This window comes from Neolamprologus brichardi, chromosome 3, assembly GCF_056152115.1.
Source record: "Neolamprologus brichardi isolate AB-2024 chromosome 3, ASM5615211v1, whole genome shotgun sequence".
In the NCBI taxonomy this organism is placed as follows: domain Eukaryota; kingdom Metazoa; phylum Chordata; class Actinopteri; order Cichliformes; family Cichlidae; genus Neolamprologus; species Neolamprologus brichardi.
The window spans coordinates 42,511,572-42,652,347 of record NC_142106.1 but is presented as its reverse complement, the minus strand read 5'-3'; the positions used below and the strand labels follow the sequence as shown (position 1 = coordinate 42,652,347).

The 140,776-nt window shown below is 40.4% G+C and overlaps 9 protein-coding genes and 1 non-coding gene across 27 annotated transcripts in view; 4 read left to right on the top strand and 6 right to left on the bottom strand.

The window, feature by feature from the left end:
* The window catches only part of kdm6ba (lysine (K)-specific demethylase 6B, a), a 117,507-nt gene extending 89,128 nt beyond the window's left edge, over positions 1-28,379 (top strand). For 4 of the 8 annotated variants that reach the window (XM_087837685.1, XM_087837686.1, XM_087837689.1 and 1 more), the window contains 22 exons: positions 14,057-14,143; positions 15,814-15,925; positions 16,161-16,284; positions 16,423-16,518; positions 16,632-16,911; positions 17,027-17,104; positions 17,313-17,483; positions 17,605-17,781; positions 17,958-18,521; positions 18,655-22,277; positions 22,388-22,514; positions 22,778-22,883; positions 23,013-23,218; positions 24,603-24,703; positions 24,798-24,866; positions 24,963-25,111; positions 25,218-25,332; positions 25,434-25,621; positions 25,728-25,869; positions 26,014-26,140; positions 26,467-26,637; positions 26,745-28,379. In XM_087837685.1, coding sequence (XP_087693811.1) covers positions 16,166-16,284; positions 16,423-16,518; positions 16,632-16,911; positions 17,027-17,104; positions 17,313-17,483; positions 17,605-17,781; positions 17,958-18,521; positions 18,655-22,277; positions 22,388-22,514; positions 22,778-22,883; positions 23,013-23,218; positions 24,603-24,703; positions 24,798-24,866; positions 24,963-25,111; positions 25,218-25,332; positions 25,434-25,621; positions 25,728-25,869; positions 26,014-26,140; positions 26,467-26,637; positions 26,745-26,762 — 6,627 coding nt within the window. In that variant the 5' untranslated portion in view covers positions 14,057-14,143; positions 15,814-15,925; positions 16,161-16,165 and the 3' untranslated portion in view covers positions 26,763-28,379. Of the gene's footprint in view, positions 1-5,691; positions 6,101-14,056; positions 14,155-15,813; positions 15,926-16,160; positions 16,285-16,422; positions 16,519-16,631; positions 16,912-17,026; positions 17,105-17,312; positions 17,484-17,604; positions 17,782-17,957; positions 18,522-18,654; positions 22,278-22,387; positions 22,515-22,777; positions 22,884-23,012; positions 23,219-24,602; positions 24,704-24,797; positions 24,867-24,962; positions 25,112-25,217; positions 25,333-25,433; positions 25,622-25,727; positions 25,870-26,013; positions 26,141-26,466; positions 26,638-26,744 lie in introns of those variants that run through there. The other 4 variants (XM_087837691.1, XM_006807332.3, XM_087837690.1 and 1 more) reach the window with 4 other exon arrangements.
* An 8,240-nt stretch (positions 28,380-36,619) lies between these two features.
* tmem88b (transmembrane protein 88 b) lies at positions 36,620-42,983 on the top strand. Its single transcript, XM_006807331.3, has 3 exons — positions 36,620-37,196; positions 39,733-40,143; positions 41,995-42,983. The coding sequence occupies exons 2-3, from the start codon at positions 39,739-39,741 to the stop codon at positions 42,277-42,279; spliced, it is 690 nt and encodes a 229-aa protein (XP_006807394.1). The 5' UTR covers positions 36,620-37,196; positions 39,733-39,738; the 3' UTR covers positions 42,280-42,983.
* Positions 42,984-45,776: 2,793 nt separating this feature from the next.
* LOC118455610 (U1 spliceosomal RNA) lies at positions 45,777-45,939 on the bottom strand. Its single transcript, XR_004844202.2, has one exon. It is a non-coding gene; the product is annotated as a U1 spliceosomal RNA (small nuclear RNA).
* Positions 45,940-47,471: 1,532 nt separating this feature from the next.
* Positions 47,472-50,329, top strand: si:cabz01076231.1 (calcium-binding protein 2). Of its 3 annotated transcripts, XM_006807329.2 has the most exons (8): positions 47,472-47,546; positions 47,771-47,833; positions 48,067-48,217; positions 48,745-48,775; positions 49,245-49,388; positions 49,524-49,633; positions 49,762-49,909; positions 50,049-50,329. In XM_006807329.2, exons 2-8 carry the CDS (start codon positions 47,772-47,774, stop codon positions 50,075-50,077), a joined length of 675 nt encoding a protein of 224 aa, XP_006807392.1. In that variant the 5' UTR covers positions 47,472-47,546; position 47,771; the 3' UTR covers positions 50,078-50,329. The 3 variants fall into 3 exon arrangements, with proteins under 3 accessions (XP_006807392.1, XP_087693809.1, XP_087693810.1); XM_087837683.1 differs by lacking the exon at positions 50,049-50,329 and having other exon boundaries at positions 49,762-49,941; XM_087837684.1 differs by lacking the exon at positions 50,049-50,329 and having other exon boundaries at positions 47,494-47,541; positions 49,762-49,941.
* Positions 50,282-68,172, bottom strand: tdrd7b (tudor domain containing 7 b). 5 transcript variants are annotated; one of them, XM_087837678.1, is made up of 21 exons: positions 68,011-68,172; positions 66,300-66,506; positions 65,974-66,118; positions 60,721-60,928; positions 58,547-58,591; positions 58,381-58,454; positions 57,815-58,023; positions 57,312-57,674; positions 56,926-57,233; positions 56,657-56,849; positions 56,456-56,567; positions 55,790-55,992; positions 55,571-55,705; positions 54,265-54,348; positions 53,902-54,036; positions 53,641-53,751; positions 53,201-53,349; positions 52,845-53,086; positions 52,521-52,704; positions 52,273-52,433; positions 50,282-52,138 (listed from the first exon to the last, which is right to left on the bottom strand). In XM_087837678.1, exons 1-21 carry the CDS (start codon positions 68,155-68,157, stop codon positions 51,918-51,920), a joined length of 3,636 nt encoding a protein of 1,211 aa, XP_087693804.1. In that variant the 5' UTR covers positions 68,158-68,172; the 3' UTR covers positions 50,282-51,917. The 5 variants fall into 5 exon arrangements, with proteins under 5 accessions (XP_087693804.1, XP_087693806.1, XP_087693805.1 ...); XM_087837680.1 differs by lacking the exon at positions 68,011-68,172 and adding an exon at positions 67,359-67,685; XM_087837679.1 differs by lacking the exon at positions 58,547-58,591.
* Positions 68,173-68,693: 521 nt separating this feature from the next.
* LOC102789557 (dynactin subunit 1-like) lies at positions 68,694-80,976 on the top strand. 4 transcript variants are annotated; one of them, XM_087837677.1, is made up of 32 exons: positions 68,751-68,824; positions 70,470-70,535; positions 70,624-70,818; positions 71,065-71,137; positions 71,243-71,274; positions 71,611-71,631; positions 72,651-72,674; positions 73,035-73,118; positions 73,466-73,618; positions 73,791-73,814; positions 74,295-74,492; positions 74,637-74,841; positions 74,994-75,072; positions 75,255-75,414; positions 75,615-75,719; positions 75,881-76,072; positions 76,152-76,268; positions 76,358-76,510; positions 76,649-76,809; positions 76,920-77,088; positions 77,223-77,291; positions 77,505-77,717; positions 77,813-77,974; positions 78,122-78,253; positions 78,349-78,474; positions 78,586-78,728; positions 78,813-78,979; positions 79,279-79,397; positions 79,742-79,937; positions 80,044-80,117; positions 80,212-80,301; positions 80,392-80,976. In XM_087837677.1, exons 2-32 carry the CDS (start codon positions 70,494-70,496, stop codon positions 80,527-80,529), a joined length of 3,816 nt encoding a protein of 1,271 aa, XP_087693803.1. In that variant the 5' UTR covers positions 68,751-68,824; positions 70,470-70,493; the 3' UTR covers positions 80,530-80,976. The 4 variants fall into 4 exon arrangements, with proteins under 4 accessions (XP_087693800.1, XP_087693801.1, XP_087693802.1 ...); XM_087837674.1 differs by lacking the exon at positions 73,035-73,118 and having other exon boundaries at positions 68,694-68,824; XM_087837675.1 differs by lacking the exons at positions 72,651-72,674; positions 73,035-73,118 and having other exon boundaries at positions 68,694-68,824.
* A 413-nt stretch (positions 80,977-81,389) lies between these two features.
* fam113 (family with sequence similarity 113) lies at positions 81,390-86,255 on the bottom strand. Of its 2 annotated transcripts, none has more exons than XM_006807324.2 (9): positions 85,934-86,255; positions 85,578-85,659; positions 84,682-84,761; positions 84,183-84,415; positions 83,816-83,966; positions 82,993-83,239; positions 82,803-82,859; positions 81,914-82,102; positions 81,390-81,698 (listed from the first exon to the last, which is right to left on the bottom strand). In XM_006807324.2, the coding sequence occupies exons 1-9, from the start codon at positions 85,934-85,936 to the stop codon at positions 81,550-81,552; spliced, it is 1,191 nt and encodes a 396-aa protein (XP_006807387.2). In that variant the 5' UTR covers positions 85,937-86,255; the 3' UTR covers positions 81,390-81,549. The 2 variants fall into 2 exon arrangements, with proteins under 2 accessions (XP_006807387.2, XP_006807388.2); XM_006807325.2 differs by having other exon boundaries at positions 81,914-82,009.
* Positions 86,256-86,650: 395 nt separating this feature from the next.
* rpgrip1 (RPGR interacting protein 1) lies at positions 86,651-96,381 on the bottom strand. Its single transcript, XM_006807323.2, has 31 exons — positions 96,268-96,381; positions 95,838-95,977; positions 95,561-95,614; positions 95,341-95,461; positions 94,917-95,122; positions 94,722-94,824; positions 94,379-94,519; positions 93,457-93,562; positions 93,345-93,368; positions 93,097-93,243; positions 92,906-92,979; positions 92,586-92,791; positions 92,391-92,497; positions 92,259-92,309; positions 91,988-92,167; positions 91,778-91,895; positions 91,462-91,625; positions 91,036-91,381; positions 90,778-90,938; positions 90,190-90,422; positions 89,980-90,095; positions 89,510-89,730; positions 89,380-89,421; positions 89,096-89,280; positions 88,551-88,629; positions 88,351-88,414; positions 88,123-88,217; positions 87,774-87,963; positions 87,597-87,681; positions 87,349-87,476; positions 86,651-86,983 (listed from the first exon to the last, which is right to left on the bottom strand). Exons 2-31 carry the CDS (start codon positions 95,923-95,925, stop codon positions 86,760-86,762), a joined length of 4,059 nt encoding a protein of 1,352 aa, XP_006807386.2. The 5' UTR covers positions 95,926-95,977; positions 96,268-96,381; the 3' UTR covers positions 86,651-86,759.
* A 949-nt stretch (positions 96,382-97,330) lies between these two features.
* Positions 97,331-100,951, bottom strand: LOC102795155 (E3 ubiquitin-protein ligase TRIM39-like). The gene is made up of 8 exons (XM_087839377.1): positions 100,861-100,951; positions 99,732-100,311; positions 99,529-99,624; positions 98,795-99,028; positions 98,439-98,586; positions 98,264-98,290; positions 97,984-98,129; positions 97,331-97,874 (listed from the first exon to the last, which is right to left on the bottom strand). Exons 2-8 carry the CDS (start codon positions 100,299-100,301, stop codon positions 97,443-97,445), a joined length of 1,653 nt encoding a protein of 550 aa, XP_087695503.1. The 5' UTR covers positions 100,302-100,311; positions 100,861-100,951; the 3' UTR covers positions 97,331-97,442.
* Positions 100,952-117,854: 16,903 nt separating this feature from the next.
* On the bottom strand, positions 117,855-125,676 carry LOC118455607 (uncharacterized). The gene is made up of 10 exons (XM_087838344.1): positions 125,634-125,676; positions 125,494-125,536; positions 124,870-125,037; positions 124,432-124,662; positions 124,143-124,242; positions 123,534-123,772; positions 120,751-121,008; positions 119,517-119,774; positions 118,416-118,453; positions 117,855-118,082 (listed from the first exon to the last, which is right to left on the bottom strand). The coding sequence occupies exons 2-10, from the start codon at positions 125,525-125,527 to the stop codon at positions 117,855-117,857; spliced, it is 1,554 nt and encodes a 517-aa protein (XP_087694470.1). The 5' UTR covers positions 125,528-125,536; positions 125,634-125,676.
* Between the last annotated feature and the right edge of the window lie 15,100 nt (positions 125,677-140,776).

The window sequence follows — 140,776 nt, the reverse complement described above, 5'->3', positions numbered from 1 at the left end:
AAGTTATCTGCGGGGACATGTGGCTTAGCCTTAGTCTCCATGATAGGAAATTGACTAGTTGGGACAATCTGCTGAAAATGTATTCCTTTACATGCGCTCCTAACTTTGTAAGCTCCTTTACTTTTCACTGAGTATAACTTTGGGGGGAGGGTGAGTATATTAAGCACGACTGGAGTTCTTAGCTTATCATAGCACCACAGTTGGGATTAGCTGGTTGTTTGGGGAACTAAGGGAAAAGCCGGGGCTCCCTATCAGTCGCTCTCTCCTCGAGTAAAGGCCCTAATTATCAGGGCTGCAGCGCTCCATTCAGCCAGCTATATGTGGGTGTGCTTAGGCAGTCTCTCAGTCTGACTGCCTGTGTGGCTCTCTGTCTCCTCGCAGTGTGAGTGTGCGTGGAGGTGATTATTATAGTGTCTGTCGGTCTCTCGCTGTACCCAAAAGCTGACTCACGTTATGCCACATGTACACACGGACATACACGCGCACAGTCCCACACACAATCCTACATATCAGAGGCTGAAAAGTACCATCTGTACCAGGGACACAGTCTCCTACACCCATGCTCACACACCCTCACACACAGACACGTAACTTCACTTGCTACTCTCAAACTTTCTTTCTAGACCCCGTCACTGTTATAAGCTCTTTATTTTTCAAACATGCGTGCATGCGTGTGGCTGGCATGACAAGAATTTGAGGTCTCACACCCATAAAGTAGGTGCTGTATATATTTGGAGTGTGAGAACTGCTCCGTCCCCATCCCTGATCTCTTTAATTACACACACAGAGTCTCACACATGCACACATGCCTACATTTCTTCCACACACATAAACACATGATTGTTAGCCTTGTACCAGAGCTGCAAAAACAGTGCTTTGCTTTTTTTTTTCTTTATTGTCCCCTCCTACCACACACACACACACACATGCACATTCGGGACCCCTGGGACAGGCTGTAATTCCTCAGCTTCCCTTGTTGTGGGAGAAGAAGTATGGGAATTCAGCTCATATATATTTAATCTTTTCAAACTCTTATTATATGGGTGCGTGTATGAGAGGAGCAGCTGGGGGAAACTGTGTTTGTGCAGGGGCAGTGTGTGTGGCACACTAAAGTCCCACCCGTGCCCACATCAATCAGCAGTCCTCTTCCTGTTCACTTTTGCAGGATGATGTTCTCTCACCGCACTCTTTGGTGTGCACTCACTCGAAACAACACTTTAGACAGTAAACACACTGTAATAGAACAGAGTACTGTACTAATCTCACACTAGGCGCAATATGAGAAAGCAAACTCACCAGTCCAAAAAAACACAACAAAAACCCCCAACAGCACAATATTTCCTTAAAGAGGAATGGCTGGGGTTTATATGGTGCTTCTAGTCTTACTGACCATTCAGAGTGCTTTATCTAGCACACATCTATGGCCAACAGACTCCACACAGAGAGGGTTTGAACCAGGAACCTTCTTTCTGTAAGGCAACATTGGCCACTGTGTGGCTGGGCTTAAACAGACATTTCTGTTGAGCTAAATAAATAGCATTTAGTCAACTTTAACCACTGTAATTGTGAACGGATAATGTATAATTCACTACTCTGTGGTGGATCATTTACAACTGGAGCAGTACAAGCCTTAGTAGCATCCAAACGATATGCTAAAATGTGTTTTATCACATCAGATGTATAATTAATATGTAATTGGACATTATTGATGTGAACTTTGGTGTGGACCCTTACTGCTATTCTTGGTGCAGCCGTTAATGCTTCCAAGCTCCTTGCACAGTACTGTACGTACCATAAACACAGGCTTTAAGAAAAACAATCCATCCATATAAGCACCACTGCCTTCAAGTACCATAAAGACCCCCTCTGTGCTGTGTCCCTCCCCGTTTTCAACACAAAACACATTATTGAACAGCCTTTGTCACTTCACAATAGACATCTAGATCCACCCGGTAGGACATGCAGCACATGCCATGCACTTACTTCACCAGGGGCTTGAATCTAGCGCACACTCTCTCTTCTTGTCACTTTTCCCTGCGAGCTAATAAAAACAAAAATGCTTCCACTCATTTAATATTGTGTTAGGAAAATGGAGCAGGCAGCAGGAGACTGATATACTGTAAATTCCAGAAGTTTTCCTGACCTACATAAATTAGCCAACTTTACTTTAATTAATAAAAATATACTTTTCACTAGATTTTATGAGGTTACTGTTAATTGTTTACTTTTTACTTATTGCTTCGAGTGACGTTAACATAAAGCAAAAGAGCTGAAGCAAAGGAAACAATTACATTGTTCCACCAGTAGGAGGAAACAGACTTGGCGCTACATTGTGTCAAGTCTGCCAAAAAGAAGAAGATGTCAATATCTGACCTCCCAAATCCGCTTCTGGATTGGTCAAAAATTCCCATAAACATATTCCTAAACTTTGTGGAAAGCCTTCCTAGGAGATTTGAAGCTGTTGTAGCTGCAAAGTGTGGGAGAATGGGATGCTCTCAAGTTCGTATGCATGTGAAGGCAGACGAGCAAATACAAAAATTTCTATCTTTGGCGTGATTTTATTGGACTTACCGCTAAATACGAAGCGAAGAATACGAAAGGGTTCTGCAGGGCTGGCTAGCACCAATTCAAGCACGTAAGAGTGCTTGAATTTTGCTCATTTTTATGGCTCTTTTTATCTTTTAAGGAACAGTAAGGTAAGTTATTAAACTTGCAATAAGTGTTTTAATTTGTTTCTCAGTGCAGCCGACAATATTTAATGATAAATAGCTTTTATTAGTGAATGCAGTTTGGCCCTCCAGGTGAACTCCATGCAAATACTGACAGTACTGATAGTGTCAGCTACAGAGGCAACTCTACATGAAGCTTGTTACAGCCACACTGGCTGGTTAATGAATCATCATATTTGACTCTAAGGATTTAAATATCATTTGTAGATACATGGTTGTTTCTATAAGTACTGACCTCTCTGTAGGATGTTCACTCATTATAATACTGAGCTTGCATGGCTGAAACTATTTCCTTGTTCCTATTTGGATGTCGATGAACTCGCCCTGTTTTGAGTCAGAGTTCTAAGAATCTAAATAGTACACAGTGTAAGTTGTTTGGTTGCTTTTAAAGAGGCTTGTGAGAATGAAGAGGCCGAGGTCTGTTAATGGTGCTGACTGTCACTGATGTAGCTGCGCCCGTCTCATCAAATCCTTTCCACCCTGATACAGACACGACTGACCGTATTTCTGAGAGAGATATTTTAATGGATGATCCCAAGAACCTCCCCAGAGTACTTTCCCTGAAGCTGTGAAAAACACTTTCATATTTATCTGAAGACTAACGCTTAGATTACGACAGAAAAGAAGAGACTTCTGTCAAACCTGCACACTTTTAAAGGTACAAGTTTTTAGAACTTGAATGCAACTAAATAAACGTCTTAAAATCATCACATGTAAAACTTGTGACTTATTATGTGTGAACAGGGACAGCTTATTAGATGTACATGTACATGTATTATGTTATGAAAAAGTTTCACTTGTAACTTTAGGCCTTTTTTTAGGTCTTTTTTTTAAATTATTGATTTCTGAAGCACTCGAAAAAGCTGAGTAACAATTATTTACTATTTTAAGGCCATTGGTTGAGGTTAAGGCTTATTAATTAGAATTTACAGTGTAGCCTCAGCGATTTGCACCGAGGCTAGGAGTGGTTTCACAATGTTCAGATTTTATTGTTTGTTTATTGTTTGTTTATAGTCTGTCCTCTTTTTAGAATTGTTCCGACCATAAATAAACCGTGTGCGCGTGTATCCATAAGTCATCGTCTTAGCATCATCCATGACACACTCCCGTACTCCCTGCGGCAACTAATTTTGCCTCCTGTTATCCTGCTGAGGCAGTGCTTTCTAAATATAACCTGTGTGTGTTTGTTGGGTTTGTGATGCATACTGTTGGTTGCACCAGTGTGGCTCTTTGGCATTATTATAGAGAACAGGATGGTTGCTTTGGCAAGGAATGGCTGGAACAAATGTTTCCGGCCTTGGAGAGACCTGTTTGTAGTTTTCCAAGTCTTGTTTGGCTACCTTTGAGCACGTGGCATATAATTCTTGTGCTGTCTGTGCACACGGTCAAATTACTGTCATCTAGTAGGCACAACCAAGAAATATATTAAACTCATAAGTCAAGGTTTTATATGTTGGCAAAGCCATGAGAACTATGTTTCAACAAATAAAAAATACAGTAGTTCTATATTATTGAGCCATAAAACACTCTGTACATCTAACATATCTATAAGCACCACATCAGGTCCATCCATCTGTACCGTCTTATACAGACCTTCCACTCTATAAACACACATTTATGCTATATTTATGTAGCTATCTAAAGCACAAACCTCACATCTCTTAATGAAGACATTGGCCACCTTCACTAAATAACTCAAAGCACAAGAGCATTCAATCACTGGCCACTCAGTAATTACACACATTCAACTAATGTGAATATCTAATCAGCCATTTATGGTCAAGATGACCTGATGAAGTAGATGGTTAAGAAATGCAATTGTTAGTGCCAGACAGGCTGCTCTGACTGCTTTACAAACTACCAATCTACCACATACCCAAAGTACAGAGAATAGTCTGAAAAGGAGCAAATAGCCAGTGAGCAGGGGCGGATCTAGAGGGTAGTTATATGAAATGTGTATACTTTATTTGAATCATTTTAACTATATGCAATACCTGCATATGTGGGTTCTTTTAAAAGGGTTGATTTTGCCACCCTAAGGGAATTTCTCTACCTCGGCCCCTGCCAGTGAGCTGCACTTCTCTGTGAAAATTCCTCATTTGATGCCTGAAATTAGAGGAGAATGGCCAATCTGCTTAGAGCTGACAGGAAGGCACCAATAAGTCACTTGCTACAAGCAAGAAGAGCATCTCTGAATGCACAACACATTGAAACTTGAAGCCGATGGCCTGCAGCAGCACAAGACCACACTGGGTGCCACTCCTGTCAGCTGGAACAGGAAACTGAGGTTGCAGTTTGCAGCAGTTTTGAAGGAAAAAGAAGGGATCTAACCTGGTACAAGCAAGATGTAAAATATGGACACGTCCAGTGAATACGTCCATAAAATCTGAACCAAATACCACTAATTTAAAGTTTACTGAGCACTTCTTACATGTTTACCATCTTTGTAACTGTGTTATTAATAAATAGTGTATTCTAGTCAGGTTGAGGGCAGGCTAGAAAACTGTTGAGTCTAACGTAACAGACTGTCTGTTCTCACTGTAACAATGTGCAAGTTGCCCAAAGAGAAGAAACCATTCTATCATTTCAGTGGTGGATCTGTGAGGCCAGTCGTTTTCTTATTATGGATGTACAAGAAATCCAAGTCACAGGCAAAAATGTACTCAGACTAAAACACTGCGATAGTCTCTGTCTTCCTGTGGGTAATATGAAGTGAGGGACGCTTCTTCGTCCAGAAATAGACCGAGGCAGAGAAATAGCTGCTGGCTGTGCTGGAGTCCAAGCGCTGGTCACGAGTCTGCCTGAAGAAAAAAAAACCCTCCAGAGTTAAAAATAAAAAGGTACAAAGAGAAATAATCGGGCCCGGTACCGGCAGTCGGATCTAACGCGAGCTTACCCTGGGATTCCGGGGGCGGGGATTGACGTCACGTTCTCTTTAAACACAGCTCAGCGCAATACGATCTGTGCCCGTCAGCCTCAGTGAGAGAGCTGCTTTGACGCGGAGAGAAACACGGAGAGCCGTGCGAGCGGAGCTGGGGCTTGACAGCAGAGACAGCCATCAGACACGGAGTAAAATATCTGAACGAGCCCATCGCGGACACCGGAGACGCTCTCCTGCTGTCAGGAGGCTCACGTTTCGTTTTTTTGTTCTGTTTTTTATTGGGAAAGGAAACGATAGAGACCGACAGGGATTATAGGACCGTAGCTGCTCTGCCGGCTGTTTCTATGCACACTCGGAGCTCTAAACTTCCAAACACAGCGAGTGTAAAAGGCTGCTGTGACTGACAGCGAGGACCCGGATACTTCATTCATATTTCATTCAACAATTTATTTCCCTTCTGTTGTGACTGTTGGAAGATCTGCTGTGACCGGTGAGTGCCGGGGCTGGTGGGAGGGGGGGGTTTAAAAGTCCAGGCGACTTTGTTTTGGTTGTAATGAGGGTGGGTTTTGGGGGGTGAAAAGAAAGTTTACTATGAAATGGCCTCGTGTAGCATCACTGGGCGATACCATAGCCGCACTGTCATGTTCGGTTACCGATCGATTGATTGATTCGGAACAATGAGCGCATTATCGGAACTGGCTGAGTGGAACCGTCGATCGCGTGTAATCGATGAGGTGGGGGAATTTCGCTGTGTTTTTCTCAACCACGAGTGGCTCCCTTTAATCCCACGCGTGTAGGCTGGGTCTCAGTTCGCCGAATTGTTTTCGTCATATTCACGTTTGAGCGTCGTTAATCATACGGGTGCACGTGGGCTTATTTCTGCTAAATTGGCGATAGGATTGGAATCTGCGGTTTTTTTGGACTTAACACGAAACCTAGTTCCCCAACTTTTGTCCTGAAGCTAGTCTGTGCGTGCAGACAGTGTGTGATGACAGCTCCATCCACGGTCCTAGTTCCGTTTCGCGTTGCCTTGAAAACTCATGATCATGCCGTGGCTGGAAAAGGGGAAGGGGAGTTAGAGGACAGAAAACTGCTTGTGTAATGAGATCTCACGCCATTGTGTGTCTGTGTGTTGGAGAGGGGGTGGGCAGGATCACAGAGGTCGGTAGCCGTATAAAGTGAATGGATAGCTGCCTCCCCCAACCCCCAAAATCACCCTCCAGTCATAGTTACGCACACAAAGAGCTTGATTGAAAGGAAGTGATTTGCATCACCTCTGTTTTTTTTATTCTTTTTTTCCGAGGGGATGGGTGCTGACCTTAAAGTCTGAGTTTCAGGGTCAGATAGTCCACTAAAGTCTCTCTGCGTCTGGCCCGTGCGTATACGTGCACATTGGCCGCCTTACATCAAAATAACGACCCAGTTAACTCGTTTGGAGGAGTGGTTGTAAGCGTTTGAAGTATCATAATGAGCTATTGCATCACCACCCACAGTCTTTACACACTTTTTTTTTTTTAGTCAGGAGAAGGCAGTTGGTGAGAATTTGTGGCTGGTCATGTCGCTCATTTGTCATTTTATTGCCCGCAATAAACGAGGGGAGATCAGAAAGAAGAGGAGCGTGCTGGCAGGGGATCGCTGAGAAAACAAAAACGAATCCCTTTGAAGGTTCACTTCCGATCGATCGGATTGATTGGCATGGAAACAGCAGCGTGTTTTGTCTCACCTTTTCATGTCGGGGTAGTGAAAAAAAAGTTAAAGCTCCACCTCGTTTCTAACACGCCGCGCCGACTGTGTGCTGCTCCTTCAACCTAAGCCCCGCCCCTTTCCTCCAGTGATCTCAACAGGAGTGCGCGTGTATGTGTGAATGAACAAGCGCCGCCCATTTTACTATGACTTGATGACGAACATGGACGATTATTAAAGCGATACACACGCGTCAGGAAACAGACGTGACAGTGGAAAGAAAGCTGTTGGCTCAACAGCAGCGGTTGAGTCATTAAAACCTCAGTAAGAAGAGCAAATTATTCGAGCTTTTCACCCAATCCCACCCACAGCACTCTCCTTTTTCTCCATACATAACCCTGATACAGATGTAACAAGTTCACTATGATTTTTTTCCTTTTACATGTGCCCGGCATTGAAAATGGGTCAGTAGGCTGGCTTGAAGTGATTACTCAGCTACTCCTGCCAGTTAACACCGTCTGTGTCAGATGGTGGGTGCTGCGCATCAACCATTTTTTGTCACCCGTTACACAAAACGAATATAATCAAGTTACAAGTTTTTCAAAGTGAAACTGTTGAGGTCAGTGATCGAGTGTGGCAGCGAAACATCTGTGCGACACCACAACCTTGAAACCATTCCAGTAAAGGGTGTAGTTTCTCTTTCAGAGAGCAACGCAGAACGAGAGAGGTGGAGTAAAAAGTAAAAGAGGAGTCGAGAGAGGGGTTTGTTTGTGTTTTCAGAACAACGTGTGCTCTGCCGATGATCAGTTTGTCAAACACACCCCGACAGTTCAGACGATTAAATCTGGACTTGCTCCATGTGCTGGCTGGAATTTGCCCATCGTTTCATTTCAACGTTTAAAGGAAGGCATCCTGTTCACCTCAACTGGCCCCACCCACACCCTCTATGTAATAAACATGTTGACATCACATATAGCGGGGGGGGGGGTTGCACAGAGCTAATTTTCAGTGCATGAGCTGATCGCCTGTCCATGCAGCGTTTTTTAAACGTGCACGCTGATAAGGATTTACTGACTGAAGGAAGAAGGGCTTTAAGACTTTACTGGAGGACCAGCTGGAGGCAATATCTTAGTCAGGCAAGTGTGGAATTCCACTATGCCTTCAGAGACAGACTGCTGGGGATCAAGGTCTGCCAAAATTGGCAGCGGGGGCCCAAAAACAACAACCATATTGTCTTCTGTAGGGTCCAATATGGTAAAAGTTATTATGCATGTCTGTTGGGTATGAAAAAGGGGGGGAAATCAATTTGGTGAAAAGAGTCGGATAAAATATGAGCTTTAAATGAGGCAAAATTACAATAATTGGCAGTAAAACAAGCAAAAAAACTGGAATACGCACAACTGAACTTTCTAAATGCACATGCCAGCGGCACTTTATGGACGATAATTGGCTTTTTAGCTTTTGAAATATGGCATCATAGAAGTGTGTGTGGATGAATTCATTATCCCTGCTACTTCTTTCTCATTAGTTTCTACAAACCAGCAGGGCTCTGGTATGTCACCGGCCACACACAAACCATGGACATCGATCGTTTGCTGTACTGGACATTTATATTACGCTGTGATGTGATCTGAGGGCACTTGGGGAAAAAATAGATCCTCTGTGTAATACATTTCACAATCTGAAGGAGTGTACTGAAATTTATTTATTTATTTTTTTAACATGAGCAGGCAGGGATTCAGATGCACCACACTAATGTAAAACACTTTTACGTTAGCTTTTAGCGTTTGCAAAGCTGAAAGCTTTTCTACAGTAGAAAGGGGGTGTTCCTGTTCTACTACTATTTTAAAGCCAGTGAGAGTGAGGAGAAAGTTTTCCCTCTGAGTTCAGTTTCTGTTATCTTTGGCCCTTTGCCATCAGCGATGATGCCACAGTGGAAGGGCTGTGTTTGAACCTACAGTGTGTGTGTGTGTGTGACTCATAGCTAAAGTTAAACAGGCTCTCACAACTTGGAAAGAATTTTCTTCCTTCCTTCGGTACCTCGCCTCACCTCCTGTGACTGCATTTACCCACGCTGGGAGAATAGCTGATAAGTCAGCCGGTGAGTAGGGAGAGATTCATGAAGGGGAAAAAACCCTACAAGATCAGCAGCTGTGGTATTTGGAGAATCTATAAACAGGCCTTGGATGTTCTCTGGTCTAAACGAACAAACGTCATAACAAAGCTGCTCTGCCTGTGTCACAGTTGCTCTGATAAAGTCAAAATGATCGTAATTACACCCACTGTAAAAACAACGGCGTGCTGACCATCTGCACACATGCTGTCATTATCTCTGATTAGCTGCAACTCTCTCTCTGTCACACGCACACACACAGATGTCGGGTATTCATGTCTTGCTGGGACATCTAATTGACATCATGCCACTTACTCTAACCATAACTCTGGCACTAAAACCACATTTTGAGTCTCAAAAATGCCTTCAAACTCGCGGGGACTGGGATTTTGGTCCGCATAAGGATACGAATACACATGCACACACACACACATGTTGCTAAGTGTTATTCACACACACAGACTGCCAGTGAAACATAATGTGAGTCCAGTGAGGAAGAGGATGGGGATGGTGTGAGGTCAAGTCTGCCTTGTGTTTCAGGAAACATGTTGATTAGTAAAGCCCTCTCATAAACCCCGTCTCTCTATGTCAGACTCGCCAGCTTACTTCAATAACTGTTGGTTAAGACGCGACCAGTTCCCCTGGTGACTGTTGCCAAGGAAGCTGTCTCTAGCCTTGTTTAGTGTATTTCTGAGCGTCTGTGTTTGAGTGTGTCAGCCCTGGATGTGGACTAGACGCACCTGGAGAATGGGGGAGGGGGATTTTTAGACTATTTTCACGCCTGCAGTTGTGTTTGTCCAGAGCTTTTCTTACACTGCTTATAGAAAAGCCTCACTCAAGAGAAGCAGAAAGAAAAGTTGGGGGACTTCTGAGGTTGCTCATGTGCGAGAATCGAGCCGCCGTCGCTTCTAAGATTTCGTCTTTGTCCTTCAGAGGTGTTGAGTCATCCCTCTTTTTTTTTGGTGTTTCTTGTTTTTTTTCCGATTCTCCGCTGACATGCACAGAAGTCTGTCGTTTCCTCTGAAAGTCTAGAGTTTCTGTGAAAAAGAAGCCGAAAAGCACAAGTGACACAGACGCCCATTCTCCCATCATCTGTTTGTCACTCACTTTTACCAGAAGCCCGAGAGCGCGATCGGGCTTTTCACTCGAGCAGCAGATCAGAGTAAAGTCAGTTATGTCGCTTGTTTTTGTTGAAGTGGCTGGTGTGAGTCATGAGTTGGACACACGTGCCGTCGCACACGATGACTGTGTGTCTGAGGTGTATTTTTAGGAACCAGCAGTGGTGAGCTGACCCTGCTTATTTCACATCTGCTCGTATTAGTCACATAAGAAAGTCATTTATTGCACACACTGTAAAATGCTCCGAGTTATCTTTTTAACAGGAAGCCTCATGGTTTTTAAAAAGAACCAAAACCCTTCCCCAAAGCTCGATTTTTCTCCCTCACACATTTGTACACACGCCCCCTCAGGGAGGCCCACTTCCTGTGGTTGTGACGACAGTTTCCTCTCCCCTTAGAGCTCTCTTCCTCTTCTCTTTAAACGTCACTTACACACAAGTGCAACTGGTCTCTTTTGTATGATTTGTGTACCACTGTAACCCAAGTTGTCAGTCACAGGATGTCACAGGAAAATAAAAGGACCTCTTGTTTTCTTCCTTCCTTTCTTTTCTTTTTTTCCCACCTACACACTCCGGTTGCAATTTGAGCTTCTTTTTTCACCAAGAGATAAAAACGTAGTCTAACTGTAATCATCTCTCATCTCCTGAATGAGGTCAAGGCAGTTGTCAAGACCACCAAAATTAATGGAAAAAGTAGCGTCGAGGAGCCGATCAACAAAATGACAGGCTGACCACTGACAGCCAGAACGAGATAATGATTCGTTTGTGGTTGCTGCTAACCTGATGATTGTCCCTGTTGTTTTCTAAATGTTTAAATTGGACGCAACTTCAAGCCAACACAGTTTAAATATGAAGACTTTGCCTCCACAGATGCTCCTTCTGCCTCTCTGTCACGGCCTCAACGTCGAGCAGATGTGTGGGAGTACGCACGGAAGAAAGCAAATGTGAGCTTTACCTGAATTGTTAAACCCCCTTGCTCTGCATAGGCTTAAGTGAATGAGGGAGTGGGTTAAGGGTCAGCTCAGCACAGTGTTTTCTCAGTCCAGAGTTGTGTGTGTGTGTGTGTGTTGTTTTCTGCAGAAACCGTTTGCTTTGCCGTGTCCTCAGCTGAACTGCACTGTCTTGTGTGCACTGGCTGGAACATCGTCTTCTAATTCTGTGTGTGTGTAAAGAGGCAGACGTGATAAAGTTAGCCCACATCATCATCATCTTGGAACAGCATGCACTGACGTTAGTGCACGCACAAACAAATAAATACAGTACATGTAGACACAGGGAGCCTGGCAACGGGGCGGGGGAGGACGGATGCAGGGGCTACGTGTGTGTGTGAGAGAGAGAGAGAGAGAAATGCATGGTGTTTCCTCCAGAACACGATCTCTATCTGGGACTGATTATGTAATGGCCAAGTGGAGTAAAGCTGCGGGAGGAAGGAACAAGAAGAGAGAGAAGACCATGCATGGCCTTGCCGCCATGCTTGATGGGAGACTGACTGCTGCCAGAGCTCTTTTCTAACTCGTTTTCTTTCTATTATCTGCCACTTCTCCCAGTTTTATCTGGTCATTTCTTATCAGAATGGCTCTGCAGTGAATTTACTCAGACAGTAAAATGCTCCCCAGCTGCCTGCTTTTACCTCGTCCTTGGTCATTGCTCATATTCCTGTTCCAGCAGCCTCGTGTGCTTTCCTCGGACAAACAAGTAAACAAGTAGACTCTAAAGTGTCACACAGATGAATATTTTCGCAGTGGACGTGGTTATTGGCGTCTTTTTTTTCCGTTTTTTTCTCACAGCCTCACCGCGTTTGTCTGAGGCAGAGGCATAAAGGGATGACTGTGAATAAATGGCAGGCTATGGCACAGAGACGGAGCTCGTGTAACGATTTAATTTAAACTGTTCCCCTCAGCGCTCATTGGCGACGAAGCAGGCTTCCCTGTGCACAGCCACAAGCATGTGACTTTGGGCTGTGCCATGAAATTGCTTTGCTTGTCAGATCCCACAGAGAAACGTTTCATTAGCTGTCTGACTTCCTGGGTGTAATGGTTGTCTGACGGCCGACGGCACAGAGTTGTTCTGTTCCCGCTCGACCCCTGGGCTGCTGTTTCGGGGACATTAACTAACTTTCCTACGATAACCAGGGTGTTGGCGGGGGGGATTCCACTTCCACAAGATGTACTCTGGAGGGGATTTCTGATTGAACAATAAATTATGTCATGAGTGATAGTTTTATCAGCTGCGTATGACAGATGCAGGTGTTCTCAAAGTGCTTTCGCTTCTTTTACCGTAGATACCGCAGTAGTTTTTGTTTGCTGTGGTTAGAGCAAAAATAAAATTGAAAGCAAGTAGCAATCACACTAACACCTGCAGCGCTTGAAGGTTTAAATTTAAACTTCTCAAAGTACTTCCTGTCTTTCTTTGAGTTCTTCGGCAGCAGAACGTTCCATTTGGGTGAAACGGTTACGGATTAATCAGTCTGAACATTTTCGTAGAATTTTCCTCGTCGTTTCTCCTGAAGTTGCGGTTTACTAATTCGATCATTCTCTCGGCCACGAAACCCCCTACCGAACATCTCATCGGCACATCCTGCTTGTTTGCCTAAACATGCACTCACGTACTGATTACCCGAGCGTCACGCTTCTAAGAAAGCAGAAATGACATCACACGGTCAGAGAAATTCCCGCTGTTGTTTCTTCTGCAGTGGTGCAGAAACGCCCACGGTCACCTGACTGTAAGTGGTGTCCCGGAGGGGCGGAGTTTCAGGCCCAGCGGTTTGGGGTAAGCCGTCTTCCAGGCGAGCTGAGTCATCGGGGGTTCCCCAAAAAATAACCTGTGTAATGCTCGCGCTCACTCTCACTGCTTCTCCTCTCCTACACCATACTCTTACCCATAGGTGCTATAACCACATTTCATCGCTTTGGTATAATCTGATAGAACCCGAGCTGCTCTTGAACAAGTTTCTACCGCCTGTGTGTACGATCTCATTACAGTTTATGCTGCTGAGTAGCAATGTGATAGCCAGGGTAGATGGCTGTTTGGTCACACACACACCCTCTATAAAAGTAGTAATTACAACCTGGCCACTGTGTCCCCATTTGCTCTCAAAAGAAGTCGCAGATGATCTCTAGCTGTATTTTTGTTTGTCTTTCTTCTAATTTAAACCTTTCAGTTGCAGTTTTACTACATTTTGCCAGTGCTATGTTTTCCATGTGACGGTTGACTGAGTTTATGGGCTTTTGCTGTTAGAGTTAGACGGGCCTCTTACTTGCCAGCACGAGTGAATGAGCAAGAGTTCTTCACTCCCATTTTATCACTCTGCCATGCATCACCTGAAGGGTGAGGATGATGCAGGTGGAGATGATGCACTGAAGCAAAAGAGAGAAGCGGTGGGGTAAAGAGCTTCTCAGTCGATGCTGAGAGAACCTTGACTCAGTCTCGTGCTTTGAGACCGAGACGCTAACTCAGAGTGTTGTTTACCCTAGTCGTGTTGTTGTTGTTTTTCTCCCTGACAAGCTGACGTTTTTCCCTTCTCTGTGTTTCAGGATTGAGGAGACCCCGGAAGAAATGATTGGCAGCTGAAGCTGAGACTTAACACAACTGTGAATCAATAACTCGGTGCTACTCTAAAGGTGCGCACAGCGTGAGTGTTTGTATCACTTTCCTTTAAAGCATGTCGAGTGCAGTCCTGACAGTTAACGCCGGCCTATCTTCACATAGCAGCGGCGTCTGGCAGATCGTGATCCCTCGCCCCTTGAGGGTGGTGTTCATGTGTCAGTGAACAGCAACCCTCCTCGTGAGCTAAAAGTGTACAGCGTTTGAAGTATCCTCTGCTGGGCTTTATATAGAGCCCGTGATCCAGTGTTAGTGGGAGGAAGAAAAGGAAGGGAAGATGAACTGGTGGGAGGAAGAACTGCGTACGGCCAGAGCTAATTCTGGAAAAACTAGTGGAACAGTGCTATGCTGAGCAAGGCAAATGAATCATAACCCTTGTGTGCATGTCTGTCGCGCTCCCACTGATCCACTGTTGAATTATGCAGCACATTTCAAATAAAACATCTCTGTACTTATGTTAGGCCCGAAATATCCACCTTAAATGTAATATTTACACATATGTCTTATTGATATTATATTGAATATAACGATAAAGATGAATCTGGGTATTGTTCTCGAAATTTAACCTTTTAATCTCGTGTTAAATGGATGACAGAATGGTGGTTTTTAACTACTTCACATGTTACACATAGATATTTAGTTAGCCTAGTTTCTAACGGCGGTCATGAACGTGCAGGTTTAAACCTCCCTCTCAGGTTTTGTCTCTGGTCTCTTTTGTTGTCAGTATTGAATCTCTGTTCTTTGAAACACACACTTCTTCTTTTCATCCCGACACCTTCGGTCTTTTGTGCCGTGTGTGTCCGGTGTTTCTGAAAGCAGGGAGGGGGAGAGAGAGTTATCTCTCAGCTTCTTTCATGTGTTTTCCTCTCAACCATCTCCTTTGTGTCATTTGTGTGTTTGTGGGAAGGTGCGTGGGCGTTTTCATGGCACCGTTCCCACTCTGCACTCCACCTCCCTCCCTCCATCCCTTCCCTCTTCTCCTTAATCTATCCTTCCCATCCTGTTCAGACCGTCTGTTGCCGCTGCCCCCCCTCTTCCTCTTCATCACGCCTGCCGTAATGAGATTAAACCTTAGTGTATCCACTGGGCGCACGCACACTTTATGTATACACACACACACACACAACGCTGCAATACACACACAATCATCCACTTAAAAGAGAGCACACTATTCTCTCTCATGCACTAAAACAGCACAGGCCTGCCATCACTGTGCAGCTTGCACACTTGGACCGCTTCCACTTGCGTCGCGTCCAACATCACACAGTTGGCGTGAGACCAAAGCCTCTCACTCTTAGTCTTTCCCTCTGTCTCTGGCTATCAGGAGGCTCATGGTAAGGATTACAGTAACCCCAGGTCTGTCCTCAGAGGTGAGCTCCCTGCTGAGCCATCTGGGCTTCAGAAATAATCAGATTCCACACTGACTAGTTTACTGCTGCCTCCTACAGGCTGAGTTATGCATAGCAGCCGTCATCAGACAAGTTATAAATGTAACTTTCTTCAGGAAATGTTCTTGACAGAAGCAGAGGAGATGCTGGCAAGCTGTCCACCTCTCTCATTCACTTACTTCCAAACACACACACCAGCTTGTCCACACAATAAAATAAAAGACCTGATGGGTTTTTTCTGTTTTTAAAGTCTCTGACTCCCCTCTCATAATGATTCTCTTGGTCTTCTCTTTCTGCAGGCAGTTGGCTTTTAGGCCCCTGGTGCTGAAGATAGACCTCCACATATTCTCAGTGTTGGAGTGAGGCCCTCTCTGAGCTGCAGTGGAGGGCTTCACAGATACAGCTAGTCTGGTAAGTACTTTTGTTTATGCAGCAAGGAATTTGACGGATCTGTCACAAATCTGCCACGAGAACTAAAAACTATGACGTTTTTTTATGAAGATTAAAACATATTGACTGGACCAGTTATTTGTAAAATCTGCATCGTAAAGCACGGCAGCTGCTCTTCGTCCAAAGATGTTTTTCTGTTTTCTCTCTATGAGCGTATCTGTGTGTTAATTGTGTGACTGTACAACTAAACATGCAGGCTGGATGCATCACCCAATAGAGCAGTTTGGCGGGCGAGGCACACGGGATTCCTTCCCTCTGGACGAACTCAACCGGGGGCCATGGCCTCCCGTGGGCGGCCGCGCCTGGCAGCCACCTGCCAGGTATGTAGTCATGACAACACAACACCATATTTTTTGCAAAACTTCTTTGGTTGCATTGATTCATCAGGTTAATCCTGCTGGTAGAGTTCAAGTTAAAGACGATCAACAACTTTGTATCCCGTCTGTGCTCCTCATCAGGTGTTCGCCTACAATGAACCAACACCAGCTACTTCCCCATCTACCTCCTGGACCTATGGGTGGATTAAACCATCACAGCAAATATTTCAGTAATGGGTAAGTAATGGAACAAAGACATGGGTGGCACAGCTACTTTTAAAATGCAATAGATTTAGAGAAAGCTACAAGAGGAGTTAAAATGTTGATCATTTGTGTGTTTTATACTCCAGGCCGATGCGAGGAAGCGAGAAGCTCGACCTCCCACAGCCAATGTTACCACCTCTGCAGAGGGAGCAGCAGAGACCTCCCCACCATCTTCATCCTCCACCTCATCACAGAGCGTGGGAAATTAGCCAGCTATATGATTCCCACCTTCCTCCTCGAGGACATCCGGTCATGCCCCTGCCCAATGACCTCTCGCTCCGTCTCCATAATGGAGGCTACGCGGGCAGCGGCGGACCTCCACCTAACCCCCATTTCCCCTCCAGGGGGCCAAACCAAATGCTGAAAGTGAGAACAGTGTTGCAGTGTTATTCTATGTCAGCCTTTTGCACTGAGCTTAAATAATTCTCTGCTGATGAACAATAAATCACTCTAAACACTTTCTTTTGTTGGTTTTCTTTAGTTTGGGGGTCCTCAGGAGCAGAATGTTCCCCGGGGTCCACCTTTGCTGGGAGATGACATGTGGGCTCAGGTGCACCAGGTAGGAACTCTCTAATTGGTTAGGATCATGTTTCATCGTCGACAAAAACACCCAGCACTCCCTGTTCAGACCAATAAAACACCAATTCCACTCAAAGTCACTTTTGCCTCCCAGATTTTGCTCTGAATATTTTGATAAAGGGATTCTTTGACGCTGCAACAGTCTTCATCTGCAGCAACTAAGATCTTTTTCCTTTTTCTGTGCACAGCAGAGGCCATACCCAGGAAAGATGCAAGGAGGTCAGCTGAAGCGACCAGGCCCTCCACTGGGTGAACACTCTGTTATCCAACACACGCCTTCACCATTGCTGCATACGCCCTCGCAGCCTGCAGCAGAGGAGTGTCCCAGCCCCAGCAAAAGGAAAAAGAGTTCAGATCAGGTATTGGACAGTCACAAATAATAAAATCAGCCTCAGTGTCAATTTGTAACCTCAGTTCTTTTTTTTCTCCTCCTCAGATCTTTGAGTAGTAAAATATTGTAATGTGCTTTCCCCTGTACAGGTATCTCACCCTGGGCTGCAACGTTTCTCTGGTGCTGGCCAATCGTTGCCACAGCAGCAGTCGTCTGCTCAGCACCACCCTCCAAAGCCTGCCTTCTGGAACCCCATTCACAAGGACAGCAGTGTTCCCTGGCAGCCACAAACCTCAGAGCGCAAGAACCCACAATCACAGTTCCAGGTCTGAGCAGGAACAAAATCTCTGCGCTGTCTACTTTTTTTTTTTTTTTAACCCATCTTGGTAAACGTGGTTTGGCCTGACCACTGCTTTAAATAAAGCAGTGGTCAGGCCCTTTGTATATTATTCTCATTGTCCTGTTTTTCTTTTTCTTCTTCTCTTGTTTTGTGGCTCAACAGGAAAACAACAAACAAGGTATGGGCAGCTACACCCAGAAGTCCTCTCCTGCATCTTTGGCCCCTTCCAACCTCTCTCCTTTACTCAACTCCCCTCCAGGAAGCTACAACCAGGGATGTGCTCCTAAGCTTCAGAAAGACAAGTTACAACCTCAGGCTGTAAACCATCGGTCCCCTCACTCCTCCTACCCTAGTCCCGTCTCCAAACCGGAGAGAGCTCCACCATGCCAAGCTAAAGAGACTCGTGGTCCTCAGATGCAGAGAGGCCCTCTCATTGGGGGCCAAGGTGGCAGCCAAGCTACCTCTCACACAGCATCAACTCCAACCAGGGGAGACAGAGATCATCACCGACATGCCCAGTCGTCACCAGCAAACGTTTCTGCGACTGGCAGCAACAGCAGCAGCAGCAGTGTGCCTTACAGCCACTTCCAGCCTCATCCAGGGCTGGTCCACCAGGGTCCTCCTCCTCCACCGCCTCAAGCCAGCAGCACCTCAGTACCTCAGCAACAGCAAAGCGGTCCACATGAGGCCTGGAGATATCAGAGCACGCCCAGCAATCACTCCCTGGTGAGTTCAAGTTATATGCTGCAAGAAAGAGTTCCTTTAATAAAGGGCAGCACAACGCAGGCACTTCAGCTGTTAACACAGTTGTTTTTTGATCACTATTATATTAAGTGACTGAAAAATTCTTTGTCTTCAGGAGTCGGGCAGCTACAGGCCTCCAGGGCTGCTACCTCAGTGCCAGCAGAGCCACAATCAGGTCGTGGATAGTCGGCATCCAGGTTCCTCCCGGCATCAACATCACGTCAGCCCTCCCCTGCCACCTACTCGAACACCTGTCATCACAACCAACCCTCCTATGTCCCAGACCCCCTACTCTGTCAGCCGCCATAGCAACAGCAGCGGCTCTAATAGAGTTGCTATGGCTGCTTCCTCCGCAGTGGCCACATCTCCCCCTGCTGGCTGCTCTGTGAACAATGACAGTACTAGTAACCGCTGGCAAGGAGGAAGGGAGCCACAAACCCCTACCAGTGCCGCCACTAACTCCAAATCTCACAGGGATGCTCTGCAGCAGCCAGGCAATCATCGAGGCCCAGCTCCCACCGCAAACCAGTCTCACCAACACGGAGCTACCAAGTCCCAGCATATGAAGGGGAAGATGGCGTACTATGCTCAGGCTCAACTGGAAAAACCTCCATTTTCCTCCTCATCTTCTCTGTTCTCCTCAGGGCAAAACAGGGCAGGGGACAGTGTGATTACAAGCACAGTTTCAAGTCCGCTTTCCAACTCTCCGACTTACTGCCCAGTTTCTCGCTCCACCGTCAGCTCTGCGCCTCAACCATCCAGCCCAGCCCTCCCCTCCAAACAGATGTTCTCTCATCCGCGAACTCCAACCTCTGTCCCTCAGTCCATTGAAGAGGCTCTCGACAAACTCGATGCTGAGCTAGAGGGACACATGCAAGCTGAGGAAAGGAGGAAGCTTGAGAGAGAGGAGCAAGAAAGAAAAAGAAGAGAAGAAGAGAGAGAAAAGAGGGAATGGGAAATGAGACAAAAACAGGAAGAGGAGAGGAAGAGGCTAGAGCTGGAAAAGAAGGAAGAGGAGAGGAAAAGAGAGCTGGAGAAGCAGCAGGAGGAGAACAGGAGAAGAGAACAAGAGAGGCAGGAGAGAAAGAAAGAAGAGGAGAGACGGAGAATAGAAGTGGAGCGACTGGAGAAAGAGAGGAAGAAGAGAGAGTGGGAGAAGCAAGAAGAGGAGAGGAAAAGGAGAGAATGGGAGAAGGAAAGGAAGAGGAGAGAGTGGGAGAAGCAAGAAGAGGAAAGGAAAAGGAGAGAGTGGGAGAAGCAAGAAGAGGAAAGGAAGAGGAGAGAGTGGGAGAAGCAAGAAGAGGAAAGGAAAAGGAGAGAGTGGGAGAAGCAGCAGGAGGAGGAGAAAAGGAGGAGGGAAGCAGAAAGGCACGAGCAGGAGAGAAAGAAAAGACAGCTGGAATGGGAGGAGGAGGAAAAGAAAAAACAAAAAGAGCTAGTGAGGAAAGAGGAAGAGAAAAAAAGGATGGAGAGAAACAGAGACGACAAACTGTGCGGCGCAAAAGGAAAAGAGCAGGCTGCTATCGAAAATCTAGAAAGGCTACTCTGTGAAAACACCTCCACGGTGCCCCCACCTCCTCCCCTCTCTTCTGTCACTGCATCTCCTTCAGGTCCATCTCCACCCAGTGCTCAGGCTTCTCCTCCATACCCCTGGCTAAGCCGTGGCGGTGTACTCCCCTGCCAATCAGGCCAGACACCCGCCGTTGCCGCTATTGCCACTCACGTCGAAAGGCTGCGGCCTCCTCCTCTTACACCTCAGACAGACTATGCCAGAGAAAAGCAAAGGCAGAGGGAGATGTGGAGTAACAATGGCGGAATGACATTCAGTCCTTCTTCAACAAACAATACCTCAGGGATGAACCAGCCGGTGTACCCCAACAAGCCCCCGGCGATGCAAACTGCACCCAGCCAATCCAAAGACCCAGCCAGGGAGAGAGACAGCAGCCAACACTCTCTCCCCACGGTGGCACTAAGAGAGCCGCCGAAACTGTATCACGCCTTTTCTAGAGAAAACCTCCCACCTCTGTCCTCCACCTCCACCGGGGGAATCCTCAACAAGCAGCTGAACAGAGGTGGCTTGGAAATCGCTGACTCTGACAGCGCTCAGTTTGAGGAGGAGTCCTCTGAGTCCACGCTGCTTCCCGATGGTCTGGCTAACATCATGGCCATGCTGGACGAATCCATCAAAAAGGAAGAGGAGATGTATAACAGTGAAAAGAATGGGCCCACAGGTCTCATTGGCACCTTTTCTCCCAGTGCTGAGCCCAACAAGAACTATCTTTGCGCCCCAGACTTGGTTCCGGCGACCAAACATCAGCCCAGTCATGAAGACCGATCCAACGCCAGTCCTCCTGTGCTCAGCCGCCAAGGCTCTCTGGCATCACCTTGCAGCCGAACATCTTCTCTCAACGAGGACGACGAGGACTATCTTAAACCTTCTCCAAATAATCCTAAACAGCCCGTGGACATGCCAGTGGGAATAGGGAACACCAATTACCGTCACAGTGACTTGGCTAAACTTTATGGTCTCCCTGAACAGATTAAAAGTGACGCTGATGAGGACGAAGATGAAGAGGATTCCGAGGCCCCATCTTGTTCTCCGCCACCCCAAAGACCCCACCTTCATCAGACGGGTGTTAATAGCATGTTCAAGTCTCTAGCAACTGTCCTAGAGAGCCAGAAGTATGCCTACCGTGGCGGGCCTTTTGGGAGACCTCCTCCATCAGCTCTGGTTGGGGTCAAGTATTCCTCTTCGCTGTCACTGGGCCCTGATATCTGCTGCCAGCAGCAAAGCAGTTCTCCCACATCAGATTCAACAAACCCACCATTCAGTCCTGCTCTCCCACCCATGAAGTCCTCTCCTCGTTCTCTGCTGGAAGATAAGAAGCTGAAATTAGAGGACTCGGATGTCTGGACAGATGAAGGGGACTCAGAGGAAAGCTTCACCTTTATTAAAAAGAAAAGCATTCCTACGTTAAAGCCTATTAGGGTGATGAAGGAGGAGCAAGAGTTGACAACCATCTCGGAATCTTCTTTGGCCGAGTTGGGCAAGAGCTGTGAGGTCATGCTTAGCCGACAGTCACTCCATTACAAGAGCTCCTACAAAAAACATGACAGCCAAGGTCAAATGGGGAACAGACACAAACCCGAGAAAGTAAGGGAACACAGAGAGAAAGGCAGAAGCAGAGACAGACAGAGGGACAAAGAAAAGAAGAGAAAGCACGGTCATAGCAGCAGCAGAAAGCATGAAGATAGAAAAGAAAAGAAAAAGCATAGAGACAAGAAGGATTCTTCTTCATCCACCCATTCCAGTTCCAGCCACAAGCGGCACAAAGATGGCAAGAGCCATAAAGAGAAAGATCGCCGAATCCTAAGTGATCTCAATCTCCAGAGAAGGGAGGGCTCAGAGAAAACCTTTGGTCTCTATGAAACTGAAAAAAGGAAATGCAAGGAAGCATCCAGTACCAGCTCCACAAGCGAAGGCGAGCGTAGAGAATGGACGGGAGAAAGATCTTCTGAGCACAAAAAAGGCGAATCTGGGTCTTCGTTAGGTTCTACGGATTTAATGAAATTGAAGGCGTTGTCAGATGGACCACCGAAAGAGCTCAAGATTCGGCTGATCAAAGTGGAGAGCGGCGACAGGGAGACGTTCATTGCCTCAGAGGTGGAGGAAAAAAGGATTCCGCTGAAGGACATCAGCATCAAGAACACTGCAAGTGAGATTATCCGATCCTGCAAGTAAGTGCAAATTAAAAATTGATTTCATGTCTCACAAGTATTCAAATGAAGCTAAATTAACATGTTTCATGTTTGCATCTGTCAACCTTTGCCTTTTTTTCCTGTTGTAGGGCAGCCAGACTCAAAGGGAAGTTTAAAGAATCCTACTTACTGCCAGCCTTCTCTGTGAAGCCCATCGTAAGCAAAGAGGAACCAATTCCCAGGGAGAAACTCAACCCTCCTACACCCAGCATCTATGTACGTCACTATGTTTCTAACACAAACCTATTGAACACAAATTCTGTGGTGGCCAAAGACTTCACATGGGTTTTCCCAACATACAAAACAGCAACAGGAAACTCAGGAATTTCAGTGTTTTAATACTTAAATATACATTGTTTAAAACAACACGAAGAGATCTATAGACAACACACCAACAATACTCACGCTACTGAGCGATACCTGTGATTTAATTATGCATAAAAAGAGATTTTGTAACGCGGTAATGTTCTTCTTTGCAGTTGGAAAGCAAGAGGGACGCCTTCTCCCCTGTCCTCCTGCAGTTCTGTACTGACGCCAAGAATCCTGTTACTGTCATCCGAGGACTAGCTGGATCTTTGCGACTCAGTAAGTTTACAGTGGCTTATGTGTAAACAAATATAATGAAACAACATGCAAGTAGACTCTCCCAAATTTTATGAAGAAGAGAAACAGGATTTGGAAAACTTGTACCTAATTTTCCCATGACCTTTTCAGACCTTGGGCTCTTTTCAACAAAATCCCTGGTGGAAGCCAATGCAGATCAGATGGTGGAGGTGAGGACTCAAGTGCAGCAACCTGCCGACGAGAACTGGGACCCTAGTGGCACGGGCCAGACGTGGCCCTGCGAGAGCAGCCGCTCCCACACCACCATCGCCAAGTACGCCCAGTACCAGGCCTCCAGCTTCCAGGAGTCTCTCCAGGTATTTTTTGATCCAGTGCTATTTACTAGGGCTGCTCAATTAATCGAATTTTAATCACGATTACGATCTGGGCTTTCAACGATCATTAAAAATGACCGAGCCGATTATTAGCCCCTCCCTCGTGCTTTACTCTCGCGCTGCTCCGTGTGGCAAATCGAGCGCACCTCTCTGCATTTCGAACACGTGTCACAACAATTAAGAGCAGCGGTCCCCAACCTTTTTTGCGCCACCGGTTTATGCCCGACAATATTTTCATGGACCGGCCTTTAAGGTGTCGCGGATAAATACAACAAAATAAAACTAGTACCGGTACCGAAAAAAAGAAGATTTATTCATAACACACGTGAAAAGACCCAGGAAAACCGAGTAAACGATAAAAATGATAACAAAATAACGTTGAAAACCGATAAAAACCCTGAAAACTATACATTTCACACCTGAGCCTCAACTCTCGTGGACCGGTACCGGTCCAAGGCCTGGGGGTTGGGGACCGCTGATTAATAAGAGTACCCGAGGGAAGCTCGGAAAGCTAAGCAGAAGTTATTTGGAGAGGAGAGTGACTGCCGTTGGTTGAAAAGATGTAAAAAAAAAAACTTCAGTGGTGTGGAAACATTATGGGTTCGCGGAGTCAGACGTGGATCAAGTAGACATAGTGTGTAAACTTTGCTACAGTGTCGTAGCTGCACCACAGAGAGTAACACCGCAAAGTTCACTAAACATAGATGTTTACATTTTTCATTTATTTCTTATATTGCAAACATTTGCACTGTTATCAGTATTTGCACACTATTTTATATTATTTTTTGACAATCTTTAAAGTCATTATTCAACACATTGTTATTGTTAAATATTGTCAAATAATCGAGATCTCAATTTCAGTGAAAATAATCGTGATTATCATTTTTGCCATAATCGAGCAGCCCTACTATATACAGAAATTAAGAGTGTTAGCTTTATATGGTAATCCTAAAGATTAAAATAGGTGGTGGAGCAAAAAATAAGTCCATGTCAGTGTGGATATAGAACATGTTTTCTCTGTGACCATAACCAATATATGCTAATTACAGCCCTCGATATAATTGAATGTAAGCATAAAATATAACATTAATAGATAGAGTCTGAGTGACAGGGTGCTTTGTTATTAATAAAGCAGTGGCTTGAGCCAGGCCCAGTTCAAACTTCAGTTCCAATAACTGTGGAAGCATCTAAAAGAGATGCAACAGTGTTGAAACTAATTCTTTCATTTTGAGCAGAAGTTGAAGGAGCTCATATTCTTTCTTTTTTTTTCCTGAACTGTTAAGAGCAGGTTTGAAACAACAGCTTGGAATATGATCCCAGAAAGGTTTAATAATACAGCAAGAGTTAACTTGTCTTGTCTTTTCAGGAAGAGAAAGGCAGTGATGAAGAGGAGGATGAAGACGATGAGAAGAAGCCACCCAGCAGTTCTGAGACTCCCAACAAAGACAGCTCTAAAGAAACTTGCAAGTAAGTGAACTTTTCTATAAAACGTTTAACCCAGCTTTTTTGGAGGCACATCAGGGTTTTGTCATTTGTACTAAAGCTTCAATATCTTCTTCAGTGGTGAGCAGAAACCAGTTGGGAAAATCATTAAATTTGGCACCAACATTGATCTCTCTGATCCCAAGAGGTGAGTAGCCTAAAACAACTCTTTGTGTCTTTGTGCAGCTAATAATTGCAGATTACCTAAGAGGACGGCATTAATATCTTTTGTCTCTCTGCTCAGGTGGAAGCCTCAGCTTCAGGAGCTGCAGAAGCTTCCAGCATTTATGCGCGTGTCATCCAGCGGGAACATGCTGACCCATGTCGGACACACCATCTTAGGCATGAACAGCGTCCAGCTCTACATGAAGGTCCCAGGGAGCCGAACACCAGGTAAAGGAAACTATAGGCAACACAGGTTACCATCTAAATGAAGGCGTGTTGGAGCTTCAATCACTATTAGCAAAAACATACAATGTTGTGTGTGCTTATTTGACAGGTCACCAGGAGAACAACAACTTTTGTTCAGTGAACATCAACATTGGCCCCGGAGACTGCGAGTGGTTCTGTGTCCATGACAACTACTGGCAGGCCATCAGTGACTTCTGTGAGAAGTGAGTAGCTGCAAAGTAGCAGTGGATGTGCAGGAGTGTTGTGGTGAGGCTGGTTTACAACAGTTGGACACCTTCTACATGTCTGCCTTTAATGTTCTCAGGCACGGAGTGGACTACCTGACAGGGTCCTGGTGGCCAGTACTGGAGGACCTCTACAACGCCAACATCCCAGTCTACCGCTTCATCCAGCGGCCCGGAGACTTGGTGTGGATAAATGCTGGTACTGTTCACTGGGTTCAGGCTGTGGGCTGGTGCAACAATATTGCCTGGAATGTTGGACCCTTGAATGGTAAGAAAGGCACCATCTAGTGGCCAAATGCATATTCATTCAACTTTTTTTTGTTTTAAGGTAGCATTTCTTGTATTTTTCAATATTGTTTCATGTATATTTACAGGCTACCAGTATCAGCTGGCGCTCGAGAGGTTTGAGTGGAACGAAGTGAAGAAGGTGAAGTCCATTGTCCCCATGATTCATGTGTCCTGGAATGTGGCCCGCACTCTGAAGATCACTGACCCAGACACCTACAAGATGATCAAGTGAGTACCCACAGCAGCACAAACTAAAAATCTGTTTTAGTGAAAGCAGAAAATATTGCAATGATTTTAAAGTGGCGATCCACAGAAAAACTACCCGTGAATATTGATATTGATTGCAAATGTGTGTCTCTGCCTTCCTGTCAGACACTGCCTGATGCAGTCCATGAAGCACATCCAGATCCTGCGTGACCAGCTGGTGGCTGAAGGCAAAAAGATTTCCTATCAGAGTCGAGTCAAAGACGAGCCTGCCTACTACTGCAACGAGTGCGATGTGAGTAACCGAATACAGAGTTCTCTTTTCTGATAACACAAACTTAAACAGACTTTCGTTGCTTTGTGGCTTCTGTAGTTATCTTCATCTTCATCATCTACAGACCTTTTTTAGGGGTGTTAGAGTGAGTTTGTTAGGGCACATAGAACGGTGACTGAGTCTACTGTCTTATCTTTACCAGTAAGCTTACAAGCTAGGAAAAATAAGACTTTTTAGTATCATCAAACTCTGAAGCTGTAGATTTGAAAGATGGCTCCTGAAGTTTCTACCAGAAGACTCATCAACTCATCAAAGTTTGACCCCTCTGCTGTTCTCTCCTGTCGCAGGTGGAGGTGTTCAATTTGTTGTTTGTGACGAGTGAGAACAACAGCAGGAAGTCGTACGTGGTTCACTGCGAGGACTGCGCACGACACCGCAACCCGAGCCTGACCAACGTAGTTGTGCTGGAGCAGTACCGCATAGAGGAGCTCATGAACGTATACGATTCCTTCACCCTGGTGAGACTTGACTTTTTAGTGCGTAATCGCAGTTCTTTCATGAAATAACTCGATCAAAGACTTATATATCTATTTTTAATCTTTGTTTCTACGTCTCGTCTTTCCAGGCCTCCTCCTCCCGATGACAGAGCTCCCCACGTACTTCTCCTCAGCCATAAACCAAAACTCCTGCGAGGCAGGACAAAGACAGTTTCACTTTGGTTTTCAACTTACCCATTCATTATTATTTAGCATGATTCTTGCGACTACTGCTACTACTTGCCGAATAGCCAGTTGAATACGTTTACTCCTTACTTGTTTACAAAGAGAAAAAAAACCAAGCCGCCAATAAGATACCAGTTTACTCTCAGATGGTGCTTTCGACGAGAACCCCTGGACTCTGGTGGTTAACGGGGACAGTTGGTGCTGTCATTGAACAAACTGTGGAGGGTAGCTGATGGTTTCAACGGCGTGTTTCTGTCAGTACCGGAAAGAACTCTTCTCTTCTCTTGAATATTGAAATTTGTACATGCTGTTTTGAAATTTCTCGTGGGGTGCTGTCTTTTTAAAAAATAATTTATTGTTGTTTTGTTTTTTTTTCTAAACTAGATCCGCCTAGATATATACCACATTGGCCTTGTATTTAGAAAAGAGAAAATGGAAAAATACTAATAATAGAGTTATGAACATTTTTCTAAAAGCATTAAGAATTTAAAAATTGTTTGGAATGCTTCAAAAGATACGGGTTATAGCAACTTTGGTTGTTTTTTGCGGGGGGTTGGGGGAGGGGCTCTTGTGTTTTTTTTTTAAAACTTTACTTTTTTAAAAAGTTTGAATGTGTTGTAAATTTTGTTTCGATGAGTTCTAGCTTTTGTTTTCTCTGGAGATTAATATTCAGTTGTCACAGGTTGTCAGGTCTTGTTCATTTCTTCACTCTGTGTATGACCTCTCTCTTTAAAAAAAAAAAGAAAAAGTCATTGTCCTCTGGTGTGTGTTTTGTTTGTTCCAATATGCAGACTTCGTATTTCCTGAACTTTTTTTTTTTTTTTTGGCATTGTACATTTAATTTAAAATGTTTCCTCTATTTATTGGATATTGGCGTTCTCCCTTTTCTGATAGGGTTGTACAATTTTGCTATGTTTTATTCCCTTTGTTTTATGGTGACTGTTTGCTCTGTAAGAACTAAAACATGGAGGCTGTGTCCGACGGAGTGGAGGCTACTGTTTCTCTGGTGCTCGCCTCTCGCCTCCTGTCTTTTCTCTCATGATATATATTAAATTATATCTTTATCTTTAATATAACACCACCTTTCCTGTAGACAATAGGCACACTGCTCACGTAGAGAAGATGACTAATGGAATGCTGTGTTTGTACGCTTATTAAAAAAGGAACAGAATGACTTTTTTTCCAAAGTGTTTTTGAGAAATGGTAATTTTTTTTAATATGTAGGGGGCTTTTAGATGAGATTTTAATGATTTTATGATATTTGTTGAATATGCTAACGGGATAGATGGTGCTAAATGTTCTCTCTGAACAATTTTTCTTTTTTTTGTCTTCTTAAAATGAGAATTCTATTTTTCCTGTTGCAATATTATCTTACACTTTCCTTCTCTTTGTGGTCATTCGTTTATAACTGCACTGTTTAGAGAATCCACACAGACATACTTGCAGACATACACACCAAACTGAGCCAGACATGTCTTAAACACTTGTGAATTTGTGACATTACTATGACTATTAATAAACGCTTTTTGATAAATTCAGACTGAGCACAATTTGTCTGAATTTGTTCACCTGTCATCTGACACCGGCGTCTTTCCTACACGCTCGAGACTTGATGTAGAAGTGGAGAATGGTCAAAGGATGAACCCACTCATTTAGGTTCAGATGTGCTTTCTGCAATCCAAAATGAATCCACATACAATCAGTATAAATGATAAGTTGCTTTGACAGCACAGCGTTAAGAGTTGGTCCAAAACAGACGAGATGTTCAACTGCTCCTGTCTAATACACTTTTCCAAAAAATTGAAAGAAACACTTTTGAATTAAACTTTTGGGATATTGATCTGGTGAGTTAAGCAGCAGTCAGTTAATGAGGTTGTTAATCAGTTTCAGCTGCTTTGCTGTTGAGATGAAATTAACCTCAGGTCCACTGGAGGGGCAACAATGAGACAACCCTCATTTGGCTAGTGTCAGTGTCACCACTGGTCGCATGAGGTGATATCTGGACACAACAGAGGTTGCACGGGTTTAATGCATCCAGGATGGTACATCAATGTGTGCCATTACAAGAAAGTTTGCTGTGTCTCACAGCACCATCTAAAGAGCATGGAGGAGACTCCAGGAGGCAGGTAGTTACTCTAGCAGAGCTGGATGGGGCTATAGAAGGTCTTTAACGCATCAGCAGAACTGGTATCTGCTCCTTTGTGTAAGGAGGAACAGGATGAGCACTGCAAAGAAGTACATAATAACACCAACAGGCCACTGGTGTAAATGTCTATGACCAAACAATCAAAAACAGACTTCAAGAGAGTGACCTGAGGCTCTGACAAATATGTAAGACTGTTTTCTTCCATTTGTGCAACATCTCTAAAGTTAGAAATATCCTGTCTCAGAGTGACGCTGAAAAACTAGTTCATGCATTTATTACTTCCAGGCTGGACTACTGCAATTCATTATTATCAGGATGTCCTAAAAACTCACTGAAAAGCCTTCAGTTAATCCAAAATGCTGCAGCAAGAGTACTGACAGGGACTAGAAAGAGAGAGCAGATTTCTCCTGTTTTGGCTTCCCTTCATTGGCTTCCTGTTAAATCCAGAATTGAATTCAAAATCCTGCTCCTCACATACAAGGTCTTAAATAATCAGGCCCCATCTTATCTTAATGACCTTGTAGTACCATATCACCCTATTAGAGCACTTCGCTCTCGCTCTGCAGGCCTACTTGTTGTTCCTAGAGTATTTAAAAGTAGAATGGGAGGGAGAGCCTTCAGTTTTCAGGCCCCTCTTCTGTGGAACCAGCTTCCAGTTTGGATTCAGGAGACAGACACTATCTCTACTTTTAAGATTAGGCTTAAAATTTTCCTTTTTGCTAAAGCATATAGTTAGGGCTGGACCAGGTGACCCTGAATCCTCCCTTAGTTATTCTGCAATAGACGTAGGCTGCCGGGGATTCCCATGATGCATTGAGTTTTTCCTTTCCAGTCACCTTTCTCACTCACTATGTGTTAATAGACCTCTCTGTATTGAATCATATCTGTTATTAATCTCTGTCTCTCTTCCACAGCATGTCTTTATCCTGTTTTCCTTCTCTCACCCCAACCGGTCGCAGCAGATGGCCGCCCCTCCCTGAGCCTGGTTCTGCCGGAGGTTTCTTCCTGTTAAAAGGGAGTTTTTCCTTCCCACTGTCGCCAAAGTGTTTGTTCATAAGGGGTCATATGATTGTTGGGTTTTTCACTGTATCTATTATTGTACGATCTACTGTACAATATAAAGCACCTTGAGGCGACTGTTGTTTTAATTTGGCGCTATATAAATTGAATTGAATTGAATTGAATTAGTGGGGCCCGTGCTCACTGTCACATTGAGCCCACAGTTTAGCATATTCCAGAGAATACCAGAATTGGCACGTCCACCACTGGATCTCTGTGTATTTCAGAGATGAGAGCATTTTTACCATGAGCACATGTGACAGATGTGAAAGGGTCTGGAGAACCCCTGGGAAACATTATGCTGCCTGTAACATCGTTCAGCATAACCAGTTATGTGGTGGGTGAGTGATGATCTGGAGAGGCATGTCACAGACCTTTACAGGCTGGGCAATGGGGGCAACAGCTCCCTGACTGCCATTAGGTATCAGGATGAAATCCTTGGAGAGATTGGTCAGACCCTATGCTGGTGCAGTGGGTCCTCCTAGTGCACGACAATATCTGGGCTTATGTGAAAAGAGCATGCAGGCAGTTCCTGGAGGATCCATTACATTCAAACTACTGAGTATTATTTTGATGAAATTTCTGCAAAATGAACTGACCTGACAGAGATTGTTGGGTGTCTTTAAATTCAGCCTTCTGTAGCTTGATCATTTACATTTCAGTTCAATTCAATGCAAGTCAGTTTTATTTATACAGCAACAAGTCACAACAACAGTCGCCTCAAGGCGCTTTATATTGTAAGGTAGACCCTACAATAACACATACATGGACAAAAAAAATCATATCACCCCCTATGAGCAAGCACTCTGGCAAAAGTGGGAAGGAAAAACTCCCTTTTAACAGGAAGAAACCTCTGGCAGAACCAGGCTCAGGGAGGGGCGGGGCCATCTGCTGCAACCGGTTGGGGTGAGAGAAGGAAGACAGGATAAAAGACATGACAAGCCATTTCCATCAAACTATGTGATATCACTGTCGCCAACTCAGAAGGTCCTATGTTTGGTTCCTGCTTTCCGAAACCTGACACCTAACTCATTATTCGGTCCATATCAGAACAGATATTCAGCTTCAGATTTTTTTTACCCCACTGAGATCTCAATTGTTTTCGAAGTCTTCCTTTAAATGTTTTTGAACTGTAATTCATTTATTTATTTATTTATTTCACTCTAAGCACCACTTGTTGTTAATTCTTATAATAATCGAGTGATCGAATGCAAATGTTTCTCAATAATACCACTGATGGAAGCTGCGCAGTGAAGTTAAAGCAGCACAAACGTGGGAATGTGTTGGTGATGCATTAAAGTATATCTTATAGATCCTAATTAGTCGGTTCTACACTGCTGGACCTGCAGCTAACACAGTTTGGAAAATTGGGCCACTGTCATGATACTCATCATGTATCGCCAGGCTTTTAGGTTTGCTACTTTGTATCAACACTGGTCAAAAAATCCACTGAAACATATTTATTACCTCAAAATAAAAAAAATTAAAATATATATTACCTTTTCTATATTTGATTTGAAACACAGAGCTCTCTGTGACACAATTTCCTGAAAAATCAATCGCCACATAAATCCTGTCAAAGCCTTCATTAATGTGAGCGCACACATGGAGGAGCAAGACACACTTTTTTGTGTTAGCTGTGTCCAGCTTGTTTCAAAGTATTCATTAGCTGCACCTCTGAATACAATAGCTTTAACCTCTCTGATGATCCGTCTGCGCCATAGCTGGACTGGCCATTGGGCATTTGCCATGTGGGCCAATGGTGATTTTTCGTTTTTATGGGCTGGCGTTTGTTTGTTTTTTTGTATTGTAACGGTATAAACAATGAAAGGTGGTGGATTGGCCAATCGGTCATGATCGACTCTGGGCAGGACTCTGGGCAGGACCAATTACAGCCGATGAGGTCTTTAAAGTTCCGTATTTAGGTGTAAAGAAACACGAATTGTCCCGAACTTCAGCAAAAAAAGTGAATGAGTGGAAGGGAAGTTATGAACTGTTTCTGAGAGACAAATAACACCAGGATCCTTTTCTACGTAGCTGACAGCTGGTAACTGTGCAGGGGCGGGTCTAGCAAAGTTTTGCCAGGGGGCCAGGTAGGGCATTAACAGGGAAGGGGGGGGGGGGGGGGGGACACAGAGAAATACTTTCTTATTCTCATTGAAAATGTCTAGGTTTCAATAAATCCAACCGAATCTTACAACCAAAGTGATCATCTGATGTGAAATATATAAAAATTCATTATTGTATATAGTAAATATTAAGTCTAATATATGCCCTAATAAGCTATAGTACTTTTTCCTTTGGGAAGGTACCATGTGTGCAGTCTGCAATTCTGTTGCGGAAAGATGTTGAATCTATTTAATTACTGTAGAAAAATAATTGGTTTCTGTGCATTTGTTTTACCCTGGCAATAAATTAAAGTCAATTACGTTGATTAAGCATCATGAGGCGGAGGGTGGGGGGTGGTTCCCTATTTTTTTGCTGGGAGTTGGCAACCCTGCCAGTTAGGTATATGTAATTTGATATTTCCGGTAAGTACTGTTTAAAATTCCAGAATAGGGAGGATGGTGTAGGTTTACGTTTATTAGATTGATACATATATACCAACAAGACAACATACATTACTGTCACGACAGCATTTGTTTTCATTCAAAGGATTTATGGCTTTTCCTATAATACCTGGTGGGCTGTTTTTAGTCAAAATGCCCGGGCTGATTTTTTGTCCCAGTCCAGTCCTGGTCTGCGCTAACCATCTTCTTGGGCCTCTCTTCTTATTTATAGCACACATTCAGCCACCTCACCGCTCTAAAATATGTCACAACCCTCCTTCAAACCATTTAAAAACAGTCATATCCTTTGGCTGTGACATATGTTTGGCGCAGCTTTGTTATTCACGGCCTCACCTCGGGCTTGCTATTGTTAGACAAGCGTGTGAAAAAATACGGCTAGAGTAATCTAAAAGTTTCCAGTTGGACATCAGAATCCAGGATAAACTAAGGAAGGAGATTGCACAAGCAGAAAAACCTAAGAGATAGCAGAGCAGGAAACAGCACAAAGCAATAACAGACCTGCCAGACTTTCCTCACAGATTATACGACAACAAGCCACACAGAGAACGCATTAAAGTTTGCTTTAGATTGCTCTTTGTTTATACCACCACAGCCACCAATGAGCACTAGTGCAAAAAGGTAGTATGTCAATGCTTCAAGTAACTTCTAGTCAGACAAGTCCTGGTAAGACACATAAGCTACATGGTTTATAAGAATCTATCTGTTCAGATGGTGATTTATTCTGGTCAAAGCCACACCTCAAGTTTAGTATGATGAGCAGCAGTAGCAGCAGTCCGATAATAAACAGATATAAGATGTTGCAAGCAACATGAAGAATGAGAGATTACACTGATAGAAAGCAGTGAGGTAAGACGGCAACATCCCAAGAGACCCACAAAGGCTGTAATCAGTGAAATGATAAAAGATCAGAGCATAAGCAAAATAATTAGTGTTGTCTGATCCTGATTTTCCAGCCTTTTTCCTCTGCTTTGAGCTTGCACTGTTTATTTACTTAAAGCCCTTCTTTGGCCTCTTTATTATCCCCAGTTACCCAATAAATCTGAAGACATCAATGGGACAGCTATACGCAGTATGTAGAACTAGAGGTGACCTTTCTGCTTAATGTAGCATAAACGTATAAGCCTTTATGCTACAGTAGAAATGTCACTACTTCAGATCTTGGTTGTTTTTTGTATGATCTCGACATTACAGATGAAATAGTTACATCACAGCCTTTGCTCTCATGCTCAGCAAGAGCAGCGTAAACAAACATCAAAGTTTGATCGTCCTGATTACACCGCTTGGCAGTGATTGCATAGCTGAAGTATTTTTTTCTTGGCTGAGACGAGAGCGTTGGCTCTCTTATCGCCACCTGACTGCAGCGGGGTGGACAGATAGACAGACGGAGGTGGTCTTCCTGTGTGTTTTCAAGCAGGATTTCCTTCAGCCTGTCCTCCTGCTGGCCCCATGGCCTCCAGCTTAACCCGAGGACATGGTGACCAGCCAACGTTCTGTCACTGCGCACGGGAGTTTTATACCATAGAGGGGTTTTTTTAGCATTTAGAATAAAACATTTGTCATAATATAAGAGTGTAATTTTACACATGGAAACATAGTAGTTCCTTTTTAATAATCTTTAGTTATTATTTGTGTTATCTAAGGACAAAAGCTATACATGTGACTTCAATCTGATTACACAAAAAACGCATGAACCATCTATATTTATATTAAATCTATTAGTGCTTAAATTCTTTAATTTTATACTTTATCTATACCTGGCTGATCTGAACCCAACAGCATAGACAGAACTATTGCTGGATATTGATCAGGTCTTCAAAGCTGCAGACAGCTTTGTTGAGCCCTGACAACAGGATGTGTTAAGAGCAACAACGTGACGCAGTATTTAAAGACAATGTCTTTTGAGCGGACGGCGCAGGTCAAATCAGTGTTTCCTCTACTTAAAAATCTTTTTAGCTAATCTAAAACTCATTTCTATAAAGACCTACTAAACATAAATGCAACTTGAGCATTTGTTTTTATTTTACAGAGAAAAACTGAACTATGTTGTAACACTGCACCATGTAAAATGTAGTGGATCAGTGTAGTCAGTATATTTAAGGAACAGGGGCATGAACTACGCAACAAAAAAAACATGTATTAAACATTACTGCACTAAAAACGACATCCCTAACCATCAACAATGACTCCCTAATCCTAATCCTAACACTCAGCCTAAACCTAACCGTAACCTAATTGTATCCCTGACACTAAAACCACATTTTGAGTGTCAAAAATGCCTTCAAACTTTCCGGGACCGAGAGTTTGGTCCCCATAAGGGCTGTTGGTCCCCACAAGTGTAGTAAACTTCCAATTTTTGATTGCCACAAAGACATATAAACACAGACACACACACACATGGTCAAGCTAAATCTAGATGTATAAAATTTGCTTCAGCTCTCACTAAACTTAGTGATTCTCTGTGCATGTAGCACAAAGAGGGGCGCTATTGTGGACTCAAACCAACTTTTCATGCGTGCACGGCAATGCCACACACTGGTGTCACAGACTACCTCTAAGACCCACAGAGGTCCAAATCACACCTTCTTTTTTTTTTTGGAAAATATTTTTATTGAAAAAAGAAAACAACAGTACTTGCAGTTACCGAAATACAATCAACCTTTCTTCATTTTTCTAAGTAAATAAACTTATATATATATATATATATATATATATATATATATATATATATGAAAAAAAACCCAAAACCCAACGCATTCTAAAAGAAAGACCCCTTCCCCCCCCCCGTCCCACACAGATCAACACAACCATCAAACATATTAGAGGAATATAACAGTAGCAGAAGTACATTTAAACAGGCAATACCTCTAGACTAGCAAAATAAGAGATAAAGGGTTGCCACTTGTGAAAAAATTTGGCTGTGCAACCTCTTGTGGGATTATGATATTATTTTATGCCATGTTAGACCCCTAATTAAAGATTGTGAATTATTATGTAGTTTCAGTTTGCATTATGCTCCTGAACTAGAAGAAGGTGATAATTATTACATTTGGTAAACTGATTTGCATTACATTAGACTGCTGATTTATTGTGAATGGATGATATTGTTTTATGATGCATTATACTGCTGAGTTATAAGAAATATTGTTCACAGAAAGTCATTGTCAGTGTGGTTATTTGGGTTTTCCTCCTGTATCCATCCTCAATATTTGAATCCGTAACACTCTCAACGTATATTTAATTTTTTCAAGTTTTAAAAAAAACATGACATCTTTAAGCCACCGGGAAACAGTAGGATACTTCAAATCACACCTTCTACGGCATGATTTATAATAACAACGTAACCAAAAACTCCTTTTAAAAGGATTCAAAGTCAGCATTTCAGAACAAACGCCTCACACCAACTGTGAAGCATGGAGGTGGACGGGTGATGATGGAGGCTTGTTTTGCATCCACAGGACCTGGGCATCTTACAGTCACTGAGTCAACCATGAACTCCTCTGTATATAAAGTATTCTAGAGTCAAATGTGAGACCATCTGTCTGACAGCTAAAGCTTGGCCCAGACTGGGCACTGCAGCAGCCACGTCAAAGTCAACCTGACTGAAATGCTGCGTTGACACCTTAAGAGAGCTGTGTATGTCAGATGGCATCATCTGCCTCTTATCAACTCTAGCTGAGTTTATCATCCTGTACGTTTAAATCACTGGTTAACATTTTATAAAGCAGTTTTTGGACTCTGCAATACAAATAAACATGATAAAAAGAATGTGCTCAGCTCCGTGGTACCTCCACCTTTAAGACAAACCAAGTCTGCCTCTACTGCCCTTCCCCCCCTTTTTTTCTGCTTTCCTGCACCTCAACTTATCAGGTCAGCCGCCTCATTCTGACCCCTAACACACAACACCCAGCCCCCATTGCAACAGGGAGAGGGTGAAGGGGTGTAGCATGTCCTGGATAAGAGAGGTGGAATGTGTGCAGTGAGAGGAGTTGCTGGAGAAAAGCAGGGGGGGTTGATAAGTTTGATGGGTGGAGAGAAAGTGGGATGGATGCAGGGAGTGCAGGAGGAGGGGAGATACAGCACTCTGGACTCAATCAGATGGGGGGTAAAAAGAGGAGGGCAGAGACAGAAGTTTGACATACCGAAGACAAAGACCACAGCAACTGGAAGCTTCAGTTATTTCCACCATCATCTCTGCACCACTTCGTCCACAGCAACAATTTGATCGGTGGATTGGAGAAGACGACAGAAGATTTAAGACGCAATCTTTTCCTCTGACATCTCAGGATATCTGACAGAAACCAAAAGCAAAGCTGCAGGAAACCAATTTATCACCTAAAGAGATAAGGCTTCAAAGGAGAACCTCCAAGAAGATCTCAAAACCTGTTTTAACTTCACTCTGGAGAACTGGAAAAGAACAGTTGAAGGAATAAAAGCAGAACGAAAGAGCTTCATTAAAGTGTGCAGGGAGTGCACGAGTGTGGCTGACAGACTGGTCACAAGTCTTCTGCAGAAGAAGTGAGAAAAGCAGCAAAAATCTGGAGGAGGAACAGCAAGAGGTCCACCGGGCCCCACAGCACAACGTGAGTACGACCTCAAACAATGAAATCATATTAACACTGAACAGCTGAGATATAAGTTACTACACTGAAGCTAAAACACTGTTTACATCTATTTACTGATGCTCAACAGAATGTAATGAGTATAAGAGACAAACAAGTATTATTGCAGCTATTTTGTTCCAGATAATACAAAAGAAAGAAAAAAACAATAGAAAATCTCCCTGAATCAATGAAGCATGACAGCACTGAGACCTAGCTTATCCACAATATAGCGCTACACATTATGACACAAAAATAAACTCAAAAAGAAAAAGTGTCGGGCAAACAAAAGATCATCATACAGTAGCTTCATTAACCTCGCTGCTCAGTTTTCCATATTTGAGCTAAACGAAATAAGCTATTTAGTTACGACACAACACGTTACTCCACGAAAAGTAAGAGCAGTGAGTAAAATGGGCGGAGTCCTTAAATGTATTTTCAGTAAGCTGCACAATGAGTCACCTCACACACACACACACGCATGTGCGCATACACACTTTCCTGCCAGTCCTTCCTCTATGACCTTCCACCTTACAAAAACACTTGGGATAACAATGGGACACAGGCGTGGAAAAATTAACACTAAAGCACCCAGGACAGCATCACGAAAGCCCCGGATCTGTTGTACCTGCTGAGATCCAGTGAGTCCAACGTTAGCCGATATATTTTGAAGGTTACTTTTTGTTCGACTTGAGCTTTAAGTGCGCACAGCGTGCACACACGGCCATCTTACCTGACCTTTCTGACTTTACACGATTAAACGGCCTCACCCATTTTTGTTTGTACAAAAAGCTGCTGTTGTGCACACAACTTACATCTCGCCATCACAATGAACCACTCATTACACACATCACACCACCACCAGCACAGGCATAGTCCTCCACTGGTTCCTGCACAGGACAGAATCTAATGTGCTCAATTTTTGTCCACACAGCATTCCCATACGGCATAAATATGAATCTGTGACTCATTCAAGTCAAAGAAAAGATGGCCTTCCTATCAGTGTGTGGCAATGCTTTTAAAAATAAAAGGAAGGCAGGTTGAGTAGGTCTTTCCTGCTGGGATTTTTCCGGCACTGAAGCTTTTTCTGGCAGCTTGCAAAGCCGTGGTACTCTCACGTCCTCTCTCCAACATGGTCATCGCTGTCTCCTGACCTCAGAGAAGTGAGGATATCCTGCAGCAGACGCAGCTGCGTACCCCATAAAATCTGCCCTAGCGCAAAAAGAATGCAACGTCCTGGTGTAAGATCTCTTAAGATCAATTTCAATTAAATAACTAATAAGTTAAACAATGAGCTCTGTGTGGTTGACCACATTAAAATGATATATCTACCCAATTTTTTGTTATATAAAATTGCCATAACTTATTCTTAATATTTCATGTTCACGAGGCCATTATTTATAAAAGTTAAATGACTCTATACACTTTAGGAAACATTTGATTTCCATAAAATGCCTAACATTCTGCAATAATGGCACCTTGGCCATTAATAATATTGCGGGAAAATGGATGGATGGATGGATAATTTTAAGTGTTTTAATTAACCAAAATATTCAAAATATTTAACCCTGCCCCCTGCAATATTGTGAATATGTTAGATTATTGTTCTAAAAGACAGACAGGTTGAACATAACATTACCCCAACATTGACATTATGCCATATTTACATTAGTAAATTGCATCGTTTTTATGTCGTTCCATTATGTTAATACATTTTGTGTTGGGAGAATTATTCACTTCACTTCAAAACAATTTATATACAAGTCAACCAAAAGCTCTTTATATTATAAGGTGACGACCTACAGTAATATATCCAACTCCTTTTAAACTGTTGTTCCATTATTGATCTCTTCCGATGTCAAAAAATTGCTAAATCCCGAGAAAACGCGACCATTATTTTAACACAAAGTAAGCGAATAATTCGTTGTGGTGCAGTTTTTTAAAGTAGCAAAGTCATGGGTGAAGCTGGTGCTTCACTGAGCTACAGTGAAAATTATAAGGGTTCGATTTGTAACGGTGGACTGTTTTACTAGTACAAGATATATCTGTGATCAAAAACTAGCCTGAGGAGTTAAACCTTTTTCTTTAGTAGCATCGGTACTTGCAGAGGCACAACACACAACACCACATAGTCACAGTTACATGGGCAAACTACACCCACATGTACAAACTTTGATGCGAGTTAGCCTTGATCTCTCCACTTCACAAACTACATATAGCAATTATGGGGCCTTTTCCTTTTGGCCAATCAGCTCGCTGATAATCATCACCTCACAGATGGCATCACACAAGGCTTCCTAGCTTCCTGACAGAAAAAGCATGTGACCTCTTAGTGAACCCACAACCACTAACTCAGTGGTTTTTGTAACTTTGACACCTTTGACTGCTCACACAGTCTCCAACCACAAACACACTGCCCACACATACAACACCTTCAAAACACCTGCAATGATGTGCACAATCTCCTCATCCTTGATGTTGATTCAGACCAAGTTTCGATTTCTTTTTCTTCACACAGTTCGTTATGAGTATGGCCGGTACTCTCGAGAGGGGGGCACACCATCAGGCCTTGGACTTGTCTGAGGAACTGCCACCTCACCACCACCATCACCACACCAACCACCACCAGCAGCAGCATCTTCACCATTCCAACTCCCTGGCGTCCACCGCGGCTGTGGGTGGAGGGAGAGAAACACCTTCACGTGTGGTCGTGCCTCCTCCTTATTCTGCAGCTGAGAGTGGCGGCGGGGGAAGCGAGGCTCCTCTGGAGCTGCGGGGATCTCTCGACTGCTGGGCCTGCTCGGTGCTGGTGACCGCTCAGAACGTGCTGATCGCCGCAATCAATGCGTGCCTCGCTGGACTGGTGTTCGGGATCATCCTGACGCCGGCCATCGTCATGGTTGTGTTTGGCTTCCTCTGTCACTCTACAGTAAGAGAAAGGAAAACGGGGAGCGAATGAACGGGAACGTGTGAAAACTGTGTGAACTCTTTGTGCGCTTCTTCTGCACATTCACTTCTGCAAATTGCGGCATTCAGGCGCAATTTAAACTCGATTAGTACATCTACATGCATCCTCAGACGCATTTCATAATAATTCATAGAGCTATTTGCTCTCAAAAATCATGCATCGCAGACATTTGAAACCACTGGAGTATCTAAGGAGAGATGCTGAGTGGAGATGATTGCATCCATCTTTTTATGAAATATCTACAAGTCCTAATCTTGCAACTTTTATCCACAAGTTTGAAATAGTTGTGCTTGGGGCTTAGGGAGTGCTTTGGCTTATATCATCGATGAGAAGTTTTATAATCTGATAAGTCTCAGATTCTTTTAGATGCTGAGGAGAAACAACTGGACAGGGCAAGTGGCCAGGAGGTAGGATAGGCGTTAGAGCACAAAACTTTAAAGAATGTCTGCTTTAGGGATTAAAATACACTTTTTAACATATGATTGTGAAAGCATAATATCTGAAAAATATAAATATTAAAAACTAAATAAACGGTTAATACACAGAATTACATGTGAGGAAACAATATTTTTGAAAAGCACATACAGCTAAAACCAAGCTGCTCACTTAACATCGTATGCAGAAGCATCACCTGGACTAAACCAAAAAGTCATGGTGGATCAGAGGCTTTCACACATACCAATGGCACTTGTGTAGGCCTCCTTAATAACCAGAGGGACCAGGATTCTCTCATGTTCTCTCACAGTAAGACCTCATGTGACACCAGCTTAGAAAAGGATTAACCAGGATCTGGGAGGGTGAAGAAAGGAGAAAATTCAGGAGAAATAAAAAGGGCCGAAGAAAAAAAACATATCCAGAAAGCAGGTTGGATCCAAGTATTTAAGAAAACACAACCACACATGCAATATATACAACTTTTTGCGAAAAAGAAACAAGTGCATTCCTTTCCCAGTACACCCTGCCTCAGATCTGGAGACATTCAGGAGCTCTCACGATTTTAAAACAAACACGGGCATACTTGTCCGAGTCTTATCTTCTACGACTCCTATTCTAAACGCTTCCTCCGTTAACTCGCACTATATTATATTTTTATGCAGAATGTTTGTTGTTTTTATTTTTAAAGTAAGATTAAATCAACTATACGGCTTTAAGACTGCACGACTTTAATCATTTAAAAGAACAATATAGAAGACCTTATTTCAAATTCCAGTGGATTCTGGTGCACAACTCTTGCCTTGCTTTGCCCTTTTTGCAACTCTACAGACAAAGGTTGACAGAGGTTTGAGTTTAGTGTTTTCCATGTCATTCTGCTTCCTCCTCTTTCTTGCAGCCTGCACTTTGCTCGTGCATTCATATGTTCACTTCACAGGCTGATAGGGATGATTCAGGCTTACCGCCTCTCCTCCTCTTCCACATTCATATCTTGAACCCATCACCTTTTCTTCCACTCCCACTGTGCTATTGCACATACTTTGACATAGAGCATCAATCCAGCTCACAGTAGCTTCAACCAACGTCTTTTTAGTTCCATTTATTTTTCTCAGACATGCATATGTTTATGTGTGTTATATAAGTGTTATATCTCACACTACCAACTGGTGTCTGTCATCACCTCATACACACATACCGCATACAGTACGTCATCCCCTGGATTGTGATGGCGGCTGACAGATCAGCCAAGGTTTTTGTGTGTGCGACTATGTGGGAGCGGAGCCTTCTTAAAAAATGTATCATCCTGGGTAAAGTTGCAAAATAAAGGTTTAAAATGATGACTGACTGAAAACACTAAAGTTTCCAATTTGGTCTCTGCAGGTGCGCCCCCATGGAACTACACCCTACTGCTCAGACCTACTGACCGATGGAGGCTGTGTGGCTTTGCTGGTGGTGGGCTTCCTCTTGGTCACCCCTCTGCTAGTCCTGGCACTGGCTGCATACTGTCGTCTGGCCCGACACCTCCAGCTGGGCCTGTGTTTCATTCCATACAGCCGGGCCGTGTACAAGAACCTCCCGGCCACCCAGCATCGTGGCCTGGGCACGGGCTGCTGCGGGGGTCGAGATGCTGCTGATGGCGGTGGAAAGGGGAAGGTCTGGGTGTGAGATGACTGTGGGCTTGGTAAAGGGGAAAAGAAATCGGGGTGAGAAAAGACCTTTAGATTAAGTAAAGGGGCACGAACAAAAAAAGAGGGGTTAAGAAAAGGCAGCAGATGTCAGGAAAATTGAGATATGTGAACTATAATTACTATAAAAACCAGCTCAGAATCATGGAAGACATTTGACATGGTTAATAAAGACAGAGCAGCATTTATTGTTAAAAGAGTAGCAAGGTGTACTTTGATTGATATTATTTCACTGAATCCACCTGCTGTTAGTGGGATTTTACCTTGTAACTTTCTAGTTACAATATTGCCTCAGCATTATGGAAAAAACTGAATCCATACAAAGCGTGTATACTTCAAATGAAACTAAAACAAATGCAAATTCCACTTTGTTAAATAACACGGTCTCAATAAGAGAGCCTGTTCAAGTCAATAAATTACAGCCGAGACAAAAAGACACTTACGTGATGGTCTGGTTTATTTTTATGTGTTTTTAAATGATTGAGAGGAAGCTGGACATCTGAAAAACATCAAATTCCACAAAGGTTGTACTGACACTTCACAGCTGTATCCTGTCACATTTATGGTATAATGAGAAACATTTATATGTCTAGTGTAGTTTTCTTTTTAGCTGTTGCAAACTGTAACTGCATTCTCTTGCATGTTTTGTTTCCTTTTTTTAAATAAATAAAGCTACGAGAGTTAGCTGGTGTGGTCTGCCGTTTTATTAGTTTACAGAGTTCAAAAGCAGTTTAAACAGGAGTGGTCCATTTATCCACCAGAGCGACTATCAGAGCCGACTGGAGTAACAACAACTGTTTTAGGGGAACGATGAAATCCACCAACATTAGCCTTTTTGACTGTTGTCAGCCAATAAACAAATAAGATGTGTTGTTTGTTAGCCGTTATTAGAAATCATAGCTGTTACAAGTTTCAAAATACGACAGACAGCTAAGAGTGTGACGTATTGTGATAAACAGACGATGTTACATATCATAACAAACTGTCTATCCCCATTCTTGTTGAATTGCAAACTTTAATCATGTGTTGGATTAATCAGGGTTCATAAACCTTTTTCAGGGTCAAATTCAAGCACTTTTTAAGGACTTTACCAGACAAACAAACAAGAATGCATGTTTCACTTTGCATCACCTCAGTAAGACCATGTGAAAATTACTACAAATCATCTTAGGTTGAGTTAAATGTCCTTTGTTCCCCTTTCATTAAAAAGAGAAAAACGCACCACACAAAAAGGAAAAAGGCTGCCTTATATGCATATAGTGTCGAAACTCAAAAGGCACATCTCACTTAAAAATTACGATGTACAAATGTGTTCAAATCAAATCTCCTGTTGAAAACAAAACAAGAAAACTGCACCAAACATCAAAATCAAACCAAAATAATATACAGCAAGGCCAAATTAATAAGTCTTCTCACCAGATATTGATGCTTCTTTCCTACGTGACGCAAAAAGTAGGAGACAGATGTTTTTTTGTTTTAGTTCATTCATTCAAAACTAACTGTGAGATGTTTGACTACATTCCTGTAATATTATTGTTGAAGTCCTAAATGATCACCTTTAAAGTGTTTGTGCACCGTGTACAGTAAGATAGGCATGGAGAACAGCACTGACTGGGAGGCTTTGAACAGATGACACACTGAGTTCAAATCAACATATAAGACTTTAAGAATGCACAAGCATCTACCTAAAATCTATTTATTTAATCTATCATCTTTGATATTTTTAGGTACAATTGTAATGTAATTTTTTTCATCTCCGTTAAATAAACAGGCAGCCTTAAAGTATGAAATATTCATATACAAAAACATAAAAATTTGTCTACTGTCTCAGTGGCTGATGGTGCCCGACAGGCCTCAGTGCGAGCTTGAAGCCATTATAATGTTTAAGTTGTTTAATGTGTAGGTGCTCACGATAAACAGATTTTGAATGAAAGCCGGGGAACTTCGGTAGCACAAAAACTGTGTCAATTCTTTGTGTACATATGGATCAGTCCCTCTTATTACCATGATTTCCCCTTAAGGTGTTTCCAAAGGCACCGTGTTAATGCCAGTCATACACAAAAATATAAACAGTTTTATATTTACTTGGCGATAACTTTGTTTTTAGTCTTTAATCAGAAAGCCTTAAGTTGGCTAGTTAAGTATCGGGCTAACGTTTAAAGCTTTCACTCGAGTGAAGTAACTCACATTACTGTTACTGCTAGGTAATGTTAGCTAATTTCACAGCATTTCATACATCACCTCGCCATAACTGCTATAATAGCGCTGCCATATTGTATCATACTCAGTGCATTTCAATCATCATAGCAAAACAATTATTTTAAAAAATGAGCATGTGTAACGTACACACACTGGAAAATTATGTACTAGGGTTTACGCAAAGTCCCCCTGTGAAAAGGTGCAAATCCTTTTTGCAGACCTTTCAGGTGGATTTGTTCCTTGTGTTATCCATGATTTGTATTTGTTGTTTTTCAGCAAACACTTATTAAAACAGCAACCTCTAGGCATGTTAGTGCGCAAAGTCTACGCTGACTGTAGACGGTTACGTCTTTTCATTGGCCCGGAGTCTACGGTGAGCGTAGACACTGTAGACTCGGGCCAATAGGAGCGCCGACTCCCACTGGAGACGACCAATCGTCTGCTCGACGGAAGTTGCGTCACCAAAAAACAAAAACACGCAGCGGAACTTATTTTTATGGAAACTGGCATTTGTTTTATGTTTACGTTAAGTTACAGGCAATTCAGAATACCAGATAGATGTCCATTCAGATTTTACCAGTAGAAAAGTAAAACAATTACATTGTCAGGAGAACCTAAAAGACTTTGCACATAATAATCACAGAAGAAAAGAAAGGAATTGATTTTCAATTGCTCTTAAATTCAGGGGACTTTCCAACGTGTTGGTTCAAAAGAGCCAAAAGAAAATCCTCATCGATGTTGGAGTAAAAACTAGATGATTTTATTGGAATATACACTGATAATGCTTACTGTCCTAACATTGTGAACCAGTCAAAATACATAAATAACACATTGTGAAGATCACAGACAGCAGTCCAGGCGTCAGGTGGGATAAAGGAGCTGGAAACATCACCTGATAAAGAAAAAACAGACTGAATGAATGAAAGAAGGCTTCTTCATTGCACATTTTTCACCAATCACAAGCCTCTTCTTTCACTCCAGACTTTTGACCAATCACTGATCAGGATGAATTGCACTACTGTACTGTCCATCCGACCTTTCGGCAGACTGAAATGCTGAGGAGCAAGGCAAAATTTTGCTTTTAGACTTCGGGACTATTTCTCCATCTGAAGAAAACTATTCAAGCAGATAGTTATTTATGCTGAAAGAAATACAGTTACAGTTTCAAGGGGTTTTAAGCACTACACGCCAAAGACTTGAAATACTAGTATGCACTCCGATTAATGCTGTATTTTTTGTATGACCGAGTGCGACTGTAATTTTCTTTGCACACGTTATTAGGGGAAAGCGCGTACGCAGTCCCCACTACCATAAATTGTGCAGTTGAGATTCCTACATTTGAGGAATTCACAGAGATCAGAATTGCCTTTGTGCAATGGCAAAGCCTCGCTCTGGATGAACCACCTTAGTGATCATGGTGTCATCCCTGCCAGGTAAGTATGAGTGGGAGACAGCCGAGCGGGGGGTGGGTTTCAGCCACATACGAGTCAGCCTGACGGTATTACGGAAAATAAGCAGCAACACAATGTTTAGTGGAACACGATCATAATTTAAAATCTAATTCATTCACCAAGTGATTAATGCTATTTTATTGACATGTAATAGTTAATTTGAAAGTTAAATAGGCTGAGATTTTCCCATAATGCTTTGCCGCAATGTATGGGTTTGACGTCGCAGCTTACTTCCGGTCAGCGAGCGTTTTATTTTTAAAAGTTTTGCAAATCATTATACAAATACTAGGCAGTCATTTATGTAATATATTCTTCAAGCGTCCAAAATAATAAGACTAACGTGATAAGTGAGGCTTTCCTTTTTAGCTGTGGTTTCGTTCAGCCAAATTGACCTGGTGACTATTAACAGGTGTTTCCCCAGCTTTGCTCACAAAAGATTAATAAAACTGGCATAAAACTAAAAATAAGTACACTGTAAAACAAGTCCATATGGGACAAAACATGCGTCGACATTCGTCTATTTTACGAATAAACTGCTCCAGCAATGCCATGCTAGCGTGGCTGTAAAAGTACTGTGAGTTGTGGCGCCATCTAGTGGACCACCGAACAGACCGACAAGCTAACCCTGACCAGGGGCGGGAACATGTGCAGTAGGCCTGCTGCTATGAGCCCAGTGAACACACGGCTATTTTGCATAAACGCAAATATTGAATAAAAGTCATCTGGCGTTTAAACAAGAGGTTGTTTGGTGAAGTTAAGCTATCAACGTGCACAGTTTAAGCTGCCATAAATTATCTCATACTCGCATACATTACAGTGTAAAGAAAACAGTATAAACGGCTACCTGGCACCTGGTGATGCACAAGCTTACCAGCTTGTTAACTTAATTAGTACCCTGAAAGAAAAGTTCAGTTACAGCAGGGGTTATTAATGATTTATTAATCATTGACTTACCCACGGACTGGCAAGAGTCGCGACACCACCGAGTTTAAGGCCACAAAAGCGATATTTTCAACTCTCATCTGAGGAAAGCCGATGATGCCATTGAAGATGACGGCTGGGCTGTTTTCATACAGGAAAACTTTCTCCATAAAATACACGACGCATTCCAGGATAAACAGACTGCTGAGTTAATGACATTTAGAGAACAATGTCTATCTCAAACGCACGTTAAAAAAAGTCATTAATTGTCTAATATTTGTCGTTAATTGACCGTCTAATATTTGCTTATATCAGTAAAAGCCCGTGGAGCCTGTAAAAAGAAAGAAATGTCCTGTTTCGCAAGTATTTTTATAACATGTCAGCTTGTGGCTTTATTTGTCCACGGCCAACGAGGTATCCCAAGTATTTCACTTCTTGTGCTCAGGCACACATTTGGAGTCAAACCAGCCACAGTCACAGTGCTGCTCCACGTTTTGCTCTCTGATTGCTGGCTGCATGTTCAGCCAGGTGATTACCTGTTAAGCCTCTCTGACGGTGGGAGGTCGAGAGCAGATAGAGCAGAGTATACAGTGAAGCTATTCACAACACAAGAGGAACACCGCTAAAAGGAGGACACGATCTCTTATTGCTCATACTAACTGGACACAGAGGTAAGGTAAGCAATGTGCAGTAGAAAAAACAAGATCAAGTACTAACAGTGATAGAAAACACTGTTTCTTTAAGCATTCCTAAAACTGTTAAGTTTCACATTTCCAAACACGCACGTATATATAATAACAATAATAATGGATTGCATTTATACAGCGCATATTCACTAATATGTTTAATTGAAGTACAGAGTGCACTTATTGTGGCATGTGTGTCTCTATTTATCCACAGCATGTCCAAAGCAGGAGAGCGGACCCCTTCAACAACCTCCGCTGACTCAGCCTCAGCAGATGGGTAACTTGAGATCGTCTTTTTGTATCTTCCTCAAAGTAGAATAAATTTGTCTAAAAGTATGCACGATTTCCACAACTCTGATGTGTTGCCGTGGTAACTTCATTCATGTTGCAGGAAAAAATGTTAGAATTTATCAAGCAATAAATATGTTTATTTGTAAGATGATTTTTATAGCAGAGGTATTGTTCTCTGGTGTCAAATGTGAGGAAGAATTGTGACTTTACATGTTTTAGAAAAGAAGGCGGCACTAAATCTCCCAAGGGACAGGAGTCCCCATCAGGCTCAGTCTCCGAAACGCCCAAGAAGTCTTCGAAGAAGTCCAGGAAAGTCTCTGAGAGTAAGAACAAAGTCTACGTCTCCGTCATCAACAGTATTTTTGGGGCAGTAAGTATTTTCACCCATTCAAATGTGCTGTACAGCTGTGACCTTTGACCTTTACATATTCAATCACAGTTTTAGCTCAATTTTATATCCCAGTATCAAATTTTTCTTCACACACATTTGTTTAAAAAAAAAATCATTATCCATTTAAACGCCATGACAACAGTCACAGGTGTCACATGTTACAATGTCAGGAGCGAGGCGGAGGTGAGACGGTGTACTTACAGGTGCGCTCCTGATCTTTCTGGAGCTTTTTTCCACTAAGCCTGGTGTGTCTGACGTGTTAGTCGCCCGTTAGCACAAGCTTAGCGTCACAATTCATTAGGATGATCCAAAAGAAGAGCTCTGTCAGAACGAGACCTTTTGTTTTGTGATATGTTTATAAATGAAAATTACACACAAGTTAGCAATCTTTGGTGTCATGAGCATCACACTCATTTACAAAAACGAAATAGTGTCGATTTTATTCTATTGTGGAGTATTTGACTTTGTTTTTGCTGCTGTGACATGTCTGATTCGTGTGTGTGCAGGAGAGAGAACTGGCTCAGGCTGAATTAGACGGTGAGTCTCACTCACACCTACATCAGCATTACATTTATTACACTGAGGTGTCAATATGGGCCTAAAAATCCTGTTTTGTGTTGTCAGTGGTGAATTATTACAGAGTTTAAACGAACTGTTATTGTTAAAATGACTGCCTAAACCCAGCTTTTGTTTAGTGTTTTAATATTTTAGTTTTTTTTCTGTTTTTTTTTTAAATTTCATTTACTTTTTGTTTCTTTCCATCTTCATAAATCTATTGAAAACAAAATTAGTCTAAACATTTGGAAAGCACGAATACATGAAAAGGTTTTCCTCTTTCGTCTCAGCTGTATGTTCAAAAGTAGGGAGAAATGTTCCCAGACTACACCTTTTCATTACATACTGTAACTATTTTCCAACAGTTTTCCTTAAATTGTGTGAATTTGGGTGCTAAATGTTATCAGTAACGTTCATGTTCTCTTTGCAACCCCTATGACATTTCTCACAGAGCTGCACGAGGCCTTTAAGGAGTTTGACTACGACCAAGATGGCTACTTGAACTACAAGGACGTGGCTGAGTGCATGAGGACTATGGGATACATGCCCACTGAAATGGAGCTGCTGGAAATAGTGCAACAGATAAAGATGAGAAGTGAGTCCACTGAGAACATGTTTAATGAAATCGATCAGTCGATTTCAAATCTTTATTAAACAGTGAAGTAAAAAAACAACAACTCCATATTTGGCCATGTTTTGGCCTTGGTAAGAGCCCCTTTCTTCTTCACAGTGGGCGGGTTAATGGACTTTGAAGACTTCACTGAACTGATGGGACCGAGGATGATGGGCGAGACGGCGGACATGCTGGGACTAAAGGAGCTCCAGTCGGCCTTCGTGCAGGTCTGTCAGCTAACGATGACTCAATTACCGCAGTTATCGAATTAGAGCGAATGGACAGAAATCCCAAATAAATGTGCGCACACAGTATCCTTGGATACGCACGTCATTTTAAATACTTTGTTTTTCAGTTTGATGTCGACGGAGATGGAATAATCAACCAGGATGAATTGAAGGAAGCGATGAAGACCCTGCTGGGGGAGAAGCTGAAGAAAGGAGAACTAGAGGAGATCTTAAAGGAGCTGGATATTAATGCAGATGGGAGCATTGATTTTGAAGGTGAGACGACATCAACATGTTTGGGTCATTAACTGATTCATTAGAAGTGTGAGTGTTTTTACATTTTTCAAACTTTTCATCCACATTCACCATTACCTGACTCAGTTTTCTGTTTTCTCTTCTTTCTCCTTTTACTCAGAGTTTGTGATGATGCTCTCTATTCGCTAATCGTTCGACAGACCGACCAACCACGGACAGACTGCTTTGCTCCACAGGTGTATTCACAGTTAGGCTCACTTGTGTTTGTAACCTAGCTACAGACTTTTACTACATAAAGTGTGGCCTAGCCTTGCAATAATGCTGCATATGATGAACTTCTGCAGAGTGTTATCATTTTGTAGATTCATGAACATTTTGTTGTGATATATCATGTAAATAAGACTGCAGTGTTTTGCTATTTTAATAAAGAAATCAAACTCACTCATGCCTGTCACTGAAACGTCATGACACATCACAACGAGCATCACGTCACAGCAGACTTCATTCCAAAAACATCTGTTTTATTGTTTCCAGGTCATTGTTAAACAAAATAGGAATGATAGTGATCATTATTATCCAGAGAATATAAGTTAAATATAAATAAGATAATGTCAGGTCGGCTATCGTCAGAATTAGAATTGCACATTCAAATCATCAGAAAGAAAAGTTTCACATTTCAGAATCAAATCCCACATCAGGCCGACATTTAGCGGTGGTACTGAACCCAATCATAAGCCCAATTTATCCTCCATTTAAAACTCTATAAATATATCACTACATTAAACGTAATCTGCGTATTAATATTGTAATCATTGTTCTTACTATAACGTCAAACTAAACCGTAGCTTAGGGAATCTGTAACATGCAGCACGAGTAATCTGCTGAGATTTATGTCTCAATGCCAGGCAAGAAACGGAAAAATGAGCCAGAAAAATCCAATTCCCGAAAAAGCACAGAGATGGACGAGGCGCTGACGTCACAGGAGTTATCATCAGGAGTTTGTCATGCATTTTCTCTCGTATGTTAGACTTTTGAGATTCTAAAAATACACATTTATCTTGTTTAGAGCTGGTCACAATGTAGCTTTGATGCATTATTTATCCTTCGTTTTTTAATAAAACTGTAAATCTCAAACCTACACCGAAGTTTTACACATCCACACTGTAAAACTTGTCTTCAAACCACAATAAATTCTTTTGTATTTCACCAATAAGTTCAGCAGACAAATAAAAAAATGCTCATCATTAATTTGATACTTTCCACTGAATACCAGTTACTTATATTTTGCACATGAAGTAATTTCAAAATAAAAGCTCCTGCTCTCCCTCGTACGACCTCCCATCCATTTCTCCTACTTTCACTGGAATGTTTGCTCCACTTTTGACAATGAGACGCACCATCCCAAAAGCAGATTTAGTAAACAGGTGCATGTACTGTACGTGCGCGAGAGAACTTGCTCGGTTCACTTTGTGTAGTGCTCACATTGGCAGGATTGAGGGTGTTCTGGCTTTCCCAGGATGACACACACTAAAACCGGTCATGGTGCTTTAGGATGCTTTGGATTAAAGCCCATACCGAATATTTTGAATGCATGCTGTACCATTCTGACTGCTTTGCGAGGTTATACTGATTTAATTAACAGTTTCTTTTTGTACTGTAGATCTGTTTGTATCAATTATGTACTTAGTCATCATGAATGGGCATGCTGTCCACACTGCAGTAACTCAAATCACATCACAGCATCCTTCTGTGTGCAGCCTTTAACACTACAGCAGCTACGGTGCCTTCATTTCTTCACGTCGTCTTCGTTCCTCTACATGCTGCCAAACATCTCAGTGTCTCTTCTTACTTCTCAAACTCTGTTCATCTCTTTAGGAAACCCCTTTCTTCCTTTCTTTAATCCAACTAGATGGTAGGTATATAGATAAAGACAGATAAGCTTCTTCTATTGTTTTCTATCCACGACACACTGCGCCTTCTTTGATCAACAGGATCTGACTAGTAAGACTTCTCAGTGGTCCTCTATTGTTTACAGCTCGTTGGTCAGCTCATCTGCAAACTCAGCCATGATGTCATGCACCCAGGTGTCCTTTTCTTCCTGGGAAGTGTCAACTAGGAAGACAGTCAGCTTCCTCTCCCATGGGTTAGTGGCTTCCTGTACTGCCTCCAGCTGGGCCACCATAGGCTTCTTCTCCACGTGGTGCCGGAAAACAATGGAGGCCTCCTCGGACCACTGCCTTTGCTTCACTCCTGCAGGTCAAAACAAATGAGAACCAGGCATAAATAAATAGGTATAAATAATAATTCATAAATCAAACGGAGGTCTTGCAGATTGATGTAATTGTATAGCCCAGTTGACTGAGTGTCATGTGACGTGTACTCACCAGCCAGCTGAGCAGTGATTCCCTGAAACGGCAGCTGCCTGAACTCTTTGATCAGAGGTCTGAGCTGTGTGCAGCTGACCAGCTCGTGCTTACCATAGTCCAACTCATAAACAGACACCAAGCCGCTGTTCAGAACTCCCTTCACCAGCACACGATGCCAGCTAAACAATCGATGGAGAGAAAGCACACGCACTCACAATTCAAGTTCTTAACAGCATACGTTGTGAGATTTGTAGTTGTAAACTCACCTGTTTTCCACTTTAGCAGCATAAACCTGATTCTTCTCTACATTTAGTGGTTTCTCCTCTGTTTTATTGTAGTAGAGAATCATCTCTCCCATCAGCACTACCAGTCTGTACATGTCTCCCCATGGCTGTAGCACAAAGTGGCCGGGGTGGCACGCCAAAGATACGTATACATCCATGTTGTTTCCTGAAAAAACAAGAGTCCAAGGTGAAATAAGAACATTGAGGATTAGAGCATTCAAATGCAGTATATACTGTGTGGTAGGTGTTTAAAAAAAGACAAATAACAACAGTGTTTTCTTTAGACAATATACTCTTCCTTGGTACCTATAGTGGGCAGCTCTAATGGTGGCGGCAGCTGGAGAGAGGATGTGGGGGATGATGGTGTTTCTGTCGGGCTGCTGGGGGTGGTGGTGGTGTTTCCACCGCCTCCACTGCCTTTGGGTCCCGACAGAGCCCTCCTGAGGTGAGGCTTGACTGGGACATTAGCTGATGTTGGGCTGCCATTGGTGGAGTTACTGGCACTGGAGGTCTTGGTGGATGAAGTAGGTGTGGAAATCCTGGCAGAGCTGAGAAAGTCATAATAGAAATTCAGCTTAAATGAATTACAACTGAGAAAGGAGAAAAAATAGACATTAGCTGGAGGGCACAGAGTTAACAGGTGAAAAACCATCATCGAGAACCTGTGGCTGGTCAGGAAGACGTCTGGTTGCTGCTTTAACAGCTCAGACTGGGCCATCTGACGGTTGAGGCTGCGGTCCGGGTCGTGGAAGTTCTTGTCTGTGAATAAGTGGACGTGAATGCAGCGCTTCTTTTCATCCACTTTGGCAACCTTGGTGAGTGTGGAGGGACACAAAGAAGAAAAACAGAGAAAAAAGCACAGAAAACTCATTTAACACATTTACGGCAGCGTTTAGTTTCTTCATAGTAGAATATTTTAGAATAGAATATATTAGAATACTTTTCACAGTTGTTTTGAGTTTCTAAATCAATCTAAATATATTGCTATATGTAAAAAAAAAGGATAGTGTGAATGTTTGTAAGTCTATTTTTTATCATCATCTCCATCTCTTCAGATCAAAAGGCCAAAAAATACATTTATAAATGAGACAAAGCCATTTACCTTCATACTACAGTCAGTGGTGTTCAACACTTTGTCTCGAAGCCACTGCACAGCATCTGGAGTCCAGGATCCAACACTGACAGCCAGGTCTGCTAGACAGCACTTCACAGCCTGAACACAGGTTGCATGCATCAGCTTATCCAACAATATGCCCACATTTCTACAGATAAATCCTAACTGTATAAATGACATATATGATCTTATTACTTATTTCTCTGGTCGGGTGTTCACTGTCTGCACATTAAAGACATAGACCCTGACCTGTGGTGGGATAGCCATAAGGTCATGGAGGAATGGGGAAGGAATCTCCCTCAGCTCAAACACCTCGACAGAAGCCTGCACGCCCACATCAATGAACAGGATGTCCAACACTCTGCTGCCATGAAGGTTGGTGATCTAAAGAGACAAGAAAGCGTCACGTTTTTAAACTGCCTCGGAGAAAAGTTATAGATAAACAAACAACTATACTTGGTGTTGATTGCGACACGAGGATTAACTGAGGTAGTGGCTGCTTATCAAAGGTTAACAAAAGGAAATAAATGGTCCTCTATTGTGCAACAGTCATATTGTTCCTTCCTTGAACTTGTCTAATAATTCACATTGTTTATTGCAGGAAACAGTTACCTCGACACGGGACCATTTTCCTTTGTAGCGAGACAAACATCTTTTCCCACAAAAAGGTCGGGAGACCAGGAACTCTGATGTTACCTGGAATAAAATTAATGGAATTAAAATCTTTAATAAAAAAACAAAAAGAACCCACAATTGTTACATTTGACTACAGTGTTACAATGTGACTTTGATCTAAAATGTTTCCTCATGTTTAATGTTTCATTCTGTGTATTTTTGACCTAAACTCATCTGATCCAATAAATCTTCCGTCTTAACACGACACGCTGGCAGCTCTGCTCTGTTTACCCAAACGCTGACGTAAAAATGACGCTACACGCATTAAAGGCCGCTGAACTACAAAAGCATCCGCTGCACTGTGCTGCTAACAGACTAAGTGGCTTGGCCATGTCTTAACTCCAGATTAGCAACCTAATCTTAATCTGTCCACAACACTGCCTGAGAGAAAACACATGGCATTGTTACATTCACAAAAGTCTTTTTAAGATGACGTTGATGAGCTCCGATCTACTAATTCAAAGAGAATTAGAAGAAGAGATAAAAGGTTGGATTATTTTCCAGTTTGTACACAGGACGCATGTATGTATGACCCAATGGGATCCAGTTATTTAATGGCAATAAATGCATTTTTACACAAGCTCTAAGAAATTATAAAATGTAAAGCCACAGAAAGAGAAGTGTGAGTGAGAAAATGAAAATCTCATTTGGAACAAGTCTCATTCAAGTCCTCAGAGCCTGAAATTAGCATGAAGTTTTCTGAAGGTAATCTACTCAAACATGAAATCTTGGAGGTGTCCCAGTAACAGATCTGCAGAAAACTGAAATGAATAAATTGTTTCACCTGGGCCTACTGCTGGACAAACGCGACTACGACTACACAATGTTCGGTTGAGTTGTTTTGTCAACTGTTGTTTGCAGAGTAATGTTCAAGTGTAGCCATTTAACAGTGCATGAGTTGACCACAAGGAGACACACTATACTGAAAATAGCAACATAAACAGCTACAGTGTGTAATAGATACTATTATATAATATACTTGAAATAAATGTGATTTAAATGAAATAATATTTTTGCATTTTCTACAACACGCTGTCTGTTCTTCTGCATATGCTCAGCTGTAATATTTGCATATCAATTAAAAATGACAAGATATCAGTCATGTTAGCTGTTTTAGCTTTTCTCTTACACTACGATAAGTAGATAGAACATATCAAGGCTACAAGATTATAATCAATCTGCATACTGCATAAAGTATCACAGTTCCAAAAAAGCTCTGAGACAGCACACGAAGCGCATTTACCTGTGAGTGGAAGTACGTCTCTATTTTCTCCAGTGTCTCATTCATTTTGGTAAGAGCTCTGGAGGGAGGCTGACAGTAGATAGTCCCATCTGAACAAACGCTACTGATGGCCACATTCATATAAGCGCTGTTCACCTGAGGAGAGCCATAAAAACAATTGTGCTGCGTTACAAAACCACATGCATACCCACATGTATTCACGCACGATCACTTCGGTACCTGTAACGGACTCGCTAGCGACTTGTCGTGCAGAGCTTTCATGCAGGCAGCGTTGATGTTTATGTCATCATCCTGCGACGTGTCGTACAGGACAACCAGAGGGGTCTGCCCTCTCTCCAGGATCTCGGCCAAGAGAATCTTTCCACTCGCCATCGTCTCAAACTTCTTCAGCACCGCCGGGTCCTGACAGAATGGCTCAAGGCCTGGGCACACACAAAGACACAAAAAATATATATTCTTAGGTACTAGAAACCTTTGGAGAAGCTCTTTTCCATAGAACGATCAGATCTGTTCAGGATACCGTAATTTACCTCTAAACGTCCCTGCTTACAACTCTGACTGGGCCCTGCAGCACTGAACATTTCTGACTGGCCGACTGTTTATTGTCTGCATTACCGACATCTACTTACACAACTCGAACAGTTATGTGCAAAATGACGTATAAAGAGAAAAGTTATCTTTGGACTAATCTCCACAGCTTTTCGCTGTGTGTGGAGGCAACTTTGCTTAAAATCCCGGGAATAAAATCTCAGTCTTTTGTGCATATGAACCAACTAGGAAAGGAAAAGGAAAGTTTGACAGGAGTGGCAACAAATTTCTTTAAGTAATGTTCAGTTTTCTTCCAAATTTCTTGTGTTTTTACGATTAAATGACAAGTACACCCACCTGCCAGTTTACACTTGGCTGCCTGGAAAGGCAGTTTAAAGAACCTCTCATGCAGTTCAAACACTTTGTTTTTGCTGATCACCTCTGAGAAGCCATGATCCACATAATACACCTATAGAGCCAAAAAAGAAAAGATCAGAGGGACAACTTATACTTCCTCAAATTAATCCTTCAGGTCATTTCCTGTGTTTGACCCCTCACCTTGACCTTGTCAGTCATGACCTCACAGACTTGTGCCCTCAGAATCTCCTCCTCTTCCTCCGCCCTGACTGCAACAAGCTGACCCGAGGATAGGATTGATACAGGTGTTGGGCTGCTTTGGTCCAAACCATAAAACTCTCTCATTTCATCTTCCATGGACTCCTGAGCCTGGGAGTAACCCTCACCGATGTACCTGCAGCGGAGGAGAGACAGTCAGGGATTTATGCTCTCCGCCTTGTTACGACGCAATCGCACAACTTCTGTCTTACCTGAGTAAAACCCCGTTCGTGTTGGTCGCCTCCACCACCAGCACAGAGGGGTACTCCTCTTTGGGGATCTGTAGTGGAGGCACTGCCTGGTTACTGAGCCTCCTCCCCAGCTCCTTCCTCACCCTCAGCTCCTCCTCACTGGCTGAAGAGTTCCTCCTGTTGCAGTTCTCGTCCTCTCCTCCTCCACCTCCAGTACTGCTTCGCCTGTACAGGATGGCCCTCTTGGGGTTGTCAGGCATTGGGTAGTCGATGGTGCAGATGTCAGAGAGGAGATCGAGGTTGACCAGAACATGTCCTGGCAGTTTGGTCTTAAAGACACATAAGATATAATAATATTATCAGGTTCACCCGGCATGTACATGAAACTATACTGAAGTATTACTGACTTTGTAGGTGTCCTGGAAGAGCTTGGGTAGCGCATGGGCCCACAGGCCACTGGAGTACTTCACTAACAGTTCCTCCAGCTTCTGCTTCAGGTCAGGGCTGAGGGTTGCAGGGGACGAGGGAGGGCTGGGTGAAGAGGAGGATGAAGGTGGAGACTGAGAAGACCGAGAGCCAGAGCGAGGCGGACGAGTGCTGGGGGGTCTCTGTTGGACAGAGGATTGGAAAGGTTTGTCTGCGGGCACGTTTGTGGTTGTAGCAGAGTTTGGGTGGGTGAGGATGGGCGAAGAGGAGGAGGAAGTGTTTGTCTGTTCCTTGGCAGGGTAGAGAAGCCGCTCTGATGGGTTGCTGCTGCAGGTTTTCTCTACCTGGAAGAACAAACGGAGCAGCCCTATTACAAAAGCATTTTGCATTGCACTACAGTGATCTTTCTCTTTGCTTGGAAACAGAAACCCTTATTAAGCTACCAAAGCACGAATAATAAATACAGCATCACAGCGAAACATACTATGCAAATGTGCGTCCAGGTCTCCAGGTCTTTAATGGCCTCTGTGGGCAGGTCTTGTTTGTAAAGCTCTCTGTACATCTGAGGCAGTTTGGACACCCAGAAGCCATTACTGTACTTCGCCAAGATCTCTCTGATGTGACCTTGGACCAGTTGGGGGTTGTAGGGCTTTGCTTTCCCAGAACCAAAGCTCTCATTTAAGTTTGAGGGTGCTGGAAGATAAATAGAGAAAAACAGACAAGAAGGAAAAAAAGATCAGACACATGTATAAAGGCCACTACTGCTTCTAAAGTAATCATTTCCTTGGACCTAAACTATTAGATTGAATGACGTGACTTCACCTCTAAAAGTGAAACAGAAGCAAAAGAGAAAATAAAATAGGAGAGTGAAAAAAGTCCCATTACTTCTATTTTTGTGTGCTGACTCAAAGGAAATCCAAAATAAAGGAAAGAACGATATAAAAAAAAATCACTAATAATCAGAAACGAATTATCTTCTGCCGATTTGGAGGACAGGACGATACACAACATGTATTTTTAGTGTGCTGAAAAGGAGCCTGTCCTACTTACGAGCGGTCTGCTGGGAGTTTCTGGAAAGGTGAGCGTGCACCTCTTTCTGAAACCGTGATGGTAGGGTCATCCTCCTGAACACAAGAGAACAAACAAGAAGGATAATTAGCTTTTTGCACGTTCTAAAAGGCAAAGAAAAAGAAAATACTGATGACAGGCTGTCTACCTGTTTCTTCCTTCTTTGTTTAGAACGTCTGACTCTTGGGGCATCCTTTAAAAAAACATTACATTTGATTTGGAGCTGGAAGGTCTTCTATCTTATTTGAGGCAAAGCACAATCAGAGCTTCAAAACAACTCAGGTAACATTTCAAAGTCCAAACAGATAGCTTGCTAAAGTTCAAAAGCAAATTTTCATCTGTTCTCAGAATGATGACCTGTTAATCCTGAGATACTGCACAGCAGGAACTGCATTGCACTAGTTTCCCAATGCAGTGATCTGCTGAGTACCTCTATCTGTGCACTGAGTAGAATATCCATCTCTTTATTCTGCTGAAATCTTCACTGATCTTCCATCAATTTCGTCTGCCCCTCATCTTTATCATGTCTGAGGGTCAACTCAAATCGCAGAGCTCTGTTTAAACATTTCTCCAATCAGTCAGAACTCTTGCCTCACTCAGGTACATGTTAATGTAATCATGCAGTCAATAAACAGAGCAACAGCACCATTCGCTTCAGAGCCCCAAATGGCTGTAAGGACATTAGAATGTCTTACCTACACATAAAATCTGTATATTACAAAACAGTAATATAGTTTATATAATATATATAAACAGTAAAGTAAATTCAGGCTTTTTATTGAAGCATCCTGAATAACTACAGATGTTATTTTTATGTAGCAACATTAATGTGGAGGTCTCCATCAATCACAATGCCCAGTGTTTTTTTATTGGCTGGGCAATAAAATGACTGAAAGCAGTACAACAGGTTCGGTCGTGCAGTGTGCAGATATAAAGGTGTCCAAGTGTTTGCCTGCCTCAGTACGCTGGCAAGAATGAAGAAGAGTTTCGTTTTGAGACAAATATAGTTGTTTTCTAAAGTTATGAGCTTTTATTGTACCTTTTATTGTAATCTAATGAACCGTCTTCAACTTAAGTAACGTTTTCCTTACTTCACTGGTTTTTCATCAAATGACATATAAATGATGTTTAAATGTAATTCAGTGTTGTACTGCGCTGGTCTTTTTACTGAATTTACAGCTTGCACATCCTGGCAGTCCATAGTGCTACTGCACACACTACACACACAATTAAATGATGATGACTCTGGCTTGCACAGTGGAACATCTAGAGGGATACAGAGAGATGTGCTGATTCACTCTGTGCCGGTTTAGAAGAGTTAATCTACCACAGAATAGAACAGGGATTAAAATGGGCTCATGCTCCCCCTGCACTGGGCTCGTGTCCCCTACCAATACACCAGGCGTCCCACCCTGTTGCCCCATTGTGCTACAGAGGGCCAGCAGCACCTTCAGTGATACAGATATAGAACTGATGTCAGTTGTTTTCACAGGACGGCGAACTAAATAGTGGGTGGATGGAAGTGGGAGAAACAGTCATTGAGCAGAAGTGATATTTGATTCATTGTTGATGAAATATGATGTAGCAAATGACAGCAGCAGCACGAGTACAAATGGAACAATGTTAGATACATTGATAAAAAAGAAGGAAGAACAAAGATAGAAAGAATGAAGGGAGACAGAATACAGAGAGAGAACCAGAATAATGTAGAGAGCGTGTCATCAGCCCAGTGCTGAATAAGCAGCAGCAGCAGGGAGATGGTTATCATCCAGAAACCAAGCAGAGTTCAGCCAGACATCCATTCACGAGCAGACTATATTGATTCAGCTCAGCTCACACAGGTGGAGAGAAGGCAGAAAGAGAGGGTAGCAATGATTTTTTAGGTTTCCTATAACTTTATAAAAGCAAATAAAGACGACAACAAAATGAGCTCTTTTATATCTTCCATGACTGAAATATTTTAAAACTACTTTTCTGGCATGAGATCTGAATTTTCTGAGCACAGCTGCCTGTGGCTCATTACCTGTGGAAGTCTGCTTGATGACTGATACATGTAAGTGTACAAAGAAATCCCCACAAATATGTGGAGGTGGGGTTGAAGGATGTGAGCTTAAATAGATCTTTTCATAGTGAAACCCTAAAGAATTTTTCACTCTTTTGTCCAGTTCCAAAGACTGGATTTTGCTATTGAGGGCATTTTATATCCTCTAATCAAATAAATAAACTTAACTGACAATCTGATCTGAAAAGTGAAACACCGCTCTTCTCAACCTTCCCTCTGGATCTACTCACTCTCATTCAAATCCAAATTGCTTTACTCACTTGTCTGGAGGTTGGTTTCCTTTCCTGTTGGATGTGTTCTGACTGGACATCTTGTTCGGATGCCCCCCAGTCTTGCCCTCTGATGGGCCATCCCTTAAGTCTCTTGCCTGTCTGAAGTCTCCATGTCCAGCCCCACGGCCAGGGCCTCCTCCTCTACCCCCACCTCGGCCACGGTGGTTCGGTTGCCTCAGAGAGTTTTGAGGTTTGGCTGTGGAGAGAGAGAAAGCAAACAAGAAAAAAAAAATAAAGTTATAGACTTGATGTGAATACAAGTGCAAGAACACAAACACACACAGACACACACACAACCTAACTAAGCTAAACCTGATTCTAGGACATGGACAGTGTGCCTGAAATCCTTGCAGTTGCAGTGTAAAAAGTCCACGTGGTCACAAAAAACAGGCATTTATGTCACCCAGGCCTGAAAGAAGCCTTCAGGCCTGCAGAGCTGATGTACTTTTAAAATCTAAAAGGAGCCCAGGTGTTTCCACTTGCTTCCAGTCTTTATGTTCAGTTAAGATAACCGACACATGGCTGTAGTGCACCAGTTATTGAACAGATGCCTCATTTAGCTTGAAGCGATAACAGAAAACAAAGTTTATTCCTTTCAACTGGCACAGCTAAGGTGAAACACAAGTTCAACTGTAGGGCGTATATGTTTAGTTTAAGACTGGAGGTACATGTAACAAAAAACGTCATGATTAGTCTGATGTGAGTATAAATCCAGTAATTGTAATCCATTACAGTCCCTGTTTATCCAGCAGAAAGATGGAAAGTCAGAGTTACACCATTCACATTTGTCCTGACATCACATTTCTGCGCGATGACCTCACCAGTATACCTCCTGTGCATAACCCTTAGTCATTTACACTCCCACACTCTGTCCTTTTCATTTCTTCCTCACACTCACTCTTCTTTTATCTCCACTCTTTCTTCTCAATCTCTCTGCTTCTCTGTGAGATCCAGAACTTTCTCCTGCTTTCTTATTCACTCTGTTCTCACTGAATCTCCACAATTTCTATTGAGAGAAAAGAGCTCCTTCATCAGCCACTGACTTCAAAAGTCATAAGTAGGCAATTCCCGCATCTAAATCTATTCTGTGGACATCCTATTGGCCACTGGCACTCAGTCAATTAATAAATCAGCCAGTTAATAAATCACTGAACTATACACACAAACACACACACACACACACACACACACACACATTAGAGAAACCCAGCAGGCATAAGCATAAATCCACATGCAGATACAGTCAAGGACAAACACCCACAAACATACACACCAACACTAAGAGCAGACGCTGCATCACCTCACCGGCATGGACACACAGTCCCTGGTCTGTCTCAGCCTGAATAATAATAACCCAAGCGGGGAGGAGAGAAGGAGAGGGTGCATGTGCGTGGGGAAGAGAGAGCTTGATTTGTGAATCAGCGTCTCCTCGCTTGCAGCTGACTCTCAGCTGCTACAGACCGTGTTAGCCTCAGATTTCAACATTCTCCTCTCCCTCCCTCCCTCTCTCCTTTTTTGACTCCTTCCTTCCTTGTCTCCTTACCATTTCACCATCCCTCCATCTTTCTTCTCCTCCAACCGTCTCACTGCCACTCTTTCTCTCTCCTCTACTCCTTTGTCTCCCTCTCTCTCTTTCTCCTCCCTGCACTACCACCTCCCACTTCCTCCTCTGGCTCTCAGAATATCCTGCAGCATCACAGTCTAGCAGAGGTGTGTGCACTGTAAATGTTTTAGTGCAAGTGTGTGTGCGTGAATGCAAAAGGATAAATAAAAGTTCAGAAATGTTTGTGGACACGCAGTAATGATGTATATGGGCTGAGATCTCGGTGCACCTGATGCTCGCGTGCAGCCATGAATGGAGCTGCTTGTCTGAGTGTGTGAGATATCCTTAGTACCTAAAGGATGAGCAGGTCTCCACAGAGGGGCAGTTAAACAGGGCAGCTGTTCATCTACAAACTGTGAGGCTGCAGCACATAAAGCATTTGCATTTTGCATTGTCACAGCACTGAGATAGACACTGAACACCACTTCTGTTTCTATGCTGCTGCAGCAGCACTGCTGCACTGTAGCGCTAGAGGAGTCTGGAAAAGCTCCTTTTTGTTGTGTGAAAATGTGAAAGTTTGGGTACTACAAAACTGCTCCGTCATCGTCATCGGTCTTTTACACAGCAGATGCCCCCTTTTACATGTCAGTCTGCCCCAGGGCAGCTGTGGCTACAACTGTAGCTTGCCTTCACCAGTGTGTGAATGTGAGAGTGAATGAATAGTGGTATTGTAAAGCGCTTTGAGGGGTCCCAAAAAAGCGCTATATAAATGCAATCCATTATTATTATTATTATTATTACAGATGGCTCCACTAAATGGCTCACTTACCAAATCGAGCTCTCAGTTTATCTCTGAAAAGTGTTTTTTCTTTGATTTTGAGGAAAACTGCAACATTAGGGTGGATATTCTACAACAATGTCCAATCTTTAGGTTGTTTATGCTAACATATGATCAGTTTTGTGATGTAATTTACTCACTACTTAGCTCCACATATTCGTGCTCCTGCAACGACTGCAAAACAATAAATACTTGGAGTTTTACTCTGAACTGAACCTGATGGAGAGTCAGAGGGAGGGAAAAATGCCAGTGCATATGAGGATACATCTTGTTTAACTTTTTACAGTGAGCAGAATAAAAACACGTCTCCATGTCCTTTCTCAGCAGTGCGCACACAGAGAACAACATTCATGTTTCTTTCTTTTACTTCCCGTCAGCGAGCACGATTACAAGTCTGCCCAAACGCAGACTTGTTAAGTGTGTTCCATTAATGTCTGAATATAAGTATGTTAGAGTTATAGCAAATTAACATGTGCAACAATTCCAGTCTCGTGCTCTCTTCTTCAGACACTTTCAATCGAACGCAGCAATATAAACAGTATAACATCTAAGAGTTAAGTTCCTCTTAGTGCCATTTGGCGAGCTGTGCTGATTAACTTTGAAATGTAATATGAACTATAAACTTTTTGAATTACTGACAACAGCAGACTTTGAGAGTTAATAAATATGTAAAAATGTTTTCAGTCTGTGATGTGTTTTACAACATTATGAACCGCAAGTTCTAACTATGAATGATGGTCAGGTTCGAGTTGACCTTTTCAGGCAGCAGTGTGGCTGCTCTTCTCTATCAGCCCATCAGTTGTAAAGCCAGGTTGTGTGACAGCAGCCCTGGTGCATAGCTCTGGTTTAGTTTCACACACTGCCGAAAAACCCAGAGCGTCAGGCACATTTACGCATGTGTCACAGTAACAGTATCTTCATTGCCCTAAATCAGCCTTACTGATAATTACCAAAATACTTTTTAATGCTTCGTTAATGGTTCATCTGCAAGTATACAGAAGCTCTTCAATCAAAATATTGTTAATGCTTAAAAAATAATTATTGTAGTTATCCATGTATGTTCAAATTTGCTAATTAACAAAAAAGCTAAAAAACATTCTGTGCAAGGAAATGTGTCCTCTTGAACTGGATCACGGACACGGCCCCATCTAAGACTCAATGGCATCGGACGGTATTGGAATATGTGTCACTAGATTTCCTAACATGCAAGCTACAGAGTAGGGACAAAAAGTTTCATAAAATATGGGACCCATTTATGGCGTATGTCGGTTTGGATATTTCTGCTATTTTCTCACGGGCCTTGGTATAATGCAAGTAGATCACTGCTATTTTACATATATGTATTGTTAATCGTATCTCATAATCAAAATGTCTGGATTTTCCACTTATTTCTTTGTATTCATGAGCCGGGTTGCCTGTCTCTTTGTTTTGTTTTGTCTGTTTTGTTTTGTTCTGCTATGTTGTTGTTGTTGTTGTTTTGGTTATTCGTTTGTTTGTTTAATTTTGGTGTCAGTGTAAAGTTTAAAACTCAATAAACACACAGTTTAAAAAAAAAAGCTAAACACCCCCCCCCCCCCCCCCCCCCAACAACACAAAAACTTTTTTCTAAAGTTATCACAGTTATTTACCTGCACGCCTTAACTGAAGAATTCGTTTTAGTGGTTGAATGCTATGATTGATTAACGTCTGACTTTTCAGAAAAGTCCAGTCTGTTAGTTCAAATATGGGTATACAAACAGAAATTCAGTTCAGTGAATTCAGTAACTTTTACTTTAAAACTAGTTTTTAACATTTTTGTGTTCTCTTGTGTTTTATCACAGGTGGTTTATCAAATCTGTTGAGCACTGCAAAGTTTATTTCTGTATGAAATGTATACATTTATCTCTGAATAAAGCCTGCGCTCCATCTGAGTCTCAATCCTCAGGACCCACAAAAAGTCCAAAGCAATTTCTAACATATCAGTTCAGCTGTATATCATTCACATATTTATTCTCCTGCAGCCTGCTGACTGTGAGCACACCCCTGACTCTTCTGATGTAGATACCAACAGATTTGAGATTTAATTAAGTTAATGACGATATTATTGCAGACAGACTGCAGACTCTGTTCAGTTAAAGACCATTAGCAGACTGACTCAGTCTTATTGCTGTTTTATCCCCATATTATTGCCTTCTTGGTATGAAGATGGCAACTGATTGCAAGAGGATGCCTCGCCGCTTTCTGTGAAGTGTGCATTTCAGAGGTAAAGAGATCGTGAGTTGACTGCACATGGTCCAAATAATTTGGGTCGTGCTGCGGTCTCCAGTTACTGTTTTCTATGTTGGCCCAGGAGGTCAAATGCATCGGAACTTAAACACAACACCAGCAAAATAGAAAAACATTGCAGAACTTTGAATGAAATTATTTTCCAGTTTGTCTAAAGTGGTCATGCATAAACAAAGATGTACTTGAAAGCTAATAATCTATTAACAAATCTATGCTTCTGTTTCTTTATCAAAGAGTCACACGGTTGAAGGAAGAAAAACAGTAACCTTTGGATTTAAGGATTGTTTGAACCTTCTTTATCAGCAGCAGAGCAGTCAAAGTATTTCTGGAAGCTGGAGCTCAGACCTGCTCATCGGGAAGAATGTCCACTCATTGTTTCTGATTAGCTTTCCTGTCACCACGTCTGATGTTACTCATTCTCTGACTTCATCCCACAATGCACCTGGAGGCCCACCTCTAGGCAGAGTATAAGCAGCACCTAATCCTCTCCTTTTACTAACAAATTAGCTAATTAACTGATCAACACACATTCATTATGAATATGCTGACGTGGACATCCCTGTATGGGTCCCAAATTTTTTTTATTTTTTTTTACCATTGAGGACAAGCGGGGCAGCTGGTTTGACCCTCATCTGGGTGTTGACAAGGTGAGGTCGACCCGTCTTCTTGGATGTGCGCTGACGAGCCACCACCTTGGCTAGATGACCTGTCTCCTTGGCCCCTGAGGCAAAATAAACCACCTGGAAATAGAGAATGCAACAAGCATGCAGTCGTGCTCTAGTGTAACGTAAACATGGTTAAACCCTGCAGGCGTAATGCACATCACACAATGTAACAATCTACCGATGACGTGTTTAAAGAAAGAAAGCAGAAAAATATATATCATCCATCGCCGCTTATGTGAAGCACATCGGCACACACCTCTCCCGAGCGGCTGCGCTCCATGCGGACTAAAGATGGCATGCTGGCTAGAAGAGCATCCAGGTTGCTGTGTCCCATCTGCTTATGTGGTATGTGCTCCCCAGTCAGCTCCTTATACTCTGACTGCAGGTGTGACAATGACACTCCACCTTTGTTGGACTGCAGGATGCCCCGCAGCATTTTCTTTGCCACCTCTGCATCAGCCATCTGAAGAAAAACCCCCAAAAACAAACCCAAAACGCAACTTTTTAAACACTTCACTTCTGAAATCTTTTACTCTGACAATGACGCAAACCCATACTAATGTCCACACAGGCTGGGTTTACGCTGTAGGTCAATGAAGGACTGGTTAGGCAAGTTTTCATGAAGTGTTGATCAGATTTCAAGAAACAAACAGTGTATTCAGATCAATCTAAATCTCTGTTGCAGACTAAAACTGCAACTGAATTCTGAAGCCATAGTATCAGTAGAGTATTTGCTTTTTCTTTTAGGCATAAAAAACATCCATGACCAAAGCAAGGAAATGTATATAAAAACCTGCTTTTGAAAAATACAGTAAATAAACAGATCCATGCCAGCGATCTGTTTGGCAAAGAGCTCCTCTTGTTTGTGTTTTTATTTTGAAAAATGCTGTTACATTCCATCTCTCTGCACAAAAATGCTTTCGGTTTCCAAACTAAAGCGCCCTGCAGCGGAATTGAAACATACAGAGCTGCTCCCTTTCGAACTTTAGCCAAAAGTAAAACGAAAACTTTAGATTTCAACAAGCATTTGGTATCAATTCTCGCTTCTGACCGACATGGAGACACACCCTGAAAGCAGAATTAGGAGTCTCACCGGACACACTGGAGTGTAAACAAGTGGAAATCCTCAACTTGCCCCTTAAAAAAATTACAATGACTAAAATTTAGGAATACGCGAGATCGGGCACACTCGGAAAGCGTCAACTTTGCACTTTGGGAAACACACGATATCTGATCTTCTTTCGAAATTGGTCCCCGAAAAATCAATTATTCAAGTTAAAGTATTTCTAAATATATTTATCCGTTCAGGTAGTACCGTGATGAAGAAGGTGGTGGAACTGGAGCAGGATGAAGTTAAAGTATCAGACTTTTTCAGAATGAGATGGCTTTAGGCCACTTGTTGATATGGCCACTCTGAGCAGCGCAGACAGCAGACGGGAGAGGGATGAATGACGTAACGTGTCACACTTCAACTCCACACCCTCCATCGGGACAAAACTATTTGCTTTAACTTTTTCTGCCTTTATGAGTTTCATGAGCAAAAACTGTGCTTTAGTGGCTCTGAAAAAATACAATCACACCAACAGGGCATACCAGACCCGGTATATAGACCGCTAATGCGACCATACTGCGCGCAAAATCGAGTTAAATCCTCCTACCAAAGCCGGGACAGCGGCTACGTCGAGTTAGTTAAAAAGCGACGTCAAAATACCGGAACTACATAAATCCTGCCTTCATAATAAAACAACCGCGATACACCGGTTACCTTTTCCAAGGCAAATGACTAACAATAGCTTTAATTTTGAAAGTAGCTGCCGGAAAGAAGGTTTGCAAGCCCGATTGAAAACTTTTCAACCATCAAATCCGGGAGTAGCCACCCCAAAAAAACACCACCGGCCAAGCTTTATCAGGAGTTAAACTTTTTAAGCCCCATGAAAGTTATTCTAAAAGCTACCAGAACAGTCTACCTTGCTCTGCACGGACGAGGTGGTGAAGTCGGGACCTGGTCCAGTCGCTGTGGCGCTGTCACCGCCACGGGGGTTGGCTTCGTTCCCGGTGTGTGCCGGCCGGCAGGCACAGCCTCTCCTCCGCCACCTGATTGGTCGGCTGCGCATAGGCCTCTGGATGATTACACGTCAATACGCATCCAGGGACCCGATCCATCCACACCAAAACGGTTGTGTGTGTGTGCGTAATAACGCACGAAGGGCCTTTGTGTTACTGTAACACAGATATGTGTAATAAGTGATCAACCCAAAATAAAAATAAAAATAATAACAAGAACATAACAACAGAAGAGAGTTGTCTCCCCCGGCCAATTTAATGTATCCTTTCTTTTAACATTAACTTATTACTAATATAGCACAATTAGACTAGCGTATTAATTGACATGGTTATTTTGTCGAACAGAAACCAAACTGTAAAACAATCTGACTACTTATTTGCCTCCCCTGTAAAATGTGATGATGTGGCTTTTAACCGCCACATTTTTTAATTGAAATCTCAGTAAACCAACAGCAAATCCCATTCTTGTACTGTACCGTGTTTTTTCGAAACCTCATAAGCTGGGTGTTTTCATTGCAAACAGACTTTACCAGCCACGAGGGGCGCTATTTCTCCCATTTCTTCTTCTTTTAGTCTGTCTGGTTGCCGGAAGTGACCTGTCAAAAACGGAAAAGCTCGTCGGATCCCTAAGCTATTTATCCAAAAACACCAGAGGATTATTTTTTGCATGAATACATCAAAAGGCTTAATTTAAAGACAGGAATCTGCATATATCAGGTGAGTTGCATTACAAAATACACCTGTGTCATGTTAGCTGTTTAACAGCGCCTTTCTCTCGGACTTTAGCCTGTTGCTAATGTTTCAAACCGTTTTGGCTAGCTTTGTAAAGCTGTTCTAAATAATTTGTTACGACGTGGTACATAGATAGCATTTAAAAGTGGTTTGGTGTAAAGAGTCAACATTAAAATAGAATTAGCATAATTGTGTGTCGGGACATTTGTCCCCATTGAGTCACTGAGTACTTTGTCATTATTGTTTTGGCTCAAGCCTTTGACTTCCTTTGGATGCATTTACTTTTTGCAAGTGCGTATCTGACTTGTTGCTTCTTAGTTTAAATAAACCTCTAAAGTAGCTTATTTAGTATTCGACCCTCTGAGCTCTCTTGGCTATCGTTAGCCTGTGTGTGTCACCTGTGAACCACCTCAATCTTTAACTTGTTCATTGTTAGCATGTACTAGTCTTGCAAATACCATGGGTTGATAGTATGTGAAATGAATGGGAATACTGGCTAAAAGTGTGTTTTCATACGTCTCACTTGAATGTCATGTACATTTAGCTGTAGTAAATCAGATTAATGAAAAGATGATATCATAGCTGTTTGAATGGGTCCTTAAAGTAACCAACATCCAAGTTTCAGCTGGTTAAATATTACCCTCCATCTCTCAGTTCAAATCAGCTGTGACGTTTTGTGATCCCTCCCTGTAATCGCACTCTCGTGTTATCCTCCTCTATCTCTGAAAAAGAGGAGAGCATGGGGAAGTAGAGAAAAAGTTGAGTCTTCTTTCGGCTGCAGTGAAACCGTATTAACCTTTAATTATGGCTTTGAACAGACGTCACTCTTACACTCCCAGGGTGAGTAACATGAGTACTTAACAGCAAATAATGCTGAAATTAATACGACAGTGATAATTTTTGATTAACCAATTTGAAAAGTAACAGTGAGTTATTGCACTATAATGCTAAGAAGTAAGGATTTGTGAGACTCACCATAATGTCGATGTGCGATCCATTCACATCTATTGGCTTCATCAGAGTTTATACATATTTTTAGTAATTTATAAAAAAGTATAGACAGACCTGTCGATGAGAATAACATTATTGTCTTAATATTTACCACATAAGTAGATTTTTAAAAGGTCTGTCTGTCTAAAACCAATGAATCGGTAGGTGAATTATTTTCATTCGCCGTCTTCTTTTAGTGTATAGTCCTCTGTCCCAGAAATATTAAACCTCTTCTGATTTGTCCTGCCCTGTGGTTCAAACTAAGATAGCACGGATTCACATGCTTCTACATCTCTATAAAAGGATTAGACTCTTACCACAGTCCCAGTTTGTTTTCAATGTGTGCCTTTGTCTGAGCAAGGCAGAGAGTCACCATATGACTGGCTGCAAGTATGCCTCTGTGCTGTCAGCCTCAGGGCTGTTTTGTCATTGAATATTTTCGATTCCTGAGACTTGATGTTAAAGGCTAAAGCAAGGAGAATTATGGTACTTTGGAATTCTTAAATATAAACAATAAATTCTCTAGTGTTTCATAACTTTGGCTTCCTTATCTATTGTCTCTTTCCTTCCCCCCATTGTACTCCTTATTTATTATTGTTTATCCACCCTTTCACCTCTTTCTCTTTACCTGTATCTTCAGCTGACCAGCCCACTGATCAGCAGAATGAGCAGCACAGGAACAGTGGAGAGTAGTAAACCTCCAAAGGTGGGTCCTTTTTCTATGCAGATATAACAAAGGACGGAATAACATGGCTTATAACTCAAATAATTTTTATCCACTTTTTGTCTCCCAGATTGGCTCTATAGTCGAGGTGACAGGAAAGGGTCAGCGCGGCACTGTTGCCTACATTGGCGCTACCCTCTTTGCTTCTGGGAAATGGGTGGGTGTCATACTGGATGAGCCGAAAGGCAAGAACGATGGCACAGTGCAGGGCAAACGCTACTTCACCTGTGAGGAAAATCACGGCATATTCGTCAGGCAGTCCCAGGTTAGTGACCTACCGGTGGGCACAAGAGGAACTGATGATGGTGTTATGGCATCAGCACTGAACTGTAAAGATCCAAACAGGCAGATGACATAATAAATGTACAAATGTGGCAGACTGACATCTTTTATTCTCAACTTTTCTTCTGTTTTCTGTCCGTATTTGTTCATTATTCAAAATGAAGCTTTGTAATTTGTTTGTGTTTTTTCGAATGTTGTCCTGATTACACACTTTTGTTCCATTGTACAGATCCAGGTGGTAGAAGATGCCACCTCACCAGATACCCCTGAGTCTGGAACAGCAAAGACACTTAGGCAAAAAGGTGAGCAAGGACAACAACTGACACTCACGTTTCTAAAACATAATGCCTCAAAGTAAGTATTGATAACAAGAGTGTGCAATAAATTATTTAATTATTTTTTTCTAGACATTCCTGAAACTCCCAAAACAAGTAAACAGGTAGGCAAACACATTTTTGATCTCACTTTTTTTTTTATTTGTCAATTAAGTAAAAATGCGACAAGTCTGTTGCTTGGTTTTTAACATTGGTGCATGTACTTTGGATTAAACAAACATCCAAATAACCCCTAAATTTTAAATTTTAATTGTGAGAGTTGTTATTAAAAGGTGATCAGTTTGACCCCACTAGTTGTGACATTCGTTGCAGACCAGCTGTTTGTTGTTGTTTTTTAGTTAGTTTGTTTTTTCTCTCCTTTATGATGCGATGTTGTTTGTTTCGGCTCTCAGCTGCTGGGCTGAATTCTCATGTTTTGTTTTTCTGGATACCTCTTTCAGCAACCAGCGAGCATTAAAAAGGTAGAGCTATATTTAAATTCAGCACGTTTGCTTGGTCTGCGTTATACTCGTACTAATGCAGCAGTTCATCTTTTTGCACTTAAGCTTTTTATCTGTTGACATTTGCATGGGTCATAAAGACATTACTTGTGATAGGTGCCATTTTCAGTGCATTCTCTTTTGGTTTCCCCACTTTACTTTCATTAAGCTTTTTTTTTTATTCTGGTGAAGGCATTTCGTGTACATGCGTAGACGACAACACAGTTTCAGGTTCTCCTGATGCTGTTCATGTCAGTTCTCTTTGTGTCATAATTCAATGAATTTTTTTTTTTTCAGTTTTACATTGCTGCATGATCTCAGTTTTTTCTTGTCCCTGTGATCTCTCAAGATTAACTTTGCTCTTGATGATTTTAAATGGTGCATGCAGCTACACTATGTGGACAAAAGTACTGGGCCACGTACACATTACACCGACAGCAGCTGCTCGACTATGGAAACTGTGGAAACCCAGTTTGATGTTGATGCCAGAGAAAGTTTGGAACCTTGCAGTTTTAGAGTCGGTAGATAGTTTGTGGCTTTTATGCACTGTGTGTCTCAGCACTTGGCTAGCCTGCTCCTGTAACTCTGGTGGTGTGCCGAGCTATGACTGAGTTGCTGAAGTTAATTTCAGAACATTTCCAGTTTTTGCAGATTTTCGAGGGAAGAAATTTCACAGACTGACTTGTTGCAATGGTGGCACCCTGTTACAGTATACGCTAAAATTCAGCAAGTGCTTTAGAATGACCCATTCCTTCATAAATGCTTGTAAAGGCAGGCTGCATGGCTGGGGACTTGAGTTAATACACCTGAATTCAAAGATTCATGGCCCAGTGCTTTTGACCATATGCTGTATTAAAGTAACGATCTGTGAATACAAAACTAACAGCAAATGCTTCTTACGTGCTTCTAATCTCTTATCTTGCCTTACCACTGGATGTATGTATATCTGTGTGTGTGTGTTTGTGTGTGTGTGTGTGTGTGCGTGCACGCATCTCCTCCAGTCCTCTGCCCGCCGCTCGGCAAAGGTGAGCTTGCCTACAGCAGAGTGGAGAGGACAAATGGAATGCAAATCGATGAGTTAATTCTGAAAAGTTTGATTATTTTAATGTTTGAACAGTAGACTCTGGGACCATAAGAAGCAGATTTCTCCTTATGAAATACTTGACATTGAAAGAATTGTATGAGTAATAGTTACTTGAGGTGTGTGTGATCTTTCGTTGACTCAGGAGGGGCAGACTAAAAACAGGATGTTAATATCACTAACCTGGTTGTGTATGATAATATAAAGGGGTAGTACTAAAAGCTTTCATTATTCATCTTCAGTCTAACCTGCATTTAGTTTAAGTAACCGCTCTGACACAGTTTCTATGATCACACTGTGGCAGTGGAAAACGCCACGCCTCACATCAGCTACCTCCCTCCCCTCCCTCCTGGTCCGTCCCTCCAGCCGCTCCTGCCTGTCGCTCAGGGTACGCTCTGTCGTGTCATAGAGCTTCAGCTGACACATCACAGGGAGCGGGGTGAAGCACATTACTGATATTATGGCACAGGTGTATACTTGCAGGGTGGTGTCTCATGTAAGGGACACTGGGAGGTGATTATATTTGGTAATCATTGTATCACATTCATTTCACAGATGAATCTTCCAACGTCCACTGGGTTTATTGAAGGTTCTTGTTCACTGTGGTCCTCCTGTTTTGATAGTTGGATTGTTTGCCGATGCTTTACAGCACACCTCTTCTTCTTTTTTTGCATGTTTTATTTTTAAACTTCTCCCGCTCGTCACAGTCCGTTCATAATCTGCCTTCGTCAACAGGCTTCTCGTGAGAGTCTCGCATCCTCTCTGTCTGGTGATGTCAGTGAGGCGGGCCTGTCCTCCCAGCAGGGTGCTCTGGGCGCCCCTGTCATACCTCAGCCCAGCGGGTCACCTGCAGCAGCAGCTGCTTCTGTTCCAGCTACTCCGAGCAAGGTAGGCCATTAACCTAAAGAAGAGGCTCTTCTTAGAGAAAGGAAAGAACTTTACTGAGGTTCATGTTCAATCCTCTCAGCTCATCTCATCTCCATTTTTTATTTTTTTATTTTATTTCTTATTTATGATTGAATTGATTTTTGTTATATTTCATCCGTCTTATTATAACCAGGTGGAACCTGCCATATCCAAGCAGGTAGAGTTTCTTAATGGCTACATGCATGCTGATGATGCCTGGCATGTGTTTACTAACAACATCAGGGGGGAAAACTTATCCTCAGCAGACCTTCTTGATACTTATCCATGGTTTTCAAATGTCCTCACGGGGAATTTTCTGGTGATGACGCATGGTTTACTTTGAGGCACTTAAAGAAACATCCTTACATCACTGTCTCTAAGGGAAATGGTTGAACTGTAGGAATCTCTCTCTCTCTCTTTCTTCCTCCCTTTCCCTTCAATAAAATAAAATAAAAAATTCTTTGCAAAGGGATTTGGAGTAACATCGTATATGTTATACATCGTGCGTCTGGGATTTTAGTGGTGGTACTTGATTAATGTTTTGCTTTTTTTGGTCCCCTTTTCAAAAGTAGAGTCTAGGGAAGTAGATGAGGTTCAGTTAATGGATTAATTTTGTTGATCCCGCTCTCCCATCGTCTTGCCTCTAATCACTTCATAGGAGGAGGAATCACTACGAGCTCAAGTCAAGGACCTGGAGGAGAAACTGGAGACTTTGAAGATGAAGCGAACAGAAGACAAAGCCAAGCTTAAGGAACTGGAGAAACACAAGATCCAGTTGGAGCAGCTTCAGGAGTGGAAGACCAAAATGCAGGAGCAGCAGGCCGAGCTGCAGAAACAACTCAAAGAGGCCAAGAAGGTAGACTGGAATGGATGAACTTAAATCGTCATCGGTGCTACAGTGTGATGCCTTTTTTCTCAAGGTTTTGGGAATGAAAGAACAACCTCTTAACTCATCAGGCTTGCCAGTTTCATGCTTTATTTATACCTTCTTACTTCACAGGAAGCCAGGGAGGCACAGGAGGCCAAGGAGCGCTACATGGAGGAGATGTCTGACACGGCAGATGCCATAGAGATGGCCACGCTGGACAAAGAGATGGCAGAAGAGAGAGCAGAATCGCTCCAGGTTGAGGTGGATAGCCTGAAAGAGAAAGTGGAGGAGCTGTCAATGGACCTGGAGATCCTTAGGCATGAGATTTCAGAGAAAGGTGCGTTTGGAAAAAAAAAAGCAGCATGTTTATAATAACCACTGCTATTCAAGTCATCCACAAGGTCTTCTTATGTATTCTGTATCCATCTCATTTCTGCTCACTTCTCATCAAGTGCTGTCAACCTTTCTGTGCATTGTTTCCTGCTGCAGGCTCAGATGGAGCTGCCTCCAGTTACCAGGTCAAGCAGCTGGAGGAGCAGAACAGCAGACTCAAGGAGGCGCTGGTCAGGTCAGTAGCAAATACCTTTTTAAATGAAGGTATTTGCCTGCTCTTTGTTACACTGCGTACACATAAATAAAAAAGAAATCACATTAACCTGTCTTAACTCGTAAAAAAGCAGTAAGAGAAGACAAGTCCTAAAAAAACTAATAAACAAACCAAAAAAATCCTTCTTTCTGGTTCTTCCTCAGGATGAGAGATCTGTCTGCTTCGGAGAAACAGGAACATGTGAAGCTTCAGAAGCAGACGGAGAAGAAGAACGTGGAGCTGGAGACTCTGAGGACTCAGAAAGAAAAACTGCAGGAAGAAGTCAAGCAGGCAGAGGCCACAATCGATGAACTGAAGGAACAGGTAAAGGATGTATACATAAATACAGAAAGGCAATGGTTTATTTAGGTTCTACTGGTTCACAGTAGCTCATAATACATGGTAAAAATATTTATTGAGACTAGTCATTGACAGCAAAGATGCATGTCCTTAATCTGAAAAATTGTGAGAGAAATCGTGAGACTTATTTGTGGAAACTAAAGACGTGTGTGTGTGTGTACCAGGTGGATGCTGCTCTGGGCTCAGAGGAGATGGTGGAGACCCTAACGGAGAGGAACCTCGACCTTGAGGAGAAAGTCAGAGGGCTGAGAGAAACCGTGACTGATCTGGTCAGTGCAGCTGTATTTATAATAGATCTAATAGAATACAACTGACACTCCTTAAATCTCCAACATGACACATCCAGGACGAAGGTGTGAGGAAAAGGTTTGAATGAGATATTTATAGCAGACCAACCACTTTTTTTTTCTTTTTCTTTTTGCATTAACAGGAAGCCATCAATGAGATGAATGATGAGCTCCAAGAGAATGCCAGAGAAACAGAGATGGAGCTGAGGGAACAGCTGGATCTGAGTGGAGCAAAGGTCAGAGAGGCAGACAAAAGGGTGGAAGCTGCCCAGGAGACTGTAGCTGATTACCAGCAGACCATCAACAAATACAGAGAACTCACTGGCTCACTTCAGGTAGGTGGATGGAGGGGTAACTCTGCAGGCCTGCAGTTCTATTGTCCTGATGCTGTAAAAGGTTTGTTTTGTGCATTAGGAGGCCAACAGGGAGCTGATCAGCCAGCAGAATGCAAATGCAGAACAAGTTCAGCAACCACCTGCAGAGCTGTTTGACTTTAAGATCAAGTTTGCAGAGACCAAGGCTTACGCCAAGGTAAGAGAGCTCCATGGTGACATACAACCTCGGTGCCAGTGCCGTTGGTTTTCTTTATTTAAACAACTAATCTCACTGTTTGTCTCCAGGCCATTGAGATGGAGCTGAGGAAAATGGAAGTAGCTCAGTCGAACAGACAGGTGTCCCTCCTCACCTCCTTCATGCCAGACTCCTTCCTTCGCCATGGTGGGGACCATGACTGTATTCTGGTACTCCTGCTTATTCCCAGGCTCATCTGCAAGGTATGAGGCAGACACATGACAGGTTTGAATTCTTGTGCTCGATTTTAGAATTACTTGGTTGTAGTGTGTTTTTCAAAGAGCTTTCCCAAATCCTTACTCAGCTGTGTCTGTATGTGGTCGATATCTCCTTGTCCGAAGGCTGAACTCATCAGTAAACAGGCACAGGAGAAGTTTGACTTGAACGGGAACCCAGTGCAGGGAACAGGGCTCAGAGGGCCTCCGGGAGAACAGCGCAGTTTCGCTTCAGGACTGGTCTACTCCCTCAGCCTGCTGCAGGCCACCCTGCATAAATATGAACAGTAAATATCGCAGCTTTACCAATAAAGATGCAGGAATAAAATAGGCGAACTTACCTTCATCACTGGGTCGATGTGTTTTACTCTTTTCCTTTTCCCCTGCACTCGTTTAGGGCTCTGAACACCTGCAGCGTGGACGTTTTTAAGCGCATGGGAACCCTTTACTCTGAAATGAGTTTCCATGAACGCTCTCTGGATTATTTCATAGATCTGCTTCATAAAGATCAGCTGGATGAGACCGTTCAGGTGGAACCTCTCACTAAGGCCATCAAGTACTATCAGGTAACGCAGGGATGGGTTTTACATTAAAACGTTGCAACTGGAAATTTCAGTTGTCGTATAAACTGTGTAACTGTAGATATCAGTGAGTTTATAACATTATCATTATATCAAGTATCTGTTGTATTGTCTTCCAGCAACTGTATAGTGTCCATCTGGCAGATCACACTGAAGACTGCACAGTGCAGCTGGCTGATCACATTAAGGTACATCAAGCATGTTTAGCAAAGTTAAAAAGATTTATACAGTTTTACTTGTAATGCAGGGCTGTAAAACCAGAAATAACACTATTATAAAAATGTTTTTTATATATTAAAATTTATATATATTTTTAATATGTCCAAAATGTATAAATCTGTAAGGAAAAAGAAGCGTCGGGTTTTCCTTTAAAATGACACATGCCGCCTTCTCACCTCCAGTTTACTCAGAGTGCCCTGGACTGTATGGTAGTGGAGGTAGCTCGTCTGCGCGCCTTCCTGTCATCAGGACAGGAGAGCTCTGGTTTAGCAGTTCTTCTGAAGGACCTGGACACCTCCTGTTCTGATATCAGACAGTTTTGTAAGAAGATCCGCCGTCGCATGCCCGGAACAGATGTAGCTGGAGTCCCCGCTGCTCTCAGTTTTGGACCAGAGGTACGGAAACATGTCATACAAACCAACGCACCATTGCTGATTGGGATCTGTATAATTACAGCTGTACGCCTGACATGTCTCTCCTCATATGGCAGGTTTCAGAGACGCTGACCGAGTGCAGGCGTCAGTTGACCCGTGTGGTTGCGGTACTTCAAGAGGTAGCTGCAGCTGGAGCTCAGATGGTTCCTTCGCTGGGAGAACAGGAAGGTCTCAATGCTCTTAAACTGGAGGATATTGCCTGCAAGGTTGTGGAGCAGGTACTAGTTCTAGTTAATTGGTACACATAGCACATCAGATGTTTGATCTTGTGTTCTGAGCATTTTGCACAACATTAGTAGGTAGTGTATTAAGCACTGTTGATTTAATCTCTTGCTATTATCGCCATCTGCTTTCTGTTCTCTAAGGTATATGGCTCCCATGGTGTAAATGGCCCAGAGTTACTGCGGCAGTCTTGCAGCTCTGTCATCACCACCATGAACAAGATGGCTACAGCCATGCAGGAAGGAGAGTATGATGCTGAAAAACCACAGGGAAAGGTATTTGTATGGTTGAACAGTTTCACAGTACCCATTTCACATGGTGAAGTCCCCAGTTTGGGACTTTTCAGACTAATTCCCACTTCACCAATTAGACTCTTCCAGTGGAAATGAGAGCAGCCACAGTCAGGGCAGAAATGACTGACGCCGAAGGTCTGGGAGTCAAACTAGAAGACAGAGAAACCGTCATCAAGGAGCTCAAGAAGTCTCTCAAGATTAAGGTAACATGCTGAAGAAAAGTTGCTGCCACTTCGAAGTGAAAGGGACTGGAAAGATGAAAACTGAACCGACGGGTATAACAAGCATGGCGCTGTATCTCCTTTTTATCTCAGGGTGAGGAGCTGAGTGAGGCCCATGTCCGCCTCAGCCTCTTGGAGAAGAAGCTGGACACCTCCACCAAAGATGCTGATGAACGTGTGGAGAAGATTCAGACCAAATTGGATGAGAACCTTGCCCTGCTGAAGAAGAAAGAAAAGTAGGATTAATAAACAATGAAATTTTCCTCTCCATATGGTGGTGTTTTCCTATTCATTTGACCCTCCCTGTTACTCTTCTCCAGGGAGTTTGAGGAGACGATGGATGCTCTGCAGGCTGATATTGACCAGCTGGAGGCTGAGAAGGCAGAGCTAAAACAACGACTCAGTAACCAGTCAAAGATGACCATTGAAGGCCTGAGAGGTCCACCTGCCTCAGGAATTGCCTCCATCGTTCAGGGATCAGCAGGAGGTGAAGTTCCCACTTCTTATTTATGCTCATTTCTTCTCAGCAGCTGAATTGATGGTGTTTTATATTTGATAGTGGTTTATATTAATGTCACATGTAATTGTTCTATCCAGAGAAAAGCAATTGCAATTAACTGGATTTTATAAGAAGTCTTGCAAAAATTGAGTATGTTCTATTGCAGTGAAACTTTTCCTTCCAGACTTAAGTCAGATTTTAACTAATGAAAGTGAGGAGAATCGGCACCATCTAAGGAGAACCACAAGGTGTCGTCGTTTACACAATCATTTTATTTTTCCCATCAGGTCTGCCTCCCTCTATGGGAGGGCCAATGCAGGTGGTGGACTCTCCTCTCCTCAGGCAGCAGATTGAGGCCCAGAGGCTGGGTATTAAACACCTTAAGAATGAAAACAACAGACTCAAGGTATGCTAGATTCAAGCGTGTGTATGTGTGTGAATTTACAGAAGCCGTCCCGATTTCATCCTTTTTTGTATATTTGTCACGCTTAAATGTTTCAGATCATCAAGTAAATGGTAATAAAAGACAAAAATAACCAGAGTAAAAATTACATTTTTTGTTTTTTTTTAAAAACAAACAAACAATTTCTTTGTCTAATATTAACTTGTTCGATAATTTGAAACATTTTTAACAAATATGCAAAAAAAGGAATTAAAAAAAATAGGGCAGATACTTTTTATGACACTGTGTGTGTGTGAGTGTATTTATATCAAAACAAAACTATAATAATAAACTACATAAACTTACAGGCAGAGAAAATGAGAGCCCAGCTAGCCTCCCTGCCGCCGCTCCGCCCTCCTAAACTCCCACAAGTGTCTAAAGAAAGCTCCATGCCTCCAGAGGGACTAAACACAGGCATATACCGAAGGACTGACCAGCTGCTGGCAACCCTGCTCAAGCTGAGTGCTGAGGTTAAAGTGGTGGACATCACTGGAAAGACGGCAGGTATGTGGTCACAGAGGTTTTAAGTATTTTCATATTCTGAAGAAGACTTTTGTGAGTTTGCTAAATGCATTGGGCAATTATTTTATGACTCCTTCATTTCTTACAGTTAGTGCAAGCGCTCAGCTCCTGGAGCAGACAGCTCGTCTGCAGAACCTCAGTGATGCTCTGGATAAACTCAAGGTGCCGCTTTAAACGTAGTTTCTATTACACAATCCTTATGTTGTCTTGTTATCAGTTTTAAAAACAAGCAGTCTGACCAGATCTCCTGTTTCAGGGTGAGGTAGCCGAACATGTGGTCTCATATCAGCCTGGAGCAAAGGCTGCTTCTAACTTTGCTACATTCCCAGTCCCCTCTTTTACTAAGGTATTACTATAGTAGTATAAAAGAATATAAATGATTCATGTTATACAACAGTGGAAAATATATTTCATGTGCATATTTTTTGTTTCCTAGGCCAAGGAAGAGAAGCAGGGAGACACTGTATTCATTGGCCGTGTTGCGATTCCATGCACCCGTGGACAGGAACAAGTCCACCGTCTCGTCCTATCAAAGCCGCAGTTGCAGCATGTGCACAGTCTCCTCTTGGTTTAGAGCAGTAGGATCACACAGCAGAGTACCTTCTTATTCCAGCTAACACTTCAGCATTCCTATTTGTCTTTTTTGCTTTTCACTTTTCTCAGGAAACTGTTTCCACTTATAGCACTAATATTATCGACCCAGAGAAGTGTCTTTATAAAAGTGATTGTTTTTCTGAATTTCAAGACTCCCGAATGTCATTAAGGTGTCATGATTTCATTATTGAAGAGGTTTCTGTACCAATGTTCACTTTGTGCAAATGGGAAGGACTACAAAGCAATTTTTACTGCATTTGCAATGACTGATGTTTCTTCCTTTGTATCTTTTGTATTTGTGCAAGTCAGACAATAAAAGATAGCAGCCCAATTCTGAGCAAGAAATACTCAAATGTATGTTTACGTTTATACTTGTAAGCTGATATTACAGTGTAAACTTTCACTAATATGATAAAGTGCCAGCTCACAGTTTGTCTGCTTATTTTGGTTTCAACCTCATTAACTTAAGACTATCTCAGCAATAAAGTGTGTGAAACATTATTCAAAGGAGTTTTGCAGACACAACCACATTAACTATAGCTGTTAATATAAGTGTTCAGGGTTTAACCCACCCCACTCCCACCAAATCTATACTATATCCAACCTGTGAGAAATGTGAAGAGACAAGAATAATGATACACATTTTTAGCAATAACAGTCAACACTTTAATTTTAACTTTAGAAAAATACAAACTTTGAAATCTGAAATTTAAAATGTCTTGTTGGTGACAGAAAGATTGAATTTAGACAACTAAGAAAATGTGTAATAAGGGTAAACTATTGTGTATGTACTTACAGGTTAATAATAAAAAAAGATGCTTCTTATTAGTAGATGTAAACTATTGTGTATGTACTTACAGGTTAATAATAAAAAAAGATGCTTCTTATTAGTAGATGTAAAACACAGGACTGCAGTTAAAATGAAAAATGTCCTGATGATACAGAAAAGATAATTCGACGAATAGAATTTGGACGCGTCTGCTGCTTGTAAAACACCTATTCAGTAGTAGCCGCCATTGTAGCCATAGTAAAAGGGTCTGTGTTGGGTGTACGGGGCATAGTGGTGTCTGGCATGCCTGCTTCTCATCACATGCTGATAATTGTACTCCTGGTAGGGCTCAAAGCGGTGCGGAGGCCTGTAGTCAAAACCTGCAGGACACAGGACATGTTATATCTGGAGCAAACATGGCAGCTTCAAGTTAACATCTTTGCACAGTGAAAAAGCTAATTAGCAACTAGTCAAAAGACATCGATACCTGAGTTTTAAAGCAAATATTTTGACAGCAGAGTGAATTCCAGCACGGGTGTCCCCATCTGTTCATTCCATTACAAGTATGTCCACATTCCACTCTATGCACACTTACCATTTCTAGTCTCTCTGTACTGATTTCTGTGGTGAGGTTTTGGTGGGAGTGCAGCTCTCTGAGTTCCATTAGCCTCAAGGTGACACGTCTGTGGCCCTGGGTTTTCAAAGTTAAAGTAGTTAGTGGGGAGTGAATCGCTGAAGAATTCTGCCCGGCAGCCATTGTAAGGTATCTCTGACAAGTGCCAGTCTGTGAAACAGAGACAGCAGAAAAAGGGGTAACTTTTAAAAGGAGCATTCTGTGTATTGATGCATTCAGTCTGCAAGGCTGCAGTCATTCCTTTGATTGTTTTTTTAGATATTTGTTTTGTATCAACCTACGTGATAAAATCTACTGCAACAGTTTCTCCGTGGCAGAAACACCTTAAAGACCGGGAATGAGTAGCAGTCTTTCCTATTTCTAATAACTGGTAGGAAATTACTAGTACTTTGACACACTAATAAAACAGCATGAAAAGCTCCTGCAAAAATTAAAACTGTCAAGCTACATCTGCACATAACATGGGTATTTTTTGAGACAGGTTTCTCTGCATTCATCTTGAAAAATATCTACGCCCACATAAAAACACACAAGACGCTCTGAAGTGCTGTCAAGACCTTGCCAAAACAATGTGCGATGATACAACCCTAACCATAGAGAAATCTGCTTAACTTGCCCACACATAAATACAGAAGTTGTTCTTCTGGTGATGACAGTGCCTCTTAAGCCTTTTATGGCTGAGGGGTAAAAAGCCACGTCCACTAAAATACCCACATACATGTCGTCGGGGCTTCAATTTGCTGTTGCTTCTTACTACAAGATTCTCAGTAATAATATGGTCATTATCCAAACTTTGTAAACAATAAGTCTGTGTTCAAGGGCTCTGCAAAGTTTGCATAAAACGTCTTACTTGTGTGTTTTGGAGCACTGTTATAGGTTGGCTGTTCCTCAGCAACCTCCGTGTGATCTACACCCAAAAAAAGGAGAAAAAAGGTGAACTTCAAACCCTGCAGAAAGCTTAGACACTAACAAACCACATTTTATCCTAGAAGTGCAAAATATTTTTCTGCATGTACGTGTGACTCCTGACTTCCTCTCACCATAGACAGTCACAGGACAGGGCAATATCACACCCCAGGCCTCTGCAGCGTGCTGTAACAGAAGAGAAGTTATCTTGCGATGAGCAACTGCGTTCCAGTGGACTCCGTCCTTCATTCGATGGTGCAGTGAGAATCTGAACTGGAAATGGAGGTCCAACACATCCATCCCATAGGCATCGGCCAGAGTTCCACTGTAGAAGTTGGCTTCAATCACATCGTAGCGCAACTGGGGTGCCTTGTGCTCAATCTGAGGCAAATAAGGGGGAAGGCAAAGCTTTAAGGCTCAAAACAGAAGATGGTAAAATAAAAGAAATAAAATAATGCAGAGCAATAGACCTATAAAGTAAGTATTTTAAAAAAAACTCCAAAAAACTACAGATCGCACCATAATATATTCATTAAAATTTATAAAAGAAATGTAGGCATCCCCACTTCCTTTGACACAGTAGCATTTGCTGTAATAGTTACACCTCTGATGAAGTCTCAAAAGCTTTATTTTGATACCAAGATTGCAATTACAACTCTGAATAAACAAAGAAATACTGACATACCCAATATAGTATTAATTTTAGGCATGTCATTTCTAATAGAAATGACCCTTGGGGTTTCAGATGTTAATGCTATTCGATTTCTGCTGTTACTCAGCCTCTAAAAGCACTTGGCTGAGAGGACAGTGGCATCACATTATCCATTACAGGCACATGGCTTATGCAAATTTTTTAGATCAGCTTTCCCCAGATGACAAGAGACTTTTGACATGCAATGTGTTTAACACAATCAGATTAGTGTTAAATCATAATATAAATGGGACTTGCTAACAGACCTCAGGCACCAGGAAACCACCTTTGATCCTCTCTCCTAAGGGCATGGTGAGGTTCCACACAACCAGCGTTTCCTCTGGCAGAGCCTCACGCAGCTCGTCGAAGAACCTATGAAGGTTCTCCTTGTAGTCATCAACCCAGCTGCAACTGTATCTAGAACACCCAGTGCAGACATAAACAGGAAGAAGAAACATAAATCACTACAGTGGGAGGAATTCAATTAGGAAAACAAAATGTTATGCTATGATTCTTCTGAACTGATAGATGCACACGAAAAAAATCCATCACTCTCACTTCTGACTCATCTCACATATGCTCTTTAATGAAATCAAATCAACAGCCCTATTAATAGTTACGCAATATACACACCTTGAAATATCCCAAACACAGGAGTTAACAAAAACCAGATCTGGTTTCAAACCATGGCGGAAGTCCTCCAGGATGCTCTTCATGTAGCGAGAATAGATGCGCGTCACGAAGTAAAAACGGACCAGATGGTGGGCGGACTGAAACTGTCGAACTTCCTTGTACTCTGTGCCGTTGTGCATTTGACCCAGACAGCCCCCTTCCACCAGGCAGTCCTGTTCGAAGCTCATCTCACCCTAAAGAAGTAGGTTACAAGTGTGAGGACAACACAAACAAAGAGGTGAACAGATATAAAGCACGGCATTCAAATGAGACTCATTTCTATTTGTGCAAAAATATTACACCCATTTTTTTACATTACAATTTAAATGACACCAGTGGCATGATTACAAACTGTATATTGCATAAGTTAGCTGAGGTTTTAACTGGTAGCATGCACATGATTATACACCCTGCACTCTTTTTGTATCAGTGTATAAAACTGGTAAAATTTAGCCCTTGCCTTGCTCCGTAGTTGTCTCAAGGAAAGATATTTCTCTTTTTGTACCAGCAGAACAAGATCCTTGTACACTGCCCGCTGAACTGAGGAAGAAATAAAATGATAGATTAGAAGTAGTCCCCATAGATTAGTACATTACATTATACAGATTCGATAGTAGTCCTTTCATTGGGCACACCTTTCCAAGTGCACTTTAATATTTAATTCATCACTTAGCAGAAAATGGGCTGGTTTTAGCATTTTAGAAATTGCTGATAAACTGAACTTGATTACTACCATCAATTTGAGCCAGAGAATGGTTTAGAAAGGGAAAAATATATACAAAGACTTCTGGATAAAAATGTCTTGATGACAGCAGTTGACACTGGGGCACAGGATACATTGAATAGGGTCAGAATTTAGGGCTTAGATCATGGAGTTTTCATAGGGTTAACAACATGAAAACATGGATCCATCCTGGATTGGGTGAACAATTTAACCTGGTTGTGGTAAAACACTCATCTGGGGTAATTTTAGTGCTGCCCCATTAAATTACACATATTTGCAAATAAACTGCAATGTACCTGAGTGTAGTTACTGACCATATTCATCCCTATGATCACAGTGAACAGATATGGTTACCACACTCTTGTATAATAAAGATGCCACACACAAATCTGCGTGTCTGATGCCATTATTTGAACTTGAACAAATGTCATGAAGAACTAGCCTATGTTATTTATGAAGGTAAACGGGTATCATTTCCAGCACTACCAAACTGAACCTAATGAAGTGGATGTGAACGGTACATACAGTTTATTCACAAAACAGTCAACGTTGGGCAAACAAGAACACCTTAAGTGTAAATACACAAGATAATGTAAATGCCGATTCATTAATTTTGTCAGCCAGCTACTCACTGGAGTCTCCCAACACCACGATGAACTTGTTATGGAGCAGCTGGCTGGCCTGCAGGTGGCTCACACTCTTCATGATCTCCCGCTGTTAAATTATAAAGTCAAACACTGTTGCTTCTTTCTATGGGCTCAAATTGTGGTCATAAATACTTTTCACTAAAAATGCCTAAATGTGCAAACTCAAAGGTGAGGTAGTTTTTCCAGATGAGATATTGACCGGACATCAGAGTTTGTCTACTATACTTCCAAGCTTCTCGCAATAACATTAGCTTACCAATGACCAACAGTGGTTAAAAAATAAATAAAATAGCTGGCTATTTTTCTGTTGGCTTAAAATCACTTATGTAATAAATACTTACCATTTTTGAGTTTAGATGCAAACTGTACCACTAATTCCAGCCCCTTGTAAATGCTATATGTGTTGGTGTTCAGTGTTATTTTTCAACCAGCTTAGCTAGCGTTTAGCTAGCGTTAGCCAAATTCCTCTTAAGTGGCTCTTGCGCCACTAAGTTTTTAGTTTCAAGACCCGAAGTTGCGACAGCCTCCTCAACCACTTAGTGTTTTAAAAGTTTAAAGTTGGTGTGAATTTTTAAAAAAGAAATATTACAAATATTTCACTCCGGAGTTTCAAGCACACCCCCAAACTGCAGGTGTCGCCAATTAAATGGTGCTTTTAACGACTGTGCGCTACCTTAATGGGTCGACACTAATTTTAAAATGAAAAATAAATTGCTTAATAAATTTAAAAAAAATTGAAATAATATTAGAGAGATATTACATGCTTTTTTAAAAAGATTTTTAAAATTTAACAATATGAATAGTTATTTTTTTAAATATACGTGCACATATGGAATTACAACCACGCCTCTTCTTGTGCCTGTTAAGCCATTTCCTACTTTACTGTGATAACACCAGCTGGCCCAAGGTTTTCTATAAATCAGTTCGTTTTCGGTCATATAATCAAACACTGTTTGTGTAAAGAACAAATAAAATCGGCCACTTAAAATTCTGAGTTTGGCAGAGAAAAGCAAAGGGAAAAAAATAAATAAATCAAAATTACATAAACTTCAAACAGATTTATGTCTTTCAAAAATGAATCTTTATTTCTTTCCATCGGGAATGTTGATGAGGCTTTAAAATGGGAAGTGAAAAAGCAAGGCTCATCCTCCTGCTTCACTTTTACTTTCAGTAGAAATCACTGTTATCATCATAATCTATCACTTGTAACTGATCCTTTTTCTTTTCTTTGCCTTCTTCTTCCTCCTCCTCCTCTTCTTCTTCATCTGTCTTCTCATCTTTCTCAGTCTTGTCCTCCTCGTGAAATTCCTGGTATATCCCAGTCAGAGCTTTAGCTGCTTCTAGAGACACTTTGAGACTTCCTATCACCTCGTCTTCATCCACGCTCACAACTGGCAGGAAGAGAAACCATTTGAAAGAATATTATGATTTCTACAAATTAGATGTAGTCAACAGTCATTTTAACTACTATGAATTAATGTGAAGGGTCTTGATGGTTTCCTTCACATAATAAATATCCATTTATCTTCATGCATGCTCAATCATCCAGGTAGGGAAATCCCGAAAAGTTGATTCTGTTAAGCTCGATGTGTGTTTCAGTGGGAGAAACGTTTCGTCAACCATCCAGACTGAGTGAGTGAAGAAGTCACTTGGATGAGTGACGAAATGTTTCTCCCACTGAAACCTCTGCATCGAGATGAACAGACTTTTCGGCATATCCAATGAATAAACACTGCTCAAAAAAAACCTCACGCACTGTCAAGCTGCTGTTCAATGACATCATTTCCTGTGAGCAGCAGTTCCTGTAGGTTCAGAAAAGCGTGTCCAACGTCCACACACTCCTCGTTAACGTCCATTGGCTCACTGACTACTGTGAACCTTAACCTGCCGTGACACGTACAGACACACGAACTTACATTTAGAAGCAAGACTTTTCAATAGCAGAGATATTATTAAACTTCTTAAGTCAGATTTTAACGTGTACAATTTCTTTGCAAACACTACCTGCCCTGGTTGGGGTCAGTGCCCTCCAACATCGTGTAAAGATACTGTCTAAGCGGAGTTGACTGTGAACCATCCACATAAATCACTGAGAAAGAAACAGAGAGATTTTGAGTCTATTTAGGATCTTTAAAGTTCAAAACTTATTGGCACAAACATGGACAGCTCACTAACTCTTACCTCGTGTAAAGTTGTAGTGAATCTCCTCTCCTTTGGTAGGTTTGCAGAGGGACATGGGTGTTTCTGTTGTCTCCATCGGGATGCCCAGCAGCCGATATTCCACGTACACTCGCTGCACTGACTTATCCATCGCCACATTTGAGGAAGGTTCAAAAGTCAGGGACAGAATCTCCACTCGAAGCTTTTCTCCCTGAAATACAATGACAAAATGTTGGCCTCCGCATTATTTCCAAAATAAAAGCTCATATTGCGTCCCACTGTAGCGCTATGTAGAAGAGCACAGTAAAGGCGGTATGATTATAATGTTTCCTTTGTTGTCTGTTGTTGCTCCGTTCTTTCAGACAGTTACCTTCCTCATTTTTTGTTTTGGTGGTATGACAACGATGTCACTTTGTGAGGAACTTGACTCTGAAGATTCGGGGGCTTCAGTGTCCTCTGCAGCAGCTGTTTAGTCAAAATCAAAGCACTGTCAGCACTGAGCAGTCTTTTTTCTGCATGTTTAATGAATGGCAGAATAAAGCTATAAATTGCCGTAAGCAACCTAAATCAAGTGTGTCGTTTGTATATGAATAGTTACCGCTCTCACTCCTGTCCTCGTCTTCACCCTCAACAACTGACATCTGATCCACAATGGAAATATCCTGAAAAAAGAAAAGAAGACAACACATGACACATGAGCCCATTCATCAAGTTCTCGCTTGTGTCTTTTCATTCTAAATTTACATAAATTAGCTTTTCACAGCATTGTTTTGAATACAAGAAGGTGATTGAGCTGACCTGAGTTCTGGCATCGCTGACAGAGCTGACCCTCGACACAGTGGCGAGTGATTGTCTGGAAGATGTTCTCTCTGAATACCTTAAATAAGATTTAATACATTTTTAAAAATTAATCATGTTCTTCTTACAACATTTCTTATAAGTGGATGAAACTGTTTTAAATAAATGTGATGCTGAAAGATTATTTTGTTTTGTACCAATAAATAGTTGGAGGTCTCTGTGTGGTGTTTGAAATGTCAAAAGTGTTATTTCCAGCGAAAGAACCACTGCCCTTAGTGATTGATATTATTTGTTTACCACATTATTTACACGTTTGGTCCATATCAGGTCTTGAAGTTAACTCTATTCTGGGAGAGTCAATCTTAAGCTGTTTCTGCTCAGCTCTGCTGATGATCATAAAAGCGATGGTTGAAACTTCCAGTCAATTATTAAAACAATTAAAACTGATTATTATGGATTTAAAAATCTTATTTGGTTTTCATATACGTAACTATTTTCAGTGATATCAACTTTAAGAAGTGCCCCTTGTATTTAAAAGAAATTACTTAGTAGCTGGTAAATGAGAAGGTGTGGTCAGTCTTGGCTCAGGTGTCAGATGAGGTGTTCTCTGGTAAAGCTCAGGCGACCTCTTAGTAGACCTCTTTCTGTCTGTAGACAGTGGCCTCACAGAAGTGGTTTGCTCTGCTCTTATGTCCTGTGAGCTCCTCTGTTTGGTGGGTGGTGGCCGAGGCTGTAAGCCGACAAATATTGTATATCAGTGCACAAACAAACATGGCTGTATTGTGTGCTGAACTACCTCACCCACACATTCTTCAGATTAAAACCCTACCCAGGCTTTCATCTCTTTCTGCAAAGGCTCAGGTTTCCAAGTCTGTGAAAAAAGCCATAGAAAAACAGATTTTAAGCTATAGGGGATAGGAAGTGTCTTTGAACACGCAGATATCATGCACTTTCCTCACCTTCACTCTGGGCTTAGCTATGGGTCTCTGTGATGCATCATCCTTCTCTCGTCTCCTCTCCTCCCTTTCACTGCTTTCCCGTGCTCTGCCCTGCACGTTCACTCTGCTTCCCTGTCGGCCTAGCAAGGCATCCACAGGTGGCTGAAATGGGTACTTCCATTTCATCATTACTCTGACCATGCCTCGAGGTCCACCGGCTGGATCTCTCAGCACATAATCCCCTGGCAAAATATAAAGAAACTTGTGAGATATCCAGCCTGATTCAGAAACAGATGGTACTTTACAACCTGTATATGATCAGTTTCCCTAAACAAGCATGTAAATAGGTTAAATAAAAGTATTATAAACCAATTTGTGTTACTTTGTAGATACTTTGTAGCAACTTTTTTCCACCTTCATCTACTTAATGTCTCCTGGAGTTATGGATGCAGAAAAATCATGCAGTTCTTTTACTTTTCTCCATCCCTCACCTCTGATTTCTCTCCCTGTAGCCAGGGTTCGCAGTGGTATTGGGGTTTTGGCCAGATAAGGTGGAGGTATCTGGTCATCACTGTCATCAAACACGTACACCCACAGACTGCTTGACCTGAGAGAAAAGTGCAATTGAGTGAAGTTAGCAGGCTGCTAAAGGTGAGATTAAATAGAAACAAAAACAAAAGAAAACTTTTGAACTAGCGTACCTGAGGTACTGCAGCACATCAGTTGTTATTGCAAGTGGGTAACTAGTAGCGTCATTGAACACTGGATCAGCTGTGCACTTGGTTGTTTGAGAGACATGTGGTGGCAGGTCGTAGAGCCTGTATGTCAGGTAGGCATCAGGAAGTAGTCCTGGCCATCGAGCGCTGAGGCCCACACAGCGTTCCAGCATTACCACCAGTTCATTGGGGATTCCTCCACCATAGTCATGTAACTCCTGCCATAAATATAAACAGAGTCATAAATAGATTCTGGACATGTTTGGAAGCAGAGCATCCAACTTTAAAAGGCTACTTCACCCAAACTGGACTCAAATTGGACCCCTACCCCCCCAACAAAAAAAACTAGAAGGTTAGATATAATGAATGCATTTTGTAACAAATACATACACTTAAGTGTAAAGCTAATACTGAACAAGGTGACAAGGGGCACAAATTTGCCTTAACACATGTGAACATACATGTAGCTCATACAGTAGGTGCAGTATGAGCTGGAAGGCCAAATTGTGTGTATTCCCAGTGTGGACACACTATTCACTGTGCTTTCATCAGCTTATCTTCTCTCTGATTTACCTCATGAATGCTGTCTTGCCACCCAAGCGTGACCTGCACAGGGCTTCTGTGTCTCACTGTTTTCCAGTCAGCTCCACTCTCTGCCACAGTGGCCACAGGCTCTGCAGGAGGGAACAGACGTGCCCAGAAATCCACAACACCAACAACTTCACCCTCGTGTCCTGAGAGGGAGACGGTAAATAAAACGAAAACATTTCTAAGAGATCTTTTTTTTCCATCTATGCAGTGGAATTAACAAAACAGCTTCTCTTTACACACCTGTAATATTCACGTGTCCACCAATACGCTCTCCTCTCCTCTCTATGGCACCCATTAGAGACATTTGTCCACTTCCGTGGGTCACAAACCGGACTCCTCCTAATGCCTGGTGGAGCTCTACTCTGACTCTTGACCCCTGACCTCCCAGCCGGCCCACATCCCGGACTGTCAGGCAGTAGCGGGATGTGAAGCCATAATTGGGCTGGCTTCCCGACACCAGAGGAGTAGAGTGCATCTCAAAGTCCAGCAGGCTGTACGTGCAGAAGCTCACAATATCTTCACCTTTATCTGCCCCTGGATGGATGCCCCCCATAATACGCAGTCCTGCTGGGGTGAAGGTTGCAGCCTGGTGGTGGGAATGAGCAGTTATCATAACCTTTGGGAAAACAGCTTGAAATTATTCAGGCTCGGGATGTGAGTCTTTACCTTCAGGTGGATCTCTAGCAGCGATTCCCCAGCCTTGAGCTGAGAGAATGACATGTCATCCTCAACGGGCTGCACCACCTCCTGATCTCCAACTGGCCAGGTGTACTGTACTGGTATGGTACGTTTGTAGTTCCTGGGGCTGTATGCCAACTCTTTCAACTGGGCTTTAGGTACAGAAGAGAAAATAAAATATTTGGAGATTCTGTCTAATGTACATCATTTCTTGCATGCCAAATAGTAAGTCTGAGTAACTAATTAGCAATTGTTTGTCGTTACTATAATGTAGAAAGGGTTGCTGTCATTTTCATCGTCACACCTTGTAAACTGTTGATCTGCAGAGCTCTTTTTGATAGCAGTTTGTCTTTCTCTGCAATCCTCCTCCTGCTCTCCTCTCTCTCTCTCTCCACCTTCTGGCTGACTGTACTTAACTCTTGCTTTGAGAAGAAAATGGGAGAAATTGCGGAAAAAATGGCGATAACGGCTATGTTCCACATAATACGCATATGCATTTAAAAACTGTGCAAACCTGCAGGTCTTTAGTGATTTGGTGCTCCAGCAGTAAAAGGTTTCTGGTTTTCTGTAATTCGAGCACAGACTCAGCATGAGATGCCTGGATATTCACCAGCTCGCAGGGTGAATCTTCCAACTTCCCATCAGCCAGGAGGAAGCGCAAACCCTCCTTGCTCTCCTGCTGCATTCTAAATGCCTGCAGTGAAAACGACACGAGGCTAAAAAAAGCAATTTATCTACTAATTTATGTGGTTTGTTTGTCTAACAGGGTACAACAGAGTGCAAACCTTGATCTGCAGAAGGGTTTCACTCAGCTCCTCAACGCTCATGTCAAACTCCTGGAAGAGAGGGAACTGTGTCACAGCTTAAAGCACCGATAACACACAGAAAGTGTAAATTAGCTGCTGAAAACTTCGGACCTTGCTCACAGAGTCCAGCCTGTCCTGCAGAGCAGAGACCTGCTCCTTGTACCGGAGCGCCTCCTGTTCCAGCTGCTCTTGTTTGTCTCTCATAGACAAAGAAAGCTCTAAATGTAACAACAGAAATGAACAAACGGGGTTGTTATTACACAACCTGTTTGCTTTGGACGAGCACATGCTGAGAAATGAAGAGACCTCTTTCTTGCTCCATCTGCTCCTCCAGTATCTCCTTCTCTCGCCTCAGTTTCTCCTTCTCCACCTCCAGCCTGCGCCTGTCTTCCTGCTCTGCCAGCAGCATTTCCTCCATCCTGCTGATATTTCCCCCGAGCTTCTCGCTTGTCTGGAGCACTTCTTTCTGTTTTTCCACCTGGTGATCATGGGTGCTTTGAGAAGATAAAGTACTGAAAAAAGGGTGGAAAAGAAGGTTTAAATAACCACTGAAACAACAGGTGATGTTTTGGGGTTTATATTGGAATTAATAACTTTCTTTGGTCTTGAAGCACATACTCTTTTACCTTTCTAGCAGCGTGTCATAGTTTCTTTTAATCAGGTCCCTCTCTCCTTCCAGGTCTGATATCCTCTCCTGTAGCTGATAGAGAAATTATATATTATATGATCTCCAGATTTTTGGTAATGAACCATAGACATCCTTCTGTCATCTTTGAGGTTCTCTCTTAGATTTGTTAATGCAGATGAGGTAGCGTACCTTGTCGAGGGTCTGCAGAGACAGGGTCGTGTTGGTAAGCTGTCCCTCTAGTTCCAGAGCTTTTTGTCTTTCCTGTTTCAGTTGTTCGGTCAGTTCCTCAGCTTTCCCCAGCAGAGCTCCCTGACTTTCCCTCATTGATCTCTGAGTCTGATATAAAAACATGGCAGTCAAAATTACAATTAGCGGTTTTTCAAATTTTATTTACCTGAAACATCAGCTGAACTTTATCAGTGTGCTGAGACCTTTACCTCTTCTAGCTGATTCTCATAAGCCTAGAAGAAAAGCAAAATGTCTAGTAAGCTGAAAAAAGAAGTTCCTGTGACATAAGAAAAGAAATGTTTGACAGACAGTGTTTCTGACCTCTTGCAGGTTGGTGAATTTTTCCTGTGTAACTCTCAGGGCAGCGCTCTTTTCTGAAAGCTGCTTTTGCAGACGGATTAAATCCACATTCTCCCTGATAGTAATTCTGGTAGAGACAAATGATTTTGGACATATTTCATGGATGAATTTACTTATGTTCTTTTTTTAAAAAAAACAAAAATGCAAGTGTTTGCTTATGTTTGTGTTTAAAGTTTAAGATCACAGGCTTATTTCCTGTTTTTTCTGTCCTCACCGTTACAGCAGTGGATGCTCAAACACGATGAACGCTTTAAACAAGGTTTCATCTCAGACAGCTCTGTTTTTGCTTTCTCAGTTTTTATTGATGACAAAGAGAGGGGACAATCCTGGTGTTTGCTCACACCTTCTGTTTGCAATTTGCAGCCAATAAGAAGAAAGTTCAAAAAGGAGACTGAGGAGCTACAACACACAGTGAGCTTTCAGACAGTGAGTGGGTTGAACGGACAGGCGGTGCAGAAACCCAGTAAAACATAAACAAGACTTATTTTAAATCAGCTGATTCACTCACTGGTGAACTGTGCAAAGCTTTTCTGGTAGAGTGTGAAAGTGAGCACAAAGGGCTCAACTCAATTCAAGTGTACAGCTGTGATACAATGTGTGAGATTATTGTATGATATGCTGAGAGGATACATGCTGCATCATGCACACAGGCACTTAGCTCTACAATGCTGCCATTTAACGTTCTTGTTTAGGAGGAAATGCTACAAACGGCACAAGCAAATTAAGTCAAATTAAGACGTTGTCATGCTGAGCATTCACAGTTATTCTCACAGTGAACATAAATATCCCCTAAAAAGCCTTTCAAAAAAATGCAGTAACATCAATTATCCTATTTCATTTAATTGTTTCATGATTGTCTCTGTGATGTCTCTGCTGTAGCTACCGGTGTCTGTCGGCCTGTTGCTTCCTCATCTCTCGAAAGGTCCCCTCAATCTCTTTCTCTTTCTCTCTCAGTGAGTCTCTGAGCGCCTGGGCAGTTAGTTCCAGCTCTGCCATCCTCACCTGTTCTGTCATAGTGGACCTGCTGGGTGGGAAATACACAGTGAGATCATGATGAGACTCTCAGAGGTTTTTAGTGCAGATATTTTCCTTGTCGCTTATTAACGTGCGTCATGTGATTTACTTCAGCTACGCAAGAGTGTGGTCAGTCATGTCACGCTAAAGGATGATCTGCTGTAGCTAATGGATCATTTGGTCATTTAGCACATCACACATGGGACACTTACAACCTCTCCATCTCTGCCCTGGTGTCTTCCAGTGTAGGGCCATATCGAGGTGGTGCAGTCTGGGCTGCCCTCCTCATTCCACCGTCTCCGTCCAGATTTTTACCTAACAACACGAAGACCAGGGAAGGAAAATAAAGAGATTTAAGAGGGAATCACTGCGGCCTCTATTCTTGTTGTTGTTGCTGTTGCGCACACCTTTGCTGAATTTGTAGGGTGTGCGAGCTCCCAGGTCCATAATGTGCTGCTTGGCCAGGCTGAGTTTGTTCTGCAGCACTCCTTTCTGGCTCTCCAGCATTGCCACTCGGGTTTCCAGCTCCTGTATCGTGTCCTCCATGTCCCTCTCCTTAACACCACTGGAGCCAGGACTGGTCTGACGAAGACGCATTAGCCTAGCAGACATACTGAGGCAAAGCAGAGAGGTTTAATTGGCCACAGTTTGCATTAGCTGACAGGTGTTCAGTAAGTGCCTTTAAAGAGTGCAAAAGGCACTCCTTAATCTCTCTTTGAGGTTTCAGTATTACTTTCATCTTATTGCCAGTAAATAAATTTCATTAATATGCTCCACGTTGTTCAAATGTATGGAATCAGGTACAAAAAGTGTTTTGTGTGTGTGTGTTACCTGCGTAGTCTCTGGTCCTGGGTGCGTGTGTGTTGTTTTAGCACACTGTTCTCCTCCTGCAGTCGGAGGCACATGTCCTCCAGGTGCTCTCTGGGAAATCGAAAAAGGCGCTGAGGGTCTGCTGGACAGGGAGATGGAGACACAGAGAAAGCACACACAGACATGAAAACTGAAGTTGTGCGACTTCCATACAGACTATAAAAACCTGAAGTGCTTTTACCTTTTGTCCTCATGACATGATGCTTCTTCCAGGACTTGACATCCCGTAGAGTATCTGAGAAGATGGCAATGAGGCGATATTTGCAGAGTTATTCCTAATGACAGTTTATTTATTGCCTAAACCCTGCTCATAATTAATAAACTCAGACTTAATGCAAAGCTAAATTGGAACATTCATTGGCATTATCTCTTTGATGCTTGTACTTCAAGGTTTTGGTTTATTTTCTTCAAGTTGTGTTTTTAAGGACAGACAAAAACACATATCAGTACAAACCAACCTGGGACAGTTGGCATCAGTCCCCCTCTCATCAGGCCCACATCCCTCACTGGGAGGTCCCCAGCTGTCTCGTCCACCACCAGCGACATTACACCGCTCTTCACAGACTCATCTTCTCAGAAACCGTCAGCCTTACAAAACCTGAATTTGGTTCAAATGAGGTTGAATTGCTGAAGACGAAATATCTTAATACTGCAAATATGACATGTTTTAAAGTTTCACTATGGTAGCTACACTAAACGGCTTACAACAATTAAAAACAGAGAGAGAGAATAATTGTAGGGTCTCTCTACAGTCTAACTGTTTTTAAAGATATTCCAAAGTGACTACTTTAAACTGTAATGTGCTCAATGCCCAGAAAAGATAACAGTTTTTTAAATAATTCAGACTTCAACACTGAAAGCTTTCCTAATAAGAGCTATTTAACTCACCGTGTGAGAATTGTGTGGTGTTTCCTACTTGAGCCTGGTGTCCAGCACAACCAGGCAGGATTTATGTCTGTCCTTCCTGTCCAGGTTTAATCCCTCTTAAGACTTTCTTCTTTCGTTCCTTCCCAACCTCTGTTAGCTTAGTCTTCACAGAGAGATGCTTTCTACTTTAGATCTATGTTAATATATTTCCGTGCATAGATGTAATTCAGTGAGAAACATTAGTATATAGTAGTCGTGGTCCAATCTTGAAGCAGTGTTCCACATGCGTGGATGCTAATCCTATTTCCACGCTAATCTGATTAGCGAGCATCAGATTGTAGATTAAGATGTGCTCTGAAATCAGTTTGTAGTTAGGTTATAATGACTGAGGAGAGCTGTTATTAGAGTGAAGCAGGTCTCAGATCTGTTTATTGAAGCACAAGGGAAGCAGATAATAAATACGTGGGTGGAGGCTGTAAGCATATACAACAGATAACAGCAGCTGATTGAAAAACTCACAAAAAGTATGGTTCTCATGTAGTGCTTTTCTACTCAAGGTCACTTTTATTACAGTATTTTCAGAGGCTAAGAATTAATTGACTGACAAGCAGTTTCATGGCCTGATGGTTTATTATACAAATGAAAAGGACATACAAAGATGATTCAGTCAATTCATTGTGTTGCATTTTTGTATGCTATAGATTTTCAGTGTGGATTTACAAGAACATTCGAGCTGTAACACTCAAGAACGGGAAGGCCAGAAAACAGATGAAACCAAGACGAACTTGTATCAGGATGATGGGAGGAGAAACGTGTGGAGAAGGAAAGAAACAGTTGATGATCAGAAGCATGTGGTGGGACCAGTGTTATGGCATGGACATGTACAGTCACTAGTGTTTATTGATGATGTGACAGCTGATAGAAGTAAAAGGATGAATTCTCTAGTATACAAGCCAGAATACAATATATCCTATATGTAGAAATCATTATTTTACAGTTGCTAAGCAAAGCAAGTAGAGTTTGAGGTATTTATTGAGAAAGGAGTATTTATTTTATGAACAGTTTCATTCAAAAAATGTAATACTAACTTTACAATTTGCATGCAGTTTTTAAATGTTTAAAAATATCTTCATGCATTACAAAACAGGAAACAGTTTAATGCAAAAAAACCAAAAACAAACCCAGACCGACGTACATCATATAGTGATGTCATCTAAGTCCTTGCCTTCATCAATTCCACTGACTTGGCGGATGATGAGTGGTGATTTGTTGCTGCCGTTGTCGCTCATGTCAGGGTTAAAAAAGGGAAGCATGGCGTCGGTGAATCGGACGCATTTGAAAGAATAGATGTGTGACTGGGTCTCTGCGTCGTAAAATGACACCCTGCCTTCCTCATAATCCAAAAACACCCCAACGACATGTGGTCTCTGAGCGAGGCACAACAGCTCTGCCTGTCCAGCACATGCCCGGTACTCACTGCCCTTCCTCAAACAAATAGTCCAATAACCATCTTCTGGACACAGTGTGACCAAACCTTTCCTGCTGACTGATTCTTTAGCTACACCTATATCCCACGCTGTCTTGTCTCCGACATCCACCTCCCAGTAGTGCCTTCCTGTGGTGAATCCCTGTTTAAGGAGAGAGCTACACATCACTGACTGCCCATTTTTCCATGTATCACAGAGAGCAATAAAAAGACAAAATGTTTAAAGGGGAACCCGCTACATCTTTAATTACCTTGAGGGCGAGGACACATGGCGCCGTGTCAAAACGCTCTGGTATGTCAGCCATGTTTTGTTCAGCCTCTCCATCCCAGACCTGCCTCCCATCCTCTGATAAAACCAGCCAAGGGTTGGCTGTCCTGGGGTCCAGCTGAACATCAGCTGGTAGGAAGACACAGTTTATGCGGGACTTTATTAGCCTCTTATTTCTAATAAGAAAATATTTTTGTGTGGTTTTGTGTTTTGTCAAAGCAGGAAATATAAATGTTCCCTTTCGTGACAGTGAACACTCTTACCTGCATACTGCTGAATCTTCTCATGCTCTGCAAAAAGATCAGAACATACGGTCAAAAATACTCCACCCATGTGTGATCTTTGATTGCGATGTTGTTTGAAAGCAGCTGTTCAGTCATTTCATGTAATGATGTTGACAAAAAATAAATACATAAAAAAATCAGAATAGATATGAACCTTGAATGGAAAGTTTTTTCAGCTCCAATTGCAGCTGCTGTTCAATGCTGACCACTGCTCTGCGTAATATCCCCAAACTGGTGTCAGCATGGACGATGATTTCAGAGCAGGATTTGGCCGATGGAAGAGAACTCAGAGCTGGAAACCTCTGACACAAAGAAGAGAAAACTTACTTTAAAAGCAATGATTTAAAATACAAAGTAGGATGACTTAAAAAAAATCCTGCTTTTTGTAACTGGATACATTAACAAGCAAAACAATGACAAATGATCCGTCTCCCACTGAATTGGAGCCACTTCCCATGTGTTTTTTCTGTCTACCTCCCCACCTTCTGGAAAATAAACTAAATTCCTAACCTGTATGAGATGGAGGTGGTCATCTGTGTGAAAAAGCTGCTCCATTTCACTTCTTCTCCTCTGCAGTTCAGTGATTTCCAGCTCAAGTTCTGCAACGAGCCTGTTTGCCCTCTGCTCCGCTGCCGCCTGCCTCCTCTGGATCATCTCCACCAGCTCGGCTTGATTTCTCTCCATGGTACGAATGAGAGCGGAGAAAACCTGCACGCTTTTCTCTATGTCTCTCTTTGAATTTACCTATAGAGGGCATTAAGCAAATACAAACAAAAAAGCATTTTTCCTCAGGGAAGCAAAACGTTCAGCAGTAGATCCATTTGAACACATTCCAAGCAGAACAGTTGATTGTGTCCATCTGAACATTGTGTTTTCAGTGAGAGAAATGTGTTGTCACTCATTTAAGTGAGTTCATCAGTCCCAGGGCATGACTGAAACCAGCACCATTGCCTAACAATGTCCAGGAGATTTCACACCCTGGACAGGGAGGAATGCCTGTTTAAGCGGGAGACAAGGAGGCCATTTATGTAAAAAAGGAACTTTGATCTGAGAACTGAACTGAGAAAGGACCTAACTGTCTTACAATGTGCTGATTGATCAGTAGTCACAACAATTTGCATATTAATGAGGATGAAACTGAGCTCACGGTCCATTGTTATGGAATGGTGCCAGTTTCTAGGTGCTTTAATCACAGCCTGAGAGGCTTAAACCCCCAGATATTATTTGCTCTTATGTTAACTCACTTTGCTGAGCTCCACACATCGTTTAATCTCCTCCACTTTCTGCAGTCTGTCCTGGATCATTTGCTGAACATCACCCTCGATCCTCTTCATCTGCGCCTAAACGTCAAAACGAGGACAGAACCTTTAAATAGTTAAAGTCTTATTCCAGAGTTTAGTTTAGCATTTAATTTAACAAGAGTTCAGTGCTGCGGAGGAGTTCACACCTTCCTCTCTTGGCTTTCTCGTTCCACTGGGACCGTTTTGTGAGAGCGGTGGTCCGTTTCGGTGCACAGCACACAAACACACCTCTGGTCACTTCTGCAGAACAGCTCCAAAAGCCTTTGGTGCTTTTTACACATCCTGTTCTGCAGCATTGCCACGGGTTCAATCAGCTTGTGAATCCTCAAGGTGGCAACTCTCAGGTGAGGCTCCAGGTGCATCTCGCAGTACGAAGTCAGACACGTGAGGCATGATTTCAGTGCCTTCGTTTTCGTTCCTGTGCACACATCGCAATAGATGACTTTTTCTGTCACTGCAATCACGCCGTTCTGCCTTTTCGTTCGGATCTGCTCTGAAATTTCCTTCGCAAAAGAGTTTTCACAAAGCTCAGGGCGGCCTTCAAAGACTGTGTGACATTTGGGGCAGCTAATTGCACAGCTAACGTCCCAGTGTGTTGTGATGCAGGTGAAGCAGAAGCTGTGACCGCAGGGGATGGAGACGGGCTCTGAGAAAACATCTTGGCAGATGGAACACTGAAACTGCACCTCTGACAGACGAAAACTATTGGAAGCCATCGCCTCAGAGCTAAAGAAAGAACATTAGAGAGGAGAGAGCTTAGAAAACATTAATCATTTACTTTCTGAGTCACTGAGAAATCACTATTGGTAACACTGGGACATTTACAAGGCTAACAAATGACCTCAAACGTAGATCAAGGTCATTTTTCAAGGCATTTCCCTTATCGTCAGCTCTGTAAGTACTTGGAATAGAGCCAGACGCACAAACCTCCTTATCAATGGTTTGAAACAATTCAAAGCAGTTCACTGGACAAAGTCCAGCTGCATGGTGACATAGTTCAGCCTTTCACTTCCTCTTTAAGCTTAACTTTAAAAAAGGGCCTGAGATACTGAACAGACATACTAACATGCTCCCTCGTTTCCAACCATTGCAATTTGGATGTGGAAACTTTTCAGTATAACATATTCCCTTAGGGGGTTAAAACTGACAGCTTCAGATATTAGTATACAGTATTTTATCTGTCTGGTACAAAGGAAAGCAGATCAAGAGCAGAAATATCTAAAAAATAATGTTGAGTCATATCTAGTTCATCTGTCATCGTTGTTTTGCTCTTACCTTTCCTGAATGCGAAAGCTGATCTCTGAGGCAGCGAAGCATAATACTAGCACTGTGGTTGTGAAGCCAAAGTCCTCCCTATTCAGCTGTTGGCACACCCACACAACTCTCCCTCTCATTCTCTTTTTCTCCTTTGCATTTCATTCCTGGGTAGGAGGAGTAAGGTCTGTATCAGGTGCATTACTGGTTTTGTATTGTGTGGCAGTTCTTTGTATGGATGTATTGCTGCTGTGTTTGTATTGCACACACCTTAAATGATGATTGGATGTGGAAACTTTTCAGTATAACATATTGCAAACATAACATAAATATTATATTTTTGAACACGGATGATTTATCTGTTACCCATTTCTCATACTCCTGCAATAGATTCACAGCTCAACACGCTGAAAAGATCTTCAGAAAACTGCAGCACTGATCCATACTGTCTGAAGACCTACTTTTTTAAAAAAATGTCACCTATAAACCCAGTGAAAAAATCTTGGTGCTGCAGAAAGTCAAATGTCAGTTAAAGTGAATATTAAGAGATGTTGACACTGAAAAAAAGAACAAAAGCAGAGGTTAGTCTCACCTCCTCAGAAGTATCCTCAGCATCCTTTAGATACATTGCATGCTTTAGATTCAGTGGCAATGGCTGAGTTGATTCATATAGTACATTCGCTTACAAAATTACATGACTGAATTTGCTGAACACAAAAGAGAAAAAAAAGATAAAACAAATCTATGTTGGCCTATTATATTTTAAAGCAATAAAAAGTACAAAACAAAATTTGAAATAAAAGACAAATTAACACACACACACACACACACACTAAAGAGATTCAGGAAAAAAAACCTTCAACTACTTAGAAACCAAACAAGTTCGTGGGAGAAACTCAGAAGAGTGTTCTTCAAGCGTAGCATGCTGGTACTCTGTAACACCCTCGGACAAAAACTATTTCATCCTAATGACAAAACACATAAAAACAAACTGAACTGTGTGTGCTGTGCAATTGAGTGAGGAGTGCTCAGACCTTTACATAGGAGAGCCCACTCTGCAGATGCATAGTACAACATAGGAGACCCAGCTCATCAGCACAGATGTACATATTCACATCATTCTTTTGAAGGTAAAAACACTCACATTTTGGTTAGAAGACACAGATGCTTTTTGAGATAATGGTAAATGACGCCATATGTGTCCATCTGAAACTCACCATCACTTTTTAGAACTGAAAAAGCTTTTTGGATGAAAAATGAAATGTCTTCAAGAACTTAATAAGAAGTCCAGTTGCCTTCAACTCAGGCGCTGCAGTTTCATTTCATAAAGCATCTTTCTCATTGGTCAGATTTTTGTACTCTACTAACTTCTATTTAAGAGTAGTTTGACAAGAACAAAACATTGATTTCATTTATAAAAATCCAAGGTGTTCATGTCCTAAGACTGAGAGAATATCCCATTCCCTACCATCTTTGCCATGTCATGAATTTCCTAGTTCGTGTTAATTAGTTTCTAGTAGTGATGGCTAAACTAAGCTTTCTGAAGCATTGAAGCTGGTGTTAAAAAACGGTTCATTACTTGAAGCTTTTCGACACAGTCATCTCTGGTGACATCTGGTGGCCAAAAATATGAAGAACAGCTTTAATCTACAGACTTCTAAATGGCCATCATGGTCACCACCCATCTTGAGGAGTTTGCCCCTTCACATATACTAATGTGCCACAAACAGGACTTTAATATCACCAACCATTCCCATTTTATTACGGTGTATCCATATAAATGGCCCACCCTGTACAAATTAAAGTGTACTGCTTCATTATGACTGCCCACTCTGAGTGGAGTTCACAATTCTGTCTGATATTGGGTCCCCCTTGTGTTGCTTTGAACATGTATCTTTTGGAGAGAAAAATTATGTCTATTTGTTTAATAAATAAATTTGATCAATAAACTTTCCTTATTTAAACATGTGCCATGGTGTGGTCTGTTTTTGCTTGTGACGTATTGATGTTGGTAAAAACAACAGATGAAAAATACGTATAATATACATAATGTACAAAACATTATGGAGTATGTTATGTATAGTATGGAGCATGCTTCTGCTATGCGGTCCTGCCTCCATGTACATATTTTTGACCTGGAATTGATTGTGAACTGGAAAGGGAAAATACTTATGAACTTGTAAAGTAAAAACATGATGCATTTAAGGTTATCCTGTTTGGCTTTTATTTAAGAAGAGAATTTGTTCCACTGTGCGATGGCCGAGTCTGTTTCTTTTGGAGATAATTTCTCCTGCCTTAGAGAAAATCCGCTCACATGGAACAGAAGAGGCTGGCGTGCACAGAAACTGGTAGAGATGCAGGTATACGGATAGTCTGGGTTCCACAGACTATCACCTCAACAGAATAAACAAATTCAATTGCTGCACATTTTGTAGAATAACATTTTAAGATTATTTTATTTTTAAAACAACACCCAAAAAAAGGCAAACAACAAGAACACAAAGCTGGCAAACCCACTCGATTGACCAAAATCAACTCAAAATACTCCCACATGATGGAACCTCCTCTCCTCCTTGCTGGCTCCATATCTCTCAATAGAATGATCAGTGGTTTGTTATCTCTCACCATCAAAACACTCCACAAATCCCATGCATGATTTACTTCCTTATAAACCACTGAACCAGGTGCCGAAGAGTTACGTTCTAAATGAAGCCTCGACACAGTGTATTGTTTTTTTGTGAAAGACGCTCCAGAGCGTCAGCTTCAACCAAGCTATCGCTAGTTTCTAGATTCAAGTGTCCAGTTTAGTTTCTTTTTTGTGAAGTTTACTTTTTACGGAAAGTCTCCCAGCAATAAACGCTTTAAGTTCATTCGATTTCGTGAGTCCTGCACTTGGGTCCCTATTTCCTGCCTGTCATACAGCACACATGACAATAGGTTTTGAAATGTTGTACTATAAATCTCAGAATTCTGTTTTTTTGCATCAACACAATTATAATACTTGCAAGCAAAACATCACATAGCTATTACTGAATGATCTCTTTTACTGTTAAAGAACACAGAATGAAGAGCAAAAAAAAATCTGCTTTTATTTATGTATTTTTTTTTAAATTAAACAATTAATTTGTTTTGGTACCTTTTTGAGGAAAGTAAGTAATAAATGTGAAAGGCACTTAAGAAACATTCTTTTCTTCTTTGCTGCATAGATCTGTTCACTTCCATTCAATCACTTCTTTTCTCTTCTTGTGTCATGGTTTAACCTTCAGGACCTTCAGGGAAAAAAACTGTGGCAATAATCCATTTTTTCTGAAGAACTAGATGGGGAAAAAACAACACATGCACACATAACAGGAAATCAGTGGATGAAGTGAAAGTAAAATAAGAATGTCTTGATGCTGGAAATCAAACAGAGGTTAGTCTGACCTCCTCCAGTGTTGCCTGAATTTCTGAGTCTGACAGCTGAGGAAATGACTTCAGTCTCACGTTCAGTCCGATGATAAAGTCTGTTGATACAAAAGCACAATTTTTACATAAAATAATAAAACAATCATTTTAAATGATAATGTACTCTTTTAAAATAACTATGTATTACTTTTCATTTCAGTACATAAAACAATACTATGATGTTCGTTATTATGATTTCATGAAATCTTTATTTATGAATTAAATCAAGCAATTATTCTTTTATTTAATTATCTGAAGTAGAGTTAACCAAGAACATATGACCTCATTACAATATTATGTTTTTATTTCATAATTTCTCAATTATATTTACAGTTTATAGATTTTTAAGTGAGTATTTTGTCTTGCTTTATCCTGACATCAGAATTATTTTCCGAGCTTCTGTTTTTAAAATTAAACGCCAATTCCAAAAATGTTGGGGCCCTATTTAAAATGCAAATAAAAACAGATTGCACTACTTTCCAAATCTCATAAACCCATATTTTATCCACAATACAATATTAAAAATAACTTCTTCTACCTGGAAAAAAAAAACGTACGATTTAAAAAAAAGATATTAAATTGAATTTTTTTGAATTTGATGGTTAACAACGTGTAACATCCTCTCTACCTTTCACAAGAGTCGGTCAATATGTCCTAGGCACTAGTCTACCAAAGCACCCATACCATCAAGGATACAGGCTTTTGAACCGAGCACTGATCACGGAACAGTTTTCACATTGCCTCAGCCCATTTTAAATAAGCTTTGGCCAATAGAAGGCAGTGGCATTTTGGGTTTACCTATGTCTTTGCATGATAGAGCTTTAACCTGCATTTGTGGATGGCAGAGTAGAATATCTTCACAACAATTTCTGAAAGTTAGACATGAAATATGGACATCCATTGCTGATATTGGAGAGATTTCTCCAAATTGCGCAAAGTTTTCAAAGACATTATGTACTGTTTTGACAATGACGAGATATTCAAAGTCTTGGCAGTTTTATGTTCAGGAACGTTATATTACTTATTTATTTATTTATTATTATTATTATTCACTTTGTTTTTGCATTTCAGACAAAATTACCAATCTTTACTCTTGAGAAACCGGGCATCTCTAAACTGCTCTTCCTCTAACCGATCATGTAATCTGCTTAGCTGAAAATGTTCCTCCAGCAGCTCCTTTTGAGTACCACTTCTTTTTCCAGTCTTTTGATATCCCCATCCTTACTTTTTTGAGACATGTTGGTGTATGTCTCAAAAAACACTAATGCAAAATAAGTTCATATGATATAGTTTCTATTAGGGATACACCGATACCGATACTGGTATCGGGTATCGGGCCGATACTGTAAAATGTGTGTGTACTCATACTCGTAAAAGTTAACCGATACCATGAACCAATACTAACTTATTTCATTAATCAGAGGGTGGCTTGTCATTTTTGTTGTAGTTTTTTAGATTGGCCACTAGGGGGATAACCCGCGCTAAACAGGCACAGGGTTAGACGAGTCAGACTGGCAGCTCCAGATAAAAAAAAGTGAAACTGGAGGCTGCTGTAGCTAGGCTAAACAAAATGTCAGCAGTGTGGACCGGAACAGCCAACTTTAACTCAGGTTTTGGAAAAGCGATGAAAAATGTCAAGAGAAAATCCACGGGCAGTTTAAATAACAGAGGCTCTGACTCATTTTATCGCTCTGGATGACCAGCCAATGCCAGTCGTGGAAAACATAGGATTCTCAGCATACTCGAGCTGCGATATGAAATTCCCAACCGCCCACACATCAGGGAGATAATGGTGCCAAAACTTTCTAAAGAGGTAAAGACAAGCAGTGTGTGTGCGATGTCAGTCCTTGGTTTAATGGCACAGTGGACTGATGATCCACGGGCAGATGGGGAGTTTGTTCGTCAATGCCAAATACTTTCGTTATTTTGTTTGTTTGTGTACAAAATGGACACTCTGCAATAATTTAAAAGTTTATTTTATTATCAAACCTAATTTGTATTCATTTTATTCCAAACAGAAGTGTTTATTTATTATTCTGAAAGCTCGAGACAGTGCCAATAGTTCAGTGATATTTTGTTAAATTACAATGTGGAGACTCTGCAATAATTTAGCAGAAGTGCTTAATTTTCACTTGAAATTTTTTTGTGGTCATTTTTATTAAGATATTATTTATTATCGGAAGAGAATAAAATAAAACCTGTCTTCCAATTCATTGCATTTGTGTGTGTGTGTGTGGTAGAAGTATCGGTTTTTGTACTCTGTATCGGCAAGTACTCAGATCCAAGTATCGGTTTGAAAAAATTGGTATTGTTGCATCCCTAGTTTCTATGTTTGATAGTTAATAAAGTATAAAATATTTTACATAGCTTTCCAACTGGATTTCCAGATCCAAACCCATCAGACAGATATAAGTAAAAAACAAAAACTAAAATGACCAAATGACACAAAGAGATAATTGCAGACACAAAGAAATAATTCAGAAGTGCACCAAATTAAAGAAATGCAAATACTTACTAGGCCCTTAAGATATAGGAAGCAGAATCAGTGGTGTTTTTACATGAAAAAAAAAATTCAAATTAAATTCAAATTATGCAACTGTTTTCCTGAAAATTGAATTCTGACAAGTACAAAAAAACACTAAAAAATTATACTGTTTAATTATTATCAGTAGTTTGTGAAAAAAATTGTATTGCAGTTTAAATAAATTGATTAACTCACCAGTGACTGCAGTAATGCTGACTCCACTGCTTCTGACGTTCTCAAACACAGAGTAGAGAGTGAATGTGTATTGAGTTCCAGCAGTGAGAGATGAGACTGTGTGAGTTACTGGTCCATTTCCAGCTGGTGCACTGATGTTTATCTCTGTACCATTAAACTGGAGAACAAAGCTGACATTGTTGTTGATTTTATTCCACTGCAGAGTGATGCTGGTTTCATTTTGTCCTGTTGATTTGAATCCTTCAGCATCTGGAGGAGCTGAGAGAGAAAATGAGGAGTGAAGTGACTTGTTTAAGAAAGTATTAAAATGTGTTTGCTTTCTCTTGTGCAAGCAGTACACATACCAGCTTTTAGTTTCAGTAGCAGGTCTTGCTAAACATCAATGGACCAATCCTTACTGCTAGTACAACAATAAAGTATTGATGTACCATGATTGTCAGTAACTGCTCTTCATTATAAGTTATTGTTTCTAATTTGAATATGAAAATTATTTATTTATGTTTTCCATCATATGTTGCTGAGTTTAAACTTCTAATGCCCCAAATCTTCTTGATCGATTATTAAGCGGAACCAAATTTACTGCACCTTCAGACATCATTAAATATTGTCTAGAGATTGATTTAAAATGTTACATTGGTCAGTCAAAGATGTAGTGCATTTAACATTTTCTATGTTTGGATTTCCTTCTGTGAACAAACATTGCTGAAGTTGGTTTGTAACATATCACTAACATTCATTAACTAACCAGTGACTGCAGTAATGCTGACTCCACTGCTTCTGACGTTCTCAAACACAGAGTAGAGAGTGAATGTGTATTGAGTTCCAGCAGTGAGAGATGAGACTGTTTGTGTCACTGGTCCATTTCCAGCTGGTGCACTGATGTTTTTCTCTGTCCCATTAAACTGGAGAACAAAGCTGACATTGTTGTTGACTTTATTCCACTGCAGAGTGATGCTGGTTTCATTTTGTCCTGATGATATGAGGTTTTGTGCATTTGAAGGAGCTAAATGTAAAAATGCGAAAATAAAGTAAGTTTCAAAAATTCTTCAAAATTGATTTCTCACTAGTTAAAAACAGTAAAAAATTTTATTCTTGAATTATTATGAGTAGTTTGTGAAAACATTGTATTGCAGTTTAAATCAATCGATTAACTCACCAGTGACTGCAGTAATGCTGACTCCACTGCTTCTGACGTTCTCAAACACAGAGTAGAGAGTGAATGTGTATTGAGTTCCAGCAGTGAGAGATGAGACTGTTTGATTCACTGGTCTATTTCCAGCTGGTGCACTGATGCTTGTCTCTGTGCCATTAAACTGGAGAACAAAGCTGACATTGTTGTTGACTTTATTCCACTGCAGAGTGATGCTGGTTTCATTTTGTCCTGATGATATGAGGTTTTGTGCATTTGAAGGAGCTAAATGGAAAAATGAGAAAATAAAGTAAGTTTCAAAAATTCTTCAAAATTGAATTCTGACTAGTTAAAAACAGTAAAAAATTATACTATTGAATTATTATCAGTAGTTTGTGAAAACATTGTATTGCATTTTAAATCACTCGATTAACTCACCAGTGACTGCAGTAATGCTGACTCCACTGCTTCTGACGTTCTCAAACACAGAGTAGAGAGTGAATGTGTATTGAGTTCCAGCAGTGAGAGATGAGACTGTGTGATTCACTGGTCCATTTCCAGCTGGTGCACTGATGCTTGTCTCTGTGCCATTAAACTGGAGAACAAAGCTGACATTGTTGTTGACTTTATTCCACTGCAGAGTGATGCTGGTTTCATTTTGTCCTAATGATATGAGGTTTTGTGCATTTGAAGGGGCTAAATGGAAAAATGAGAAAATAAAGTAAGTTTCAAAAATTCTTCAAAATTGATTTCTCACTAGTTAAAAACAGTAAAAATTTTTGTTCTTGAATTATTATCAGTAGTTTGTGAAAACATTGTACTGCAGTTTAAATCAATTGATTAACTCACCAGTGACTGCAGTAATGTTGACTCCACTGCTTCTGACGTTCTCAAACACAGAGTAGAGAGTGAATGTGTATTGAGTTCCAGCAGTGAGAGATGAGACTGTGTGATTCACTGGTCCATTTCCAGCTGGTGCACTGATGCTTGTCTCTGTACCATTAAACTGGAGAACAAAGCTGACATTGTTGTTGACTTTATTCCACTGCAGAGTGATGCTGGTTTCATTTTGTCCTGATGATATGAGGTTTTGGGCATTTGAAGGAGCTAAAAAACAATGAGAAAAATAAAGTAAGTTCAAAATTTCTTTAGAATTGATTTCTCGCTACTTAACAACAATAAAAAAATTTTAGTGTTGATTTTAATTAATAATATGTGATAACATTGTGATGCAGTTTAAATAAATCTTCATTAACTCACCAGTGACTGCAGTAATGCTGACTCCACTGCTTCTGACGTTCTCAAACACAGAGTAGAGAGTGAATGTGTATTGAGTTCCAGGAGTGAGAGATGAGACTGTTTGATTCACTGGTCTATTTCCAGCTGGTGCACTGATGCTTGTCTCTGTACCATTAAACTGGAGAACAAAGCTGACATTGTTGTTGACTTTATTCCACTGCAGAGTGATGCTGGTTTCATTTTGTCCTGATGATATGAGGTTTTGTGCATTTGAAGGGGCTAAATGGAAAAATGAGAAAATAAAGTAAGTTTCAAAAATTCTTCAAAATTGAATTCTGACTAGTTAAAAACAGTAAAAAATTATACTATTGAATTATTATCAGTAGTTTGTGAAAACATTGTATTGCATTTTAAATCAATCGATTAACTCACCAGTGACTGCAGTAATGCTGACTCCACTGCTTCTGACGTTCTCAAACACAGAGTAGAGAGTGAATGTGTATTGAGTTCCAGCAGTGAGAGATGAGACTGTTTGATTCACTGGTCCATTTCCAGCTGGTGCACTGATGCTTGTCTCTGTGCCATTAAACTGGAGAACAAAGCTGACATTGTTGTTGACTTTATTCCACTGCAGAGTGATGCTGGTTTCATTTTGTCCTGATGATATGAGGTTTTGTGCATTTGAAGGAGCTAAATGGAAAAATGAGAAAATAAAGTAAGTTTCAAAAATTCTTCAAAATTGATTTCTCATTAGTTAAAAACAGTAAAAATTTTTGTTCTTGAATTATTATCAGTAGTTTGTGAAAACATTGTACTGCAGTTTAAATCAATCGATTAACTCACCAGTGACTGCAGTAATGCTGACTCCACTGCTTCTGACGTTCTCAAACACAGAGTAGACAGTGAATGTGTATTGAGTTCCAGCAGTGAGAGATGAGACTGTTTGATTCACTGGTCCATTTCCAGCTGGTGCACTGATGGTTTTCTCTGTGCCATTAAACTGGAGAACAAAGCTGACATTGTTGTTGACTTTATTCCACTGCAGAGTGATGCTGGTTTCATTTTGTCCTGTTGATTTGAATCCTTCAGCATCTGGAGGAGCTGAGAGAGAAAATGAGGAGTGAAGTGACTTGTTTAAGAAAGTATTAAAATGTGTTTGCTTTCTCTTGTGCAAGCAGTACACATACCAGCTTTTAGTTTCAATAGCAGGTCTTGCTAAACATCAATGGACCAATCCTTACTGCTAGTACAACAATAAAGTATTGATGTACCATGATTGTTAGTAACTGCTCTTCATTATAAGTTATTGTTTCTAATTTGAATATGAAAATTATTTATTTATGTTTTCCATCATATGTTGCTGAGTTTAAACTTCTAATGCCCCAAATCTTCTTGATCGATTATTAAGCGGAACCAAATTTACTGCACCTTCAGACATCATTAAATATTGTCTAGAGATTGATTTAAAATGTTACATTGGTCAGTCAAAGATGTAGTGCATTTAACATTTTCTATGTTTGGATTTCCTTCTGTGAACAAACATTGCTGAAGTTGGTTTGTAACATATCACTAACATTCATTAACTCACCAGTGACTGCAGTAATGCTGACTCCACTGCTTCTGACGTTCTCAAACACAGAGTAGAGAGTGAATGTGTATTGAGTTCCAGCAGTGAGAGATGAGACTGTGTGATTCACTGGTCTATTTCCAGCTGGTGCACTGATGCTTGTCTCTGTGCCATTAAACTGGAGAACAAAGCTGACATTGTTGTTGACTTTATTCCACTGCAGAGTGATGCTGGTTTCATTTTGTCCTGATGATATGAGGTTTTGTGCATTTGAAGGAGCTAAATGAAAAAATGAGAAAATAAAGTAAGTTTCAAAAATTCTTCAAAATTGATTTCTCACTAGTTAAAAACAGTAAAAATTTTTGTTCTTGAATTATTATCAGTAGTTTGTGAAAACATTGTACTGCAGTTTAAGTCAATTGATTAACTCACCAGTGACTGCAGTAATGCTGACTCCACTGCTTCTGACGTTCTCAAACACAGAGTAGAGAGTGAATGTGTATTGAGTTCCAGCAGTGAGAGATGAGACTGTGTGATTCACTGGTCCATTTCCAGCTGGTGCACTGATGGTTTTCTCTGTGCCATTAAACTGGAGAACAAAGCTGACATTGTTGTTGACTTTATTCCACTGCAGAGTGATGCTGGTTTCATTTTGTCCTAATGATATGAGGTTTTGTGCATTTGAAGGGGCTAAATGGAAAAATGAGAAAATAAAGTAAGTTTCAAAAATTCTTCAAAATTGAATTCTGACTAGTTAAAAACAGTAAAAAATTATACTATTGAATTATTTTCAGTAGTTTTTAAAAACATTGTATTGCATTTTAAATCAATCGATTAACTCACCAGTGACTGCAGTAATGCTGACTCCACTGCTTCTGACGTTCTCAAACACAGAGTAGAGAGTGAATGTGTATTGAGTTCCAGCAGTGAGAGATGAGACTGTTTGATTCACTGGTCCATTTCCAGCTGGTGCACTGATGCTTTTCTCTGTCCCATTAAACTGGAGAAAAAAGCTGACATTGTTGTTGACTTTATTCCACTGCAGAGTGATGCTGGTTTCATTTTGTCCTGATGATATGAGGTTTTGTGCATTTGAAGGAGCTAAAAAAAACAATGAGAAAAATAAAGTAAGTTTCAAAAATTATTCAAAATTGATTTCTCACTAGTTAAAAACTGTAAAAAATTATACTCTTGAATTATAATCAGTAGTATGTAAAAACATTGTATTGCAGTTTAAATCAATTGATTAACTCACCAGTCACTGCAGTAATGCTGACTCCTCTGCTTCTGACGTTCTCAAACACAGAGTAGAGAGTGAATGAGTATTGAGTTCCAGCAGTGAGAGATGAGACTGTTTGATTCACTGGTCCATTTCCAGCTGGTGCACTGATGCTTTTCTCTGTCCCATTAAACTGGAGAAAAAAGCTGACATTGTTGTTGATTTTATTCCACTGCAGAGTGATGCTGGTTTCATTTTGTCCTGATGATATGAGGTTTTGTGCATTTGAAGGAGCTAAATGAAAAAATGAGAAAATAAAGTAAGTTTCAAAAATTCTTCAAAATTGATTTCTCACTAGTTAAAAACAGTAAAAATTTTTGTTCTTGAATTATTATCAGTAGTTTGTGAAAACATTGTACTGCAGTTTAAATCAATTGATTAACTCACCAGTGACTGCAGTAATGTTGACTCCACTGCTTCTGACGTTCTCAAACACAGAGTAGAGAGTGAATGTGTATTGAGTTCCAGCAGTGAGAGATGAGACTGTGTGATTCACTGGTCCATTTCCAGCTGGTGCACTGATGCTTGTCTCTGTACCATTAAACTGGAGAACAAAGCTGACATTGTTGTTGACTTTATTCCACTGCAGAGTGATGCTGGTTTCATTTTGTCCTGATGATATGAGGTTTTGGGCATTTGAAGGAGCTAAAAAACAATGAGAAAAATAAAGTAAGTTCAAAATTTCTTTAGAATTGATTTCTCGCTACTTAACAACAATAAAAAATTTTTAGTGTTGATTTTAATTAATAATATGTGATAACATTGTGATGCAGTTTAAATAAATCTTCATTAACTCACCAGTGACTGCAGTAATGCTGACTCCACTGCTTCTGACGTTCTCAAACACAGAGTAGAGAGTGAATGTGTATTGAGTTCCAGGAGTGAGAGATGAGACTGTGTGATTCACTGGTCTATTTCCAGCTGGTGCACTGATGCTTGTCTCTGTGCCATTAAACTGGAGAACAAAGCTGACATTGTTGTTGACTTTATTCCACTGCAGAGTGATGCTGGTTTCATTTTGTCCTGATGATATGAGGTTTTGTGCATTTGAAGGAGCTAAATGAAAAAATGAGAAAATAAAGTAAGTTTCAAAAATTCTTCAAAATTGATTTCTCACTAGTTAAAAACAGTAAAAATTTTTGTTCTTGAATTATTATCAGTAGTTTGTGAAAACATTGTACTGCAGTTTAAGTCAATTGATTAACTCACCAGTGACTGCAGTAATGCTGACTCCACTGCTTCTGACGTTCTCAAACACAGAGTAGAGAGTGAATGTGTATTGAGTTCCAGCAGTGAGAGATGAGACTGTGTGATTCACTGGTCCATTTCCAGCTGGTGCACTGATGGTTTTCTCTGTGCCATTAAACTGGAGAACAAAGCTGACATTGTTGTTGACTTTATTCCACTGCAGAGTGATGCTGGTTTCATTTTGTCCTAATGATATGAGGTTTTGTGCATTTGAAGGGGCTAAATGGAAAAATGAGAAAATAAAGTAAGTTTCAAAAATTCTTCAAAATTGAATTCTGACTAGTTAAAAACAGTAAAAAATTATACTATTGAATTATTTTCAGTAGTTTTTAAAAACATTGTATTGCATTTTAAATCAATCGATTAACTCACCAGTGACTGCAGTAATGCTGACTCCACTGCTTCTGACGTTCTCAAACACAGAGTAGAGAGTGAATGTGTATTGAGTTCCAGCAGTGAGAGATGAGACTGTTTGATTCACTGGTCCATTTCCAGCTGGTGCACTGATGCTTTTCTCTGTCCCATTAAACTGGAGAAAAAAGCTGACATTGTTGTTGACTTTATTCCACTGCAGAGTGATGCTGGTTTCATTTTGTCCTGATGATATGAGGTTTTGTGCATTTGAAGGAGCTAAAAAAAACAATGAGAAAAATAAAGTAATTTTAAAAAATTATTCAAAATTGATTTCTCACTAGTTAAAAACTGTAAAAAATTATACTCTTGAATTATAATCAGTAGTATGTAAAAACATTGTATTGCAGTTTAAATCAATTGATTAACTCACCAGTCACTGCAGTAATGCTGACTCCTCTGCTTCTGACGTTCTCAAACACAGAGTAGAGAGTGAATGTGTATTGAGTTCCAGCAGTGAGAGATGAGACTGTGTGATTCACTGGTCCATTTCCAGCTGGTGCACTGATGCTTGTCTCTGTACCATTAAACTGGAGAACAAAGCTGACATTGTTGTTGACTTTATTCCACTGCAGAGTGATGCTGGTTTCATTTTGTCCTGATGATATGAGGTTTTGGGCATTTGAAGGAGCTAAAAAACAATGAGAAAAATAAAGTAAGTTCAAAATTTCTTTAGAATTGATTTCTCGCTACTTAACAACAATAAAAATTTTTTAGTGTTGATTTTAATTAATAATATGTGATAACATTGTGATGCAGTTTAAATAAATCTTCATTAACTCACCAGTGACTGCAGTAATGCTGACTCCACTGCTTCTGACGTTCTCAAACACAGAGTAGAGAGTGAATGTGTATTGAGTTCCAGGAGTGAGAGATGAGACTGTTTGATTCACTGGTCTATTTCCAGCTGGTGCACTGATGCTTGTCTCTGTACCATTAAACTGGAGAACAAAGCTGACATTGTTGTTGACCTTATTCCACTGCAGAGTGATGCTGGTTTCATTTTGTCCTGATGATATGAGGTTTTGTGCATTTGAAGGGGCTAAATGGAAAAATGAGAAAATAAAGTAAGTTTCAAAAATTCTTCAAAATTGAATTCTGACTAGTTAAAAACAGTAAAAAATTATACTATTGAATTATTATCAGTAGTTTGTGAAAACATTGTATTGCATTTTAAATCAATCGATTAACTCACCAGTGACTGCAGTAATGCTGACTCCACTGCTTCTGACGTTCTCAAACACAGAGTAGAGAGTGAATGTGTATTGAGTTCCAGCAGTGAGAGATGAGACTGTTTGATTCACTGGTCCATTTCCAGCTGGTGCACTGATGCTTGTCTCTGTGCCATTAAACTGGAGAACAAAGCTGACATTGTTGTTGACTTTATTCCACTGCAGAGTGATGCTGGTTTCATTTTGTCCTGATGATATGAGGTTTTGTGCATTTGAAGGAGCTAAATGGAAAAATGAGAAAATAAAGTAAGTTTCAAAAATTCTTCAAAATTGATTTCTCATTAGTTAAAAACAGTAAAAATTTTTGTTCTTGAATTATTATCAGTAGTTTGTGAAAACATTGTACTGCAGTTTAAATCAATCGATTAACTCACCAGTGACTGCAGTAATGCTGACTCCACTGCTTCTGACGTTCTCAAACACAGAGTAGACAGTGAATGTGTATTGAGTTCCAGCAGTGAGAGATGAGACTGTTTGATTCACTGGTCCATTTCCAGCTGGTGCACTGATGGTTTTCTCTGTGCCATTAAACTGGAGAACAAAGCTGACATTGTTGTTGACTTTATTCCACTGCAGAGTGATGCTGGTTTCATTTTGTCCTGTTGATTTGAATCCTTCAGCATCTGGAGGAGCTGAGAGAGAAAATGAGGAGTGAAGTGACTTTTTTAAGAAAGTATTAAAATGTGTTTGCTTTCTCTTGTGCAAGCAGTACACATACCAGCTTTTAGTTTCAATAGCAGGTCTTGCTAAACATCAATGGACCAATCCTTACTGCTAGTACAACAATAAAGTATTGATGTACCATGATTGTCAGTAACTGCTCTTCATTATAAGTTATTGTTTCTAATTTGAATATGAAAATTATTTATTTATGTTTTCCATCATATGTTGCTGAGTTTAAACTTCTAATGCCCCAAATCTTCTTGATCGATTATTAAGCGGAACCAAATTTACTGCACCTTCAGACATCATTAAATATTGTCTAGAGATTGATTTAAAATGTTACATTGGTCAGTCAAAGATGTAGTGCATTTAACATTTTCTATGTTTGGATTTCCTTCTGTGAACAAACATTGCTGAAGTTGGTTTGTAACATATCACTAACATTCATTAACTAACCAGTGACTGCAGTAATGCTGACTCCACTGCTTCTGACGTTCTCAAACACAGAGTAGAGAGTGAATGTGTATTGAGTTCCAGCAGTGAGAGATGAGACTGTGTGATTCACTGGTCTATTTCCAGCTGGTGCACTGATGCTTGTCTCTGTGCCATTAAACTGGAGAACAAAGCTGACATTGTTGTTGACTTTATTCCACTGCAGAGTGATGCTGGTTTCATTTTGTCCTGATGATATGAGGTTTTGTGCATTTGAAGGAGCTAAATGGAAAAATGAGAAAATAAAGTAAGTTTCAAAAATTCTTCAAAATTGAATTCTGACTAGTTAAAAACTGTAAAAAATTATACTATTGAATTATTATCAGTAGTTTTTAAAAACATTGTATTGCATTTTAAATCACTCGATTAACTCACCAGTGACTGCAGTAATGCTGACTCCACTGCTTCTGACGTTCTCAAACACAGAGTAGAGAGTGAATGTGTATTGAGTTCCAGCAGTGAGAGATGAGACTGTTTGATTCACTGGTCCATTTCCAGCTGGTGCACTGATGCTTTTCTCTGTCCCATTAAACTGGAGAACAAAGCTGACATTGTTGTTGACTTTATTCCACTGCAGAGTGATGCTGGTTTCATTTTGTCCTGATGATATGAGGTTTTGTGCATTTGAAGGAGCTAAAAAAAACAATGAGAAAAATAAAGTAAGTTTCAAAAATTCTTCAAAATTGATTTCTCACTAGTTAAAAACTGTAAAAAATTATACTCTTGAATTATAATCAGTAGTATGTAAAAACATTGTATTGCAGTTTAAATCAATTGATTAACTCACCAGTGACTGCAGTAATGCTGACTCCACTGCTTCTGACGTTCTCAAACACAGAGTAGAGAGTGAATGTGTATTGAGTTCCAGCAGTGAGAGATGAGACTGTTTGTGTCACTGGTCCATTTCCAGCTGGTGCACTGATGTTTTTCTCTGTCCCATTAAACTGGAGAACAAAGCTGACATTGTTGTTGACTTTATTCCACTGCAGAGTGATGCTGGTTTCATTTTGTCCTGATGATATGAGGTTTTGTGCATTTGAAGGAGCTAAATGTAAAAATGCGAAAATAAAGTAAGTTTCAAAAATTCTTCAAAATTGATTTCTCACTAGTTAAAAACAGTAAAAAATTTTATTCTTGAATTATTATGAGTAGTTTGTGAAAACATTGTATTGCAGTTTAAATCAATTGATTAACTCACCAGTGACTGCAGTAATGCTGACTCCACTGCTTCTGACGTTCTCAAACACAGAGTAGAGAGTGAATGTGTATTGAGTTCCAGCAGTGAGAGATGAGACTGTGTGATTCACTGGTCTATTTCCAGCTGGTGCACTGATGCTTGTCTCTGTGCCATTAAACTGGAGAACAAAGCTGACATTGTTGTTGACTTTATTCCACTGCAGAGTGATGCTGGTTTCATTTTGTCCTGATGATATGAGGTTTTGTGCATTTGAAGGAGCTAAATGGAAAAATGAGAAAATAAAGTAAGTTTCAAAAATTCTTCAAAATTGAATTCTGACTAGTTAAAAACAGTAAAAAATTATACTATTGAATTATTATCAGTAGTTTTTAAAAACATTGTATTGCATTTTAAATCACTCGATTAACTCACCAGTGACTGCAGTAATGCTGACTCCACTGCTTCTGACGTTCTCAAACACAGAGTAGAGAGTGAATGTGTATTGAGTTCCAGCAGTGAGAGATGAGACTGTTTGATTCACTGGTCCATTTCCAGCTGGTGCACTGATGCTTTTCTCTGTCCCATTAAACTGGAGAACAAAGCTGACATTGTTGTTGACTTTATTCCACTGCAGAGTGATGCTGGTTTCATTTTGTCCTGATGATATGAGGTTTTGTGCATTTGAAGGAGCTAAAAAAAACAATGAGAAAAATAAAGTAAGTTTCAAAAATTCTTCAAAATTGATTTCTCACTAGTTAAAAACTGTAAAAAATTATACTCTTGAATTATAATCAGTAGTATGTAAAAACATTGTATTGCAGTTTAAATCAATTGATTAACTCACCAGTGACTGCAGTAATGCTGACTCCTCTGCTTCTGACGTTCTCAAACACAGAGTAGAGAGTGAATGTGTATTGAGTTCCAGCAGTGAGAGATGAGACTGTTTGATTCACTGGTCCATTTCCAGCTGGTGCACTGATGGTTTTCTCTGTCCCATTAAACTGGAGAACAAAGCTGACATTGTTGTTGACTTTATTCCACTGCAGAGTGATGCTGGTTTCATTTTGTCCTGATGATATGAGGTTTTGTGCATTTGAAGGAGCTAAAAAAAACAATGAGAAAAATAAAGTAAGTTTCAAAAATTCTTCAAAATTGATTTCTCACTAGTTAAAAACTGTAAAAAATTATACTCTTGAATTATAATCAGTAGTATGTAAAAACATTGTATTGCAGTTTAAATCAATTGATTAACTCACCAGTGACTGCAGTAATGCTGACTCCTCTGCTTCTGACGTTCTCAAACACAGAGTAGAGAGTGAATGTGTATTGAGTTCCAGCAGTGAGAGATGAGACTGTGTGATTCACTGGTCCATTTCCAGCTGGTGCACTGATGCTTTTCTCTGTCCCATTAAACTGGAGAACAAAGCTGACATTGTTGTTGACTTTATTCCACTGCAGAGTGATGCTGGTTTCATTTTGTCCTGATGATATGAGGTTTTGGGCATTTGAAGGAGCTAAAAAACAATGAGAAAAATAAAGTAAGTTCAAAATTTCTTTAGAATTGATTTCTCGCTACTTAACAACAATAAAAAAATTTTAGTGTTGATTTTAATTAATAATATGTGATAACATTGTGATGCAGTTTAAATAAATCTTCATTAACTCACCAGTGACTGCAGTAATGCTGACTCCCCTGCTTCTGACGTTCTCAAACACAGAGTAGAGAGTGAATGTGTATTGAGTTCCAGCAGTGAGAGATGAGACTGTTTGATTCACTGGTCTATTTCCAGCTGGTGCACTGATGCTTGTCTCTGTACCATTAAACTGGAGAACAAAGCTGACATTGTTGTTGACCTTATTCCACTGCAGAGTGATGCTGGTTTCATTTTGTCCTGATGATATGAGGTTTTGTGCATTTGAAGGGGCTAAATGGAAAAATGAGAAAATAAAGTAAGTTTCAAAAATTCTTCAAAATTGAATTCTGACTAGTAAAAACAGTAAAAAATTATACTATTGAATTATTATCAGTAGTTTGTGAAAACATTGTATTGCATTTTAAATCAATCGATTAACTCACCAGTGACTGCAGTAATGCTGACTCCACTGCTTCTGACGTTCTCAAACACAGAGTAGAGAGTGAATGTGTATTGAGTTCCAGCAGTGAGAGATGAGACTGTTTGATTCACTGGTCCATTTCCAGCTGGTGCACTGATGCTTGTCTCTGTGCCATTAAACTGGAGAACAAAGCTGACATTGTTGTTGACTTTATTCCACTGCAGAGTGATGCTGGTTTCATTTTGTCCTGATGATATGAGGTTTTGTGCATTTGAAGGAGCTAAATGGAAAAATGAGAAAATAAAGTAAGTTTCAAAAATTCTTCAAAATTGATTTCTCATTAGTTAAAAACAGTAAAAAATTTTGTTCTTGAATTATTATCAGTAGTTTGTGAAAACATTGTACTGCAGTTTAAATCAATCGATTAACTCACCAGTGACTGCAGTAATGCTGACTCCACTGCTTCTGACGTTCTCAAACACAGAGTAGACAGTGAATGTGTATTGAGTTCCAGCAGTGAGAGATGAGACTGTTTGATTCACTGGTCCATTTCCAGCTGGTGCACTGATGGTTTTCTCTGTCCCATTAAACTGGAGAACAAAGCTGACATTGTTGTTGACTTTATTCCACTGCAGAGTGATGCTGGTTTCATTTTGTCCTGATGATATGAGGTTTTGTGCATTTGAAGGAGCTAAAAAAAACAATGAGAAAAATAAAGTAAGTTTCAAAAATTCTTCAAAATTGATTTCTCACTAGTTAAAAACTGTAAAAAATTATACTCTTGAATTATAATCAGTAGTATGTAAAAACATTGTATTGCAGTTTAAATCAATTGATTAACTCACCAGTGACTGCAGTAATGCTGACTCCACTGCTTCTGACGTTCTCAAACACAGAGTATAGAGTTAATATGTATTGAGTTCCAGCAGTGAGAGATGAGACTGTTTGATTCACTGGTCCATTTCCAGCTGGTGCACTGATGCTTGTCTCTGTCCCATTAAACTGGAGAACAAAGCTAACATTATTGTTGACTTTATTCCACTGCAGAGTGACGCTGGTTTCATTTTGTCCTGATGATATGAGGTTTTGTGCATTTGAAGGAGCTAAATGGAAAAATGAGAAAACAAAGTAAGTTTCAAAAATTCTTCAAAATTGATTTCTCACTAGTTAAAAACAGTAAAATTTTTTGTTCTTGAATTATTATCAGTAGTTTGTGAAAATATAGTATTGCAGTTTAAATCAATTGATTAACTCACCAGTGACTGCAGTAATGCTGACTCCACTGCTTCTGACGTTCTCAAACACAGAGTAGAGAGTGAATGTGTATTGAGTTCCAGCAGTGAGAGATGAGACTGTTTGATTCACTGGTCCATTTCCAGCTGGTGCACTGATGCTTGTCTCTGTACCATTAAACTGGAGAACAAAGCTGACATTGTTGTTGACTTTATTCCACTGCAGAGTGATGCTGGTTTCATTTTGTCCTAATGATATGAGGTTTTGTGCATTTGAAGGAGCTAAAAAAACAATGAGAAAAATAAAGTAAGTTCAAAATTTCTTTAGAATTGATTTCTCGCTACTTAACAACAATAAAAAAATTTTAGTGTTGATTTTAATTAATAATATGTGATAACATTGTGATGCAGTTTAAATAAATCTTCATTAACTCACCAGTGACTGCAGTAATGCTGACTCCACTGCTTCTGACGTTCTCAAACACAGAGTAGAGAGTGAATGTGTATTGAGTTCCAGCAGTGAGAGATGAGACTGTGTGATTCACTGGTCCATTTCCAGCTGGTGCACTGATGCTTGTCTCTGTCCCATTAAACTGGAGAACAAAGCTGACATTATTGTTGACTTTATTCCACTGCAGAGTGATGCTGGTTTCATTTTGTCCTGATGATATGAGGTTTTGTGCATTTGAAGGAGCTAAATGGAAAAATGAGAAAATAAAGTAAGTTTCAAAAATTCTTCAAAATTGATTTTAAAAACTGTAAAAAATTATTCTCTTGAATTATTATCAGTAGTTTGTGAAAACATTGTATTGCATTTTAAATCAATTGATTAACTCACCAGTGACTGCAGTAATGCTGACTCCACTGCTTCTGACGTTCTCAAACACAGAGTAGAGAGTGAATGTGTATTGAGTTCCAGCAGTGAGAGATGAGACTGTTTGATTCACTGGTCCATTTCCAGCTGGTGCACTGATGCTTTTCTCTGTCCCATTAAACTGGAGAACAAAGCTGACATTGTTGTTGACTTTATTCCACTGCAGAGTGATGCTGGTTTCATTTTGTCCTGATGATATGAGGTTTTGTGCAATTTTGGGAGCTAGAAAAAAAAGAAAAGAAAAAAAAACATTTAATTAATGTCTAAGGCCTGTTTTTCCCTGTACAAGTTGATGCAGTGTCTTTTTATTACTATTGTGTTGGACCACCAGGTGGCTCCACTCACAAGCATTGTGAGGGGAAGTGAAAGGGTTAGGTTTTTTGCGCCTTGAGTGTTCAGTTTTGTGAAGCCGAAATTAAAGTTGGAGTAAATTATTGGGATCTCTCATGTCGCCCTTACATGCATCCCCAATATTATTTGTATTTGTTAATATTTAACTAATAGTCATGTTCATTGTGAAGTCAAATCTTAGAGGACCTAGAATTTTATTTTATTTCAAACAAATGTGTCAGTAACTGCTCAACAGAAAAACGACACGATGTAAAAGATTCTGAAGTTGCCATATCACATTGTTTAGCCACACTCAGAATTAAGTTTTGTCCTAGGTAATATCAGAACACAACTGCTTGTATTGTAAAATCAGTCATTGTTTGTGTGTGTTTAAATCAGTGCTATACAAGATTTTACCAATCTACTGTGGTCTGGGTTTTCTTTGGCAAGCATGAGGTCCTCACTTCCTGTTTCTAAAGAAGACATGTTTAATCTTGCGCCACTGTCTCTATTTAACTATTTACTCATTTAATATCTTACCAGTGACTGCAGTAATGCTTACTCCACTGCTTCTGACGTTCTCAAACACAGAGTAGAGAGTGAATGTGTATTGAGTTCCAGCAGTGAGAGATGAGACAGTGTGAATTACTGGTCCATTTCCTGCTGGTGCACTGATGCTTGTCTCTGTCCCATTAAACTGGAGAACAAAGCTGACATTGTTGTTGACTTTATTCCACTGCAGAGTGATGCTGGTTTCATTTTGTCCTGATGATATGAGATTTTGTGCATTTGAAGGAGCTAAATGGAAAAATGAGAAAATAAAGTAAGTTTCAAAAATTCTTCAAAATTGATTTCTCACTAGTTAAAAACAGTAAAAAATTATATTCTTGAATTATTATCAGTAGTTTGTGAAAACATTGTATTGCAGTTTAAATCAATTGATTAACTCACCAGTGAGTGCAGTAATGTTGACTCCACTGCTTCTGACGTTCTCAAACACAGAGTAGAGAGTGAATGTGTATTTAGTTCCAGCAGTGAGAAATGAAACTGTGTGAGTTACTGGTCCATTTCCAGCTGGTGCACTGATGTTTGTCTCTGTCCCATTAAACTGGAGAACAAAGCTGACATTGTTGTTGACTTTATTCCACTGCAGAGTGATGCTGGTTTCCGTTTGTGCCGCTAGACTGAACGTTACTGTCATGGCAGAAATCATAGAAAGTCACAACATTTATTTTGCCCATTAATGATTTCAAAGACAATGCAGTAAAAAGTAAGCAATTCTTTGAAGTATTGACTGACATAACCATTTAAGTTAAAATACACTTCTTAATCAATTTTCAATTTACACTTGTACTTAAGTTCTTGTCACTTGCATACTCACAGCAGATGACATTCCTCATTAATAATAACTTAAGACGTGCTTACTGCCTGTGTTTTTATATAATCGTATATAAATAAACCTGTATACTGTATTTTCCCTATATTTAGCTGGGATCTTGGCTTTGCATAAACAAAAAGTAGCAACAATAAGTACATTTTTAAATTTTTTTATGCAGAACTTAACATCTATGTAGGATGTGAGAGTAGAAATTAGATCTATTACTTGTCGTAAAACAGACTGATGAAAACCTGTTGGAGCACAATTCATCCGACCATCGTCCCGAGTCACTGAAATCTGCAGCAACACACTGCTCATGTCCAGAGTTTGGTTGCCCAGTGGCCCAAAATTGAAACAGAGAGTCACTCCCATCAGACCACACCTTTTGCCGATACAGACCAATCCACACAAAGCTTCCATTTGCTGTGACTTTGATCTTGTCATTTTCTGTCTGATTTCGTATACTGCAAGAAGGCATGCAGAACTTTCAATACAGAGTTTAAACAATAGACATCTAAGCATCTAACACATAGTTTCACACACTTATTGTTCATCACTTATGTATCTTATTATGTTCTTTTGGAAACATAGTACCTTATGTGACAATTCAAGGATTTAGTGACACACTGAAAGTTAAACACTTTATGATAAATTAATTTTAATAATTCAACATTTACATCTTTTAGGTAAAGAGACATCATGCAATGTGTAGTGCAACCTCAATTGAAATGAATGAAAAGACCATCGTGTCTGCATCTCATTTTCATGACTTCATAATCTTAGAAACGAATATTATTTCTTGTAGTCGTCAATAGGGTTGGATGAATCCTGTACCTGGGTAGATCAACATAATTGTTCCTGCAGAAACTCTGAGCATCAGTCCAGTTCATAGGCAAATTAACTTTAACAAAAGATTCTTGACCATTAATTGTACCTGGAAATATATGGAAGAAGAGAAGAAATACAACATGTCAGAATGGATATCTGTAAAATCTCTAATATGTGTTGTGTTCATTGAGAAGAAACAGTGATCTAATTATAGATTTTTTCATAATTGTGGCGGAAAAACATTTCTTAATGTGCAAACCATCAAAAATATTATGTATAATTCTTATAAACTTACCATTATAGCACACAAAGTTTAGGATGTCGTCACACTCACGGTCATCCCATGTACCATTGTATGGACTCCCACTTAAAAGTGCCACACAGTACTGCTGTCCATTAAGATTGTCGGGCTGATTAGTGTACCAGTTTCTAAATGTTGTCTCTCCTTGACCGTAGAAGCTGCTGTCATTTAGGGACCATCTCCAACTGTTTTCCAGGTCATCATGGAGACCTATCCATGCCTTACCTGTTCAAAAAGATGTTCATTAAATAAAAACAAGACTTTTCAATTCAGAAATAACCACAAACTGGAATTGTTGTTCTTCTTTAACAAGCCAAAGTATATAATCTTTTAGTTTTATGTAATCCATTTACATTTCTCAAGATGTTGGGAGCTTGTTTTATATGTATAGCCATATATGTTACATATATAATACTAGTTTTAAGAGCTTACTTGTGTTTGTTGCAATGCTTCTGACAGCATTAACGTCAGCTGTGCTTTCTATGGTGGCCAGGTCAGTGTAGGCATGTCTGCAGTGGCTCTGTGCCTCCGTCCAGTTCAGTGAGGTGCTCACATAGTAGTACTGATGAGTTTGACTAAGTGTACCATTAACCAGCGCTCCTGAAACAAAGCATTGTCTTTTATTTTGGTAGTGTTCAGTTTAACATTACTGGTTTCACAGAACTTTGTTCTCCTTTGTGACATTTTTGTTTGGCACCAACTTTTAAGCAAAAAACAAACAAACAAACAATCAAATAAAAATAAATCAAAAATCTCTTTGCAAAGTGCTATTTTTGATTCGTATTTTTAATGTATAGATATTATCATGAATTTATAGCTTTCATCTTTTCTTTTGTATTCATGCTTACCCATTTACCTTTTGTTCAGTGACAAAATCTTAACCTAAATAAAATACACTCTATAGGAGAACAACATTCACTAACTGTTTTTTGTTTTGTTTTTTTTCTTCCATATTTAGGGTTTATACAAAAATCCCTGTGTATATAGGTTTCTGGAGCTGTAATTGTTCAGAACAAACAAAAGTACAAACAGAATTAATCAAAAAGAGGCACCAACCTATCAGCACAAAGATGATCGCCGTATAATCCATGAGTTACAACTAAGAAAAGATGAACAACAGTGTAATTAGTTACATTATTAGCTCACTCAGCCATATTTTGGAGTGGATAAATAAAGTGGATATAGATTGTTCTTACCACTATTTTAACTCCCCGTACTTCAGATGTTTCTAAGTGTGCATGCTGCTTAGCACTAACCTGTCGAAAAACTTGTTTAAAGTCTTACCATTGCTCAGTGAATGTTTAAAGATCATGTGAACAGCATAGATAAGATTTAAGGAAGTAAAAGAGAATTCTTTGTGCTGAATCGCTCCATGCCAGTAACTGAAAGTAAGATCTAAAAACATGTAGCCTTATTCTTTACTGCACTGGTCACAGGAAATACAATTTCTTTCCAAAGCAAAGTGTACACATTTTTTTCATATCCATTGTATCTTTAGAAATATATTTAATTTGAAAATTGGTGGGCTGTTTGATACTTATTTTACCTGCTGTATCACTGTTTGACTTTTATGAATGCTTTGAGTAGCTTTTATCATGAATGTTTAAATGGATTAACATTGCTTCACTACATTTTCACTGAAAAGCATCAAAAAATTGCATAAGCAGAGTCATTTTGCAGTTATTTTGCTCATTCTTTTGCCACAAATTCCTAAAGATCTTGTTTTGTGCTTTCAGTCTAATTTTGTGGGAATAAATTCTTTAATTTTTAGTGTATTCTACTGTTAAATGAGTTTTAAGAGGAAGAACTTGTTAACAGGAGCAATGGCACTGCCTAAGTGAACACATGGGAACTTTTGTTTTTAGTATGATAAAATCTAACGTCCTGCATTTTTGCTCCACTCCACTTCACAGTAATTGTCAAATAGTGTCATTCATCATCCTTTTGTCGATTTAAAGATTAGTCGATCCCTCCATACCTTGCCTGATTGCTCAGCTATAGTTGTGGGAAACATCAGGCATATCTATACTGTCAGAAATTGCTCTGAGTCTGGAGGACTTTGCTTGCCACTGTCACTTGCCTGCCAACTCTTGGATGTGCTTCTCTCTATTCAGCCTGGAGTTTGCCGCACCCTTCCTCTGCACCGGTTGAGTTTCTAATAAACCTCTTAAACCTGTTTGCAAAGGAATCTGGTTGTTCATGAACATCCAGATTCATTGGCAGTCTTCTAGATAGAATCTGCTTATTTTTGCTTCACTGCTTTCATACAATGACAGTTTGTTTAAGGTCAACCTCTATTGTCCCTGTGTCTATCCTTTTTTAGGTCACATGACATAGGGCCGTGTTATTTCTTTATGCAGTAACAGGTTCCTTCTGGGTAAAATATGTAGTCACAAACAGTTCTCAGTCCTACAAGAATGAAGCAGGTTATTTGGTCTTTGTGTGACATGGCACCTTACAAGGCATCTGTTTAGGATAACTAACAGGCTTCTCCAGCTCATCTGTGGCAAAAAGATAGACTAAACTCTTGTACATGTCTATAATTCTGCCACACCAGCTGTACAACATCATAGACTATGGTGGTGGGACATTAAACACTCCTAACACTTCATGATAGGAAGTGGCACTGGCCAACCAGTACAAATACACTGGAAACTTTAGGTTATTTGCCCACCCATGGTCCTTGGAAGAACCTTTGCTTTGTTTCCCTCTTCAACATAGAAGTGGGCTTTAGGGCGGGACAGTTGATTGGTTGATTGATCACATTGGTGTCATTATTAACATAAACTAATGTTAAGTCTATTAGCCGCAACCGACCAACCACATGACCTCACGTTTAAAACTTTAACTTTACGCACTTATTTCTAAATTCAGCTTTACAGACAGAGTTACATCTATGTCAGTTTTTGAGAGCAGGGATGAGTGGTGTAAATTAGCTTTTATGTGTATAGCTTTTCATGTCCCCTTTAAACAGGATTATTCTTACAAATATATGTATATCTGTCTTTAGTCTTACGACTATTTTTACATATAATATTTAAACTAAAAAAAGATTCAAGGAAATTAATATTTTTGTTTATAACCTTTCAAAATCCAACATGTTTCTCCGTAATGGACTCTAAACTTTGAGTATTAATGAAGCAAAACATCTGACCAGTGATGAATAGACTTTATGACACGAGAAGAAGCAAAACTCAGCACATTGTACACGGGATGAGAGACGGTCAAAATCAAACAGGAAACACACAGAGTGAGACACATGGACTTTACACTGGGACCCAGGGAGAAACAGACATGGTGTGATGGCTGCACTTACAGCCACACAGTGGTAATACCCACCATGTTAGTGTAGAGGCTTATAAGTAACATTGCATTCACATTTCTTTCTTTAAATATAGGAATTAATTTACAGGACAATAAATAACTGGTTTTGGTTTAGAGTTAATTCACATATCCACATAACACTGCATTCTAAAATAAGTGCGCACATTTTAGTTTACGCTGTTATGTATGATTAATCTTTTGTTTTCTGAGTTACCTTAGGTGCAGCTGTTCCAGTCCCTTGATTAAGGAGCCAAGAGGTGGAAAAGGGGCGGAGCAAGCTTTAAAGGAAGACTACAAATTGGTTCATGCCATAACTCGGGACCATGGGGGGGAATTGGAGTTCATTATGTTAGGTTTAGTTAGGTTTTGTGTGTTTTACCCCTTCTCCTGTTTTTGTGGGCTGATCAGCCACTATTTAAGTTTCCCCTTTGTCTCGTTAAGTTAGGTCAGTTTGTTTGTGTTATCAGTAGTGTTGTCAACTTTGAGTAGAGTTTTGTTATTTTGACCTTTTTTATGGGCCCAAGATTTTGATTCTTTTTGCATGATTTAACCAATTATGTTTTTTGGGTTAAATAAAAAATACTTTTTTTGGACTTTAACCTGTGCCTAAGTTTCCTTCACTGCTCGGTCCATCACACATGGCTACACGCTACTATATGCAATAATATAGAGATTTCGGACCTACCATTCATTAGCTTAAATATCAGACAACATGTATGCATCAACATCAACTCCTTTTAGCACGGTGGGCGTTTCTAAAAGTCTTCTTTAATCCCATGCAAACGTACACCCACCTGACATACTACAGAACAATAATAAGATTACCTTTCCAGATTGGAGTTGTAAAAGAATTAAATACTTGGAACATGTATTTGATGGAACAGGCTTTATTCTGTTTGACAGATTAGTTATGTAGTATGGGATTAACAAGATTCGATTTTTAGAATATCAACAAATAAAATCTTTAGTAAAAAAGAAATGTAAGCCTAATCACAGTCAAATTGCAAACCCCAGCAAGTGTGGAGCAATTCTTTAATTTCATACCCCCCAAATTACTGTTCAAAATATACAGGACACTCTCCAAAATAGATGAATCAATATCCCTTCCTATTGCAAAATGAGTCAGTTTTTATTCAAAAGATCAATGCTGTATGACAAATTACCCACAGTGGTTAATTGTAGTCGGTGGTTAAAAGTAACTGTGTCAACATTTCATAGCTCGGAGTTCATAAACAGAAAACTAAAAGCCCCGAGTAGTCTGTTTGTTGTGCCTCTAAATCTTCAACAGTGGATTATGTACCTGGCTAGATGACCATTATTCTCCCTGCAGAAACTCTGAGCAGTACTCATATAAGAATTTGTATTTTTTGCAATGCTTTTGACAGCATCAAGGTCACCTTTGTTCTATGGTCACCAGGTCAGCGTATCTCTGTCCATCTGTCCAATTCAGTGAGGTGCTCACAAAGTAGTGCTGATGAGTTTGGCCAGGTAGAAATGAAAGACAACTGACCTTTGAGCACGAGGATGATCAGTGCACAATCCATGAGTGAAAAGTTTAGAAAGGCACAGTGTATTACTTTATCCGGTGCAAAGTTTTTTAAACTTTATCCTTTATTGTACATTTATTGTACATATTCACTTACTGTATATAATGTTCTCTTTTTGCACAGTCTAGGAGTGTTTCAGGGCACATTCACTGCGTGTTGTACTCGTATAACTATGCATGTGACAAATAAAGAATCTTGAATCTTGTAGTCCAGGGAACGACTACATTTCAGATGGCTCATCTTTCAGTCTTTTGCTGTTGTTTAACAGTGCTTACTGATAATTTTAAAAGAGGTTTCCCATAGATCAGAATAAAATTTAAGGTAAAAGTAAGTAAAACAGACCCATCTTTGGGAAATATTTTGGTGTGGATGGATTGCAGGTTCTTTCATAAGTAGCCTGGATCTATTTGTATATTTCCCTTTCGCTCAGGTTACATAAGATAGAGCTCTGCTTGTACTCTCTCAGACCATAGAGAACAGTGAAGCTTATAACCAAATTCCCAACCAATTTAATAGACAATGGCAAAGTGGTGACACATCTAAATCATGACCTCTTCTACTGTTAAGGTACAAAGGATAAAGATGTACAATACTCTTTCCCAGTTATACCCCAAAAAAGAATTTATTTATTTATTTTTGATTCTGTTTAAGGAAAGTAATTAAAAATATAAATTTTCTATAACAGTACAGATCCAGTCACTTTCTCTTAATCTCATGTCTTCTCCTCTGGTGTCATGGCTGAACAGGCTTAACCTTGAGGAATGAAAACTGTGGCAATAATCCATATCGTCTGAAAAACTAGATTGGGACAACAACAACAAAAAACGTCACCCACGCACATAATAGAGAAAATGTTAATGTTACCACTAGACAAAAAAATTCTAAAGACTATTTAAAAGTAAATTTTAGAAAGCTGATAAAAAAGAAAATCAAACACAGGGAAATCTCACCTCCTTCATCTTATCCTGTATATCCAAGTCTGACAGCTGAACAAATGACCTTAATTTGATCTTCATTCCAACAACATAATCTGTTCACATAAATAAAAACAAGTTACTTGAAATAATAACATGAAATAGTCAGTGTGACTTCATTACAGTACACAAAAGCTATACTATACCTACATAACCCATTCCAATTTGATGTTACAGATATTATTATTTATGAAAAATTTATTTAGAAGAAATTTGGAGAAAAATTTCTAGTATTCAAATGCATCTTTGTTTACCGAGAACATTTTTATCTGACATTTTATTATGACATTTTCTACATAACAGTGTCTTCTTTCATTTTAATATTAGGATTTATATTAGGATTAAATTTAAACTAGTTCCTAAGGTTTAAAATCTGGCCAAATGGATTCAAACACATGACACATAATGAAGTAAATTAAGCACTGGATAAAAATATGAAATTCATCTGATCAGACACAAATATTTTTAATAAAAACTAAATATAATACAAAATAATAACAAAAAATATAAACACTTACTAGGTCCTTTGTAGAAAGCAGAGTTTATTGTGTGTTCACACAGAAAAATAAAGAAAAAAAATAAACATTTAAAATTAAATAGATATTTCTTTGACATGTCTTCATAGTGTAAATCAAACATTGCATTGCATTAATGAATCAAATGAAAAATCAAAAGAATGAGACTAAAGGATAAGGACGGTTAAAGATACGGATGAGCGGCTGAAGGAAGAAGTGTTACCGAAAGGAAATTAAAACCCACAAAAATAGTAATTTTCCTTTTAATTATCCTACATTTAATTCAGTTTGAGGGATTGCTGATTCTACCTTTTACCAAGTACATCAAGAAATACTGAATTACAAATACTTAATCATACAAAAGCATATATTATAATCTGCAAAATCACAGCAATTGTGCTCAGAGGTAGACGAGAGCTTCTTACTTTACTACTGTAGTGTCCCTAACCCTATTTTTGAAACAAATTCACTCACCAGTGACTGCAGTAATGCTGACTCCACTGCTTCTGACGTTCTCAAACACAGAGTAGAGAGTGAATGTGTATTGAGTTCCAGCAGTGAGAGATGAGACTGTGTGAGTTACTGGTCCATTTCCAGCTGGTGCACTGATGCTTGTCTCTGTACCATTAAACTGGAGAACAAAGCTGACATTGTTGTTGACTTTATTCCACTGCAGAGTGATGCTGGTTTCATTTTGTCCTGATGACATGAAGTCTTTTGCATTTGAAGGAGCTAAATTAAAAAAAAAGATAAAAGTAAAGTAAGTTCACAAATACTTTAGAATCGATTTTTTACTAGTTAACAAGCCTAATGTTTGACCTATTTTTCATTTTAATCATTAACTTGTTAAAAAACTTGCAATGCAGTTTAAATCAATTGATTAACTCACCAGTGACTGCAGTAATGCTGACTCCACTGCTTCTGACGTTCTCAAACACAGAGTAGAGAGTGAATGTGTATTGAGTTCCAGCAGTGAGAGATGAGACTGTTTGATTCACTGGTCCATTTCCAGCTGGTGCACTGATGCTCATCTCTGTCCCATTAAACTGGAGAACAAAGCTGACATTATTGTTGACTTTATTCCACTGCAGAGTGATGCTGGTTTCATTTTGTCCAATTGTTGTGAAGCTTTTTGTGTTTGGAGGTGCTGAAAGAAAAAAATATCAGTCAGCGGCTGACTTTAAAAACACTTTTGTTTCCCTCTGGCTAAGTAGTAAAGCTTTTAAGGTGTTACATTAAACTAGGAAACTCAAACACAGATTTCATTTTCCTGGATTTTCAGTGAGTTAAAATGATTTTGATGTGCAGAGACCTTCTGTTTGAATAAACATGCATTATGAGATACAGTTCCATGTAGTGGCTCCATTGAAGAGTAAGATGAAATGGCAAGGTAATCATGTTGTAAAAAATGCTGTGTAGATACAGCAGTGAATATCGTTAATTTCACTGAGTGGTAAAAGTAAAAGTGTTTCATAAATCTACTGACTAGTTTGCAAAGGACTAAAGGAATGGTAGGCAGCTGACCAAACTACTGAGGCACAATGCATGAAAGGGCATCCAGCTTTCAAAAGTTACATTACATACATTGCTTTCCCTCCATAGTTAGCCAATACTTTCATTACATTTGATATTATTATTGTTAGGGTTTAAAATGATTAAATAAAGCTGTTTTCATTATTGGTATATACACAATGTAGTGTGCACAGAAACAAGTTGGCACTCTGTGTTTAGAGGGTCAAAAGCTTTGTCCAGCGGTATGTCTGGGCTGAAATATTGACAGCTGACGTAGTGGCGCAGGGGGTGTTGCTACATGCTTACACATCACTATAACGGTTATAAGGATATTCTCTGGGCCAAATGGAGCCCAAACACAAAGTCCAGAACTAGATATATAGAATCAGAATTAGGATAATCTTAAAGTAACCAAGGCTAGGCAGGGAGGTGCTTTTCTTTTTCTGTCTCTTCCAGGGGAAGGAGCAGATACGAGGAGAGGTCGGAAGTGAGCTGACGTGAGAGAAGAAGCAGATGTACAATTGTAACAATATAAAATTGTATGGCCTGAACCAGAGTCATCCTTGGTGTGAGGCAGACAGCTGTGTTCACATCAAGGTCCAGCGCTGTAACTTGTAATTTCAACTGCCGAAGCAAATTAAATCTTTTTAAACAACACATATTTCTCCTCCACTTCCTTCTGAAGAAACTGAACATGACAATACAATGTTCTCTTATATTGTTTTGCAGAAAAGGAGTTTATGATGCTGGGGTGCTGGAGTGGCGCTTGAGACTGGATGTCAGACACCCCAGCACATTCCTGTCAAAAATCACTAGGTTACTAAAAGTGTACTGTTATTGATTTCAGTGATACGCCAGTGGGTCGAAATGAATTTTAACTCAGTTAACTTACACATCTGTAACATTCATTAACTCACCAGTGACTGCAGTAATGCTGACTCCACTGCTTCTGACGTTCTCAAAAACAGAGTAGAGAGTGAATGTGTATTTAGTTCCAGCAGTGAGAGATGAGACTGTGTGATTTACTGGTCCATTTCCAGGTGGTGCACTGATGTTTGTCTCTGTACCATTAAACTGGAAAACAAAGCTGGCATTGTTGTTGACTTTATTCCACTGCAGAGTGATGCTGGTTTCATTTTGTCCTGATGATATGAGGTTTTCTGCATTTGAAGGAGCTAAATGGAAAAATGAGAAAATAAAGTAAGTTTCAAAAATTCTTCAAAATTGATTTCTCACTAGTTAAAACAGTAAAAAATTATACTCTTGAATTATTATCAGCAGTTTGTGAAAACATTGTATTGCAGTTTAAATCAATCGATTAACTCACCAGTGACTGCAGTAATGCTGACTCCACTGCTCCTGACGTTCTCAAACACAGAGTAGAGAGTGAATGTGTATTGAGTTCCAGCAGTGAGAGATGAGACTGTTTGATTCACTGGTCCATTTCCAGCTGGTGCACTGATGTTTGTCTCTGTACCATTAAACTGGAGAACAAAGCTTACATTGTTCTTGACTTTATTCCACTGCAGAGTGACGCTGGTTTCATTTTGTCCTGATGATATGAGGTTTTGTGCATTTGAAGGAGCTAAATGGAAAAATGAGAAAATAAAGTAAGTTTCAAAAATTCTTCAAAATTGATTTCTCACTAGTTAAAATCAGTAAAAAAATATACTCGTGAATTACTATCAGCAGTTTGTGAAAACATTGTATTGCAGTTTAAATAATTTCATTAACTCACCAGTGACTCCAGTAATGCTGACTCCATTGCTTCTGACGTTCTCAAACACAGAGTAGAGAGTGAATGTGTATTGAGTTCCAGCAGTGAGAGATGAGACTGTTTGATTCAGTGGTCCATTTCCAGCTGGTGCACTGATGCTTGTCTCTGTCCCATTAAACTGGAGAACAAAGCTGACATTGTTGTTGACTTTATTCCACTGCAGAGTGACGCTGGTTTCATTTTGTCCTGATGATATGAGGTTTTGTGCATTTGAAGGAACTAAATGGAAAAATGAGAAAAATAAAGTAAGTTTCAAAAATTCTTCAAAATTGATTTCTCACTAGTTAAAATAGTAAAAAATTATAATCTTGAATTATTATCAGTAGTTTGTGAAAACATTGTATTGCAGTTTAAATCAATCGATTAACTCACCAGTGACTGCAGTAATGCTGACTCCACTGCTCCTGACGTTCTCAAACACAGAGTAGAGAGTGAATGTGTATTGAGTTCCAGCAGTGAGAGATGAGACTGTTTGATTCACTGGTCCATTTCCAGCTGGTGCACTGATGTTTGTCTCTGTACCATTAAACTGGAGAACAAAGCTTACATTGTTCTTGACTTTATTCCACTGCAGAGTGACGCTGGTTTCATTTTGTCCTGATGATATGAGGTTTTGTGCATTTGAAGGAGCTAAATGGAAAAATGAGAAAATAAAGTAAGTTTCAAAAATTCTTCAAAATTGATTTCTCACTAGTTAAAATCAGTAAAAAAATATACTCGTGAATTACTATCAGCAGTTTGTGAAAACATTGTATTGCAGTTTAAATAATTTCATTAACTCACCAGTGACTGCAGTAATGCTGACTCCACTGCTTCTGACGTTCTCAAACATAGAGTAGAGAGTGAATGAGTATTGAGTTCCAGCAGTGAGAGATGAGACTGTGTGAGTTACTGGTCCATTTCCAGCTGGTGCACTGATGCTTGTCTCTGTACCATTAAACTGGAGAACAAAGCTGACATTGTTGTTGACTTTATTCCACTGCAGAGTGACGCTGGTTTCATTTTGTCCTGATGATATGAGGGCTTGTACATTTGAAGGAGCTAAATGGAAAATTGAGAAAAATAAAGTAAGTTCAAAAATTCTTTAGAATGGATTTCTTGCTACTTAACAACACAAATAATGTTATTGTTGATTTTGAGCAAAAATATGTGATAACATTGTAATGCAGTTTAAATAATTTCATTAACTCACCAGTGACTGCAGTAATGCTGACTCCACTGCTTCTGACATTCTCAAACACAGAGTAGAGAGTGAATGAGTATTGAGTTCCAGTAGTGAGAGATGAGACTGTTTGATTCACTGGTCCATTTCCAGCTGGTGCACTGATGCTTGTCTCTGTACCATTAAACTGGAGAACAAAGCTGACATTGTTGTTGACTTTATTCCACTGCAGAGTGACGCTGGTTTCATTTTGTCCTGATGATATGAGGTCTTGTGCATTTGAAGGAGCTAAACGGAAATGTGAGAAAATAAAGTAAGTTTCAAAAATTCTTCAAAATTGATTTCTCACTAGTTAAAATAGTAAAAAATTATAATCTTGAATTATTATCAGTAGTTTGTGAAAACATTGTATTGCAGTTTAAATCAATCGATTAACTCACCAGTGACTGCAGTAATGCTGACTCCACTGCTCCTGACGTTCTCAAACACAGAGTAGAGAGTGAATGAGTATTGAGTTCCAGCAGTGAGAGATGAGACTGTTTGATTCACTGGTCCATTTCCAGCTGGTGCACTGATGCTTGTCTCTGTACCATTAAACTGGAGAACAAAGCTGACATTGTTGTTGACTTTATTCCACTGCAGAGTGACGCTGGTTTCATTTTGTCCTGATGATATGATGTCTTGTACATTTGAAGGAGCTAAATGGAAAAATGAGAAAAATAAAGTAAGTTCAAAAATTCTTTAGAATTGATTTCTTGCTACTTAACAATACAAATAATGTTATTGTTGATTTTGATCAAAAATATGTGATAACATTGTAATGCAGTTTAAATAATTTCATTAACTCACCAGTGACTGCAGTAATGCTGACTCCACTGCTTCTGACGTTCTCAAACACAGAGTAGAGAGTGAATGAGTATTGAGTTCCAGCAGTGAGAGATGAGACTGTGTGAGTTACTGGTCCATTTCCAGCTGGTGCACTGATGCTTGTCTCTGTACCATTAAACTGGAGAACAAAGCTGACATTGTTGTTGACTTTATTCCACTGCAGAGTGATGCTGGTTTCATTTTGTCCTGATGACATGAAGTCTTTTGCATTTGAAGGAGCTAAATTAAAAAAAAAGATAAAAGTAAAGTAAGTTCACAAATACTTTAGAATCGATTTTTTACTAGTTAACAAGCCTAATGTTTGACTTATTTTTCATTTTAATCATTAACTTGTTAAAAAACTTGCAATGCAGTTTAAATCAATTGATTAACTCACCAGTGACTGCAGTAATGCTGACTCCACTGCTTCTGACGTTCTCAAACACAGAGTAGAGAGTGAATGTGTATTGAGTTCCAGCAGTGAGAGATGAGACTGTTTGATTCACTGGTCCATTTCCAGCTGGTGCACTGATGCTTGTCTCTGTACCATTAAACTGGAGAACAAAGCTGACATTGTTGTTGACTTTATTCCACTGCAGAGTGACGCTGGTTTCATTTTGTCCTGATGATATGAGGTTTTGTGCATTTGAAGGAGCTAAATGGAAAAATGAGAAAATAAAGTAAGTTTCAAAAATTCCTCAAAATTGATTTCTCACTAGTTAAAATCAGTAAAAAAATATACTCGTGAATTACTATCAGCAGTTTGTGAAAACATTGTATTGCAGTTTAAATAATTTCATTAACTCACCAGTGACTGCAGTAATGCTGACTCCACTGCTTCTGACATTCTCAAACACAGAGTAGAGAGTGAATGAGTATTGAGTTCCAGTAGTGAGAGATGAGACTGTTTGATTCACTGGTCCATTTCCAGCTGGTGCACTGATGCTTGTCTCTATACCATTAAACTGGAGAACAAAGCTGACATTGTTGTTGACTTTATTCCACTGCAGAGTGACGCTGGTTTCATTTTGTCCTGATGATATGAGGTCTTGTGCATTTGAAGGAGCTAAACGGAAAAATGAGAAAATAAAGTAAGTTTCAAAAATTCTTCAAAATTGATTTCTCACTAGTTAAAATAGTAAAAAATTATAATCTTGAATTATTATCAGTAGTTTGTGAAAACATTGTATTGCAGTTTAAATCAATCGATTAACTCACCAGTGACTGCAGTAATGCTGACTCCACTGCTCCTGACGTTGTCAAACACAGAGTAGAGAGTGAATGAGTATTGAGTTCCAGCAGTGAGAGATGAGACTGTTTGATTCACTGGTCCATTTCCAGCTGGTGCACTGATGTTTGTCTCTGTACCATTAAACTGGAGAACAAAGCTGACATTGTTGTTGACTTTATTCCACTGCAGAGTGACGCTGGTTTCATTTTGTCCTGATGATATGATGTCTTGTACATTTGAAGGAGCTAAATGGAAAAATGAGAAAAATAAAGTAAGTTCAAAAATTCTTTAGAATTGATTTCTTGCTACTTAACAAGACAAATAATGTTATTGTTGATTTTGATCAAAAATATGTGATAACATTGTAATGCAGTTTAAATAATTTCATTAACTCACCAGTGACTGCAGTAATGCTGACTCCACTGCTTCTGACGTTCTCAAACACAGAGTAGAGAGTGAATGAGTATTGAGTTCCAGCAGTGAGAGATGAGACTGTGTGAGTTACTGGTCCATTTCCAGCTGGTGCACTGATGCTTGTCTCTGTACCATTAAACTGGAGAACAAAGCTGACATTGTTGTTGACTTTATTCCACTGCAGAGTGACGCTGGTTTCATTTTGTCCTGATGATATGAGGGCTTGTACATTTGAAGGAGCTAAATGGAAAATTGAGAAAAATAAAGTAAGTTCAAAAATTCTTTAGAATGGATTTCTTGCTACTTAACAACACAAATAATGTTATTGTTGATTTTGAGCAAAAATATGTGATAACATTGTAATGCAGTTTAAATAATTTCATTAACTCACCAGTGACTGCAGTAATGCTGACTCCACTGCTTCTGACGTTCTCAAATACAGAGTAGAGAGTGAATGAGTATTGAGTTCCAGTAGTGAGAGATGAGACTGTTTGATTCACTGGTCCATTTCCAGCTGGTGCACTGATGTTTGTCTCTGTACCATTAAACTGGAGAACAAAGCTGACATTGTTGTTGACTTTATTCCACTGCAGAGTGACGCTGGTTTCATTTTGTCCTGATGATATGAGGTCTTGTGCATTTGAAGGAGCTAAACGGAAAAATGAGAAAATAAAGTAAGTTTCAAACATTCTTCAAAATTGATTTCTCACTAGTTAAAATAGTAAAAAATTATGATCTTGAATTATTATCAGTAGTTTGTGAAAACATTGTATTGCAGTTTAAATCAATCGATTAACTCACCAGTGACTGCAGTAATGCTGACTCCACTGCTCCTGACGTTGTCAAACACAGAGTAGAGAGTGAATGAGTATTGAGTTCCAGTAGTGAGAGATGAGACTGTTTGATTCACTGGTCCATTTCCAGCTGGTGCACTGATGTTTGTCTCTGTACCATTAAACTGGAGAACAAAGCTGACATTGTTGTTGACTTTATTCCACTGCAGAGTGACGCTGGTTTCATTTTGTCCTGATGATATGAGGGCTTGTACATTTGAAGGAGCTAAATGGAAAATTGAGAAAAATAAAGTAAGTTCAAAAATTCTTTAGAATGGATTTCTTGCTACTTAACAAGACAAATAATGTTATTGTTGATTTTGATCAAAAATATGTGATAACATTGTAATGCAGTTAAAATAATTTCATTAACTCACCAGTGACTGCAGTAATGCTGACTCCACTGCTTCTGACGTTCTCAAACACAGAGTAGAGAGTGAATGAGTATTGAGTTCCAGTAGTGAGAGATGAGACTGTTTGATTCACTGGTCCATTTCCAGCTGGTGCACTGATGTTTGTCTCTGTACCATTAAACTGGAGAACAAAGCTGACATTGTTGTTGACTTTATTCCACTGCAGAGTGACGCTGGTTTCATTTTGTCCTGATGATATGAGGTCTTGTGCATTTGAAGGAGCTAAATGGAAAATTGAGAAAAATAAAGTAAGTTCAAAAATTCTTTAGAATGGATTTCTTGCTACTTAACAACACAAATAATGTTATTGTTGATTTTGAGCAAAAATATGTGATAACATTGTAATGCAGTTTAAATAATTTCATTAACTCACCAGTGACTGCAGTAATGCTGACTCCACTGCTTCTGACGTTCTCAAACACAGAGTAGAGAGTGAATGAGTATTGAGTTCCAGTAGTGAGAGATGAGACTGTTTGATTCACTGGTCCATTTCCAGCTGGTGCACTGATGTTTGTCTCTGTACCATTAAACTGGAGAACAAAGCTGACATTGTTGTTGACTTTATTCCACTGCAGAGTGACGCTGGTTTCATTTTGTCCTGATGATATGAGGTCTTGTGCATTTGAAGGAGCTAAACGGAAAAATGAGAAAATAAAGTAAATTTCAAAAATTCTTCAAAATTGATTTCTCACTAGTTAAAATAGTAAAAAATTATAATCTTGAATTATTATCAGTAGTTTGTGAAAACATTGTATTGCAGTTTAAATCAATCGATTAACTCACCAGTGACTGCAGTAATGCTGACTCCACTGCTCCTGACGTTGTCAAACACAGAGTAGAGAGTGAATGAGTATTGAGTTCCAGCAGTGAGAGATGAGACTGTTTGATTCACTGGTCCATTTCCAGCTGGTGCACTGATGTTTGTCTCTGTACCATTAAACTGGAGAACAAAGCTGACATTGTTGTTGACTTTATTCCACTGCAGAGTGACGCTGGTTTTATTTTGTCCTGATGATATGATGTCTTGTACATTTGAAGGAGCTAAATGGAAAAATGAGAAAAATAAAGTAAGTTCAAAAATTCTTTAGAATTGATTTCTTGCTACTTAACAAGACAAATAATGTTATTGTTGATTTTGATCAAAAATATGTGATAACATTGTAATGCAGTTTAAATAATTTCATTAACTCACCAGTGACTGCAGTAATGCTGACTCCACTGCTTCTGACGTTCTCAAACACAGAGTAGAGAGTGAATGAGTATTGAGTTCCAGCAGTGAGAGATGAGACTGTGTGAGTTACTGGTCCATTTCCAGCTGGTGCACTGATGCTTGTCTCTGTACCATTAAACTGGAGAACAAAGCTGACATTGTTGTTGACTTTATTCCACTGCAGAGTGACGCTGGTTTCATTTTGTCCTGATGATATGATGTCTTGTACATTTGAAGGAGCTAAATGGAAAAATGAGAAAAATAAAGTAAGTTCAAAAATTCTTTAGAATTGATTTCTTGCTACTTAACAAGACAAATAATGTTATTGTTGATTTTGATCAAAAATATGTGATAACATCGTAATGCAGTTTAAATAATTTCATTAACTTACCAGTGACTGCAGTAATGCTGACTCCACTGCTTCTGACGTTCTCAAACACAGAGTAGAGAGTGAATGAGTATTGAGTTCCAGCAGTGAGAGATGAGACTGTGTGAGTTAATGGTCCATTTCCAGCTGGTGCACTGATGCTTGTCTCTGCACCATTAAACTGGAGAACAAA

Coding starts and splice junctions, on each gene's coding strand:
- tmem88b (XM_006807331.3), top strand. CDS start 39,739: ATGAGTATGGCCGGTACTCTCGAGAGGGGGGCACACCATCAGGCCTTG. Junction 40,144..41,994: donor GCTTCCTCTGTCACTCTACA/GTAAGAGAAAGG, acceptor TGGTCTCTGCAG/GTGCGCCCCCATGGAACTAC.
- si:cabz01076231.1 (XM_087837683.1), top strand. CDS start 47,772: ATGTCCAAAGCAGGAGAGCGGACCCCTTCAACAACCTCCGCTGACTCA. Junction 48,218..48,744: donor TCAACAGTATTTTTGGGGCA/GTAAGTATTTTC, acceptor GTGTGTGTGCAG/GAGAGAGAACTGGCTCAGGC. Junction 48,776..49,244: donor GGCTCAGGCTGAATTAGACG/GTGAGTCTCACT, acceptor CATTTCTCACAG/AGCTGCACGAGGCCTTTAAG.
- tdrd7b (XM_087837678.1), bottom strand. CDS start 68,157: ATGCGCAGCCGACCAATCAGGTGGCGGAGGAGAGGCTGTGCCTGCCGG. Junction 57,675..57,814: donor CCTGGACGCACATTTGCATA/GTATGTTTCGCT, acceptor TTGTTCTTCCAG/GTAGAGAAAACCTGCAGCAG. Junction 53,350..53,640: donor CCACTGACTGTAGTATGAAG/GTAAATGGCTTT, acceptor ACACTCACCAAG/GTTGCCAAAGTGGATGAAAA.
- LOC102789557 (XM_087837677.1), top strand. CDS start 70,494: ATGAGCAGCACAGGAACAGTGGAGAGTAGTAAACCTCCAAAG. Junction 78,475..78,585: donor AGAAGTCTCTCAAGATTAAG/GTAACATGCTGA, acceptor TTTTTATCTCAG/GGTGAGGAGCTGAGTGAGGC. Junction 80,118..80,211: donor ATGCTCTGGATAAACTCAAG/GTGCCGCTTTAA, acceptor CTCCTGTTTCAG/GGTGAGGTAGCCGAACATGT.
- fam113 (XM_006807324.2), bottom strand. Junction 82,103..82,802: donor CAGTGCTCCAAAACACACAA/GTAAGACGTTTT, acceptor TCTGTTTCACAG/ACTGGCACTTGTCAGAGATA. Junction 81,699..81,913: donor GTACAGAGAGACTAGAAATG/GTAAGTGTGCAT, acceptor TGTGTCCTGCAG/GTTTTGACTACAGGCCTCCG.
- rpgrip1 (XM_006807323.2), bottom strand. CDS start 95,925: ATGTCGCTGGTGGTGGACGAGACAGCTGGGGACCTCCCAGTGAGGGAT. Junction 95,123..95,340: donor CAGGACCAGAGACTACGCAG/GTAACACACACA, acceptor GCTTTGCCTCAG/TATGTCTGCTAGGCTAATGC. Junction 89,281..89,379: donor AGAAAGAGATGAAAGCCTGG/GTAGGGTTTTAA, acceptor GTCGGCTTACAG/CCTCGGCCACCACCCACCAA.
- LOC102795155 (XM_087839377.1), bottom strand. CDS start 100,301: ATGGCTTCCAATAGTTTTCGTCTGTCAGAGGTGCAGTTTCAGTGTTCC. Junction 99,029..99,528: donor GATGTGTGGAGCTCAGCAAA/GTGAGTTAACAT, acceptor TGCCCTCTATAG/GTAAATTCAAAGAGAGACAT. Junction 98,587..98,794: donor ACCACCTCCATCTCATACAG/GTTAGGAATTTA, acceptor TCTTTGTGTCAG/AGGTTTCCAGCTCTGAGTTC.
- LOC118455607 (XM_087838344.1), bottom strand. CDS start 125,527: ATGGATTATACGGCGATCATCTTTGTGCTGATAG. Junction 118,454..119,516: donor CAGCATTACTGCAGTCACTG/GTGAGTTAATCG, acceptor CAACAATGTCAG/CTTTGTTCTCCAGTTTAATG. Junction 118,083..118,415: donor TGGGACAGAGAAAACCATCA/GTGCACCAGCTG, acceptor CAAAATGAAACC/AGCATCACTCTGCAGTGGAA.